Source organism: Poecilia mexicana, unplaced genomic scaffold, assembly GCF_051168715.1.
Source record: "Poecilia mexicana isolate PSO_F unplaced genomic scaffold, ASM5116871v1 scaffold_1, whole genome shotgun sequence".
NCBI lineage: Eukaryota > Metazoa > Chordata > Actinopteri > Cyprinodontiformes > Poeciliidae > Poecilia > Poecilia mexicana.
Window position 1 is genome coordinate 1,960,170 of NW_028263370.1, and position 144,179 is coordinate 2,104,348.

The 144,179-nt window shown below is 39.7% G+C and overlaps 4 protein-coding genes across 6 annotated transcripts; 2 read left to right on the forward strand and 2 right to left on the reverse strand.

The window, feature by feature from the left end:
- Positions 1 to 971: 971 nt before the first annotated feature.
- LOC106911025 (protein kinase C beta type-like) lies at positions 972 to 78,737 on the reverse strand. Its single transcript, XM_088016362.1, has 17 exons — positions 78,574 to 78,737; positions 78,091 to 78,122; positions 38,543 to 38,625; positions 30,612 to 30,723; positions 16,216 to 16,344; positions 15,407 to 15,563; positions 14,960 to 15,094; positions 11,643 to 11,739; positions 11,408 to 11,548; positions 11,140 to 11,313; positions 10,923 to 11,014; positions 8,365 to 8,427; positions 8,123 to 8,261; positions 7,950 to 8,030; positions 6,598 to 6,705; positions 6,321 to 6,461; positions 972 to 3,916 (listed from the first exon to the last, which is right to left on the reverse strand). The coding sequence occupies exons 1-17, from the start codon at positions 78,735 to 78,737 to the stop codon at positions 3,764 to 3,766; spliced, it is 2,001 nt and encodes a 666-aa protein (XP_087872488.1). The 3' UTR covers positions 972 to 3,763.
- LOC148161026 (uncharacterized) lies at positions 31,031 to 38,531 on the reverse strand. The gene is made up of 2 exons (XM_088000987.1): positions 33,581 to 38,531; positions 31,031 to 33,249 (listed from the first exon to the last, which is right to left on the reverse strand). Exons 1-2 carry the CDS (start codon positions 33,977 to 33,979, stop codon positions 32,269 to 32,271), a joined length of 1,380 nt encoding a protein of 459 aa, XP_087857113.1. The 5' UTR covers positions 33,980 to 38,531; the 3' UTR covers positions 31,031 to 32,268.
- A 3-nt stretch (positions 78,738 to 78,740) lies between the features above and the next one.
- On the forward strand, positions 78,741 to 101,494 carry LOC148161027 (uncharacterized). 3 transcript variants are annotated; one of them, XM_088002496.1, is made up of 4 exons: positions 78,741 to 78,837; positions 97,055 to 97,125; positions 99,268 to 99,360; positions 101,287 to 101,494. In XM_088002496.1, the coding sequence occupies exons 2-4, from the start codon at positions 97,057 to 97,059 to the stop codon at positions 101,386 to 101,388; spliced, it is 264 nt and encodes an 87-aa protein (XP_087858622.1). In that variant the 5' UTR covers positions 78,741 to 78,837; positions 97,055 to 97,056; the 3' UTR covers positions 101,389 to 101,494. The 3 variants fall into 3 exon arrangements, with proteins under 3 accessions (XP_087858622.1, XP_087858069.1, XP_087858361.1); XM_088001943.1 differs by lacking the exon at positions 78,741 to 78,837 and adding an exon at positions 96,833 to 96,937; XM_088002235.1 differs by lacking the exon at positions 78,741 to 78,837 and adding an exon at positions 96,842 to 96,913.
- Positions 101,495 to 102,639: 1,145 nt separating this feature from the next.
- LOC106912726 (suppressor of cytokine signaling 1-like) lies at positions 102,640 to 120,680 on the forward strand. The gene is made up of 4 exons (XM_088001451.1): positions 102,640 to 102,753; positions 104,682 to 105,121; positions 110,906 to 111,093; positions 118,738 to 120,680. The coding sequence occupies exons 2-4, from the start codon at positions 104,903 to 104,905 to the stop codon at positions 119,060 to 119,062; spliced, it is 732 nt and encodes a 243-aa protein (XP_087857577.1). The 5' UTR covers positions 102,640 to 102,753; positions 104,682 to 104,902; the 3' UTR covers positions 119,063 to 120,680.
- The last annotated feature ends 23,499 nt before the right edge of the window (positions 120,681 to 144,179 follow it).

Consider the following 144,179-nt stretch of genomic DNA (forward strand, 5'->3'; position numbering starts at 1 on the left):
CTTCAGTCAGAGGCTTCTTCAGAATTGCTGTAATACAGACCACTACAGGAGGTCTTTCCTGCCAACAGCCATCACCATTTGCAATAACTCTGAAGAATTAATGAGTTACAACATTTAATTTTCCTTTTGAATCAAATTATGTATTTTTGAATGTGAATTGAGTATCCTCCCAGTGCTGGTCACACACTGATGTGGAATGGCATCACATTGTTAACCACCATTTCTCAGAGGTCAGCCAATGTGACTGCTTTGGTCACTAAAACAAACCACCGTTTGTTTTGGTGACCAAAGCAGTCACCCAAGCTGTCCCCATAAGTGTTCATTGGAGTTCGGGGTCATGACAAGAGACGGTCCATGCCATGACATACAAGCAGCCTCTCTACTCTCAAATCCTCCAGGCGCTCTGTGATGACCCAATCTGAAGTTCAGCATTGATGTCTTTGAAGACAGAAATCAACTCCTAAGACTGAAGATGTAGAATCTTTATATCTCTCTGGTGAGACTGGCTCGAGTGACGACGAGACTCATTTTTACAGGAGTATACCATCATCAACACATCCCTCCACCAAAAGGATTTAGCAAGTTTCTACAAATGTGGCACCATTTAAAGGGAATTCAAAAGGCTTTCCAGCAACATAAGATTTATTACTAAGAAGCATTGTTACAACAGAAAAATAGAAAATAAAAATGACCGACAATGTTTTACCCGTTTTTTGCAAAGTTTAGTCTGTAACTGACTTAACAGAATTATTGTTAACAGATAAATAACTATGCATAGTTCTGTAGCTAATACTCTTGGTTGCAGCAGCTTTAACCACTATTTTTATCTAAAAAAATGATGGCTATAAATCTGGTGCTGCAATAATTTTCTAGATATCACTCTCTCCAAGAAACAACTCTGTACACAAAAAGGAGTTCAACAAACAATCAGATGTGTTGTGGCAACAGTAAGAAGGCAAACACAGAAGAAGTAGTCTGGCAGGCACCAGTGAGTATATTATGAGTTTCCAGTCATACGAGGAAATTACACAATCAACAATAGCATCTCTCCCACCCAGAAATCACATTCAAATATTTCTCAGATATAGAAATTGTATTTTTATATATATTATTTCTCTGGAGTTTTCTCAAACTTGGTTGTTCACAGTTACCATAATCACCATTGGTGCTCATGGTTCTCATCTGGTAGAATCAAAGATTTTTAGAAGCAGGTGTCTTTGATGTTACCTTCCTGCCACCTGGTTATGTGACACAAGCTCAAAAACAAGATTTGACACATTGTTACTACTTTGTATCGCTACAGTTACAAAATTATGAAACAACTTTGACATTTCATCTTTTATATGAAAAGGACTTTGAAGGGACATAATAATGTTGGTCAACAGTTAGGATAGACTGTAATGCATGTCATGATAATTACACCTGTATTGCAAAATGGCACATGACGGCTGCTCTTTTCCACAGCTGTTAGGAGAAGTATTTTTCTACAACTTTATGATTCTTAACCTTATTTTGGCACTTCTGGAAATCCTGTTTCTGGAGGATAAAATAACTTCACAAAAGTCTAAATGTCTACATCATGTAAATTTTGAAAAAACAAACAAGATATGCCCTCCATTAATGAAAACACAGTGTAACACGGAAAACTTGTCTCCAGAGAAAAGCAAAGACCCGTCAATGAAAAACAAACAAAAAAAACTGCAATTCTTCCTGCTTTTGTGCACAAGGATCATAAATCAGCAAAAAATAATGGAGGTACATTCACCACAACATCAAACAGAAAGTGTAATAATATTTGATCCTACAGACAAAAATAAAGCCAACATTAGGAAACTAGTATTTGAACAATTACAGCAAAGCAAGTGGTCAGTTCATTTACATTATATGAGTTGCCAACATGTGATCATAGTACACTCATCAACATCAATGCTTGGTTGTCCTAATCAATATGCAGGTTACAGGGAAGGCGACACAGAGACAGTATGTTCAGGTTGGACTCTGCATCCAGCAGCCTGCTGATGTGAGGCATTTAGATGTAAGCAACGTTTCTGCACTGAAGATAAAATACAGCCAGTAGAGGCAACACAAGAGCAGCAGTTACAAGCTAAACTACAGTGGTCCCAGAACAGAGTCGCTACTGGAAAACATGCTGGCCTGTTATCTTGGATCATGAATAAGTAATTATGTGGGCGGGTTGCTTTCAGTTGTGCATATATTTCCATTTCTATCTAAATAATATTTAAAAATCTGCCATTTTGGAGATGCATTTGTTTGCTTTCTTTTCAAAAGCCAACAGTCTTGCTTGGCATCGAGATGGAGACTGAAGGTAATAAAGTTTGGTTAGAATCCAGTCGAGAAGCTACAGAAAAAATGCCTTTCAGTTTCCCCTGGATCCACTGTGCTCACAAAGAGACAAAATTATTTAGTAACATTAAACATTTAATATATTTTCTAACAAACTGAAGAGAGAAAACATCAGGGCTTATCGCACTGCTTCTACTGCATCAATTTAACTAGCCACCATTGACTCATGTCAACAAATGTTATCATGGTGGCATAGAACTGGTGGCCATGTAAGGATGTCAGTAGGCATCCAAGTTCACTAAGCTTTGTGTAAAGCCTCAACTCCACTGCACTTTGGATGATTTTAGCATAAACATAACGTGAATCCAGCAAAAGAAAAGATTTCCACATTTGATCTAGCTGAAAAATTATTTTATCACACCTCTGACCCCATCAGGATTTGAAGCAGGCAAATACTAAATATTTTACTGTCAATTTAAAAACGTATACTATAGAAGAAAATACAGACGAGTGGCAAATATGAAAAACAATTAGTTTTAATAGAATCTGTTAAGACAAGTTAGCAATTTTTTTTGTTTTAGTCTGTGAAGTTTTTAAAATAATTTTCAACAAAGTCCATTAATAACAGTCTCAATGCTAATTTAAGCTAACTACAATTTTTCTTTTAACCATGAATATGGCATTTAACGAACACTTATACATTTATATGGCATTTAAAAATAAAACCTGACAATGTAAACATTTTTATGATGTTCTCAAAGTAAGTTGTAAAAATAGTTAGGGAACCAGGTTTCAGACAGTTTTTGTCTTTATGTTACATTAAGCCAATATAAGCCGACAACAAGATTGTTTCAGGCAAAAGGTTTCATTGATGCTTTCTAAAAAAAAAAAAATTGGTAATTTATCTTCAAGCTGCTTCTGAGTTTTTTGCTGTGCTAAACTAAACTATCGTGTTTAACTGCATCATTGAAGAACCAGTTTAGGATAATGTTACTTTTCTCTTTATGATTTTATTGTTCCGTTATATTTTTATTGTTTATAAAATCAAACAATCACTGTTGAACAAGATGTGTAGTATGTTTAGTTGAATATTTAGGCATAATAGTGGCTTCCAGGGGCAAAGGAAAGGTGTCAGTTTCCAGATGCTTCTCAGATTTTAGCTAGAGGCTAAGATGAGCTAACACCTTCAGCTTCCTCTCTAACAAACCGGTTGAACAGTTTTCACACTTTTGGAACAAACTAAATAAATATCTTTCCCAAATACTCAAACGTCTTTAAACCTTTTAGACCTGAGCCAGAAAAAGTGCTAATGTGTAACATCAGGTCTTAAAAGGTTAAAAATTGCTGGATGCAACCCAAATATGACATCATCAGAATAATTCCTTGTTTGGTTTTTCTTTTAAAGTATGTTTATGAAGTATGGGTGATTTCTATTAAAGCCATGAGAAATGTTACATGGTCATTGAGCTGGGTGGTTGTACTCAGGGTTAACATATGAGAAGCCTTGGAATTCTTCCTGGTCCAGGTTGGATATTAGCTCCTGATCTGGGGGGGTCAGCTCAGGGGGGTTGCGTGTGAAAAAGCGATCAAAGTTCTCTGCATCACGCCCACACTGCCGTGGAGAGGAGAGATGGAGGAATGGATTGAGTTTCATGAAGGGTGAGGGAAAGAAAACAACAAAAGACAAAAAGAGAAAAAAGAGAAATACAACTAAAATATGGTATCAACCAATCAAATCACTCACAGCAAAAACTGTGGAATTCCATTGGTCTAAATGAAAGCAGTGGGCATACAGGTTCATCATTGGTGACTACACTAACAAGTTGTCAGAGTAGTGACCAATGGTAGCAGATGGTTGTGTTCTGGTGATGGGGGATTTTTTCATATCTACAGTGGCTCACAAAAGTATTCATACCAATTTAATTTTTCCATATTTGACACATTAAAACCACAAACTTATTTCATTGGAATTTTATATGAAAACCAACACAAAGTGGTACACAATTGTGAAGTAGAAAAAAACCCTACATGATTTAAAACATTTTTTACCAATGGAAAATGAAAGTGCAGTGTGCTAAAGTATTCAAGACCCTTTTCTCTGAGTTCAACCAACTGCCTTCAGAAGTTACCTGTTGACTGCTAATGATTAAACAGAGTCCAGCTGTGTGTAATGTAATGTCAGCTGACATCCAGCTGCTCTGTGACAGAGCCAGGGCTGCAATGGAATGGTTTAAAACAAATCATATTCACATGGTGGAATGGCCCAATCAAAGTCCAGACCTAAACCCACCCAGAATCTGTGGTAAGATCTGAAACCTGCTGTTTACAAATGCTCTGCATCTAATCTGACTGAGAATGAGATGTTTTACTCTGGGATCAATTATGCATTTCTGAATTAGAATTTTGCAGAAGAATAATGAGCAAAAATTTCAGTCACAAGATGATCAAAGCTGGTAGACAAACCCTGAAAGACTTTAAGCTGAAATTGACATGATGCTGGCTCCGCCCCCATGCTGACATAGACTAATGTTCCCCCAATCATTCCAGGGCACTTGTCAGCAACTGACCAATCAGCGTTGCAAGTACATGCCCCTTATCTAGAAGAACTGACCTACGACAGTATTGACAGTATTTAAAACATGCTGGGGTCAGAGAGGTTTTCAGGAAAATAATAATCACCCTCCCAGTTGTCACATGCGATCCCGACAGCCGCTACCCAGCAGGTGTAAAGGGCAGAAAGCAATTTATTACATTTCCAAAACCAAAAAGAAGTCTGGAATAACGCAAAAAATGGATCATGGACTGCAGCCCACCTCACGTCCAGTTGAATGAAACTGATGGACAGAAACTACCAAGTTAGTCAGAACCAGGGAGGGAACTGGTAGTAAACATCCCACTTTTATGTCGTAACGACACTGACAGACAAATCAAGCACTGAAGAGGTAAATTAGGCACATAGCTGTACACAAGCGAAGACAGAAAACTACACTTAGGTATCCCCTTTGTCATGAACTTAATTACTAACTAATATATTACCCTTAATGGCTTAAGGGCTCCGTGCTCAGGACTCACGACTGACGACTATGCATCAAATAAACACAACTCAGTCTGATTAAAATAACTATGCTGAACTTCTAATCATTTCCAGATCAATAAATGAAGGTTGTTATGCTGGATTTTATGCATAGATTCCAACAGTAGCTGAAATCTACACAGCTACTGGTGTGTAGCAGCACTGCTATGCTGACATTTAAACACCTTTTTATGCTACTATTTATTTTAAGCATTTTCCTGAAGGCAGATTTTCACAAGCCGGTATTATTTAAGTCATTACTCACCCATTCTGTACATGCAAAGTGCATCCCACAGCGTTCACACGAGCATCCAACCAGACTGTTTTGTCCCTCGATTTTCCTCTTGGGTTTTATCGTTGATTTCTCCATTATTTCCTGCTAATAACCTTATTAGACCTGACGTAGGACTAGTTAGAGAATTTCTCTGCCTCAATGTTGGTTTATGAGGCAAAAATGACTCAAAAAATGTCTGGGGTAACGCATTGAGGTCCTTCAGTCTGCCTTAATCACAGTGAGCTTGTCAGAGGACAGCTCTATTTCCGCATGGGGGCGGGGCCAGCGTCATGTCAATTGCAGCAAAAGGTGGATCCACAAACTGTTGACTCAGGGGGCCTGAATACTTTTGCCCACTCTTCAGTTTTTTAGTTGTAAAACATATTTAGAATCTTCTATAATTTTCTTTCTACTTCACAACTGTATACCACTTTGTGATGGTCTTTCACATTCAATTGCGATAAAATCTATTTATGATTGGTTGTAATGTGACAAAATATGGAAAAGTTCAAGGGGTATGAATCCTTTCACAAGTCACTGTATAACTTACCTCATAGGCAAGACTAAGAATACAACTCACTTTGTTTTATCATGGATCATTTCTAAAGCAAACTTTAGGGACTGGATACCATTATGAGGTGGAAAGTGTGCATGAGGGGATACACTCACCGCTTTTGGTTTGAAAGGAGGCTGGACCTCCTTACTCTCCAGCTTTTCCCAGTCAATATAGCGGAAGAAGGCGTGCTCCTTGATGTCCCTTTCTCCCTCTGGGCCACAGCCAAGACGCTTCCCTGGGTGTTTGGTCATCAGCTAAAAATATACAAATATACAATATTATATATATATATATATATATATATATATATATATATATATATATATATATGTGTGTGTGTGTGTGTGTGTGTGAATATGATGAAAGAGTGTATGTGCAATGTGTTCTCACCCCCTTGCAGATAGCAACAGCTTCTTTGGACATGGATTTAGGATAAGAGACATGATGCTCCATGATTGACTGGAACAACTCATCTTCATCTTCACCATCAAATGGAGGCTGCAGATTAATAAAATACACATTTTTTAATTATTGTTTCCAATATTTTAATTTTGATTAAAATTTGAATAAGTTAATTTTCACTTCTTAACAGCAATGAACCTAAAATTTCTGTTTGTATTACTAGATCACAATGTGGCATATGACAAATAACATGATACATTTAAATGCAGGTATGAAATGATGAAAAGGCATATTAGAATACAAATGTCTTCAGCTGCTTTTTGCTCAAGACGGCAGAAAAACAAGGAAAGTTTGTTCCACAGCTGAAGTGCAACAGTTTGTAAAGAGTGAGTTCATCTGATCCTTGGGAATATTTGAAGTAGTGGAAGTATGTGGCTTTAACAATTCCATACTAAAATGAAAGAGCAACCAATTGAAATAAATTAAAACATGAGTGTAGATGTAAAGTTTTTTTTTTATCAAATGAAGTTGACCAAAGGAATTTTTTGTTGTTGCTAAAAAGTGTGCTACAAAAGTCTAGACAAGAGAAAAGCAAAGCATGAATAATCATCTCAACACTAAACTTTGATAATATTTCTCAAATGATGAAGATGGAGAGGCCAATTAACCTGACAGTCATGTTTTTGGACTGTGGGAGGAAACCAGAGTACCTGGAGAGAACCCACCATGCACAGGGAGAACATGCAAACAGCATGCAGAAAGACCCCGGGCCGGGAATCAAACCCAGAACCTTCTTGCTGCAAGGCAGCAGCTCTACTAACTGCACCACTGTTTTTTTACAACAGTTTATAATTTCCTTTAGCCATTCAGACAGTTTGAAAAACGTAGGATTTTTTGAAGGAACAATATAGCTGAATGCCAGCTTTATAAAAGTAATTGTAGATTTTATGAAATGCATTAACAATCTTTCAAAAATCTGCTAACTATGTTGCAAAGGATGTGGCCATAAAACAGAGACTTGAGGTTCCAAGATATTATATTAGAGCAATAGAAACTGACAGGATTTAGTTCGTACAGCCACTGAAGCTTATGCTTAGGTCAAATTTGTGCCGCTATAAAACAGATGTAGAGATTCCTGCCTATGAAGTCTGATTGTTGTGTTACTGATGGCATCAAAGGCTGCTGATACATCTACAAAACCTAAAACACTGAATTCCCCAGGACAACGTTCACTGCTGAATTAAAATTTAAATCATTTCATGTGAGTTTAGTTATCTTCTTTCCTTTAGTACCGACTCCTGGTTAATAATAGCAATGTTGTTCAAAAGTGATGCACAAACCTGTCCGGCAAGCATTTCATAAAGCAGTACTCCAAAAGCCCACCAGTCCACAGACTTCCCATAAGGCTGATAAGCAATGATCTGTTGGGAAGAAAACATGTTAATCAGTTGTTGCAGATTTGTAACAATTGATCAAATGTATCAGTTGACGAGAGGAAAACACATGAACACACCTCTGGAGCAATGTAGTCTGGTGTCCCACAAAACGTCTTTGTTGTATGGCCATCAAACATGTTTTCTTTGCACATGCCAAAGTCTGCAATCTTTATGTGGCCTTCAGAGTCCAACATCACGTTGTCCAGCTTCAGGTCTCTGTAAACATGTACAAATACCCCCAACCAACCCATTACTTACAACTGTTCAATTACAAAATACAAAAACCTGATGAGTGGGAAGGATTCAAAACCAGGCTCACCGATACACAATGCCTTTGGAGTGAAGGAAGAAGAGGCCAATGGCAATTTCTGCTGCATAGAACCTGAAACACAGAACACCACTTCATATTTAAATAGTGATGGTACATTTAGTCCAGTGGACAATATGCTATTTTTTTGTGAGATGCAACTGGCTAGTTTTTCACAAAACAGATGTGTTTGGTTAAAACGGTGTTCTAAGAAATGTGCTTGCAGTGACTGTGGCAGGGTTTTTACAGCTGTTCTAGTAGCTTAGCAGATAACTGCTGTTTTCTACTAATAAAATAACATTTTACTGCAAGACTACATGTTGCATAAATTGTATATTTTGCAACATTGGAAGATTATTTGAAGGTGATGAAAAAAGCCACAGATGAACAAAACTGTGCACTTAGTAAATATGAAGCTATTATAGCTTACAATAAATAAAATGTGGACAGATTGGTCAGAGGAATGGAGTGGGCCGATGACCAGACAGATGGACTGGATGGAAGGATATGAAGAACGGATGGACAGATTAGATGGACGGACAAATGGACAGACGAGAACAACTATGGAAAGACAAATGATTCTGTGTTCGTCCTTTAGATGGATTCAAAGGGCAGAATGGACGGATGGATTCAATGTAATTTATTTGGTAGCATAGAGACAATGCATATTAACATTTTTGTAAACGTGCCAGAGTTAGCCAAAAGGCTATTTGAGAGGCTTAAACCTGAAGTAAAACCAACATATTATTTTATGGTAATTAAGATTTTACTGCTTTTGTTTATAGAGCAACATTTGAGTCAGCAGTGCAACTTCTTCTAGCTTTCCTTTAACATCTTCCAGTTCCATTTCGTCTTTTGTTTTAAGGCAGGATGTGGCAAGTGCAAATCTGACTGATTGGTAGGATTTTATCTCCATAGCTCGAGTGGAGCAGGGTGGAGCAACATGCACATTTAGTTGTGCAGCACAGTGCTCTTGTTACAGTATAATTAAGTCCGTCCATCATCTTACATGCTTATATCCCAGTGGGGCTGCGAGGGGTGATGGTGCCGATCTCCAACAATTAATGGGCGAAAGGCGGGGTCACCCTGGACAGGTCAGCTGTCCATTGCAGTCTAACTAAGTCATTACCGTATTTTCCGCACTATAAGGCGCATAGAATAGATGCTACAGTAGAGGCTGGAGTTACGTTATGCATCCACTAGATGGAGCTGCACTAAAGGATGAATGTCCAAAGCTACTTTGTTGACATAAAAAATGTCAACAAAACAGTCCGACTACGGTCAGCGAGGAGAGCCTTCCGCGACTGGGCCGGGGCGTGGCCGGACGATGGTCACCCTTCTCTGTTCACACACAGCATGTTGGTGGAGAACGTGGTGCTAAATGACCTGCAGACGACCCGATTCTAGACGGTCGGTAGGTAGATAGGTCAGTCAAACTTTATTAATAGATAACAAATCAGCGTTCTGACAACTATCCCAGCATGCACTGCGCGCTTCTTCTTCTACGGGCGAAAATGAAGTGGCGGCTGGTTGCCGTAATTGCTAGACTTGTGGCTCAATATTGGTCCATATATAAGGCGCACCGGATTATAAGGCGCACTGTTGGCTTTTGAGGAAATTGAAGGTTTTTAGGTGCGCCTTATAGTGCGGAAAATACGGTACTTTCTTTTTTCTATAACAAGGTAAACTGTCTACTCCTACATTGCAACAATAAACAGATTAACATAACCATGTTCTCTTTAGTTTTCTCTGTCATATATTTACTGTAGCCTTGTTAAATGCACCACTTCAGCCAAAGTTTGGAATGTGCTTTTGAACCAGATGAACTCCAAAGCGTCGTGTCCATAACTCTTCAGTTCACTGACCTGGAACTATCAGCTCCCGGTAAGTAAGATGTATGTAGTTCAGTGTCCATGTCAGAGATGATATTCAAAAGGGATTTTTAAAATTAATTTTAGTTACCTCTGCTAAGTACTCTGTGCATAAAGTTGAAAGTGTCAGTGTGTCTACAACAAGTACAGTCAATCTGTTGAAATGACATGGGTGAGGGGACAGACAGATGGACGGACGGAGGGAGGGAGGGACAGGTGCTGCCTCCTCTCCCATCTGAAGCAGATTTCTCTGCTCAGACTTTTTCTTTCCTAAAATGGTTCTTTGCTTCATTTTTCCCTGTTCAACAATCCGTAGTGGTCCTGGGCAAAATGTTCACAGCAAACACACTGGTCTGCAATGTGCTCTGTTTGGACAGATATGCCGACATCTGTTTATGGTCTGAAATGCCTGCCTATCCCAGATGGGGACCAGTAGATTCTGAAAATGAAGATGCATTGTCATTTCAATGTGGCACATTCTGCCTGCTGTTTTTAAACCTTTCCAGCAAGATGAGCACAACATGGAGTCCAGCTGTGCTCCTGCAGATGCCCACATCCTGCAGGGAATTCAGAGCTCTACTCTTTAACATCAAGTATGACAGCACAGGTCTATTTCTCATTTAGAACACAAACTTAAATATGATCATACAGATTTCAAAATGTTCAAGGTGTAATCAGTGTGTTAGCATGAATACTCACACAGCATGAGGCTCCTTGAACTTGCCCACCTGTTGGATCTGATACATGAGGTCTCCTCCGTTGATATATTCCATGACAAAATACAATCGGTCCTACAGGGAATTATGGAGGAGGAAAGAATAAAGGAATAAACTCCTCTTTTTCCTGTGAGAGGAGTCAATTTAAACAGTAACAGCTGATGGTAGGTAAGTGTGAAGATGGGCAGAACTCATCTTACCATGGTTTGGAAACATGAGTGCAGCTGAGTGAGGAATGGAGGTTTGCCGGACAGAGCCAGAACTCTTTTCTCCACCATGGTGCACTCTACGTCATCATCTTGGATCACCACATCCTTCTTTAGGATTTTGACAGCGTACAACTCATCTGTACCTTTCCTCTCTGCCAGCATCACCTGAAGGGTGTCCATAGAAATTAAACTCAACAGAAATTAAAGCTCGCACTGTCTTATATAAAGTCAGAAACCCACTTCTGAAAAGAAGTCTGACCTTTCCAAAGCTGCCTTTGCCCAGAACCATGATAAAGTTGAAATCTGCGAGTTTGACACGGTCCTGATTGCCGTTGCTGTCGTACTTACAAACCGAGGACGAGGACGAGTCTGACGGCTTCCCTGGACCTATTTTAACCCTCTGGAGACAGTTTGGAACAACAGGGGAAAGAAAACCTAGTTAAAAACAAACAAGCTCAATAAAGTTCTAGCTTTTCTATTTGTCCAGATCTTACATCAATCTGCCGTCGTATCGACTCGCTCCCCTCTTCTCCATCTGGCTGGACAGGAACACTGAAGTATTCTCCTTCCTCCTGGGACAGCAGTTTAAACCTGAAGTCCGACATTCACACATACATTAGACGCTGCCATTATTGTCCTTCTTAATAAACGTTACAGGATAATCAAACCCTAGAACCTTTCCACATTTTCACATAAAAACCTCAATCATCAATCTATGGTTTGGCAAATCAAGAAAATAGCATTTTTGCCGCATCTTTTTTGAAAATATCTCAGAACAATCATCTGTGAAATTCAACTTTTAAGTTTTCTTAAATGCTTTTAGATCTGCCACTTGACTGGACCATTGAAACCATGGATATGCTTTCATCCAAACCGTCCCACCGGAGCTCTGGCTGTGTTTAGGATTGCTGTCCTGCTGGAAAGCTAACCTCCATCTTGGTCTCAAAGTCTTCCACGTCCTGTAACAGGTCTCCTTCCAGCAGTACCTTGAATTTAGCTACATTCATCATCCTCTTTGTTTCTGCTAAAAAAACAATGCATCCCCTGAGCATGATGTGACCACCACCATGTTTCAAAATGGAAATGGTGTGAGGCAGCATCATACAGTGCAAGTGTTTCTCGATGGCTGTTGTTTTGCATACAGATGAAAAGTTCAATGTTGGTTCCATATGTCTGGAGTACGTTCCTGCTGGGACTCCTACATGTTTTGTAGCAACTTTATTTTTTTATATATTTTTTCTTTAAACAATAAAAGGAGAGATTTAAGAAAAGCTTAATTAATAATTGTCCTGTCAACACATTTCCCACTTCAGCTGTGGATCTTTTCAGTTATGGGCTGTTTTGTTGTTTCTATGACCAGACAGGAGGACATTACCTCCTGTCTGGTCTGTGAGTCAAAGTCTATGTACACCGAGTCAAACCAACCAAACCAAACCCTTTGAGAAGACAGTTTCCTCCCCTCTCACCTGTGGTTGTGCAGCACCAAGAACATCTGAAGGGAACAACATAAAAACCTCTGAAGAAGATACTGAGAGCAACTTCCTTCAGGGTTCCCCCACAAAGCTCGGTGGTCGTGATGCTGAGGCGGTCCACCAACGACCCACTTTGTTTTTGTATTAAAAGACCTTAAGTTGACAGGAACTGTAAAAATATTATTGGGTAATTATATATGTTACTGGTCAGTGAAATGCTATTGAAACACACAGATTGTTGCTATTGAAAACCAACAAATAAAAAAATACAATTAAAATAAACATGAATTATTTTCACTTTTGTTACATCCAAATTAAGTCAGTAGCTCCTTCAGGGATCCCATAAATGTTAATGTTTTAAAGCACATAGAGAAATTTAAAATTTGTTTATTCAGAATGTCAGTGTTGTTCAATTTGATTTAATAGTTTCTGCATAGATAAATGAAATTATTTTAAATTGCTTAACATTTAATTTTAATAGTTTAAGGAGCTGGTAAGTTTACTTTGTAGAAGTGCAAAGAACAATCTTCATATTTAGATTGTTTTGTTACCATAGCAACAATGCTATGAGTTTAATTTTTGAGTTTGAGCTGGTTGTTCACAAATGTATAGTATCTCAGTAATTTACAATTATAACTGATTGCTTTTAAAGTCGGCCAATTAAACTACCCCGGCTGTATTCCACTAAATCCATGTTGAAATACTGTTGTTCACACCAAACGCATTTTGAGCGTCAGGCTTGTCTGGTTTACATTCTAAGTCTATGTGGAGTGTCGGACCTGTTGGACGCGCTCAACGAGTCAAATGCTCCAAACGGTTCAAATCGCGCCAGAACGACCCTCGACACGCCTCCACATAGACTTTGAATGTAAACCAGACACGCCTGATGCTCAAAACGCGTTTGGTGTGAACGCACCATTAACAGCAGGAGGAGCCCCTCAATCAATTGTGCTCAAGGCCTCATACAGCATTGGCTCAGAGGGGCTGAATACTTTTGCACTCTACACTAATGGTACCCCTGAAAATAATGTGACCAAAGGAACCATGTTAAATCAAGGTGTGTCCACTACTTAGCATCACAGGTTTCTTGTAATCAGTCAGTGGCCCTATATGTAAAGCTACAGGTAGTCACTGTGCTATTTGGTGACATGCTGTGTATCACACTGAACATGGACCATAGGAAGTGAAGGAAAGAGCTGTTTCAGAAGATTAGAAAGAAGATTATAGACAAGCATGTTAAAGGTAAAAGTTATAAGACCATCTCCAAGCAGCTTGATGTTCCTGTGATGTTCATATTATTCAGAAATTTAAGATCCACATGACTGTAGCCAACCTCCCTGGATGTGACCGCAGGAGGAAAATTGATGGCAAAACAAAGAGACGGCCAATACAAACAGTAACAAGAGAGCCCAGAAAAAACGCTAGACAATAAAGGTGAACTTCAAACTCAAGGAACATCAGTGTCAGATCGCACCATCCAATGTTGGTGCGATCCAAAGTGGACTTCAAGGGAGATGACCGAGGAGAACACCATTGTTGGAAAAAAAAAATCACAAAAAAGTCAGACTGGAATTTGCCAAGCTACATGTTGACAAACCACAAAGCTTGTGGGAGAATGTCCTACCAACAGATGAGACAAAAATGAAGCATATCAAGAAAAGAACTACTGTGAAACATGGAAGGGGCTCCGTTATGTGTGCACAGGGTATCTTGAATCTGTGCAGAGTATAATGACATCTCAAGACTATCAAGGGGTTCTAGAGAGAAATTAAGAGGAAAAATATTGGACTATTCTGAAGTGGCCTTCAGTGAGCCCTGACCTGAATCCTATTGAGCATCTTTGAAAGGAGATGAAACATGCAGTCTGGAAAAGGCTTCAAACCTGAGACAACTGGAGCAGTTTGCTCATGAGGAGTGGGCCAAATGCCTGTAGAGAGGTGCAGAAGTTTCATGGACAACTACATGAACTGTTTGATTGCAGTGATTGCAGGAAAACCTTTTGATTGCCTCAAAAGATTTTCCTCTTAGCAACAAAATATTAAGTTTAGGGTACCATCATTTTTATCCACATCCGTTTCAGGAGTTTATTTTTTTTAATAATTTTGTTGAAGCATGTTTGAAAAGCAAAGCAATGTTTGACTTTCATTTGTTCATTTTCATAGTTTTTATTCATTATTACCTCCGTCACATTGAAGTTATTTCTGTAACCATTGTGGGTTTCATTAACAATTCTATCCACTTGTGTAAAAAAGCAACAATATACACAGAATTCTGCAGATGTAATATGTCAAAATGTGGAAAGGTTTCAGAAGGCCCAGAATATAATCTCTAGTCCTCACCATCCATCTATTCCTTGTTTCTGTAGCTCTGAGATGCCAAAGGAGAGCGATCCCATAAAGTCATTCCGGCTGGTCAAATCCCAGTCCCATACCTCCACTGACAGACGTCGGTCCTTGTCACTTTCTTTGAGCTTACTAAGAGATATCAACAGAAAGCAGGTCTTATGTGAATGCTGATTCTCTTTATTTCAGCACATAAATTAATCCTTTTTTTTCTGTTATTACAGTAAGCCAGAAAAACAACGGTAATTTTAGAGAAAATGGACAAAACCATCGGGGAGGGGGGGGGAGTGAGTGGGTGGAGGTGGGTAGGTGGGGGGGCGGGGGGGCTTGCATACGTAACTAAAAATGAGGCCAACCTTTCCTGTTTTTTTAAAAACAATGCCAGAAAAGGAACAAGTTGACTTGAAACCACTAAGCACAGAGAGGAGAAGAAGAAAGTCTCACAAAGTGAAGGATTCATTCCAGGTGGGGTTGAGGCAACATTTCATGGTCTTCGTCTTCTGCTTGCTCTCACTCTTGGGGTCGGGAATCAGCTTGAGCTTAACGTAGGGGTCTGATAGGCCATTTGGGTCCATGGGCACCAGGTTCTTTGCCTCTTTGACTGATGAGGAGAGAGCAGAGAAAAATAAGTTCAACAGAAAAAGAAAAGATGCAATATGGATAGTCTGGATTGGTTTTGCCCATGTCTGTCTGCCCTCAACAGCTCTGCATCCGACAACATTTAACACCTGTGTAGTTTCTCTTCCATAATCAATCCTCAGCTGTCTGGCAGAGGAATCTGGCACGTGGCTGTGCACATCCTGCTGGAGATGTGGGTCAATCGTTGGATAATTGAACGACTAAATGGACTTTCCAGTTTCAGTTTTAGTCTGATGGACCGCTTTGCTTAGAGGCTGTGTGTGTGTGTGTGTGTGTGTGTGCGTGTGCGTTTGTTTGTAATACCTTGTGGGGATGATTTTCCTGACACATACTACATTGTGGGGACCGAAGCCTGGTCCCCACAAGGGGAAACCCTGTTTTTGGGTCAGAGGTCAGAGTCAGGACTAAGGTGTGAATTGAGTTTTGGTTAGGGTTAGGTATGTGATGGTTAGGGTTAGGTTTCTGATGGTTGGGGTTAGGAAAAGGGTAAAGGTTAGGTTTAGGCTGTAGAAATGAATGGAAGTCAATGGAAAGTCCCCACAAAGATAGCAACACAAACGTGTGTGTGTGTGTCAAAGTGAAAATGAAGAGATGAATGGACAGAGAGCACTCACTAGTGACGGCAAGAACATCGTCAGTGATGTGGGCGGAGATGTGGATACGTCCTCTCCTTTCCGTGTGATCCGTTCCACACAGGCTCGGGACGTTGGCCACACATCGCTTGTGGATGTTCATCATGCAGTCTGAGAAACAAGAATACACACATCAAACAGAAAATGGATGGATGGATTTCTGGTAATTTCTCTGAAAACTCCACAGTCTACAGTTAGAGGAAGCTGAAGGACAAGGCAACTGTCCATAATGCTGCAGACTGTACAGTTTCTAAGAAATATATTATTTTAGATATCTGTTGAAATTTTCAACATGTCATGACAGTATGGTATGAGACCAAAAAAAGAGTAAAAGATTCAAGCTCCTCTGCTTTCTCCCACCACCAGCTAAAAACAACCAATCAGAGCCAGGAGGTGGGTCTTAGTGCTGTCAATCTCCCTGTGTATGGTGCTGCTCATGCCCCAGTCTCCTTTCCCACCTTGCTCTCTGTAGCTAGTAGAGCCCACCATGAATGCTAAGGCTAGTTAGCATGGCCACCGATGACAGCAGATAAATGGTGAGTTGTTTCTCTGCCGTTAGCATATTGAGTAGTGTGTACATGAGGTTGACTGACAGTGCTAAGACCCTCCTACAGGCTTTGATTGGTTGTTTTTGGTCAGGATAACTTGACAGCAACATTTCTTCTCTAATATTACTGCTTGTGATTAGCATCACCAGGTTACTAAAAGACATGAAGCAGCAGGGATGTACTGTTTTTTTTCTCACACAGCTTTTTCATATTGAGGTGTTTCTTTTGTTTAATAACTAAGAAAATATACAGTAGCTTTAGACTATATTTAAATAAGGTTAGAACCCGGTAAAAACCAGATGATTCCAAGTCCTTATGTGTAAAACCAAGGAATAAAAGTGCTTATTTTGAACTAACTGCATCATCAGCAAACATCTTCTGACTATCTCCTGCTCTGATTGGTCTCATTGCACATCTCTCTCTTTAACACAATATGTTAGGAAACTCTCTAACATTTGCAAAAATTGTAAATCTAATCTTTATTCTTAAAGATTAGATGTTTTTTAGCAAAGATGGCAATAAAAAACACACACAAAACATATGACTATAAAACTGAAAAACTATTTTGCAGAATATACCGAAGCCAGAAGAATGGCAAGAATAACAAACCAGAAAAGAATAAACAAAGTTGATTTTTGGGTCATGAATAACAGGCAGCCAATGTAAATTCTCATTCTGTCCACTAGATGGCAGACTCCCCTGATCTTCCATGTCAATCATTGAGCTCCAATCACCAATCAGTGGATGGAGGAAATGCTCTGAAGATGCTTCTCTGTTGTTGTTGGTTCTTGTGTTAAATCTGATCTCACATCTCCAACAGAGAGAACTCCACACGCATCGTTCCTCCCACTCACACAGACAGCTAAACAGCTGAATAAACTAACAGTTTCATGGCCGCAGATGGACTCTACATGTATATATTCACATTGTATGGACACACAGAAATGATCTCATTCAAAACATTATACATCTACTTGATTGAATTAATTTGAACACGAGAATATTTAGAGTTTTTGTTCTGATACTTTGTTGGCCTAATAATGAACATTTTCATATTTCAACTATTTTTTCCCCAACAAAAGCACTTGCATAAAAGAAAGAAATTATGAAAGACTATACATTGTGCCTTTTATGAGTCTTAATCCCAGTTACATTAAAACATAGACAAAAGTGGTTTGGTCCTTAAGTTGTCTTAAGTCTAAGTAAATGAGAATTGAAATGAATGTCATTCTTCTGTAAAGCTGAATAATGGCACTAAGATTATACATAACAGTCAGTTTCAGCCAATAAGATGCACTGGCTGTGTGAGCACATTTTGGCAGGTGGGGATTAATGCAAAGCTTACAGCAGCTACTGCAGAGACATACTGATGTCTGGGAAATGTAGGTCCATCCTTCTTCAGCTTGAGTTCACTGAGAAGTGGAAAACAAGAGAGGCGCCAATCTTCATAAGTGGGAACCTCATAACCAGTGTAATATTGTAATAAACCAAATGCTTGGTTTTCATTCGCCATAATAAAGTAAATGAACAGAAACAAGAGCTTGAAATATCACCATGTGTGATGATTCTGATAGTATCTTTTTTTAACTGAATTACTGAAATAACTTTTGATGCTGTTCTAATTTATTGAGATGTACTTGTGATCTAAATGTACACATTGTCCAGTTTAGATAAACAACCAAACAGAAATCAGCTAATTCAAACTAGAAAAGAACAAAATGTGTTAACATGTTTCTAACAAACTTCAGTTCTTCATGCTGAACCAGGTAAGTCTTTGTACCTGTTCTGTCCTTGTTCCAACAACAGTGGATGGACCAAAGTTTTCTATCTGGATATGATATGTTTATACTACGGAAGAGGATTAGGGCCACTGAAATTTTTTTTTAAAAAATTCTGATTTTAATCTCAGAATTCTTCAGCTTGAGTTCACAGAGAAGCTGAAGATTTCTCAGTGAACTCAAAAAGAATTCTGACTTTAATCTCAGAATTCTGAGATTAAAGTCAGAATTTTTTTCATCTTTCCAGTGGCCCTAATCCTCTTCCGTATTATACAGACCCACATAAAACTAGACCTGTTGGAAAATTATGTAAAAGAGGCTGTTGTAGTGTATTCATTAGCAGGCTGGGTCAAAGTCCATCACTTAGTGGGCACTGCATGGTGCAATGAGGAAGTAATATTAATAATGGTCATGGTTAAATAAAGTTCTGCAGAAACACACTTCCTGTTTGTATCAGCAATAAATAAAGCAAAGTGAATGAATATAAAAACCAGACTGTGAGACGGTGAATTCAGAGATGTAATGCATGTGAATTAAATCCGGGCAGAAAGTTGAAACACGCAACCAGGGATAAGCAACCAAAAAGACTGGGAAGCTGAAAGGCACAGCTGAAAAATCAGAGAAATGTAATGTAATGATGGACAGCAAACATCTTCTGACATCTTAAATAGATCAAATCTGTAGTAGTCCAATATTAGGAAAACCTACTAATGCCATTTTATTGCTGAATGTTGTTTGAAGTTAATCCACACGTCTTCTACTCTTCCCAGACTTTCTGTGACTATCCTCCCATAACGCTCAGTCTAATCTGTCCGAGTTGCGAAGGCTGCAGGAACGTCCATCCATTCAACCAATATAATTAATAAATTAAAGGGATGCAGAGCAAGACTGTGTGACCTCTGAAATTAGAGGTGCAAATATTTTACTTTTCTGGCTGATCGCTGATTACTGATCTTTAAAAAGTTTGACCTGCCAATTCTGATTTTGGCTGATACTGACTTTTTTGTCGTAAATTTTGCTATATTATTTATTTATGTTGAACATGATAGTATAAAATCATGCACAAGAACAAGGAATGCAAAAGACATATTTTTGTAACAGAGCAATCTTGACATGCTGGAAAAGGAGCAGGAAGAAGATCCTTGTGAACTCCTACCCCATAAACTCATATGATATTTTCAGAATGACCTTCATTAATAAATCAAATCAAAAATAAAAATAAGCAGGTTAATTAATTTTCCATTTTATCTGGGTTTACATATGTCCAAGTATAAACATACATACATCCATTCCTACACACTCATATGGGTAAGCCTCAATTTACATATACACATTAGTGCTATCTCTCACCCATATTTCTATATCTTGTGAAAATGACCTTATATTTCCTTTTATGAAATTTTGACTTTGTTTCAACTCTCATTTAACTTTCTCCATAACTTTACCCTGTGAATTGAAATACAAAAGCTCTTTCTTGTTGTTCGTAAACTACGAATCCTTAAGTTGGAGTGACCCTTTACGTTATATCCCCCTTCTCTCTCAAAAAACATGCTCTGTTTGAGCTCAGGTAGCAGTTTATTAGATGCCTTACACATAATTGTTCACTATAGATCGGACACACCGATGGGTGAATGGTTTGTCCTTGACAGAGATACTGAATGTTAAGGTGTCAGATGCTACCTGCCAGCACAACCCCAGACTGCTCTGCACAGGTTCCTGATCTCCACTGAAATCCAGGTCTTTGATTCCTTCTGCATGGTCCTCAGGAGGGAAAGCCTTCATCACAGCTGAACTGTTAGATGCAACCTTGTGCAGGTGAAGATTAGACTCAGACAGGGACGCTTGGGTCCTCTGAAGGAGATCTATGGCTTGTGTATCAGATGGAAGAGACATAAGTCCATCATCGACATAGAAATGTCTCTCCAAAAAGTGACGTGTCTTCACCATGGCAACGTGCTCCTGCTTCAGCAGCTCTTCAGAGACCATATACAGGTGCTGGTCATAAAATTAGAATATTGTGATAAAGTTCATTATTTTCCATAATGTCATGATAAAAATTAAGCTGTCATATATTTTAGATTCATTGCACACCAACTGAAATATTTCAGGTCTTTTATTGTTTTAATTTTGATGATTTTGGCAAACAGCTCATGAAAACCCAAAATCCCTGTCTCAAACAATTAGAATATTATGAAAAGGTTCTCTGAACGAGCAATAAAAATAATCATCTGAATCAACAAAGTAACTCTAAACACCTGAAAAAGATTCCTGAGGCCTTTAAAAACTCCCAGCCTGGTTCATTACTCAAAACCGCAATCATGGGTCAGACTGCTGACCTGACTGCTGTCCAGAAGGCCATCACTGACATCCTCAAGCAAGAGGGTGAGAAACAGAAAGAAATTTCTGAACGAATCGGCTGTTTGCAGAGTGTTATATCAAGGCACCTCAGTGGGAAGTCAGTAGGAAGGAAAAAGTGTGGCAGAAAACGCTGCACAACGAGAAGAGGTGACCGGACCCTGAGGAAGATTGTGGAGAAGGGCCGATTCCAGACCTTGGGGGAAGCAGTGGACTGAGTCTGGAGTAGAAACATCCAGAGCCACCGTGCACAGGCGTGTGCAGGAAATGGGCTACAGGTGCCGCATTCCCCAGGTCAAAGGTCAAGCCACTTTTGAACCAGAAACAGCGGCAGAAGCGCCTGACCTGGGCTACAGAGAAGCAGCACTTTGGACCACTGTTGTTCAGTGGTCCAAAGTACTTTTTTCGGATGAAAGCAAACTTTGCATGTCATTCGGAAATCAAAGTGCCAGACTCTGGAGGAAGACTGGGGAGAAGGAAATGCCAAAATGCCAGAAGTCCAGTGTCAAGTACCCACAGTCAGTGATGGTCTGGGTGCCATGTCAGCTGCTGGTGTTGGTCCACTGGGTTTTATCAAGGGCAGGATCAATGCAGCAGCTATCAGAAGATTTTGGAGCGCTTCATGCTTCCATCTGCTGAAAAGTTTTATGGAGATAAAAATTTAATTTGGTCTGGACAATTTTTATCATGACATTATGGAAAATAATGAACTTTATCACAATATTCTAATTTTATGACCAGCACCTGTATGGCTACAGCTGGGGATGGTTTGTTGCCGAACACATAGACTTTCATCCAGTAATCGACGATGTCTTCAGTCATGTCATTGTCTCTGAACCTCAAAAAGTTTCTGTGGTCCTCCCTTACATGAAAACAATGAAACATCTGACGGATGTCAGCTGCGACAGCTACTCTCTCCTTCCTGACTCTAAGCAGGACCCCAAGTAAGCCGTTATTGAGATCTGGCCCTTTGAGCAGCACACTGTTCAGTGAAATTCCCTGGTGCTGAGCGCTGGAATCAAAAACGACCCTGATTTGCCCTGACTTTTGAGGATGGTAAACACCGAAGAAAGGTAAGTACCAGCACTCTTCATTTTCTGCAAGTGGTGGTGCCATCTCAGCATGATTGTTTTCAAATATCTTCTTCATGAAGCTCTCAAAATGTTCTCTCATCTCCCCTTTTCGGTTGAGCGTGTGGCACAAGGAGTTGAGGCGCTTTGCTGCCTGCTCATGGTTGTTTGGCAGCCTTGGCCTGGGTGCCTACAATGGCAGCAGAGTGACCCAGATATTGTCTATCTCTGTACACTTGGGTCTTCATGGCCTTTAAAAAGACAATATCCTCATATGATGGTGCTAACTTATTGTCGTTACCTGTTTCAGTAAGCACAGTCTTTCCTATGCTTTGTTCTCCTTGCTCATTTGACAGTGCAGTGGTGCCCCAAGGGCCCTCCCCGCCGTAGCTTGCTCTCTCTTGAAGCTGTATTTATGCATCACATGATGTCATGTAAGATGGTCGACCACCAGGCAAAACAGTGGTTTTGTGGCATGATACACTTGACCTGTGGGCACCTTGAAGACACACCTCCCCGACTACTACCCAGCCAAGGTAAAGCTTCTGAGCAAAGGGAGCATTAGCTGGGCCACTTATTTGCTGTGCAACTTTGTGCACTTGGAGCACATCCCGCCCAAGCAGGAGCAGTATCTCTGCTCTGGGATCAATTTCAGGGATTTGCGAAGCAATGAACTGAAGATGTGGGTGATGAAGAGCTGCAGTTGGTGTAGGTATTTCATACCTGTTGTTGGGTAATTGGTTGGATTCAATCAACGGTGGCAGAACTATACATTCTCCTCTGTTTACTGGTTCAATACACAGTCCTGCAGCTTTCCTCCCTGACATGTCTGTGAGCCCTGAACATGTCTTCAATGAGTAGGGAAAAACCTGACTCTGGATGTTGAACATCTCGAACAGTTCTGACCTAGCAAGTGAGCAGTTGCTTTGGTCGTCAATTACTGCCTCTTTGGTCCTGAAGAAACACTCTGGTGAGGCATATTTTGGCACAAGACATGGATGCTTGGCTTTCACCACAAACCTCTGTGCAGTGACTACTTACAGCGATGTTGTTAGAATGATCTTTTTCGACTTCGCTGACCTCTGATGTTAAAGTAGTCTTTAACTCATTTGAAAGTGGACCGGGATGCATTGCTGAGATGTGGTGTTCACTGTTGCATTCGCTGCATTTGGTAAGAACTTTGCAGTCTCTTGTAATATGGGAACAGGATGCACAGCATTTGTAACAAATCCCACAGTCTTTTAAAAACATTTTCCTTTCTTCCAATGTTTTGGCTCGGAAAACTTTGCACTTCTTCAGAGGGTGGGGTTTTTTGTGGATTGGACAATGCTTGCTTGGGTTGTCAGGTGTGGCAGGAACAGCTGAGCCATCTCCCTCTTCAAAGTCTGTTTTTTGCACTGTTACAGGAAATTTTGCAGCTGTGTGTTGCACAAATGACTTAGCTTTTACAGTAGGTTGAGAACTGCTGGGAACAGCGAAACTGGGATCATTTCTGGTACGGGCTTCATTACACACAAATGAAGCAAAATAGGAGAATGGTGGGAAACGACCATAATGCTCTCTCTTAAATCTTGAGCCCTCTGTTATCCATTTCTCCTGTAGATTGTGGGGAAGCTTTTCTAAGACTGGACTAATTCCTCGAGCTGTATCCAAGAAATCTAATCCAGGAAGATATCCATCTTCTTTTGCTGCCTGGAGTTCTAATAAAAGATCTCCCAGCTGTTGTAGTCCCTGCTGGCAACTCTGGGAAATGTATCAAGTTGTTTAAATAATGAACTTTCAATCACTTCTGGTACAGCATAGCACTCATACAACCTGTCCCAGGCTTTCTTGAGAGCTGCTTCAGGGTTACTAATGTGCATAAGGCGCATCCTCTTCACATGTTCTGTTGACTTCCAAGCCACTTTGTGAGAAGATCCAGCTCTTCACTTGCTGAAAGCTCTAGCTCTTGGGTTGCGTTAACAAAGGCTCTGAAGCTTTCTGGTTGGTCGTTGAACTTGCTGAGGCCTGTGCTCACCAAATCCCGCCGTGCTAAATACTTGGCAATGTCAAACATCGAGTCTCTGTGACTTTGAGGATGTGAGCTGGTAACATTTGGTGATGTATAGGGCCGAGCTGCTGGATTAGGGTAGCATGGATGTCTCAATGATGCCCTATCACAATCATCTCCTGTGGCTGGAGGGTAATGACTGGGTGTGGGTAGCTGCACATAAGCCTTTGAAGGTGTTTCCCTGTCAGAGTTCTGAAACATCTCCATGTTTTGACTTCCTCTGACTGGCTCATGTGTGACGTTGGTGCTCGATACTTTCTCTCTTGGAAAATCGTCCTTTGGATGTGGTATGTTGCTTAGGGCATCTTTACTTTGTAGGTCGACTTGATGCTTTGCTTGTCCTTCAATATATTCCAATGTGTGTTCTGCTGATTCAGCATGTATTGGTGCATTACTCCTTTGCATGACAGAAAAATGGCTACTATTACTTTCAGCTGCCTCCAGAATGTCCGCTTCTGCATCGGCAGCTGCTGCCTTTCGCTGCAAGCTCAGGGACTCCAATTCTGCTTCCAATTTGACTTTGTTCAGCTTAAGTTGTACTTCTCGCTTAGCGTAGGATGCGCGTGCACGTGCTGCTTCTGCTCTGACACTGGCTAACGCAGTCCTGCTGACCTGTGATGCAGACAAGCATGCTTCCTGTGCTGACTTGAGATGCACCATCATGATCTTCCATGATGATTCCAGACTAAGTTTCGGCTGATTCTTCTGCCTTTTCACTGTAATGGTCTCGCTATGGTGTCTTGTACCAAAACTAACCATCAGCCAAACTCCTTTCACACGAGTCAGGATTAATTAGTTCTTCCTTTATTTCCATGTACAATGGAGTGAAACTGCCAAAACACAAACAACTCAGGATGAGCTCAGAGCTGCAAACAGAAGTGTTTTACATTCAGATACATACATTAGAAGTACAACTGATACAACAGCTACCTCAGAATGCTATGAGCTGCAATGTTATATAACGACCTAAGAAATCTTAGCAGCCTGCTAGTCAGCAATGACGTAGCACATATTCAAATCGCCCGCAGGTATTTCCAAAACTAATCAAACATAAATTCAATAAACAAGTTACTTCTTTTATCATATGTTAACATAAAGGCTCGTTTTGAAGTATAAGCTGCTACTTACAGGCATTGCTTTGAAGAATTCAACCTGGAATGTGGCGTTCATCTGCTCTACCGCTAGCAAACAACCGTACTGACTAAATAACATAAAAGTAAGGTAGTTCCCTAAAAGTCCAACAGATGGCAGCAAAGCGCCATGCAAAATAAAACACCCACAGTTTACAGGACACCTTTGTATACTGCCCACTTATGGAGACAGTATAAACAAAGCAGTTTACAGAAACTCAAAATGGCATACAATGACGGAATGAGGATGCTGTTTAGGATGGGGAGATAGACTAGTGCTAGTCAGGTATTTGTCGGTATTGGTGTCTCCACTTTTCCTGCTGTCTTACGAAACCTTACGTTCAGATTTATGTGGAAGTTACGTGTTTCTACAAATGACATCATCCTGATACTAGCGGATATTGCACAAAGCTCAGTCAGGTTTAAGTCCAGAATGTAGAACCGCTGGCGGTCTAGCCTTTCTGTAAAAGAGTGACTTGTGTTTGTGATTATTATCTTTCTATGGACCCATTTGTGTCTTTTATAAAGCTGATGACGATGAATGCTGCTGTTGAACTGGTCATTAGTGTGATAGTGGCAACTGTCGATACCAGTAAAACAATTATTAGGATCAATGTCATTTTCAATATCTTGCTGGCAGGGGAGCTGTATAGGGGGGAAAAGTTAGGACAGTTCCAAGGGCCCCTGGCCGACATGGGGTCTTCCCACAAAATAGTCTTTTTTGGGGGGACAGGGAGGATTAGAGAAATAGAAACCCCTGGGCCCTGTTAATAACAAAATTAATATTGGTATCATGTTTTTAAAATATTTTTAGCAGTAAAATTAAATGTTGTCACTCCCAGACCAAAAACCACACATCCATATTTCCCCTGAACACCCCCCTGGATCTGCATGAAATGGTTCGTTCCTGCTTAACGCTTTAAGGTGACTGTGTTCAGCAGCAGTTGGTAGAAGACAAGAATGACTGTGGTAGTTACTATGCTGCCAAGAAAAATAATAAAGTCAGGTTTTAAAAATATAGGGAGATAGAGAGAAAAGGAATGTTCTCTACCCTCAATTTGTCAATTTGTAACCCAGTTCTTCTCCAAGAGGTGGGTAGACTGTCAATTATCAACCATTTAGCACAGTTAGCTTAGCTACAGACTGTTTGCCTCCATTTCTTTTAAAGAATGAAGGAACAAATCTACCAACATATTCATATATTTAACTTGCCCCTGTACCTTTTATCACACTTAACAACAGATGAGTCAGTCAGCAGCAGCTCTAGCCACCATACCAGCCTAATCCTCCCGTCCCAGTGATAAAGGTGAGCAACACTGTGTTCAGGGAATTACAGGGAATCCATAGAGATTTTTCCTGTCTCTCTGCTATTTTTAGAATTACACAACAATATTTAATACTGACAGAAATTCAAACAATCTTTATAAAAAGATAATAAAAAATAGCCTCCTGTCAGTCCAGACAGTCCTACACAACATGGTGACAGCTTTAACAAATATGGAGAAACATATTTTTTAATTAAAGTTATATACTGCTGCTTGAACAAAATGCAACTTCATAGCATTTTTGAGAAGTCTGGGTTGCTTTATGTATATTTTACATGTCGCCTATGACTGTTGCTGGTGGGGAGAGACATAATAATAAAAAAATAATAATAAAAAAATTAAGCAACCTATTTGCATACTGTATGCGGACTGTTGGATGTAAGCTATTATTTACTAGCTGTAAATAATAGCTATGTCCGAATTCAGGGTCTGCATCCTTCGAAGGACCTGGTCTACGTAGGTCGGGTCCTTTGAAGATCACGAATAAACGACGACCAGAAGAGAAAAGCTGTGAATTCGACAGCGAAGCAGAGAGTGGCAAAGAAAATAAAATCAATGGAGCCAAAGTTTGTTTTTAGTCATGTATTACTCCTGATTTCTGAATTATTCTTCACCTTTTATAGTAAATGCTGTTTCATAGTAAAAAAGAAATCTGTTAGTTTGATTCTAAAATGTTCAAACGTGTTGAACATTTCTACAAGGAATAAATATAAGCAAATTATTCATTTTCAAATATAATACTCTCCAGATTTCAAGTAAGACATTACAGTTAAATAAAATTATTATGATTGGAGGCTTAACTTTAATCAATCAAACCAATTTGCTCAGGAATAAATTAAATACTTTAGTAAACCAAACATTTTACATACAGATATTACCTGTTTGAATAATATCAGTGTTTCCACTCGTTGGGGAAAGCTAGCAAGGGTTTTTATAACAATGTGCCGGGAGTCAGGCGTTCTCTCCCGGTATGACAAACCTGGAGCGCCCAGCCAGCTGACAGCTGGCGAGGGGATTTGGCTGTTAATACAGCGGGAGCAGACATGTCCGAAAATGTTGGAGCAATACTGCAATTAGGTGAACCGAGCATATATTTGAGACTTACACACTTACATTCTCGCCTAAAAACATTATACCAAATTACGTTGTGTCATTTAAAGTGTAATATAGCAAAACAATTTGCTGCTCTTAACCGCCATTGCCACTCTGCTACCCTAGCCTGGTTTGGACACACAATGAATTATGGGATATGGTGGGCCATGAAGGATACACTGGACCCGTCCTTCAAATCTGGGGAAAAGGAGGATGCATTTGGAGGACGCATGTGAAGGAGTCTTCGAATTCGGACAGGCCTTGTCACCATGCTATGACGTAATCAGCCTACAAATCGGTCCTTTGAATTTGAATTTGAATCGGTCCCTGAATTCGGACACAATTCTAGTATCAGTATTGGACCAAAGAAAAGAAGGCAGTTGCAAACCTTTAAAATTGTGACACTTTTGATGGGTCAGATAGACTCAAGAAACTGTAACAGCAGGTGCACAGGAGGTGCCCAATTTCATTTTTTGTTATGGAGCCCAAGATTCCTGGCAGCACCTCTGCTTGCTGATTTGGCAACAGTATTGCAGTATTGTTAACTGCAAAAGTGCTAACAATTTCTCTGGAAAGCAATAGAGGACAGTAGCTGACCTTTAGACTTTTGCTGAGGTATATGAGATTGGTGGATAAGATCAACTTCACATGTATGTATCACTGATCTCTCAAAATTAAGGAAGTTAGGGTTTATTTATCGGTGCACCCAGAGTTGAAAAATTACTGAGGAATAGTATATCTCAAGTCAGTGCTGATGAACTGATTTCAGCCAAGTTTAATCAGGGAAAGATCAGGAAACAGAGGTGCTACTGCAATCAGACACAACATAGTGTTAAGACTCCAATGCAGACTCAAGATTCATTCCTGAACATTACATATGTATCCCTGGTCATCCGGCTGTGCCTCCTGTTAGTGGCTCTCTGTTCTGATGCTAATGGAAGTTTGTGCATTTGATGGTGAACCTGTAGTGAAGCGGACAGTGCCACCCATCACTTCATTCATCACTTCAGGAGCACCACAGGGCACTGTACTCTCACCATTCCTTTTCTCTCTGTACATTTCAGACGTCCAGCACAAGTCTGACTTCTGTCATCCACAGAAATACTCAATTGACTCTGCAGTTGTCAGGTTTATCAGAGATGGACAAGAGGCTGAGTCCAGAGAGCTGGTGGACCGCTTTGTGTTAAGGCAGTGGTTCTTAACCTGGGTTCGGTCGAACCCCAGGGGTTCGATGAGTCGGTCTCAGGGGTTCAGTGGAGCCTCTGCCGCGGAGGTAAAGACACACTTGTGAAAAGTCGTGATGACGCCCCGTTTTGCCATCACTTGCTCCAGAGGATCACGTCACATTGCTTAGCTGCAGGAAGGAGTTCCACTCTCAGCATGGATTTGAACTTGTGTCTTTAATTACTTCAGTAAAGCTCACAGTTTTTACCAAATTCTATAGTCTAAATCTGCTCCTTAGTCACACCTTTTCGGGGTTGGTACTGCCTCTAGTGGCGTGGGGGAGGTAATACAACTAATATAATTACATTAATAAATCAGAATACCGCAAATTATTTTCTGTGTCGAGGAGGGGGGGGTTCGGTGAATGCGCATATGAAACTGGAGGGTTTGGTACCTCAAAAAAGGTTAAGAACCACTGTGTTAAGGTGTGGGAACAATCATCTCATCTTAATTGTGAACAAAACAAAGGAGACGATTGTTGATTTCAGGAGGAACAGGGTTAGATCAAATCCTGTTTCCATCATGGGAAAAGAACTGGAGGTGGTTAAGGAATATAAATACCTCTGTGTTCATCTGGACAACAGACTGGACTGGAGACACAACAGTGAAGCGTCTATAAGAAGCGACAGAGCAGACTGGACTACAGACAGACTGTGGAACCTCTGGAGATGACGATGCAAAGAAGGAATCTTCATAAAATCAAGAAAATTATGGACAACCCTGACCACCCTCTTCACGATACTGTCTTGAGAAAACAGATTTTCTTCAGTCAGAGGCTTCTTCACATTTGCTGTAATACAGACGACTAAGAGATCTTTCCTGCCAACAGCCTTCACCATCTGCAATAACTCTTTGAATACAACAACATTTGTTACAACAACATTTAATTTCCCTTTGGTATTAATAAAGTATTTTTTAATTTTGAATTGAATTTGAAATGAATTAAGGCAATGCTGTTACAGGAGCAGATAGATTAATTAAGCCATCCTGCTTTCACAGATCCAGATTAACTACTGTATTATTTTTGCATTACTACTCTATGAATTGTGTTTTAATTGTACACAGGTATCAGGTTTTACCTGAGAAGTGCTTACATAAATGAATATTCCCTCCTCACAATTTAGACAGATAATAGCTTACTGTACTGGTTATTACTCCATGAAGAGCAGAATGACCAGTAATACTATCATGCACAACACAAACTGCTGCAGATCAGTGGATAAGATGGCTTTCACATGTACCAATTGGGCAATCATCCAAAATTCAGGAAATTTGTTCAGATTTGCTGCGGACCCATAATTAATGCTGCAGAACGTAACTTTTACAAACATATGCAGGCTATGTACTGGTGAACCAGCTGTAACTTATAGCAACAAGCAAGTGAGAGAATGTGAGTGCAGTTAGTTCTAGGAGCAGTGGCAGAAGGCAGAGGAGCCATATATTGTACTCTAACGACATAATAGTAATAATGTTAACAAATAAGTAAAAACCATATTTTTTAAATAAAAAATATATACTGCAATTTAACAAAAAAAAAGAAGGAAGGTTTTTTTTCTATGCTGTAACTGAAGGGAGAACAACTGCACACTGGTGAAAACAGGGGAAAATTGCTCTCATCTTCAGGACTTGATCTTGATTTGTGTTTGCTTCATGAATCCAGAGCAGAAATACATTGAAGAGTGGTAGTAAAACATGTGCAAAAATGGAGGAGATTCTCCCTGAACAGTCTCTTTGCTGCCACACTCACAGTTCTCTGTGCTCAGGCTGCAGCACACAAACAAGCAGCTAAATACTTTGAATACATACGGTCGCATTTCATGCCCTGGTGTATCAGCCCGTACAGGAGGGAGCCGCAGTGGTCACAGAAGGTGGGGCTGGAATAGGTGTGGACCCGAAACTTGTGTTTACTGCGAGGATCCTGGAGGAACATAAAGAATCAATCAATCAAGTTTATTTGTACCGTACATTTCAGTAACAAGGCAGTTCAATATGGAGAGCCATTTCAGCCTAAATTAAATTGGGTGAAATAAATAAGCAAATGAGTAAAATAAATCAATAAATGACAAAAATGAGTGAAATAAATAAAAAATGAGTTAAATAAATAATTGTCATTTTTATTCCCATTTATATTTGTTAATTTAAATGTTTTATTCCTAGATTAATTTAACCATTTTTATGTTCCCATTTTCATTTGTCCAATTTTAATTTTTCCTTTTGTTTACCCATTTTCATTTATTCCTTTATCCATTTACCCATTTTTTATTAATCTATTTTTCATTTCATTTAACCACTTTTCAATTTCCCTTTTTCCTTAACCCAAATTTTTATTTATTTATTTTTAATATTATCAATTTTTCAATTTCCTATTTTCATTTATCACTTTATCCCTTTTTCATTAATCCAATTTTCAATCTCCCAGTTTAATTTATCAATTTCTCATATTTCTCTTTTTTATTTAGCCATTTTTCCTTCATCTATTTTTCATTTAACATTTATTTGAAAAATGTATAATTTTCCCATTTTCCAATTTCCCTTATTCATTTGGTATTTCCTTATTTTCTTATTTATGACATTACATTTTCCCCTCTTCGTTTCTGCTTTAATATGATAATGAGGGGCAGGATCTTCAGACTACAATGGCAGCCTATTGGTTGATTAGATACAACTGCAGAGCAGACCTTTTTCACGACAACTGGAAGCTGCATCTGAAAGGGCTGGGGTACTTCCTGTTTTTGTGACTGTAATTCACATAGATATAAGATATCTTATATTATGTCTATGGCAGTGGTTCTTAACCTTTTTTGAGGTACCGAACCCACCAGTTTCATATGTGCATTCACTGAACCCTTCTGTAGTGATAAATAAAATATGATTTTTTTCCCCCAAATTCAAGACATAGGGGTGACCCAACTAGAGTCTAGTTGGGTCACCCCATGATCACCAAGTCTTCTTAAAAGGTAGAGTCTCTGAGAACAGTTCTTCAAAATATAATCAGTGTTTTCAGCAAAGCTGAGCTGACTGTCCAGGAACGACCCAAGGTATTTAAAATTTGCCACAGTTTCAACAGGTTGGCCATCGAGAGAAACTGGAACCACTTTAAGGTTTTGTTTAGATCATTTAATTAGCTCTACATTCTTAAGAGAATGAAAAATTAATAAATAATAAAGACTTTGCGGTATTTTGATTTAGTAATGTAATTATATTAGTTGTGTTACCACCCCCACACCACTAGAGGCAGTACCAACCCCGAAAAGATGCGGCTAAGGAGCAGATTTAGAAGTACACCGAAAACTACAGAATTTGGTAAAAACTGTGAGTTTTGCTGAAGTAATTAAAGACACAAGTTCAAATTCATGCTGAGTGGAACTCCTTCAATCACTGCTCCTCCGCAGCTCTGATTGGCTCAGCAATGTAACGTGATCCTCTGCAGCAAGTGATGGCAAAGCGGGGCGTCATCACGACTTTACGTAAGTGTGTCTTTACCTCCGCGGCAGAGGCTCCGCCGAATCCCTGAGACCGACTCATCGAACCCCCGGGGTTCGATCGAACCCAGGTTAAGAACCACTACCCTTGCGATTGCTCGCTCTACAATGATCGACAGCTGAGCAATGGTGTGAGTCTCCTCTGTCTCTTTCTTGCTGAACTGGCCAGGATGCCTAAATGGTGGAATGGTGAGTCTGGCTCCAACTTCATGAAGGAGGTCTTGAATGAGAAAGCCTTCATCCACCATGACTTTGTCTCCCGGCTTAAACAGAGTAAGGTTTCCACTGACTTTAGTTATTTCTTTGTCTGAGATGCAGCCTGTGTACAATGCTGAAATAAATGTCACCAAGTCACAGGGAGCAACTCCGATCAGCCCTTTCAGAGTGGTGTGGTTCTTGTAGGCAGAGAACGTTTCAGACGGTAAGGTGAGGGATGATGGCGTCTCCAGAGCAACTTCTGTGCAGTCCAAGATGACACGGACATTTGGAGAGAACTTCAGAAATCTCTGAGGCATACTGGCTTTTACCTTCTCACGACTAATCCACAGGTTGATGGAAGAGAATACAATGAAGAGGTAGTTGGCCCAGGTGATGGTCACTCGGCTGACAGTAGCTATGCTGACTTGAAGCATGTCAGCAGTGAGCTGCTCCTTCATGCTCACTGCTACCCTGAATGAGTACATCAGGAACTCATCAATCAGAGGCATGCAGCAGGCAGGGCTGACTTCAGCACATGCTTCCTCTCCAAGTTTCTGTGCTCTGGCCCAGTACACAAGGTGTGATGCAGAGGATGCAATGGACTCCCAGAAGATCCGGAACACACATTCAGATGGAAAATTTGGTGTAGAATCGGATCTAGTCATCAGAGGCACAGTAGCGGCTAAAAAGTGCGGCAGACAAATCCACTTTTTGAAGTCTGGCCTCCAACTCCTTGATATAATCCAGAACTTCATCAAGTGCGCCTGTAAAACCACAAAATAAAACTGTATAACTTACGGTTATAGCAAGAAGTTTTCATTATATAAATGTAACATTGCTTCTCTGAAGATCAATACATGATGCGAGTCCAAGCATGTATGTATATAGCCATTGATTTAATCTCTCCACAAAATTGTGGTACATAACTACAATTTTGTGGTAACAAAACACATAACTACCACATAATCTCATAATAATGTGATTATTATTATGTGAACATAATAATAATCACATTATTATAGTAATAGTTATATTTGAATGAAATTGTCTTACATGGCAAATGTATACAATGTACTATCTTAATTTGACATTTACCTGCAGGTGGATGTGCCACATAATCATGGTCATCTTCAGCCTGGCTAGCTTTCTGAGAGAGGACAAGCTGCCATTTCTTAGCCCTCTCGAAAGCAGACTCTCTTGTTCTGGTGCAGTGAAATTATTCCAGTCAAAAAGGGAAAGAACAGCTCCACTTCTAAGGCAGCTGGTGGTAGATCCGCTAACAAAATCCTCCAGTGTGAAGTGGTGGCTACATACGAAAGTGCTCCCTGCTTTTATGCAAAAGTCGAAACCTTCATCTCTTTGGATCGCTTGGATCCACTGCTTCTGTTGGTCCGGGCCCATCAGGAACACATGATAGGACAGATATGGTCGTTTTCTTGCCCCACATGAACAACCAGGGACTGAACAAAAACAACTGCGCTGAGACTGAGCCATTTTCGTAGCCTTTTAATGACAACTCTATAGACACCGGAAGTTGTCAATCCCCACATCCACTTTAAAACGTGGAAGCGTGAAAAAGGTCAGCTGTATCTGATCAACCAATAGGCTGCCATTGTAGTCTGAAGACACCGCCCCTCATTATCATATTAAAGCAGAAACGAAGAGGGGAAAATGGAATGTCATAAATAAGAACATAAGGAAATACCAAATGAATAAGGGAAATTGGAAAATGGGAAAATTATATTTTTTTCAAATAATAATTATAATAATTTTAAATGAACAAATATAAATGGGAATAATAATGACAATTATTTATTTAACTCATTTTTTATTTATTTCACTCATTTGTTAATTTATTTAATTTTGGCTGAAATGGCTCTCCACAGTTCAAAGTGCTTAACATTATAAAACTATTAGAGATGTGCCGATCAGGTTTTTTCCTGCCGATTCCGATTCCGATCACTCATGAGGGCTGATCATCGATACCAATCACATAATTTTTATTTTTTTAATTACAAGCACTACCGGTTACATTATGTGGAAAAAGGAACCATGAATTCACCTTAATTTAGACAAAAACTTGTTTTAAATAACTTTTTCCAAGAAAAAAACAAAACAGGCATCATGCAAATTGCACTGCTATAGTAATACTATCTTTAACAGACTGATAACATATGAAGGCTCTGAAGAGGCTAAATAATACAAAGTTTAAAAATAAAATCTCTCAACATTGCCAAACAATTCAAGTATAAAACTTAACATTCAAAGGCAAAAACTGGTTCCAATACAATAAACAATCCAGAGTTACTGAATGAAAACTTCCTGATAGCATGGCGGCTAGCTGATTACTGCTAGCTCTGATTGGCTGTTTCTGACTGAGCGGAGTAATTATGCAGAACAGGGAGGAGATCGATTATTTTTTCAGAGATTATCTCTCTCATGTTAGGACAGCGAAAGTTTTAATACGTATGTAAAAAAGATTTTTAAGTTAGATGCTGCAGCTTTAAGCAGAGGTTCGGTGTGAGAGTCACTACCAGGTGGAGCAGAAGCGAAGCTCCGTCTGTCAAATATTACTACCTGTAGCGTAGCAGCGGTTCAACAGGAGAGCAGAACCAGCGTCTTACATCGCAGCTCGAAGACTTAAATAATTTTGCGGGTTATTTGTTTAGCTTTCTGACCGTCATGCTAATCCGGGTGAGTGTTTGTAGCTGTGCGCTGCTTTACCTGCTATCTGATCCTCCGTATGTCTTTTTTACTGCAGTGAGCCTCGATGTAGCCAAACTCCGTCAAGTATGGCATTGTTTTTGTGTCGTATTAGCTTCGTTGTGTTGATGCATTTTGACCTGCTTCAATTTTCCGCCGCAACACGCAAACTTCCCCATTCACTCAGTGCGATATAGTTCCACATCGCTTAGGATTTGTTGTTGCGCGTTTGCGCAGAGTGAAGGAAAGAGGAGACCAGCTGCACAGGCAGGCTGCGAATTGAGAAACAGGTGATCGGTTTGTGTGATCGGAAGCAAGAGACCGTGATCGGCGATCACCGATCATACACTTTTTCACGGAAATCGGCCGATTATGATCGGTGGCCGATCGATCGGACACCTCTAAAAAATATAAAAATACAAAGTAAAAAGAGGTACCACACACTAAACCAGTTAACATTACATTTTGTCAAGTGCCATCAATATACATTAAAATGTTGGTTAGAGTTTCAAATTAACTCTAGACAGTTTTTTAGCCTAGATTTTGTTAAGAAAATAAATTTAAAATGTGCTAGTTTTAAAACTTAACATGTCTTGATTGAAATAGCGTAATTATAGTTTTAAAATTAGTTACTTATTCTGGCCTATTGAAACTTTATGTCACCTGTAGTTACAGCAGATTGTTTGCTAAGATCTTCTGAACTGCCCTTTGTCTGTGTGGGAAACAATCAGGAGAAGTTCCAGCTTTTCACACTCATTTGTGAAAAGCCGTCAAACAGCAGGAGTTCAGGAGAAGCTCTGCTCTCACTTTGTTTAGACAATGGAGACAAATGGTCTTAGATCGTGACTAGCAGGGAGTTTAAAAGAGGGTCCAAGACAGCTCCTGGTTGGATGAGCAAAGGTACACCTTATTTGAATAAATTAAAGACAAGAATATGCCTTTACTATAAAAGTTTGTACACAGGAGTAACAAATCAGATTTGCTCTCGCAATTCTCCAAAGACGTCTTTGCTTTTCTTTCTTTCTTTCTTTCTCCTTCTTTTCTATTTGTCTCAGGTAAATGAATGTATGTCTCTGTTGTTCTGCAGTTTCTGTTGTAATTTCATACGTTGTCTTCTAGTGGATTAAACTCTGTAATTCTGTGACGTCAACACTCATTGTTGTTTTCTGTGTGGCTACACGTGGTCCGCCGGGAGAACCTGGGATCAGAAGAAGATTGAGCTAGAGAGTTTCTTAAGAAATATTATAACCTATAATCTTCTTCAACAATTTAAAGGCACTCAGTGTTTTGGCTGTTCTGCAGTTTTCTGCAATCATTGCAGAAAATGATTCTTCCTAGATTTAGGGAGAACATCAGCAGCAGATTGAGGATTGATTTTTAGGCAGACCTGTGAAGACAATGTTGCAGTAATCAATGTGACTAATATAAAAACATGAATGAGTCTCTCTAGATCTCACTGAGAAATAAGTCATTTAGTCCTAAGAGAGATTTTTTTTTTTTTAAAAAAGGACAATTATTAGCAAATCTATATTAAATATTAGTTGTTAATTTGTCTTACGGGCTGTACTTGGAGAGCTGAGTCAGCAAACCAGTAAACATTCACCCTTTCTACCTTGGATGATAGTTCAATTAAGCAGCTTTGTGTCTGAATTAGTTTAAATAATGCATATATGCAGAGGAAAGCTGTAACTTGTCAGCTTGTGAAGGAAAAATTACTTATTTCCACACTGCCACTGTACTTAGCTGCCTGTTTTGTAAGAGGAAATAAAGGTTGTGGGAACTGGCTCCTTTTCAGCAGTTAGTACATAAATAACTGGCAGTTGAAGCTGTTGTGGCTCGTCATTCCTTCCATGGAAAAACCTCCCAGGTATTCCTGGAGGCCAGATCAACACCTGGAAAAACATCTTTATAGACAAGTTTTCTGCAGAATTATGTCTGGTGCCGTGTGCACCAGACATAATTCTGGTGCTTAGAAAATGTCACACCCTCTGAAAATTTAATGGGTCAAACAGATTTTTAATGTATTTTTTTTAAGTTAACTGATGTTTCCCAGTGGGTGTTTCCACTGATCAGAGATTGTTAGACAGGTACTTTCAAAGACAGACTTGGAGATTAATAAACATCAGCATGACTGGAACAATAAAGTACATGTTCAATAAAATTATAGCATGAGAGAAGAGTCTTGGATCATTACCCCAAGCAGCCAGGCAGCACATCTCTACTTTATGCACCTTTCCTAACAGGACTTTGACCTGACAAGAAGCCAAAGTCCACAACGCTGTTTATGTGTGCAAGAGAGTTCCTCCAGCAGCATTTGTGTGACTTAATGCTGCATGATGCATAATTGTGAACATAGATTATTTTACCCATTTTCTTATGTTTTTTAACAAAAAAGGAAACTGAAATGTGTGGCAGGCATGGTCTTCCATACTTTATAAATCCATCTTTATTTTAGAAAGATATTAACCAGGTTTGCACATCCATAGACTAAACCTTTGCCCAATTTTTTGAACAGCTCAAACTCAGTCAGATTTGATGCTAACTGTCTGTGAATGGATGTTCAAGTCCAGCATTTCTCAATCTGAACATTTTTAAATTATTTGCTGAACAGTTTAGTTTTTTTGCACATATTTTTAAGTCTGGATTCTTGGATACAGATAAAGTACAGATGATTTCATATGCAAGTCATATATTAGATGCCACACATGGCACAAATTCAATGGATTTTATACTTTTCCTTTAACAGTATTAGGTCTCCATAAACTCAGAGGGTTTTTTTAAAAGCAGACCAAACCACCCAGTGAAAAACTGAAGCTTTACTACCAGGCCTCTGTGAGCTGTATTCACAAACATGGGAGGTAATTGAGCCAAATGAATAAGCTGTGTTGGAGTATCTAAAACATGCAGGATCCCAGTCCTGGTAAACTGGAGATGGACACCTGTGTTTTAAAACAGCTGATTCTCCCACCTGAGCTGTGGATCTCTCCAGCTCCTCCAAAGTTACTAACATTTTATACTAGAAATTATTTTAAGGGTATCGGAGCAAACAAGGCTGAATAGAAACATTTCATACTTTCCATTGTGTGATTTTTTTTAACTTCACAACTATGCATCACTTTGGAATGTTGGAATATCACACAAAATTCAAATGAACGACTAAATAGTTTATGGTTGTAGCAGGACAAAATATTAGAAGTTCAAGGAGGATTAATACTTTTCTAATAGACCGTATATTTAGGAGCAAAATGATAAACATCGTCTAGAACAGTTTTCTGTTAGATCATCTTTCTGAGTGGGATTACAGGGCAAAGAAAACAAACTGAGCGGGTGTGTCTGTAAACATTCTTTACTTACGTCAGACGCAGGTCCCTTGTCGGCCCCTGGACAGGAAAAAGTGACAAACTCATGACAGCGCTTATGGACCACAAAACAGCACACTACAGAGGAAGAGAACAAAAAAAGAAAATATTAACTCTGGTTTCATCAGAGTCCAAAATATGGCAACAAAATCATATTTCAGAACTTCACATTAGACAAGATGCTCTTTATGTGTTTTTTCTATAAATACCCTTTTTGTTTCCGTACAACTTACTTCAAATGGAGTCATATCAGGCTTGGAACCACAATTACACCCAGTGACATTAAAGCTGAGACAAGAAACTTCCCCACATTAGTAGTTTCAAACAGCAGAACGCTCTAAATCTGCTGTTTCCTGCTCAGTCAATGAGGTGAGTGACTGAAATAAACAGTGTTCGCACTGTCAACACTGCTCAGTCAAATGTTTCGTTGAACCAAACAGATTTTCCAACAAGTACTGCAGTGCTCAAAACTTCAAAGTTAAGCCCAGGTGAGAAGCACTTAAAGGTTAAAGGTCAGTTTAAGTGTGAAAACAGCAGCTAATGTGTGATAAGGAGTTTCATTAGAATGTGTTTAATGATGATCATAGATTCCATGAGATGCAAACTGACAGGAGTTCAAGCTAAGCATACATTTATGAACATTTATGCTCTGCAGCCAAGTCAGATTTTTTAAAGGTTGATAATGACATTTCTTTTTCAACATAGGATGTAGAAATTGTGACTTTTTTACCCAAAAGGAATGCACAATGTTCAAGCTAGTTTTACTGTTGTGTGTTTACTGAAAAGAAAGAAATAACTATCTTAGTGAACTCATCTGGTTCAATCCTCCATTTGACATCCACCATCCTGGGTGTGGACTATATAGTCATATTTGAGAAATAGGACTCCCTAAAGCAATCCATGTGTTTTCAAAAATATATGGACATATGGATGTTTAAAATCAATTTTAATAATACCTTGAAAATGTACTGGACAAGAGCAAACAAGAAAAGAAAAAAATCAATGAAACTAGATAAAAATAAAATCAGGGGAGGAATACATTCCTATTAAAAATGGCTAAAATCACACAGCATTCTGAAGTAGGCCAACCCTCTAAACGTGGATATTTGGATTGATATCCTCCTGATTGTTACAGTGGGACTGAACTTCACACTGGTACCTAAGGCCTTCAGAAAAAAGACTGCAGCTTATCAACGTTTCATAGCAGTGCTCCATGGGATTTAAAGAGGTTGCAAAAGAGCTTGAAGTCTGGCAGTCCCCTTAATGGAGAACAGTGAAGAACACAGAAAACAGCAAGCAACATGCCCAAATTTGACCGTTCCAGCAAATTCACTCTGAAAAAAGAACATCAGATGCTAACAGTAGTCTACAAAAACCCAGAAATGAGCTACAAGAATCTGTTGTTACTGTTGATGTGATGCCTCTACAAAAAAAAAAAAAAAAGAGAGAGAGAGAGAGACTGGACTAGTTTCATAGAATGTCCCAGCAGAAAATTGCTTACAAAGAAAAATATGAAGGCCAACTGAAAGTTTCCCAGAGAGAAGATAGAGAAAGACCCATACTTTTCTGGAATAATGTTCTTTGGATAAATGAGTAACACTGAAATATTTGGACACCAGAACAGAGGACATGTTTGACAGAAACCAAATAGAGCCTTCCATACCAAGTATAAAGCATGGAGGTGGGGGTGTCGTGGTTTGGAGATCATATTCTCAGAACTAGGTGAGAACTACGAAGTGGAAATTCCTGGCCTCTAATTTATTGAGAGACTATTTGTCAAAATTAGTGAATTAGTGCATATGTTAGGCCAGAGCCTTAAATCACTGCAGTCCCAGGCACATGCCCAGCGGCATGGGCGAGCATTCCCTGCTCAGAGTCAGCAGTGCCTCCCCTGGACTCTGAGGTTTTTTTTCCAACCTCAGAGTGGCCACATTTCTATTATTCCTATATCTAAATTTGATACAGTAGAAGCTCCTGTACTGTGCCTTCTGCCCCTTGCACTTTTTTCATCCGTTACAACCGTTTAATCCATTGTTAATATGTCATAACATGTTTTTCTGAGCCGCCTTTGAATGCCGCTTTGGTGCTTCATAATGTGTGGCAGTGAGGGAGACCTGCTGCTGTGTAGAGACAGGTGTGTGTTAGAATCACGACAAAAAACTTTGCACAATTTTTTTCCCCAAGCTAACCGAGTGTGTTGAGTAATGTTGGATGCAGATAATGTTAGCTAAATGATGACTAGCTAATGCCAATATATGACCTTAAGCTTGTTAACAAGAATAGTCTGCTAATATAATTATCGATACTCAAAAGTGGGTTATACTGATTACATTTACTTGAGTAACTTTTTGCGGAAAAAGATATTTATACGAGTAGTTTTACTGCACTGTGCTTTTTACTTTTATTCGAATATTATTGCTGCTTTTACTTGAGTGTATTGATTTTCCATTTTAATAAATAGACTTCACCATTTGGAAAAACATTAGATTCTTATATTTCTGCAACACATGAGTTGATGTTTATGCAAATTTGAGCGCATTACTCAACATTTTATACGTCTTATTGTTTATTTTGTATTAACATAGTTATTTTATTTAAAAGGTTGCATAAAGGTTTGTTTGTGTATTTATATTCAAATAAAAGCTCGTTTACTTTTCCCTCCAAAATAAGTCAATGCCTCCCCAGCTAAACTCCTGTGGAGCCACTGCTGCCCAGGCACGTGTTGGATGGGTTGTACTGACATAAATTTTGTTGGGATTCTACGGAAGCGCATTGCTATCACGCAGGAAAAAAAAACATTTGAGCGCTATCACGTTATAACGTGATACGTATCTCGTTAAAACGTGTTATGTATCTTGTTAAAACATGATCATTTTATGACCAGGAAGTGGCGGTATTATGCTAGGCTAGTACAGTGGCTTACATGAATTGGTCAGGTTTCCTTTCATGTTTGGTCTACAACATGTAGAGATACGGATGCTGCTTTGCACTGTGGTTAAAACCATTAATAGCATGCGTACTCTGAGCAGGATCCTAAACAGAACGGGACTGCACAGAAGGAAACGTCAGTCCGGTCCTCTTAGTCCATGGGCCAGAGGCCAAAATTTGACATTTTTGTCCATTTCAGGGTGGCAAAGTCTATCAATATTTTTTGAAAAGATACATGTGTCTAGTGAATATTTTGGTATGATAGCCCTTCCAAAATGGTAGCTGAGTCATCGTTATCATCTCATGAAGTAAACAACCCCTTTGGAAAAATTCTGTATTTTGGGACTGCTGTATCTCTGGTTTAGGGTCATGGTATGGGCATTTATCAAAGGTTTATAATGCAATATTTGGTATCATCTTAAAGGGGACACTCTTGGCTTTCATTTAAGCCATGTTTTGAGTTTCTCTGACCAACACAGAGGTCATTAGAGGTCGTTAAACCAAAATTATTACACATTTTTCCACATCTTTTGACCAAACTAGATACACTTCTTCCATCCCAGCGGTATCCAGGGACACCAGGGACACAAGAGTTAATGACTAAAATACTCAACAGACTCTAAGGAATCAGAAAATGTATGATATGCCTACACTGTCTGTCTATGGAAGGCGATTATGAGCTGTAATTTGAAGTTACAGACTTGGGCTATAACCTTAACTGGTGTATATGTTGGGGGTTTAGTGGGGGTTTGTTTAGCGTGTCACTCATGTCTAGTTTGTTAGTTATAAAAAAGTTAATCAGTAATAGTAGAAATGTACACTTACATAGACTTTAGGATACTGTATTGGCCTATTTATCAGATTTTGTGAGTTTTTCCATCATGGGCTACACAATAGTAGCCCAGGATGGCCACATAGAGACATGGCAGAATGAGAGAGGAGACCACCCTCATTAAATGACAAATTTTGAGGTAAAATAAAAAAAAAATGATTATTTTCAGATGCTTAGGCTAGTATTGACAGCATAATTCAGATTATTGTATTACATTTCTGCCAACAGATGATAACCTTAGGCCAGTGGTTCTTAACCTTTTTTGAGGTACCAAACCATCAGATTCATATGCGCATTCACCGAACCCTTCTTTTGTGACAAATAAAATTATTTTTTCCAAATTCACTCCAAGATCACCAAGTCTTCTTGAAAGGTAGAGTCTCTGACAACAGTTCTTCAAAATATAGTCAGTGTTTTCACCAAAGTTGAGCAGACTGTCCAGGAACGACCCAAGGAATTTAAAATGTGCCACAGTTTCAACAGGTTGGCCATCGAGAGAAACTGGAGCCACTTTAGGCTCTCGTTTAGATCATTTAATTAGCTCTACATTCTTAAGAGAATGAAAAATTAATAATCATTAAAGACTTTGCGGTATTCTGATTTAGTAATGCAATTATATTACTTGTGTTACCACCCCCACACCACTAGAGGCAGTACCAACCCCAAAAAGATGTACTAAGGAGCAGATTTAGAAGTACACCAAAAGCTACAGAAAGCTTCAGGTGACCAGCAGCTTTGAACAGCCTTTGTTTGTCTGCTATTTATTTACTACCACATTTCTTTTAACCCAGCTGTACCTGCAATACTTAACAGACTAAGGCAGTGGTCTCAAACTGCATCCCTCAAGGGCCAGAGTCCTGCAACTTTTAGATGTGTCCCTTGTTATACACACCTAAATTCATTGGCTGAACTACCTTACCAGCATGCAGTCTTATATTTCAAAGCAGTCTTGGTGCAACATTAGAGCTTGCACATTTCTGAGCTCTTCAGCCTGTTTGCACATCAGGTAGCTTGCATGCTACCCAACTGTTCCTGATGCAGGGGGTCCTCACATACATAGCAAGATAGTAGGCTATTAGACTATTAGATGTGAGGACATAAACCTGTACCAGCTAGATGGCTATATAGATAGGCAGACCATAGTCAGACAGAAAGACAAAGAACTTTATTGTCATCATATGCTGACATTAAAATTTATTGCCTTGAGTAACAGAATTGCCAATAAAAAAGTGAAAAATTGCTCAAAGTATAAAAGTTTATAGTCAAATAAAAATAAATATTTAAAAGGAAAAATATGTAAATGTATAACTTTAAGTCAATTAATTTGTATGTCCAGTCCAGTTCAGTTTTTAATATATAAAAACTCCCTTAGGATCTTCAGCATGACTGTCTCCTGCTCTCTACATAAAGCTGCAGTATGTAATGTTTATTAAAAAAAATATATATTTTTTACTTAACTGAAATGATCACTATGTCCTGAGAATATAAGATGGACAATCTGTGTAAAGAATTAGCTCTTCTGTCTTCTCCCTCTGGACCTGCTGTCACCTGAACAAATATTCTGCTCTGTCAGACACAACCAATCAGAGCGGGAAGAGGGTGTTGGCGCTGTCAGTCATCCTCATATAGGTGCTGCTCTACCCTGGTTTTCCTGGAACATTAAGTTGGTTCTCCACCATTAGCATATTTAGAAGCATAAACATGAGGTTGATTGACAGTGCTAAGACCCTCCTCCTGACTGGGTGTTTTTGACTGGTTGTTCTTTTAGCGCTGTCAATCAATCTAATGCTCATGCTTCTAAATATGCAAATGGTGGAGAAGCAACTTAATGTCCCAGGAAAACTGGAGTAGAGCGGTGCCTTTGTCTGCTGCTGTACATTGCAAGATAGTACAGTGCTGTATAGTGTAGGTACTGCTGTACCTACACTGTACAGCAGTAAGTCAGTGACAGAATCTGGTCATCAGCTTCTTGGACAGACGACATTGCCCGAGGGTTCTCAGAAAAAATGAAGCTCTGCTGGGATTTTTTTTAAAGAGGTATTTGGTTTTAAAGGTCCAGTTGAAATCCTTTGAGATGTAGACTCCCAGAAATTTGAAACTACTGACCCTTTCTACTTGCTCACCATCTATGCTCAACCCTGGATTGTCCTCTTTGTCCTGAAGTTGAGGATTATTTCCTTTGTCTTCTTGGTATTCAAGGTAAGGGAATTCTCCCTTCACCATTGGTTTACCATGTTATTAGCCTTTGAACCTCTTCTGTATGTCATCCGCATTTTTGAACAAGACAATATTATTCTGGGTGGCTTTGCAGTCATGGGTAAATTGGAAGTAAAGGATGGGGCTGAGGACACAGCCTTGGGGCATACCTGTGCTGAGTGTGACCGCGGAGAAGGTAAGGGAGTTGATCTAGACATGCTGGGGTCTGTTGGTTTAAAAATCCCTGATCCACCAGCACAGTCCTTCTCCTAGTATCAGGGACTCTAGCCTCTCCACCAACTTGTCAGGAGTTGGAGTTAAAAGCTGAGCTGTAATCCACATCCAGCATCCTTACGTAGGTATAAAGTAATATCAGTATGCTTATTATAATAAGTCTTGCCATCACCTTTTAGTTTTTGAACAACTTTCATTCCACCAATGATCCATCGAGACTATTATTCAACATCAACTGATTCTTCCAACTCTCTTGCAAGAGGAAACTTGCTAGAGTTATTATGAACATGAGAAAAGGCCATTGATAGTGGATGACCAAAGACTTTTTAAATCTGAAGGTCTCTTCTTTGTTAAACTATTATGATACACTCAAAAATATTTCAATCTGTTTTCTTTCCTTTTGTTAGATAGCTAAAACAGTGGTGTAAAAGAGTGAGCCCAGTATTTTTGAAGCTTAGGAATGTTTTTATTGTGTCAACGAATGTGGTTGTTGGTAATACAATGAATCTGGTGAAAAGACCGACTATGTCTGACTGAGGCTGACTTAGAGCGTTTACCCAGCTTTTCTCTATAAGTTCTACAAAGGAATATCTGTTCATCTCTATCCCAGGCTTCTGTAGGCCATAATGTCTCACACTTTCTGTGGGCTCGTTGTCTGTCATGTTTCTAAAGGTGCTTTTCCACCAGCCTGCCTCTAACTGGTTTGGCCTCAGTCCACCTCGGCCAGATTCATTTTCCTTTAGCAGATCCAGCGCGGCTCTGGCTGGTTGTTCTCAGATTTCCATATCTACTTCAAGTGTAGTACTAGCTGGACCGATCAGGGTAGGGACCAAAGCGATTTCATATATCGCAAAATAATCAGCTGATCGAAGCCTTTATCATTATCTTTGGGCCAGCAATGAATTTCTATAAAACAAAATGAAATATCTTTGAGTCCATCTGAACCATAACCTTGAGGTTCTCCATGGCTGAGTGTCACTTCAAACCTCTGCGGAGAATTGACCAGTTGCTGTGCTAAAGGCCCTCCCACAATAGTGAGGAATAGAGAGGGTAATGGAAAAACTCACTACCAGGGGTAAAACCGAACTACGCACTAACTGGTTAGTGCGTGACTTGCCAGTAGAAAAGCACCTTAAGTTACCTTAGATACTGAAGTCTGTTTTCTGAGGTGAGATAGTATCTGGTAGCAGCTCTGGCTTTTAAAATGAAACCTTTGGTTCCTGCAGGTGTCTTAGTATCCTTATTCACACACACACTGGATTATTTCCAAATGGATTAATGATACTCAGATGGTGAACATTCTAATTTACTGTTAATAGCTATGTGTCATCTGAAGAAATAAATACAAAAAGTCAACAATATTTCCAGGTCTGTAACTGTAAACCAGCACTAAACTTTGCTCCAGATAAGTAGAAATTGAAAGTACATAGTAAGACTATTTAGCTAAATTGTGTAGCTATCAGAGGGTAGGAACAGCATCTAAAGGCAGTTCAATGCTGCAGTATGTACATTTTAGGGAAAAGATTCTGTTATATATTTGTTGAAACTGTCACCATGTTGTCACAGTATGCTGAGACAAATAATCTGTGAAGAAAAATCAAGCCCGTCTGCCTTCTCGCAGTGCTAAATTGAAACAACCAAGCAGAGCCAGGAGGAGGGTCTCAGGACAACATAGTAATAGTTTTAATAAATACATAGATTTTTAAATAAAAGTTACATGCTGAATCTAAATGGTTACATCTTACTGATTTTATTTTTTAACAAACTAATTTGTGGGCCTGATTGACATCAACATTCTCAGCAAGCATAATGTAGATGGTACCGATATGCCTAAGGTTATCATCTGTTGGCAGAAATGTAATACAATAATCTGAATTATGCTGTCAATAGTAGCCTAAGCATCTGAAAATAATCATTTTTTTTTTATTTTACCTCAAAATTTGTCATTTAATGAGGGTGGTCTCCTCTCTCATTCTGCTATGTCTCTATGTGGCCATCCTGGGCTACTATTGTGTAGCCCAGGATGGAAAAACTCACAAAATCTGATAAATAGGCCAATACAGCATCCTAAAGTCTATGTAAGTGTACATTTCTACTATTACTGATTAACTTTTTTATAACTAACAAACTAGACATGAGTGACACGCTAAACAAACCCCCACTAAACCCCCAACATATACACCAGTTAAGGTTATAGCCCAAGTCTGTAACTTCAAATTACAGCTCATAATCGCCTTCCATAGACAGACAGTGTAGGCATATCATACATTTTCTGATTCCTTAGAGTCTGTTGAGTATTTTAGTCATTAACTCTTGTGTCCCTGGTGTCCCTGGATACCGCTGGGATGAAAGAAGTGTATCTAGTTTGGTCAAAAGATGTGGAAAAATGTGTAATAATTTTGGTTTAACGACCTCTAATGACCTCTGTGTTGGTCAGAGAAACTCAAAACATGGCTTAAATGAAAGCCAAGAGTGTCCCCTTTAAGATGATACCAAATATTGCATTATAAACCTTTGACAAATGCCCATACCATGACCCTAAACCAGAGATACAGCAGTCCCAAAATACAGAATTTTTCCAAAGGGGTTGTTTACTTCATGAGATGATAACTATGACTCAGCTACCATTTTGGAAGGGCTATCATACCAAAATATTCACTAGACACATGTATCTTTTCAAAAAATATTGATAGACTTTGCCACCCTGAAATGGACAAAAAAATGGTCTGGCCCATGGACTATCTAGCTGTAGCGGCGTTCCTGACTGTCTGGATCGAAGCTGAAGTTGGCCTCCGATTGTAGCTTCTGATTTGGGAAATGGCTAAAGGGAGATTATAACGGAGGCTCAGACGTATTTGCTGAACAGTTTCTGTTCAGATTTGTTTTAACAGTACACTTGCTGAACAACGGCAACGGCTGTTCGTAACCAAGCAACCGAAATCAACAGAAGGCTCGATAGTGGCAAAAGACAAAACTAGATCCTGTTAAGCATTCTTCAAAATAAAAGACTTCCTCTCTCCAAAATAAATCATACATAAAGCTTTGAATTTAATTATTTTTCACGTCACCTTTTGGAATTATTCGGTGAATAATAATAATCATGTAAATTATACTTAACATATGACTTGGCATATGACTGTAAATAAGTAACTAATCATGGAAATTATATTTAACATATAAATGTTAAGAAATCATTTGTTCTGCTTTAAAAACGAACATACATCGACACTTCAAATCTGGAGTAGATTATTCTAATCTACGCTAATGGCAGAATATTTCAAACCTAGTTTGTGATTTGTGAAATCTTTATCTGAATTGAAACCTCAGTAATGAGAGATTTAAAAATATTTTTGCATCTGGAATGCATTAGAAATAAACTCCTATCACATTTACAATATTTGTTATTATTTTAACCTTCTGTTTTCTTTCACTTTTTTGTCCTAGAGCACCTGCCTTTTTGTGTGGCTTACAAGGATCCATCAGCTGGGATAATAATGCCAACAACTTTTCAGATTCTGATTTATAGTGATGCAACATAGCATCAGAGATGAATAATCTATTCCAGGTCGGAAGTGTCTAAGTAAGTTTAATAGTTAAAGATGCTACCCATCTCCTTAATTGGTCACATCAATATTATAAAAATTACAATATTGCCAAAATTCTTATATGTTTTCCAATCAGTTTCAATTTCCTCACTCCCCTTCTTCTTTAAGGAGCTAAATATAACTTTTTCCAACTTCACTTAAATGGTAAACGCCCGAGAATGAAACTGTTTCTCTTATATCTGCCATATGACAGAGGGTGTTAACAATTATCAAACCTATTATATTATTTCAACCCAGATCAGGGCAGCAATGTTTTACTTTACTGCCAGACAGCCCCCAGCATGGGTTACTATTGTGTCCCACTGGATCTCCATTGCTATAGACTTGTACATGTACTCATCAGGCAGGAAAAGGTCAATTAAGCAAACAAAATACCCATTTCTGAAAAATACAATGATGATCTGGCAAAAAACACTTGATTATTTGGGAGAAATGCAACAACTATCCGATGTAATGTTCATCCATGTAGAGCAGGATTTAAACTGCTAAGGATATAGCTAAAGTGTCTAATCTTTTTCCAGGGAAGGTATTTATGTAACTTGAAGAAATTAAAAACAAACATGATATTCCTACAAAATATTTCTATAACTATCTTCAAGTTCAGAGTTTTATTTTATCAAAGCAACACAATAATCTTTATCTACCCTCTTTGTCTTCATTAGAAGACATTATTTTAAGTCACCTATATGGTAAAGGAGAGGTGTCTCTTCTTTGCTCCTTGTTTGTCGACAAATATTAAAAATCTTTGACCAATATTTGACAAATATTATGAATTTATGAATCAGGATCATTAGGTGATTGTTTCTCAGGACGCTTAAAGGAGGCCATTCAGCTTTTGCTGATTTATGATTTATTTTGGAGAGAGGAAGTCTTTTATTTTGAAGAATGCTTAACAGGATCTAGTTTTGTCTTTTGCCACTATCGAGCCTTCTGTTGATTTCGGTTGCTTGGTTACGAACAGCCGTTGCCGTTGTTCAGCAAGTGTACTGTTAAAAAAAAATCTGAACAGAAACTGTTCAGCAAATACGTCTGAGCCTCCGTTATAATCTCCCTTTAGCCATTTCCCAAATCAGAAGCTACAATCGGAGGCCAACTTCAGCTTCGATCCAGTCAGGAACGCCGCTACAGCTAGAGGACCGGACTGACGTCTCCTTCTGTGCAGTCCCGTTCTGTTTAGGATCCTGCTCAGAGTACGCATGCTATTAATGGTTTTAACCACAGTGCAAAGCAGCATCCGTATCTCTACATGTTGTAGACCAAACATGAAAGGAAACCTGACCAATTCATGTAAGCCACTGTACTAGCCTAGCATAATACCGCCACTTCCTGGACCTAAAATGATCATGTTTTAACAAGATACATATCACGTTTTAACGAGATACTATCACGTTTTAACAAGATACATATCACGTTTTAACGAGATACGTATCACGTTATAACGTGATAGCGCTCGAATTTTTTTTTTTTCCTGCGTGATAGCAATGCGCTTCCGTAGGATTCTGTATAGCAAATGTACAATAAAAAGCATTTTCATTCTTATCATGCTGTGTCTAAATAGTGATTTTTGTGACATTTTCCATCTTCGATCAGTGTATTTACTCTTTTGAACATCAAGGCCAGCTAACTTTAAATAGCCAACTAAGCATTAGAAACAAATATATAAGTTTGTTCCACTCTGGGTCAGATGTAGATTAACTAAAGCCCAACAAACAAAGTTGAGACTATAACCAATCCTGATACAGCAGAGTGGATCAGTGACAGCCCATCGTCTCTAGAGCTGCATCAGCGCGGTTAGCCTCACATAACAAGTGAAATCCAACAGAATAACATTGCACCCTGCTGATTTAAACCACTTCCACCTTACAGTGACTTGCAACAGCAGAAAATGGAATTAAGACATAACTGCTTCACTTTTTTTTCAGTCGAGCACCATTAAAATACTTCTATCTTGAAACAAAGACCAGTTCCTAAAGATACTCAGGGTGACCTTACTCAGCTTTATTCTTAATTATTCACCTTCTCATTAAGGTTTAATGAGGCACCGTGGCAACCGCAGACACTTTCCACACAATTCATGGAGGTAACCAAAAGAGAGCCAACAAGGGGTGAATTTGACTAACAGGCTTAAGGGGAGGCCTTCAAAATGCAAATTATTGTTAAGGTTGGAGAGAATAGCAACTAAAAGAAGGGGCAAAAGACAGAAGAAGAAAAAAGCAGGAAGTTAGGTCAAGAAAAGGAAAAGATGAATGCACGAGACTGATAACAGAGACCGTCAGTGATCACTATAGGTTATCGAAATCATCACATTTTTTAATATTCTTATTATTTGGAAACAGTCATATCAAGAACATAAAAAATCTCTTTGGGTTGATGGGTCTAATTCATACCCTGGCAAACCCCAGCTGATGCAATGAGTAGCTTCTCATTTCTTAAAACTGTGTGAAAAAGAAACATGCTGGAGTTATGGAAATGATTCTAGTCTGTTTAAGAAGGGTCAAATCATTGGCATAAAGCAGAGAAAATGTTTAAAGAGACCCATAAGCTAATAAAATTGGATTAAGGACTGTCCACACACTAGGCTACAATCTGCAAGCATCCTAACCCTACCCTACCCCTAACCCTAAACCCATGTGATCTGACAAGTCCAGATTTACCCTCTTCCAGAGTGATGTGTGCATCAGGGTACGAAAAGAGGAAGATGAAGTGACTCATCATACCCAGCCTCTACTGCAGCTGCCTGTGGTGGCAGTGCTACGATCTGGGGTTGCTGCAGTTGGTCGGGTCCAGGATCAGCAACATTAGGAGGTGACCTGAACACGTGAAGACACTGAATGACCAAGTTATTATGTTGATGAATGGTTTCTTCAGGGAGCATTTTCACACCACAGAGTTCAGACTTAACCCCATTCAGAATCTTTGTGATGTTTTGAAGAAGGCTTTGATCAGAAGTTGAATGAGAACTTGGTGGAAAATGAATGCAAGACTGGATGGAAACAAAGCGCAAGGCGGTCCACAGTTTCACTCCCCTCCCCACCCCCCTGCCCCCCCCCACCCCCCATCAATAAAAGTTTTCTAAGGTTTCTTTCTCGAAAAACTAAGACCGGCCCCCGACCAGAAAAGGGAACAGTTATGTGGCCCTCGCAGGAAAAAGTTTGGGGACCCCTGGTTTACACAATCATGGAAAAGGCTCCTGACAACTGCATCTTCATGGGTAGACTATGCTGGCTGACTGCTCAATTCCAGTCTCCTAACCTGTCAACCATGTTGAAGTGCCCTTGAGCAATACATTAACCCCAAATGGTATCATATCATATCAGTGTGTGAATGTGTGGGCATTAATCAGTGCAGACGAGTGAATGTGACTCATAAATATTCAGTCATAAATTATCATTAATTATCAGAACCTGGCTGTCTACTCAAGGCTGGAACCAACCATAGCAATGGAAGCTGAGTGGAGGGAAAAAAAGGATCAGAGTGCCGATTTAGATGGTGAATAAAAGAAGAAGGTGCAGAGACTATAAGGTTCTACATCCTGAGAGGTTTGTACAGCTAAAAGCATTCTAGGGTTTGGTGGAGATTCACAAAGAATGGGCTGTGGTTGGAGTTAGAGATGGATGAAGGACTGTCACATTCCTTGCATTGAAACAGAGATTAATGGGGGAAGAAAGTTACTCAGTGCCAAAAGTCATCCTCCTCAAAGATGGCTGAAGCCAATAGAAAGAAGAATCTTATGAGTCAAGAGGGGGATTTAAAAAGGTCTTGAAATCATGCATTCCCCTTAGAACTGTGAAGAATATTGATAAAAAAAAACTGCCAACATGCCTGGAGTCGGTAGTCCAAGCATGTTCACTATGCGAGCAGATCACAAGATGCTCAAGAATGTTGATATAGTAATACATGCAAAAAAGAGCCCAGACCAAGTATTGACTGCATATAGTGTGCATGAAAATAAGCTTCAATTGGCTAACATTTATGAATTAAATTTTTTTTATTGCCCTTATTTAATTAAACAAATAAGTCCAATACACAAATCTGTTCAGATTTTTGGAGATTGGTGAGCGACTGATCCAGTATATGTGAAGCCCCATCTTATCCACTGATCTTATCTACCTCTGGAAAGGTCTGAAAATTGGCCACTGTCCTCTTTTGCCTGACAGGTGTGACTGACAGAGCAGGCCACCAGGTCACGTCTGCATGGGCCTGGTTAGTAACTGTCAACCCACTGTTTTTAAAGATTAGTGATGGACCAGAAAATTGCAATCGGTGCATTATTATGTTCTGTTACAAGATTCTGAAAAACTGAATTTTGGGTTGTCGTCAACATTTAGTCGTATAAAGCAAGATTAGCAGAAATAAATGTTTGACATATATCACTCCGTAATGAAACCAAATGAGTTTTTCTTTATTGAAAATACTCCAATTTATTTTTTGAGTTTATTCGTTTCTGTGTTTGCACATTTTACTACCATCTCTGCGGTGCTATGCCATCTGCCTGCTTGGGTACTATGACTAAAACCTCGCCTGCAAGGTCCAATCTGGTACATTTTCAGGACGTCCTCATGCTCACTAATGTGCATTGTCCAATCACAATCCAAAAAAACCTGAACTTGGAAAAGGTCCAGGGGCCTCATTCATAAAAGAGTGAGCAGTTTTCACACTAAAACTTGGCGTACGTATAATAATCGGATGCATAAAGCCGTGCGCATGCATGTGGCTGTGCTCCTTTCCTTTATAAATCCTAATTTTCGGGAAATTGAGCACAGCTGCTGGTCCGCCTGTCGCCACCCATAAATTCATATGTAAATTAGTATAAATAACCGGAAGTCTGCCCTCACGTGAAGCAGAAACCATGGCAACGTCCTTGTTTGTATTTGTATTTATAATAATAATAATTATATATTTTATTTAAAAGGTGCTTTAAGGGCACATAAGGTCATCTCATAAAATAAAAATACATTTTAAAGAAAAAAGAATCCAAATTAAAAATAAATAAAGAGATCGTGCAAATGCTTGTTAGAACAGTAGCACGTCCAGCCAGGATTTAAAGACAGACAGCGTGTCAGAGAGTCTTTGAGTAGGAATGTGGACGTTTATTCTCAATAGTGGAATCATGTGCAGAAGTTGTACATTTACAGAATAGAGATGTTTTTTGTCCATAAAGGCGCATTCACACAAAGCGAGTGGCTCCACTGAAGGATGACTGCAGCTGGACCGGTACCGGTACCACACGGCTCCTTCTTTAAGATCTGCTCAGAGCTCCAGGATGATCAGTCTGGATTAATCTAAATGCTAATAAACCATCATCATCATCATTTCCCAGCAGATCAATATGATCTCTGATCAATCGCTCCCTCTGAATCCTTCCACTGGGGATGTTCTCCACAAAGCGCTCCTCATTTACATGGCTCACCTTTATGCAGCTACTTATGTATGTGTGATTGTCTACACACCTTGATCACCTTAAAATAATCAAACCTGTTTGGAGTTAATCTGCTGATCCAACCCTGTTTCCTTTTTTTTAGTGAGAATGAAATGACCCCAAAGATTCATTTCATGCACTCCGGTACACAGACTGATTGATGTGTTACATGTTTATGAGACAAAAACTGAGGAAGAGTCCTATTTACATCAGAGTGAAGTTTTCACATCTTTTTAGTTTTATTTTCTTTATTTTGTGTGTTATGTTATTGTCTGAGGATAAATGCAGTTCAGTTTTTACGTTTAAACAAAAAAAAAAAGTAAATCATGAAAAAAACATCGGGTTTGATGCTTCTTGGTCTAAATAACTGAATATCATCAGATTTCAGTGCATTTAGGTGAGTTTGATGGTTTGTAGTTTGAAATTGTCCACAGAAAAAGTTTGCGTATATTTACTCAAACTTTGACGCAAATTTAATTTTTATACATGCCGACTTCTGCAAAATATGGCACCGCACATGTTTTGTGCGTGTGCACGCTTTATACATGAGGCCGCTGGACTTTCAGCTCAAACAGAGGATCACTGTGCTTGCTGAACTCTGATGAATTGTGGATTTAAAACATATTTGGGAGAGTGTAAGCATTACATTATGCTCTTTATTTGACATGCAACATTAACAAGGAGGGTTAAGAAATGCAGGATTTCCAATGAGGGTCCTCAAAGTGGAAGGGCTGGGGATTTGTGTGCGCGTGTGTGTGTGTAAAGGGATGTGGGCACAGCTGGGTCTGAGGCGACATGAGGGGGTGGAGACTCACTCGTGTGTCTGCATCATATCAGAAAGAACTGGAGCAGCACAAAACAGTGGAAACTGTTCCACTTTAAAACCTTTTGGTTAGAAATCTGCTCTGTCACTCACTCACACACACACAGCTGCACTTGTACATGAACACAGATGCACATAACTGAAATAAATGTTAACTGAAAGACAGGTCTAGTGACCTGGCGAGGGGTCGTTGCTCTGTTTCTTAGCAACCAGGCTGAGCCCTACAGTGTAGGCAACGCATGCCGCCCTATTTAATCTGACTGATGGCACCGACAGCCAATCAGAGCGAAACTCCCAAAATAAAGAGGAGCTTTGAGCCTCTAGGAAAACAGCAGGCCAACAGTTTCACATCAACAGGATGACAGCCAGGAAATTCCTCCATCTTGGATGAGAACCAGGATACATGACCCAGTGTTCAGGCCTTGACATGCCACATTAAAATGAAATCCTGTTCAACTCTTCTTTGGAATTGAAAGAGAATACAACAGAAAGTTCTGGTGTGAAATCAGAAATCACAATTTGATCCAGAGATTTCCAAACAACATTCACCTTTTTCTTTATGGCAGAACAACAAAATAAAACATCACAATCACCCTGTCTTGAACAGCAATAGCACTGCACTTGCCTCATCATATTGCTCTGTCCTGGTGAATTTTGCAGCGTATAATATGTGTTAAAAATCCATCCTTCCATCCATCTTCTTACACCCTTATCCTATTTAGGTCTTGTGGGCTGTCAACAGGTGAGGAGGGTCACCCTGGACAGGTCACCAGTCCATCGCAGAGCAACACAGAGATAGACCAGACAAACCACCATGCACACAAACACTTCCCTAAGGAGATTTTATACAGACCAATCAACAGTCATGTTTTTGAACTGTGTGAGGAAGCCGGAGTACCTGGAGAAAACCTGCCATGCACAAGGAGAACATGGAAAATCCATGCAGAAAGACCCCAGGCTGGGAATTGAACCCAGGACCTTCTTGCTGCAAGGCAGCACTGCACCACTGTGCAGCTTCTGAATTAAAAATATTATTATTTTCTGTTGACTAACCCAGAACTGCGGGTGTGGACAGCAGCCCAGGGACGGGAGCCCAGTGGTTCTTTTTGAATCTGCTTTATACAGAAGTGCTAAAATTTCTGATAAAACTACCTGCTGAATTCCAGTAATCTCTTTCATAGAGACATTGCCAAAGATGATATCAGGATGCATTTTTTAAATACCTTAATAACAATTGCAGATGATATTTGACATTTTCTCCTTTTTTGATGTTAGATTTGGCCAAACAAATATATAACTTCAAAACAAAGTTTTTTTTTACTTTCCTTTGTGAACAGTCAACAGAATAAAAAACACATCAACATATAAATATACACAAAATCACAACATATTTAACGTGTCAAGGAAATATAAATGGATAAGTATAAATGTAGACTAATTTTGGGCAAGAAAAAAAACAGTCGGAAATCCACTAAGTGTAAATAACAATACTGAAATACACAAATGAAATAAACTGCTTTGTTTCAACTTAACATTTATATTTTGCAATGAGATAAAACATTTATAATGAGTTTTAACCTCTTAAAATAAACCACATCTCTCCTACCAACGTACCTAATGAGTTGTGAATAGCAGTAGAGGTGAACAATGGTGCTCACATAGGAAACAACAGACCTCAAATGTGATGGATCATTTTAAAAACAGATACAAATGACAATGAGGATCTTATCTCCAACACTTCCAAACCTGAGAAAAACTGAGTTTACAAAAAGGGTCATATGAAAAAAACAAAAATAAACAAAAAGAACTAAACTTTTGGTCATCTGTGACACAGACACTGACCAAACTAGAGGATAAAAACATCCTTTAAGTTCAGCTCAATTTAAAAGGTTATGAGGATCTAAAAGATAAATATATTGTACTTTTTTCCAAAGCTGCTGAGGTGACGACTCGAGCAAGATTTGAAGAGCTAGGAAGCAATTTTATTGGTAGAACAAGTTTCAGCTTGTTGGCTTGTCATCAGGGTCATTACGAAACACCAGACAGTTTGTGTTTAAATAAATAAAGCACCATATAGGGGAAGAAAATCAAATGAACCAATAATATTTAAATAAAAAAACTACAAGAGCAGCTTCTGTACAGGTTCAAAGTGAGTGTTTTTAAAAAGCAAACACTGAGCGGCTGGTTCCAGCAGCAGAAATCTTTCAGAGACTTACAGAAATCATCTCTAGTAACAACAGCTGAACAAGAAAATCAGTTAAGAGAACAATTTCTTGGCCTCAAAGTCAGTTTATTTTTTTTTGAATGATGTATTTTTTGTAAAATATCTTATTTATTTTTAACTGCTTATGTCAGTTTCAGATTATTTCAGTAACCAAACTGGATTTTGTTTGTAATGTAATGGCAAGGTATGAACATTTACTTTCACTGTTTTCAATGATGAACTCAGGAAGGTGGCTTTTGTAACCATGTAAAACAATCAGATAATGACAGTTAATTTAAAATAATTGAGAACCAGAGAAACACTGGTATACTACTGTTTAATTCAAAACATAACCAAAAGGGAAAAAATGAAATCGCCTGGAGGAATGTGTACACTTCAGCTGTCAAAGTCTGAGAACAGAAAAAAAATATGAAATTGGCAAAATATGAAATGTGAAGTTAAAAAAAGAGTCTCCAACAGTCTGCGGTTGTCAAAGGAAGAAGTACAATTTCAAGTACACTTGAATTTGTTTTTAAGTGTTGAAATATAGATATTTTTTCACATTCAAATTGGGAAATTGAAAAACCAGTCGATTATTTAAAGAGGCTGTATTTGTAATTTGAGCAGGGCAGTTGAGATGACGACTGTCAGCATTTCTCTAGAATGAGGTTTGACGTAAGCTCAGAAAGCTTGATGTTAAACATCACTTTTTGTTGTGGTATTGTTGCACATTACGTTTTTCTTAACTCAGTAGCCATACTCTTTCTTGAGTACAATTTCTGGTTACTTTGTCCACTCTGACTTACTTCATACCAAAATGAATGAAAAAAGCATCAGAAATGTATCTTTGTAATATCTGAAGTAATATTCTGTCTGCTCAGCCTGTTGTACTTTGCACTGTTCTAACATGTATACATCACTTAGAGCAAGTATTGATTTCATAGATTTAAAGGTTGTGCAAAGCTAAGATCTGGAGATTTTTATTTCTTCTCCTATAATTTGTTATTTTTAATTGAAGTGACTTATTTTTAGTAAAACAAAAAATCAAGGAAAAATATGGACAACCCTGACCATCCTCTTCATGAGATTATCTAGGGAACACAAAGTATCTTCAGTCAGAGGCTTCTTCAGAATCGCTGAAATACAGACTGCTACAAGAGATCTTCCCTGCCAACAGCCATCACCATCTTCAATAACTCTGGATTATCTAAATGAATGAGTTACAACAACATTTAATTTCCTTTTGGGATTAATAAAGTGTTTTTGAATTAAGTTTCATTATTTTGTTTATTATTCTGAGTACTGGAACATGTACATAATTGTAAATTTTGTCTGAATATTTACGTAGTTTCTCTTACTAAAATACAATTTTTGGCTATGCTACCCCCCTCAGACAAAGGATAAACATTAGCTGATTTTTCCAGTTTTTAATAACTGGAAATGTGAATGCTGGTCGTACAAAAGGTATTTACAATTGCCATTTTCAACCTGATCAACAGCATCTATAAACAGGATTATAAACATGGTATTTTCATAGTGGCTCTTCAAAGCACGTATAAAGCCATTAGCTGCTGTATTCATGAACACAGGTCAGTGCTGGTCAGAGTTGGAGAGTTTCATTAGTCCCAATACGCAATTCATTTAGAGTCTCCGCATCCATATAGTCATTTATGACACAGCCATTTAAAAAGGAAACAAAAAATATTTATAAAAAAGCAATGTATACAAAAAGTCCCATAATGTTTTATTAACCATGATCATTAACATAAGACAAACAGCATTACTTAATTAATTTGTTCTCATGATGAGAAAATATAAAGCCAGCAACCTGCAGGCGGTACAAAAAATGTCCATGGAGTCTCTGACAGGAAGTTGATGCTCTTTTGAACATCTGTTCTGTACAGGATGTTATTCACACTAGCTTTACATTGTTTACATTTTGATTAAAGACCATTTCTACAAACTGGACTTCATTTATTGATGTAAACAGCAGGAGTGAGCATGCAGAGGTGTGGGTGATACTGCTATGGCGTTTATAATTAAGGTTTACATTGGAGCCGCCTGGAAGAGCATCTTCCAGATCATCCAGTTTGTGTGAACGGCGGCGGGTGCGATCCGCGCCAAGTTACAAAGATCCAGAGGTGCACGAGGTGCTGTGATGCGCGTGTCTCTGTGTGTCCGATTCAACGCGTCAACAATAAACCTAGCTTCAGCAGTTGCTAGCTGCTCCAGGCTCTGAGTTGAAATTGATAAAGTGTCAAAATGATCCAAACCCATCCGTGGTTCTGAACTGATTGGACATGACCTACAGCTTTCATTGGAGCGGTTCACAGGAGAAGCCATGGTCTTGAGCTGGAAAAGGGTAGAGCGCCTTCTCTGGGTCGGGAGGGATGTCCTGCCCCAAGCGAAGGAGTTTAAGTACTTGGGGATCTTGTCGACAAGGATAAGGGAAAAATTGAACGGGAGATCGACAGACAGATTGGTTCAGCGTCTATAGTGAAGCGGGCGCTGTACCAGTCTCTTGCGGTGAAGAGAGAGCCGAGTCAAAAAGCAAAGCCCTCGATTTACCGGTCAAACTACTTTCCTACCCTCATCTATGGTCGCGAACTTTGGGTCATGACCAAAAGAACGAGGTCCCGGATACAAGTGGCTGAAATGTTTGTGTCTGAATCATCCAAGAGGGAGTAGAGCCGCTGCTCCTCCACGTCGAGAAGAGCCAGTTGAGGTGGCTCGGGCATCTGGTTAGGATGCCTCCCTTGTGAGGTGTCCAGGAGGAGGTCGTGTGGAAGACCCAGGACACACTGGAGGACTAAGTTTCTCGGCTGGGCTGGGAACGCCTTGGGATCCCCCCGGAGGAGCTGGCCTAACTGGCTAGGGAGAGGGAATTCTGGGCCTCCTTACTTAGGCTGCTACCTCTGCGTTCTGACCCCAGGTAAGCGAAGAAGTTCACATAGGCATAGGAGAAGGTTTGAATTTGTAATTGTGAGGTTGAAGTTAAAAAATGTAATTTCCATAAAATAATTTTTTTATGGAAAATGTAATTGTGTGTGTATACGTTTACTTTATATACATAGTTTCTTAATATTTGTATGTGCATTTGACCACATATTTACAAGTACCCAGTTATGCACAAAATATTTTTCACTGTAACTATCCAAAGTTATACACAAAGAGGTTTACAAAGATTACAAATCCAGCATTATGAGACCATTTTCTCTCCATAGATTTTGATATATTTCATAACAGCTGAAAGTAACATAATCAGTTGATTTTGGTACAAAACAGCCCTGTACCTGGAAAATACATAGATATGCTTCTTTAATAGGTGTGTGTGAGGTTTCCTCTAAATAGTCCATGAAGAGGAATGCCGGTGTGATCACATGGTTTGATTCATTATGATCTTCCATGGTACTTTCATTCTTAAGGCAACACAGGAAAACAGTCATCAAACTAGAACCTAAAACAACAGCAAACCGGATTCTGTGGAAGAGCAAGCCCATTTATGTTTATCTTATAGAGATCAGGCACAGATAACTTGAGCTACGTTGAGTCCCTTCCTATAATTTCTCTTTTGTATCTGCTTTACCATCTAAGAGGCTTGAAAGAATAAATTTTACCCCAGCTTGACTCAAATATGGAGCTGGGCCATGAAGCAACAAGTATTGTCCATCACTGTGCAGCACGAGCACAGAGTGATGGAGCAAAACTCAGGTAAACACGTTAGTATATGAAGGACACAGCTTCATTTATGTCTTTTGTGAAATGCCACAAGAATTAGAATTGGCAATCCTTCACAAAATACAAAGCTTCATACTGTAAAAAAGCTCAATGATTTATGTGTATAGTTTGTGATCTGAAGGTATCTGCTCTATTATGTTATTCCATAAGAAACTCAAAATTCTATATTTTTCCAATAATTGAACCCTGCCTTCACAAGCACTGCAACAATACTTTTTGGTGGGGAACCTGCTACTGTAGAAAGAAAACTCAATATTTGCCATCATTCTGGATTAAACAGAAGTGCATACTATCATTAGTATGAGTGAGGTGACTAAAACTTAAGTCAAAGAGCAATTTTACATAAGGCAGTGGTTCATTCAGACTGTGAGAGAGCAAAATGTTCAGCAGATAGCTAGAAAGCTGATTGGAGTACAGCAAAATGGTTGGGGTTTATCATTTTGAGCTCTCAGTGTCGGTCATAGAATTTAAATATTACAAAAAACCTCTCAAGATTAGTTCAAAATTAGCTGAAGAGTTAATGTGAGGGCCTACTTTCCATGACATACAGGTTTTCACTGTACAAACCGTGGAGGGAAAATGTGAATCAATGTCTTCCTCTAAAATAGTAAATTCAGTTTTACACTGATTGCTCTCTCATACACATGTCCACACATGTGTATCTGCATCTGCCCCTGATATTAATAATTAGTGACTGTTCATGCCACAAAGGCAAGAAAAAAGACATTTTAATGCTGTTCTTAAATCTTTTCTTAAAGAAAAATTGTAATCAGTTAAAATCTGTAGTCAAGTCAAGCTTATTTGTGGAGCAAATTTCAGCAGCGGGCCAATACATGATGAAAACATGAAACAGCAGCAAAAACCATTAGAACTGGAAAAGAAGGATAAATAAAGTGAATAAAGGTTGGAATCCAAAGCACAGTTTAAGATGTTCCAATTTCTTAAATCATAGGCAACACTGACCAAAGGCTTTTTAGATTTGATTTAAAGTAACTCGGTTTTCTGCAAGTTTGTTCCAGATTAGAGAAGCAGACAGAGAAACTTCATTCTGTAATGGTGCTTTCAGAGGTGCGCATTGAGGGAGCGTTGAGAATGATTTATCTTTGTGAACTAAGGGTTATGTATGCCGTTTACATCTCAACACGCTGTCCAGTGCCTGGCTCTGTCTGCACTGATTGTATGTGGTCCCGGTTGGCCGGAGCGTTAGTGGTTAACCAACCAGCACAAACCTCATCATGCAGATTCAGCCTGGTGAGGAGCTTTCACGCTCTCCTCTCATTCAAGCACCATGCTGGTTTTATATTGTTTTATTTATTTATTTTTTTAGTATTATTTTTCCGGTTTACACGATGCATCAAACCGTATCAGATGCTTAGTAAGCCGGATTTAATGCGCGCAAAGATCAGAAAAACTCATCCCACAAACTTGAGTGACCAAAACAGTTTCTGTGATGCTTATTAAAAACACAACAGACACATCATTCAGGGCCAGTCCCAGGCTGTATGAGGCCTTGAGCAGAATTTGACTTAGGGGCCCCTCTTGCTGCTAAAATCATCAGCACCTCTAACAGCTTCTGTGTTGGATTTAATCTGGGAGAAGGGAGTAGTTTAATTGGCCAACCTAAAATGCAATAAGTTATAATTGCAGTTTACTATTTCACTAGTATTTGTGAACAAACAGAGCTCAAACTCAAACATTAAACTCACAGCATCAGATTGTAGCTATGGTAACAAAACAATCTAACTATGAATATTGTTCTTTGAACTTTTACAAAGTAAACTTGCCAGCTTCTTAAAATCTTACATTTAAATGTTAAACAATTTAAAGTATTTTAATTTATGCATGCTGAAACCATTAAATCAAATTCAGCAGCATTGATCATCTCAATAAACAAGTGTTACATTCATGTATCTGTGGTCTGTGTTAAAATATTATCATTTATGGGGCCCCTGAAGCCCTGGGGGGCCTGATGGAGCCGCTGGCTTAATTTGGATTAAACAAAAGTGCAAATAATTGCTATTTATTTTAATTGTGTTTTTTGATTTGTTGTTTTTAAGGCTAGTTGTGGGTTTAAATATCATTTTACTGTCAATGTTGTCCGTAATATATAATTACTCAGTAATATTTTTACATGTCCAGTCGACTTAACATCTTTTAATACAAAAAGAAAGTTGGAGTACATCCATGCATTGATTTGTTCTAAACTTTGACTCAGTATTTATTTTAACCCTTCCCTTAAGGGAAATTATTTCAGTTGGTACTAATAAACAAGTCTTTAACAGGAGAAAGTAACAACAAACCTTTTCAGTAATTTACAAATTTCACTGGAAGGTCTCCTTATTTCTTATGAAAAATGTATTTAATCACTACTTTACTTTTTTCTGTTCAGGAATTTTTAACCAATGTTTTACAGAAACAACCTCTGTGTGTCTCACTTATTCCAGAGATTCTGGGGGAGGTCAGAAATGCACTCTGACATTATAGAGGATTACATAAAATCTTAATTCAAAAATATTTATATACATTTGTACTTGTTTGACCAGGTGTCTTTTTAACACTTTTTTCTGATATGTGAAAAAATCATTACAGATCCTACAGATAATTCATTTCATAACTTTAAAACTTTTGTTGAGCATATTAATGTTTTTCCAGACAAACATTCACCAAAATAGGTTTTTTGACTTTGGTTTCCCATAAATCATTAAATAACAGTATTGAACGCAGCTTCTGATTCAAAGTGGAATTTCACTTGGTCTGTGCAAATTATTCAGTTAAAATACTTCTATGCTGCGTAGTGTAGACGTCCATGTACAGAGGCTGCAGTCCTCAGTTCTATTCCCACCATGAGACCTTTGCTCCATGTCTTCATTTCTTTCCACCAATTTCCTGTCTGGTGACTTCTCAATAAAAGCCTCTGGTATTCTGGAATTGCGCCCCTGAGGGTGGCAGCAGGTTGGAGTAGCTCTGTGCTTTTTTAGAGATTTTTTCTTTTTTTCGAGCACTTCTTGTTTGTTTTTTGTGGACAACTGCTCCTTGTTTTGGATTCTGTGTGGTTGGACTGATGTTTTGGCAATATTTTTTATATTTTGCTATTTTTTATGATGCGTAACCATAGCGACAGGGTGGTTTATAACAGAGAGCAGCTGATAAACATTGGAAAAACTGAAATAATACCACAGCTCAAGCCATAAATACCAGTGGAGTTGAAAAGGAGGCATTGTGGCTGCAGAGCAGTAGCAAAGAAGAGAGAGAGAAGGAGGAAGTTCAAACAATCTCTACCATCCATTGTAGTGGACAATGTGAAATTATTAGCTAACAAGATGGATGAACATCAAGCCCCGACAAGTACTCAGCAAGTATATAAGGAATACAGCATAATGTGTTATACGGAGACATGGCTGCAGGATTATATCCCGACTCCAACGTCCCTCTCTGCCAGGCTTCGTCATTATACAAGCAGACAGTGACGTAGAGAGCAGCAGGAAAAGGAAGGCAGGTGGACTAGCAGTGCCCATGAACAACAGACGGTTCATCAGGACAAGTTACTGTGAAGTCTCGTCTCTGCAGTTCAGACATTGAACTCTTGGCAGTAAGTTTCTGATCATATTATTTACCAAGAGAGTTCACCAGTGTTATTTTGGCAATTGTTTACATTTCCCCCTCAGCCGTTGCCGATAACTCAAGCAATGTCATCAGATCTGTTGCTGCTGGGATACAGACACAACACCCTAATGCATTTGTGGCAATATCTGGTGATTTTAATAATGCCTCACTCTCTTCTACATGCCAACATTTCACCAGTTTGTCAGCTGCTCCACCCGGGAAAACAAGGTTTTGGATTTGTTTTAAATGCTAATGTCGAGGATGCATATGTCTCCAAACCAAGACCCCTCTAGGGAAATCCGATCATAATCTTGTTTTATCTCTGCTCTGAACACAAATCCCTGATGAAGAGACTGCCTGTTAGGAAGATGGCTCAAAACAAGCCTGGAGCACCTCCAGGCTTGTTTTGAAGCTACTGATTGGACTACTCTCTGCCTGCCACATCGAGATGACATCAGTGCCATGAACTTCTGTGTGGACCACACCATTCCCACCAGAACAGTAAGATGCTTCCCGAATAACAAACTATGGATCACCAGTGGCCTAAAGGAACTGTTAAAGAAAAAAAGAGCCTTTAGGGAATGAGATGAGGAGTTATTGAGGCGTATACAGAAGATTAGAAACAGAAAGGAGAAGTACAGGAAGAAGCAGAACAAACTGCAGAGGAACAATGTCAGATGTGTGGTCAGGGATGAAGAAGCAAACCGAGGATCATATAGATGGAAGCCTAGACAGAGCAAATAAGTCGAACATACTCTTCAACAAGTTCAGCTCAAGAACAAGCCATACAAGCTATACAGACATCCCACCTTCCTCTGACCCACTGCTTTCCTATCAAATCTCAGATGTTCCATCTTCCACCTCAGTCGTGGACCCTTATGCTTCCACAAGTTCGTCTTCAACCAAATCAGGAGATACTGCTGCTTCTTTTGCCTCCCCCTCTTACTTCTCTGTATCTAGAGGTCAGGTGAAGAGGCAGTTAGAGAGACTAAACCAGAACAAGGCTGCAGGTCCAGATGGTTTCAGTCCCAGAGTTCTGAAGGCCTGTGCCTTCTGCAACATTTCTTCAACATTAGCCTGACCCAAGACAAGGTTTCACTCTTGTGGAACAGATCCTGTCTGGTTCCAGTATCAAAGAAAACTCACCCATCAGTCAGTTATCAACGACCTGTTGCCCTGACATCCCAAATCATGAAGGTCCTGGAGAGACTCCTGTTGGCCCACCTGAATAAGCAGACAAGGACATATCAAGAGCCCTTGCAGTTTACTTTTGGTCGTGGGGTTGGAGTTGATGATGCCATTTTACACGTACTTCAACAAACCCACTGTCATCTGGACAAAGCAAGCAGCACTGTGAGGATCATGTTTGTGATTTCTTTTGTCCATTTAACACAATTCAGCCTGATCTGCTTTGTGAGAAACTCCAGAAGACAAAGGTGGAGGCCTCAACAATTACCAGGATCTATGACTACATCACAAACAGACTGGAGGACTTTGTGTCTAACCAGGTGGTCAGCAACACAGGAGCACCGCAGGGCACTGTACTCTCACCATTCCTTTTCTCTCTGTACACTTCAGACGTCCAGCACAAGTCTGACTTCTGTCGTCTACAGAAATACACAGATGACTCTGCAGTTGTCAGGTTTATCAGAGATGGACAAGAGGCTGAGTCCAGAGAGCTGGTGGACCGCTTTGTGTTAAGGTGTGGGAACAATCATCTCATCTTAATTGTGAACAAAACAAAGGAGACGATTGTTGATTTCAGGAGGAACAGGGTTAGATCAAATCCTGTTTCCATCATGGGAAAAGAACTGGAGGTGGTTAAGGAATATAAATACCTCTGTGTTCATCTGGACAACAGACTGGACTGGAGACACAACAGTGAAGCGTCTATAAGAAGCGACAGAGCAGACTGGACTTCTTGAGGAAGCTAAGATCCTTCAAGGTTTGCAGCCAGATGCTTCAGATCTTCTATAAGTCTGTTGTTGAGAGCGTCATCTTTTCATTGATCAGCATCAGAGCCAGGGACCTAAAAAGGTTCAACAGCCTGAAAAAATGGCTGATTCTGCTCTGGGGACGACTGTGGAACCTCTAGAGATGAGATGCAAAGAAGGAATCTTCATAAAATCAAGAAAATTATGGACAACCCTCCCCATCCTCTTCATGAGACTGTCTTGGGAAAACAGAGTATCTTCAGTCAGAGGCTTCTTCAGGTTCATTGTGGTACAGACCACTTCCTGCCGACAGCTATCACCATCTTCAATAACTCCTTGAAGAATCTTGATGAGCTATAATAACATTTAATTTCCCTTTGGGATTAATAAAGTATTTTTTTATTTAAATTTGAAATAAAAGAAAAATAATACCCTCCTAAATTAAATAAAGATCCTTTGTGATCAGTAATACCTTCAATTCACAGAATTTAGGTTAGCATGAACTTAGGTAAGAACCTTGGCTTCAGGCTTAAAGTGATGTAATTTAAGTGTGAACATGTTAGCCTAAATATGTTGTAATTTTCCAATTAATTAAAAAAAATTGCCACTTATGATATCGCCAGAACTCATAATTACTTCAAAAATGTATATATTTTGTTAGATTTTCCACCAGTGGAGGTCACCATTTTTTTCACCTGCGTTTTGATCCATTTTGTACTGGAATCTATAGAGTAAACACAGGAAGACTAACTTTACCGCAGAGTTGTTTTCTATCATATTGCGTTCGACTGGCGGAATTTTAGATAATGCCACACTGTGTCACTGTTGGCTGTAATTTAAAAAAATCCACCAATCTGACCGACCAAGGCCACTCTAAACAGCACAGTTGATGCCAAACCGGACACAGCACTACAGACGCTGAGAGAAACGTCAAAGACAAGCAGCGCCAACAGAGCTAGACCACCGGTACTGTGAAACCACTACCAACACCGAACAAAGATTGGACTCTAACCAGCTATTGCCGAACCAGACACAGAGCTATAGAAGTACCTACCAGAGCACACAGTCTGGCCAGAGGTACGTCTCATTCATCATTTAATTACGAAGATGGAGGCATCAGCAGCAATCACCAGCTTCTACACCAACTCTGTCCTCTTCCTCTGGTCCTCCTCACCTTCATTGCCTCTTGTTATTTCTATGTTACAATCAATTTCAATGCACTCCAGTTCAATTTGAAAAGGCTCAATAACGTTACTCATCACTGTTTTGGCTGGAGGAGCCAGGCAGTTGGACCATTACACGTCATTTACCCAGAATGCATTGCATTGTGAAAAACATGGCGACTTTCCTGTGACAATATTTTATTAAAATTTATAAAAACTAAATAACCTACAGTATTATTACTGTGTTGTTTTTACATCTAAAATAAATATTTCCTTTATAAGGTCTATTTTTATAGCTAATCGTGGATTCTTTAAATATAGAGGGAAAAGAAGAGACTAAAAAACAAGCAATCTCTAACATATCTGGATACGTTTTAAGTAGATATCCAACCTTCCCCACTCACAATTCATAGCAGGGCAGAGAATAGTCACACATTCTGCCATACGTTTTGCTGCCTAACCTGTCTACATGTAAAAACACGTCCACATCAGATGGCTGGCATTCCACTGAAGCAACTCAGTAGAGTAATCTGTTTGTGCACCTCCCATTCTCAGTGAATTGGACCTACAACCCAATTTCTCTCTTTGGGCGCCGTTGTGCACACATTTTACAGTTCCTTCTGTATGTTTGTCACATCAGTGCTCCATAAAAGGTGAAGGAAGTTCACTCAATCGCAATGGAGTAGACCAAATGTAATGAAGAAAAGCTATAGACAGGTTGCTATTTAATGTTATATAAATGATCTATTAAATTTAAGAGATAATTTAATCTATTAATTCATAACTAAAAATATATAAGAATTTAGCCTGCAACAGATAATGGTCAACTAATCTTATACATCATTGATTTCCTTGCCCTAAAAATGGAATGGTGTTCCCTAAAAAAAGCCTTCCTGATTTTCCACAGAATGGTTGTGCAAATTGCTGCAAGGCAGACATAGGAAGGGGCTATCAAATTTGAAGTACTGTGGTAAATCAATTAAAACATTGAATCACAATTAATCACTATGCCTAACTTTGTAAGCATGAAATATATGCATGTAGTTATGGTTCTTGCCATAACTGCATGAATATATTGCAGGAATGGTGCAAGCCCCTCCCCTTCTGTTGCACGGCAACCAATTAAAATGCAACCAATTATCAGATTTTTTTTCCCTGCAGCAGAAAACAAGTTATGTAATCTCCTAGGAGTCAACAGACACTAAGAGAAACTTCCTCCACTACGAAAAATATGAAACCTTTGTTGATGTAACAGAAAACTCAAATCTTTCGCCGTTTGTCACTCCCATGTGTCAAGTCCATAACTAAGGGTTGCATATTCATATACTCATGTTTTTAGTCAATGATAAAATGATAAATAAAAGGAGTCGACTAGTCACAGTGACATAATAGGCACGTAAGTGAAAATGCTGCACAGGAACTTGCAGGCTTTATTAGCAATATTAACGGCAAATAATGACAAAAACATCACTTAGACTAAGTCTGTTATTCAGAATTAAAAGAACAAAAAACAGAACATTATCCCAGAACTTTTCATCAGCAGTTGAGCAGAGGTTGTCCGATAAGTTGCACAAAGTCAAGTCCAACTTTTTCTTTTCTTTTTTTCCCCAAACACTAGCAGGTACCGATGACTGCATATGCTCATCTTGGATAGCTGGACATATTCTAGTCAAATTATTACAGTGACCACAGCTCCGCATGTTGGAACATCATAAACTAAACATATTATGAATAGATTCCATTTAATTACAGTTCAATTCAGTGCAGCCACCTGGATGCACTGAAGTGGGTTCATACCAGAGCTCTTTGACTCCAGTATGAACCCACAGACGGCGGTAGAAATTAGGCCTGTGTAATAATATCGATTTTGCGATATATATCAATATTTTCTTTCCTAGAAAAAAATTGATATTCATCTGCAAGTATTGTAACATCCAACTGTCACCTTGCTCACTCACTGCTTGCTTCACCAGGAGAGTGATTAGGTAATCTGGCTTAGAGTGATTCCTTCAGATGTTAAGTGTCAGGGTTAAAAAGGTATCAAAACTATTCAGAGCAGGAACTTGGTGCACTTTATTTACTTTACAAATGCATGTAAGCTACAGTTTGTACTGTTTCAATTAAAAGAAACATGTTTTCTCACCACTTCTTTGATTCCTTTTGTCCAGCTGTCGACTTTAAGTCTGTGTCCATGTCCAACCAGAGCCAGGTATTGTGTAGTTGGTGCTTTTAATCAGTTTTCAGTTAAATTAATTCAATCCAACTCTATAACAGTCACAAAATGTCACCAAAATCACTGTCCCTCTAAAATCTTTCATAAAATCGCAAAAGTGTATTGAATTGTATCGTTTGCTGAATATCGCAATATATATTGTACCGTGAGCAGAATATTGTGTATCGTATCGTGAGATTATTGTATCACTACAGCCCTAGTAGAAATAGCCTCAGCTTGAACTTTGTTTCTGCTATCAAACAATATTTTTATAAGAGCATAAAGCTACCAGGTTAGAAGCTTCCATATGCAGGGGAACGTGATCAGTTGGGATGAAAAGCCCAACATCATGTGCCACATTATTCAGGTAGTCTTTTGTTTTTTTAAAGAATTTTTCAGTACTAGTTGACATTACATGAATGGGTTGTTGCTATTTTATTGTACAGTATTTTAAGATCTTGTTCAATGAGCCCCTTTTTAACTTTGAGCCCCTGCCCCTCCAAAGTTTCTGCATGGCCCTGTTGCATTCTCTTTAGTTTTCTCTGTTCTGTATGTAATAGAGACTGGAATTAAACGTGTTTGGATTGCACCTCTGAACCAGACGCTCCAAAGCGTCCGGTCCATAACTCTTCAACATGCTGTCAGCTCCCAGACAGCAAGACACATTTAGCTCAGAGTCCATGAGATGATATTCAGAAATGATTATTTTATTGATTGGTTTTGGTTGCCTCTGTGATGAAATCTGTACATAAAGTTTATCATGTCTGCGCATGTGCACCAGTCAAGGATGTGAATTATAACCTGCCAAAATGAGAGACAGGCTTCACATTCTTCAGTTAAAAAAAATAAAAATTAAAAAAAACATACATCCAATATGGAAAATATTCCATTAATGCAACCCCTGGCTCCAACCAGCTTTCTGCAATCTGTAAGCACACAAATATTCAATGTGCTAAAAATAAGGCCCATAAACAAATAAGACAAAAATAGTCAGCTACCGACAAACCTGATTTTTAAACATAGCAATGGATATGTAACAGAACAGCATTTGGTTATTCTATTCCATTCATGGCCTTAAATTGATGCAGACATACTCCACGTTAAACATTCCATACAAAATGTTGTACGAATCAGAACTGAAAGACATGACAAGCAATTTAAAGGAAGTGGCCCTGCTCATCAAAGTGAAACCGAGACAGATCTTAAACACAGAAGTTTTAAATAATAATTATCAGTAACATGCAGCCTTCTGATTCTTCTTAAAAGACATTATGTTTCAATTTTCTCCCCATTTTCACTTCACCAAATGATTTTTAAGTTACTCATGATTATGTGTACCAAGCAACACAGCATGCTAATGGAAAGTTGAGTAAAAGGAAACGATTTAGTAGAAAAAGATGTAAAAACCAACAGAAAATAAGGTTCCCTAAGCTAAAGTTGTCTGAGTTCCAGACAGAAGTTTCCACAGCCAGTAATGATTTAGGGACCATATTATGTGCCTGTGTTGAGTCCTTGTGTCCAAGTCAACTTCAGAGTTGACTTGGACACAAGTCATATGTTCATATTTGTTCTCTTTGATCACTGAATTTATGGAGATGCTAGTTTTCTTTTTCCAGCAGGACTTGGCACCTGCCCACGCTACCGAACAGCATCAAAACCATGGTTACTGAACCAGTGGCTCAGTGGTTACTGCCAGCAAACTGGACTGGCTTTAACCCTGTTCACATCGATGGGGTTCATTTGAAGTAGATGACAGACAACCGCGCCTGTAGAACCACAGCCGCCTGCTATAAAGTACCTCAAGGCTGACTGACACTTCCATGTTAAAAAAACTATTCATCTGACATAATATTCTACTTTTCTGAGAAACTAAATTGTGGGTTTTATCATCTATAAGTTACAGTCATCAAACTGAGTAGATGCAAAGGAGTGAATAGATCACTGATTGCAACAAATATATTAGTTTCATTTTTTATTATTAAAAAGAAAAAAATTAGCTGATATTCTAACTGAGATGCATTTATTTCTGACTTTTTACTGTGCAAAACAGATAAATGCATAGTTTATGTGCCCACATCATTTGTGCTCCGATTCAGATACTGTACTGCTAAAAGTAAAAATTGTTTTAAAAATAATGATGCATTAATGCTTTGATTTAAAAGGTCCTCTCTTTTGTTATTAAACAAAAACATAGCACTGCATAAGAGTCTCTTTAAATGTTGGGCCTCAGATGAGCATGCCTGAGATTAAAAAGATTAATCTGCGTCGATGTATGACCATGTGACCATCTCAGCTGAGGTTTCCAAGCGAGCAAGCGTGTGTCTGTTGGTGCATGCAACATAATTTCCTCCAACATCCATCCATCAAAGTGGTTCTCACTCTCTAGTTGAACCTTTTGGAATTCTAGCCAAAATTACCTCACACAGAAATAATCATTTAATAAATTACCCTGAAGGAAATTTTCAGATTGTTGACGGAGCACTAAATCCAGTTGAAGGAGTCACTTGTAACAGTGTGTATGCTCATCATTCCTGCTGCTTCTAACTTGTCGATACATGTGCACATCTATATCACGTGTAGCTTAGAGTGCAAAAGTAGTTATTGTGACAGATAAGACAACAGCTTTCTCTGGTATCACTAATCTGAAAATTAAAACTCTTATTTCTACACCATACTTGTGTCAAATATATCATTTTCTCTAATGCAAAGAATCCATGCATATCAATAATTATAGCCCACACAACTAGGATGGAAAAGTACTGATTCGACAGCTGTCCTGCAGACATTAACAACTGAACAGACTTGACTGATACTGTGCATGCTGTGGATGCATGTATATAAGTTTCCTGGGCTGCATGCATAACTGATAAGGTTATATCTTTTCTCTGAACTTTAGTCAAGAGTTTAAGTCACACACAACAGAAAAAATCTTCATGTTTATTGTGCAAAAACTTTTCAACATGAAGAGGAGTTTTCTGTTTTCAGGTATCAGATGGAAAGAAACCGGGAAACCTGAGCTACCTCACTGTGTGTGTACGCTACATGTGCTATCAACTCAGGGCAACTCACCACACACTGTGTACACATGAAGTGTTACGTTTTCTCTACCCACAACTTCATTTCCTGCAGTAGCATCACCAGGACCGTCAAAAAGAAATCAGTCTGCAGCTTCAGGAAATGAAGTTACTTCAGTTTTTTTCTCTTAAAAACAGATTTACACAACTCTTCCAAACCAGGGAGGCTAACACAGAAACTGTGGTTGCCTTCTTCCTGAACCTCACACAGCTGGTCACATGACCAGGGCCAGATGAGTTCAGGTGGGCGTTTGATGGACCAGTGAGGAAGAGGAAGTGATACTGGGAGCAGAACAACTTTCACAGCAGTACAGCAGTGAAGGGATGATACTATATGTTGCAAGGGCCTGTTTTATAAAACCATTTTGTGCATCCATCCATGTCTAGACACCCACCCACCCACTCACCAATGACTGTAATGAGCAGCCGCCCACACACACGCACACACACACACAGGCCCACCATTTCACAACTCCAGTCGAGATGCATCTGTTGAGAAATCTAACTTTCTGCTGCATCTCCCTCCCATGATCTCTTCAGACATCTCAGCTTTCACCGTCTGCTCCCTCTCCTCTTCTACTCTTACATTTCACTCCGTCTCCCTTCAGCCTCTTCCTGTCATTTAGCAACGCTGGCGAGAGCCTGCCTTAGGTTTGACACCTGCCTGCCAAAACAATGATGCCCTCAATGAGAGAGCCAACAGGTCACTGACAGTGTGCAGACCTGCATTACACACCCAGAGCAAACAGCAGCAGTGGTGCAACCACAGAAAAGGGGGCTGATGGGCCACGGCCACCCATACAAATTTCCAGGACTTCCTACGACTCTCACCAGACAGAAATACTTACAGTAAGGACTGTTGCAATAACAACTTTTGCTGGATGAATTGTCACAAAAGTTATTGTGATAAACAATAATGTGAGACCATTGTCAAGTAACATAATGATAATGGAAAAAAATTGCAAGTACATCCTCTCAAAGATCAATAAACTTTCAACAAACATTTAACACTGGATCTGGAAGACATTTTAAATATGCAAAATAAATAATCAAAACACCCAAAACAGATGGAATGAAAACAGTAGCTTCTAAGCAAAATTGTTCTTCAAATAGCCAGGCTAACTGAGACCAAAGCATCAGACTGAAGACTTTTATCATCCAGTCTTTGGTAGAAACAATGAAACAACAAAAACATTCATGATAATGGAAATTACCATGTAATTAATTGATTTATTGCTCATTATATGACATTTATACTCAGTATGCTACTACCAGCAGGTCAGTGACCAGCTGTGTCAACCAGTTCGGGTTGGAGTTTCAAGAAATTTGGATGACCCAGAATAGGGTAGAATACAAACGGCCTTTATTGCCCTGCAAAGAGGTAATTCAGGATGTCATGTGTTATGTACATTATTTTCCGACCCTGTTTGCAACATAGCTGAAGGTTGCTGTTAAATTTTGTGATTAGTAGATTTATTTACATGAACCAAGAATTAATGTTTTCATACACTTATAGTTAAAACAACATATTTACATACACAGTGTATACCCTGAAACAATAACAGCAACTGTGTGAAAATCCAGGTGAAGCTGGTAACAATATATCATTTTCCACAATGAAAGTCCTGTTCCAACATGACCCAAATTGCCACTCAGTAATGAAGAATTGATTACTCCAACAGCAACACATTACGGTTTGCAATAACTGAGGGACAAAATCCAATGCTTAGACATCTGTGTTTAATAAATCTAAAAATATAACTGTTTGGGCATTATGAGCATTGTTATGTTGGAAATGTGTCCTTGCTGTACAGCCTCTTGTTCTTATTTTTTACTTTTGGGTGAATGGGCATGCTCCCGCAGACCTTAACTTCCCCCACTGTGGGACAATAAATGGTATTTTTATATTCTACTTTTGAAGAGGAAAGGGACAGATTGCATATCAGAAAACAATATCCCAACTGTGAAGAATCAGTTTTGGACTTTGTTCCTTCAAGAGGGACTGGTGCACTTCACATGTCAGACAACATCATTAGGAAGAAACAGGTCAGGGTTTCCCCCAGTGTATTATTGGCCTGGCGGCCCGCCATGCTTTACTAGCGCCCCCGCCAGGCAAAGCGTTGCTTGTTTTTGTTTTAAGGAAAATAATAATTTAAAAACTGTTTTTATTTTTTAAGCCGGATTGCATTTCACTGGCGGAGCAGATTTATTGCTAAAAGACAGGCTTATAGTTTATGCATTTAAAGCCGGGAGCATGGACCAATCACACAGCTGACACCTCTGTGCGTTGCCTCCCGCGCTGCCGCTGCTTGATCTCTTAAGTTTAACTCAGCATGAATCGCGTGCCTCCTTTCACTCAAACTGGACACAGGCTGACCTGTATGAATATTTATTTACATCAAGCCCCTGTGAGGAATAATGATTCTTTGGAAAACTATACGTCAAGGTAAGAGTTTAAAACCCACAGCGATAGCTCTGGTTAGCTCAGGTGGTGCAGCTCTATGTGAACCACAGGAATAACTTGTAGTGGCGCTTTCAGAGGTGAGTTGAGGGAGCGATGAGAATGATTTACATTTGTGAACAAAGAATTATGTGGCATATTTACATCTTAACACGCTGCCCGCCGTGTGGCTCTGTCTTCCCTTCCCCATTTGGCAAGCGCTAATCTCATCATGCAGGTTCAGCCCAGTGAGGAGCTTTCACACTCTGCTCGCAGTCACGCATCATGCAGGTTTTATATTACTTTTAGTATTATTTTTCCGGTTACACAATGCATCAAACCATACCAAATGCTTTGTCCACTTAGTCAGACAGAATTAATCCCCACAGCCACACGGAGATCAGAAAATCTCCTCTTATTAACTCCAGCAACCAAAATAGTTTCTGTGATGCTTATTAAAAACTCAAAAGACACGAAATGGAAGAGCTACTAAAGTCACATTAGCAGCATTTAATAAAATCTCCCGTTTGTTACACGTCTCTAACCGGCCCCATCATGCAGTGCCGGTCCAAGGTTGTATGAGGCTTCCAGCAGAATTTGACTTAAGAGCCCCTCTTGCTGCTAAAAACATCGGCACCTCTAACAGCTTCTGTGTTAGATTTGGTGAAATCTGGGAGAAGGGAGTAGTTTAATTGGCCAAACTAAAAAAAATAAGTTATAATTGCAGTTTTTTGCACTTGAATTTGTAAACAAACAGAGCTTAAACTCAAAGATTAAACTCACAGCATCAGATTGTTGCTGTGGTAACAAAAACTATAAATATTGTTCTTTGAACTTTTACAAAGTAAACTTGTCAGCTTCTTAAAATCTTACATTTAAATGTTAAACAATTTTAAATATTTTAATTTATGTATGCTGAAACCATTAAATCAAATTTAGTAGCATCAATAAATAAATGCATCTGTGGTCTGTTTTAAAATATTAATGTTTACTGGGCAACTGGGTGCCCTGCGACAGACTGGTGACCTGTCCAAGGTGACCCCGCCTCTTGCCCAAAACGTTCGCTGGAGTTAGGCACCAGCAACCCTCCTGACCCCACTAGGGACACGATGGATGGATGGATGGATGGATGGATGGATGGCAAGTTTTTGGGGGGGGGGAACCCTGCACATCATCATCTCAACCAAGCAGTTACAGTTTGGGCACCATTGGGTCTTTCAAATGGACAGTGATCCTAATCATACTACCAAATTGGTTACAGTTTAAAGAGCCTTGTGGACTTCAAAGCCTGTGGTTTGGAGTTTCCATCACAAAGTCCAGATCTCAGTCTAATGGGAAGTTTGTTGGAAGAGCCGACAAAGTGTGTGTGGGTCAGAAAGCTTGATTTAGTTGCACTAGTTCAGTTGGGAAGACTGGGCTGAAATTCAAGCAAACTATTGTGAAAAGCTTGTCTGACACAAGTGAAAAGTTTAAAAGGCAACTCTACCAAATACTAATGAAATTTCTGAATTTGAAGAAGGTAAACAAAAGCATTTTAAAAACTCCCTCTCTTTATTCTCTAATTTAACATATAAAAATCCATTTTGTACTCTTAACTGACCAAAATCACAAATCGTTTAGATCAGTGTTTCTCCACCCTGGTCCTCAGCCCCCCTGCTCTGCAGGTTTTAGATGCGCCTCTATTCCAGAACAGCTGATTCAAATGATTGCATGACCATCAGGTGCTGCAGAAACCTGTTAATCACCCAGAGATACAATTCAGGTGTGTGGCAGAAAGGAAACACCTAAAACATGCAGGACAGGGGGGGTGAGGACCACGGTGGAGAAACACTGGTTTAGACATTACTGATCATCCAGTAACAGATTTTATGCAAAAGGTTTGGCTTCCAAGAAATATTGGAAATAATTTGAATGTAAATTCTTGAATGTTAGTATGAAAGTAAAAGCATAATGTTTTTTTCAAAGCAGAATTCTCCCTGTAGCCATTTTAATGACAAAAGTATTGTGCAATAAGGATATTTTGATCACAATTTTAATTTTAGCAACAAACACAAAAACATGTCATTGTTACAAAAAATTATTAAAACAACTCTTTCCCGATAACTTCCACAATGCAGAAAACGTAGATGAAGAATCAACTGTAGACATGGAAGCTTGTGCCATTTATTAACATGTGGATTAGAGCTAACAGGCCATGAATTTTTAAAAGCTCCGGGAATGAAGGCAGGATATTAATCAACGATCATTTGTTGAAGGTTTTGTGTTGATACCTTGAAAATATGCCTGAAATTAAGCATTTTGTTTTTGCTATTTTTGGGTCACAACTTTTCACAGATTTTAATGTAAACTCAGGGACATAAATTACCCCAGAATGTTATGCTCTAACTGTCTTAATGTTTCAGCTGATTCATCTTAAATCTATCAACTTATTTATAAAGCACCCATTCAAAACAAAGCCATATCTAAATGCACTTTACAGATTCTCACACACACAGTAGATAGATTCCAGTGCAGTCAAACTCAGGTAAGAAACTCTTAAAAATAAAATTATCAGAAAAGTTTGACAGAATCAAGCTGCTGATTGTCTTTAGGAATCCTTCCTTGAAAATGGAATGGAGCAACACATTGTGATCTCTTGAAGATTCCTTTACTTCATTAACTTTGTTGTTTAGACATGCAATTCTTGAAGTTTGCTAACCTTTCTATTTAAATTAATTTAAAGCAACATTTATCTATTAAAGTAGCTGTTTCTCCATGTAAGGTCCAGAAATGTCTTTTGGTTTAAGGTGTGCCGCAGCAGAACAGGTGTGTCATCCCTTTAAACCCTTTCTGGAGGTGGTGCTGGATATGAACATCAGTTCACACACACACACACAGCCATATGGAGGCAAATAATGGTACAGAACTGAACATTGTTCTACTGTTTCCATTGGCTCAGTGCGAGTTTACCATTCTATTTTCCATTCAAAAATTGCCCTTTTCACCCCTTCCGACTCAATTTGATACTCAAAAACAATTCAGTATTCGCATATCAGTTTATTTTTCAGCGATCGTTGTCAAATCCTCAAATAAAAAAAAGTAATTTAACCGTATGTGTTCACACACCCACAGCAGACATGATTTGTGAATGAGCCCCTACCTTGGCACTGGAATCCCTGCTTCCCAAAGCCCCTGTGGACAGAGGACAGGGATGAGAAATTTGAGGAATTCGCTGACAGAGATACCCTACATGTAAAGATATCCAGCCGCAAACATTAATCAGCACACACAGAACCAGCAGCAACAACGGCGGGGCCCCATGCAACCAGCAGCATTCCTCCACCAATTTCAGAGGTTGGTGTAGGTGTAGGTGGTGGAGGCGGAGGGGGGATGCAGTAAAATAGGGAAGCCGAGCAGCAATGCGTGCTGTATGGCTGCAGGTAGCGCATCTCTGCCCCTGTGTGGAAGGCCCGCGGTGCTGTCGCATTGAATGGCGCATCGCCGTGTTTTATGGTGACAGATTTTAGCACTGCGGCGTTGGTGTACAGAGAGGCCGGTCAGACCTTCCGCAGAGACGACGGCGGCAGCAGCAGCAAGTGAATCACCTGTGTCCTTTCGGCTCGCAGCGCGCGCTCACACTCACCAGATGAAGTCCGTGCAGTGGCTGCAGAAGGTCGGCTGCTTGAAGAAGCGCGCGATGAACTTGTGGTTCTTCACCTCGTGCACGTTCTTCTGGCGGAGGGCTCCCTGGCGGGCGAAACCGCGCGCGCTCTCCGGCACCTCGCCGTCGCTGTTGGGGTCAGCCATTTTAACGAGGAAGCGGTCCGAGAGGTACGAGGGGTGAGGAGAACGACGACAGGGAGGGAGACGTGACGGAGGCGGCGGGGCAAAACGAGCCTGGGTGCAGGTACCTCCTCCTCGTCCTCCTCCTCATCCACCTCCTCCGTCTCTCCTCCCCGCTGGCCGCCTCGGTGTCTGTCGCTCGTGCTGCCGGTGATTTTTACTGTCTGCGTCCACCTCGCGTCTGCTGCTGCTTCCGGCGACTCTGCTTCCCTGTTCTCAAAGTGTCGCTGCTTGCAGCTCTGTATCTCCGTCGCAAACAACCTGCTGGTCACTCGACCTGCCACAGATACACACACATGCGCGCGCAGAGCACTGTCTACAGCAACACAAGTTGAACCTCGAGCTCCGCATATTTTCACAGTACAGAGTGGATTACACACACATTCTCTCCAGGATGGAGTTGTCCCTCAGCAAAGAAACAATTTGCCTGCAGGGTCCACACAGGCTCAGATAGCCGCTCTTAGCTGGGTACATTTTGTACTGAAATACTGGATAATATTTTTTCAGATTCACACCCAATAAATAATCTGACACTGACTGAAGTATACAGATGCATCTCAGTAAATCAGAATGTCATTCACCACTGCATTCATCTCAGCAACACCAAAAGTGAAATACACAGATTCATTTTACAGAATGGCATGTTTAAGGATATGAGGCCTGCACAGGGAGCATGCTGGCTGAGATGTATTTATGAACAATACCAAGCACAAACACAAAGACACAACAGTTACACTATGAATATTATTCTTGCTCTTTTACAAAGTAAGCCAATTACTTTCAATCTTACATTTAAGTGTTAATTGGTGCTGAAACTATTGATAGTATTTTCATTCTCAATTTATAGATGTTAAAATTTCAGATCTATGGTCAATGTTAAAATTCAAGCTCTTATGGCCGGGAACTCCGGAAGCCTGGGGGCCCTAAGCTGCTGTTTGGTTCACTTTGCCTTGGGCTGGCTTTGGGTTTAGTCAATAAATGAAGTGTATCAGTTTTAATGATTATGGCTTACAGTTAACAAAAGCCTAATATTCAGACTCCCAAAAAATAGAAACATTTGAGTGGGATGTTTTCTAACACACTTTTTCATTTAACTCAACTTTCCAATTGCAAGTAGGAATACAGAATTCTGTGCAGAGCCTGTATTTAGCAATGTTATTTTGTAAGTAACAGTACTTTCTTGCTGCACTGTCTGCATGCAGCTAATGGAAACCCAAAATTTCATTTTCTCCAAATTAAAAAGAGCATATAAGCCAGATTAAAAGATTTTAAGTACAAAATGTTATCTTATTGCTTTCCTAGGGGCTTTCATCTCCAGCCATTAAGGGCCAGAGTCCTGCAACCTTTAGATGTGTTCCTGTTCCAACACACAAATGGCTGAATTACTTCCCCAGCATGCAGTCAAGTTTGGTCAGTCCTACTAATGACCTGATGATTTGACTCAGGTGTGTTGAAGAAAAGATGCCTTTCTAAAGAAGGGTAAGCCACAAAGGGTCATAGCTAAAGAGCATTGTTTTTAGACTCCATCCATCCAATGTCTTTCAATATCTGAAATTGGGTTGCACGGGCAACAGGTCCATGATGGAACCCCAGACATTCTTCTCCTCCAGGTCATTCTGAGGGATCCCAGGGCATTTCCAGGCATACATAGTCCTTCCAGCAAGTTCTGAGTCTCCCCCAGGGAGGCACCCTGCAGCTTCTTGATCAGAAGCACAAACCACCTCAATTTACTCCTTTTGATGCATAGAAGCAGCGGCCTTTTTTTGAGCTTCCCAAAGGATGATGGAACCCTTTATCCTATCTTTACGGCTAAATCCAGTCACCCTGTGGAAGAAGCTCATTTCAGCCACTTGTATTTCTGTCATGATCCATGTCTCCTGGTCATAGATGAGGCTCAAAATGAAGACAGACCAGTAAATGAAGAAAGTTACTTTTTTGGCTCACCTCTTTCTTCAAGAGACAAGAGAAGCACTTGTGTTACTGCAAACAATTCTCCATTCCATCTATCCTTTTCCCATTCAATTCTACCATTACTCACAAACAAGAAACCAAGATGCTTAATCTCCTCTGTTTGAGTCAGAAACTGACCTCTTGCTCATTGCAGGTAGCACACCTTCTTTTGGTCAAGAACTATGATCTCAGACTTAGAGAAGCTGACTCTCATCCAGAGGCGGACCCAGAGGGGGGGGGCGGTGCCCCCCCTGTCATCTGATTGGTCCCCCAGTGGCCCCCCCCTGATGATTGACATGTAACAGTACCAGGTCATTCCTGTACATTATTTGGAATCATTCTAAGCCAACCTAATATCTAAAGAAGAAAAACAATAATAAATATATGAAAAGAAAATGTATAAAACTTTATATAAGTTCATGTGATGACATAAATAAATAGATTTATATCAGGCGCGATACCAGCCTCCTTTATACTTGTACTCATAATAACGAGCTGATATTGATCTCCTGGATGTTTCAAATGTGCTGCGCTGTGGTGCAACTCAAAGGCTAAAGCCCTTCAAACCTGGTGATGGTAAAACACCAAGAAGTTATTAACTGATCCTCCACAAAAAAAACAAAAAAAAAACGAAGAGGGACCGACAATGTTGGTAGTTTGGAGCAGAGGTTGCGCTGGAGTTTTTTCGTTGTCCGTCAAAGAAAAAAATAATTTTATTTCCAATTTGTAGTCATCAAACGAAACATTTAGTATTTCTCTGCGAGACCGTTTTTGAAATCAGGTAACATTTCACCAAATGACGTGATTAGAAGACGGCAGAACTCTGTTCGTTTCCTGATCCCGCATCGGTTCCCTACCGCGGTAAAGCTAGCCGGCTCTGACTCCAGCCGGCCCAGCACACAATATACTAGTGCGCGGTCGCTCAAGACATTATGGTACACCCATTTACGTGCTGCTTTCACAATAAAAGCGCACATCCGGTCCATGTTAGAGCTACTCAAATCCGGCCGCAGCATTTGCAAACAAAAAATAATATATGCTGAGAAACTAATACAAAACTAATACTATATATATATATATATATATATATATATATATATATATATATATATATATATATATATATATATATATATATATATATAGTCATTTTTATCTTTTTTCCCTAAGTTGTCGTGCCCATTGCTGAGAAACTCTCTGTTTCCAAAGACTCCTACCACTTCTGGGTGACAGAGGGACACCTCTAGAACAGAACCAGAAAGTGGCAACTAGATCTGATGTGTAATTTCAAAAATAAAAGACCATTAAAGTAGTAGTTTAGATCTATTCCACCTAAGTTGCCGTGCCCATTGCTGAGAAACTCTCTGTTTCCAAAGACTGCTACCACTTCTGGGTGACAGAGGGACATCTCTAGAACAGAACCAGAAAGTTGCAACTAGATCTGATGTATAATTTCAAAATAAAAGCCTATCAAAAAAGTCATTTCTATCTTTTTCCCCTAAGTTGCCGTACCCATTGCTGAGAAACTCTCTGTTTCCAAAGACTGCTACCACTTCTGGGTGACAGAGGGACATCTCTAGAACAGAACCAGAAAGTTGCAACTAGATCTGATGTATAATTTCAAAATAAAAGCCTATCAAAAAAGTCATTTCTATCTTTTTCCCCTAAGTTGCCTTGCCCATTGCTGAAAAACTCTCTGTTTCCAAAGACTCCTACCACTTCTGGGTGACAGATAAAAACGTCTGAGTGTTGGGGAGATGCCACAGAGTGGTAAAAATGGCCGTGTTCCAACTGTTTTGGGATTTATAGACATTGTGAAATTTTGACTCAACATATATCTCCTGTAAAATGTTACATTTACTCAGATTAAACTTTTGATCTGCCATCTATGTTCTATTACGAATAAAATATTATATGTTGCCACCTCCACATCATTGCATTCAGTTTTTATTCACAAATTGTTTAGTGTCACACCTGTTTTGAAATCTGGTTTGTATATAAGTAGTACATGTATAGGAGATTATAGAAAAATCTGTATATAAAAAAGATGATTGAGTGAGGCAGCTCTTTACATTTTCTACTTATTTGTGTATATAAAAATAAAAACGTATTATTTTAAAGGGATTTAATTTTGAAATTATAGATCATATGTGTTTGATATTTTCTGGTTGTCTTGTAGAGGTGTCCATCTGTCACCCAGAAGTGAGAGAAGTCACTGGAAACACAAAGTTTTTCAGCAATGTGCAAGGCAAATTGGTGGGAAAAACAACAAATGACTATTTTGAAATGCTTTTATTTTGAAATTACACATCAGATGTAGTTGCCACTTTCTGGTTCTGTTCTAGAGGTGACCCTCTGTCATCCAGAAGTGGTAGCAGTCTTTGGAAACAGAGAGTTTCTAAGCAATGGGCACGGCAACTTAGGTGGAATAGATAAAAAATGACTTTTTTGATAGGCTTTTATTTTGAAATTACACATCAGATCTGGTTGCCACTTTCTGGTTCTGTTCTAGAGGTGTCCTTCTGTCATCCAGAAGTGGTAGCAGTCTTTGGAAACAGAGAGTTTCTCAGCAATGTGCACGGCAACTTAGGTGGAATAGATCTAAACTACTACTTTAATGGTCTTTTATTTTTGAAATTACACATCAGATCTAGTTGCCACTTTCTGGTTCTGTTCTAGAGGTGTCCCTCTGTCATCCAGAAGTGGTAGGAGTCTTTGGAAACAGAGAGTTTCTCAGCAATGTGCACGGCAACTTAGGGGGAAAAGATAAAAAATGACTTTTTTGATAGGCTTTTATTTTGAAATTACGCATCAGATCTGGTTGCCACTTTCTGGTTCTGTTCTAGAGGTGTCCCTCTGTCATCCAGAAGTGGTAGGAGTCTTTGGAAACAGAGAGTTTCTCAGCAATGGGCACGACAACTTAGGGACAAAAGATAAAAATGACTATATATATATATATATATATATATATATATATATATATATATATATATATATATATATATATATATATATATATATATATATATATATATATATATACATGGGCGTAGGTTTGGGTAGGGACGGTAGGGACATGTCCCGACCAATATTCACGGGATATGAAAAAGTCCCGACCAATTTTTGCCATATTGGCTCAAAGAACGTGGATCTACGATCTTTGATTAGCATCAACAGGCGGTGCGTGGAACGGAAGCTTCTTAGTTTGACATTTATTATGAGCCTCCGAGACCGTGTCGGAACGGTGCTGTCGGGGGGTGGGGGGAGGGGGAGTCAGTTGAATCGTCGGACGTTCTTTGATTAGCTGCAAAAGGCGGCGGCTAGCTGGGCACACGCGTCTCCTTCTGAGTCTCCGAGACCATGTCGCCACCAAAAAAGAAAAGGACAGACATTAGAAGTTATTTCGCTACGTCGGCTGTAAGTACAGTGAGTGGACCCATAAGTTAGATATCTATCACGCAACGCATTTGTTGTAAAGTCCGGTGTTTAGTAAGGTCAGCACTGAATGTGAGGTAGAATAGGTCTGTTAATTATGTAATATTTTTTCACATAGGATGCTCAGACAGCAGAGCAAGGGGCAGAGCAGAACGATGGAGAGGTGGCTGGAGCTTCAGGGCTCCAGGTGAGGTGTTAGTTCTCACATCCACTAAAATCAAGTGCAGAAGCAGCAGAGATACTGAGAGAGATGCCCAGGGAAGTTCGTGGCCTATTCAATGAGGTGGAGACGCTTGTTAAGCTGTTATTGGTGATCCCTGTGGCCTCAGCGGAAGCTGAAAGAAGCTACAGTGCTTTGAAAAGGCTGAAAAACTGGCTGAGGTCGACAATGACCCAGCAGCGCCTTAACAACATCAGTGTATGCCATGTGCATCAAACAGCACTGGACCTCATTGATATCAAGCAAATTGGGCAGCAGTTTGTGTCTGTAAATGACAGACGGAGGCATGTGTTTGGTGCATTTAAATAACACATTTTGCCAGTTGATAAAGACAGACATGTTGAGCATGCAACAAACATTGCAATAATACAGAGAATTTTATTCATGTTTATTTTTTTTGTTAGTGCAATATATTATTTTATTTTATTATTGATTTCTTCTTATCTGCAATTGTGTTTGCTGCATCCAGAGGATATTTCTTTTGATCTTACTTGTAACGTTTGCTGAATTTTGTAAAGGAAAAAGTAAAGTGTTCTTGAACTGATCTGCTGAGTATGACTGTATCTGGTTGTATACACAAGATGTATGATATGGTTATGGTTGGGGGGAGGGGCTATTAAGCCAATGTGGTTTCCCCCCCCTTCTCAAAAATGTTCGGTGCTCTTGGGCATTTCACTGTGCTGCCGGGGGGGTTGGGGGGTGTCAAGGTCCCCACCAAAACTTAGACCGAACCTACGCCCTTGTATATATATATATAGTATTAGTTTTGTATTAGTTTCTCAGCATATATTATTTTCTGTTTGCAAATGCTGCGGCCGGATTTGAGTAGCTCTAACATGGACCGGATGTGCGCTTTTATTGTGAAAGCAGCACGTAAATGGGTGTACCATAATGTCTTGAGCGACCGCGCACTAGTATATTGTGTGCTGGGCCGGCTGGAGTCAGAGCCGGCTAGCTTTACCGCGGTGTTAAACCGTCCGGATCAGAGATGATTTCTGACAGAAATTGTTCTTAGTATGATTCATAATGAGCTCCGCGATGTTCTCTGTTCTCTGTGCGTAAAGTTGAAACTGCCTGCGCACCAAGTGTCAGCTGCGCTTGATCACAGTCTGGACAGAACCAGCGGACTGCTCTCTGTATCGAGATGAGGGTGAGGAGGGAATCTGACATATTAACTCTGTTAAGTTTTTACTGGTTTTGTTTTTAAAACACCATTAATGTAAGCAGTGTAACTATATATTGTATATTTCCCATCACACATAAAGCAGATAAATGCATCTAACTTTTTCTCCGTAGTGACACAAACCACTGACTGCCTCCAATAACTTATAACAAATGAAATTAAGCGACTCCACTTAAATTACCATTAATTCACCCGCTGCGGTCTGAACGCACAGCTTCACAAATTCTTCCTGGTCGCATCTGCAGAGAAATCTGTGCTGGTTCATCGACAGTTGGATCTGTATGAACCAAACCGAACAATTGAACGCTGCGAGATTTTTTATTTTATTTTATTTTATTTTTTAACCCTATGCACGGTTCGGGCGTGCGTTTTTACCAGGATTTTTTATTTTTATTTTTTGCATGGTTTCGCTTCTCCAAAACGGACAGATGTTACTTCTGCCGCGCTCCTTCTGAGCATCGCTCTCCTTCTGGATGCGGGAGGGTAACGTCTTCAACTCCATTTATTAAAACTGCAGGGCGAGTTAAGTTTAATTCTTCGCATTGGTTGTGCAGCGGACTGCGCATGGATCTAATTAACTTCTGCACCTTTATTTATTTCCTCAAAATAAACTGCTGGCTCCTCTGTTTAGACTATAAATGGATTAAAACAACGTTGCATTGTCTTTAGTTTTCTCTGTTCTGTACTGGAGACTGGAGTTAAAGGCGCCATTTCAACTAAAGGTTTGCAATGAGCTTCCTAACCAAGGTGTCCAGTCCATCACTCTTCCACACGCTGTCAGCTCCGGTCAGAAAGACGCATTTAGTTCAGTGTCCATGAGATGATATTCAGCAAGGATTTTTTTATTGACTGATTTTAGTTGCCTCTGCGATGAGCTCTTTGCGTAAAGTCTATCATGTCTCCATGTGAACCAGTCAAAGGTGTTAATTATAACCTGTCAAATGACAGAGGGGCTTAAAAAAATAACCAAATATTCAGTTTGGTTATTTTTTAATTATATATATATATATATATATATATATATATATATATATATATATATATATATATATATATATATATATATATATATATATATATATAAACTAGATAGATATATAGATGTGCGCACACACATTTTAAATTTTGCACCCCCAACTTTAAAAGTCGAGCTCCGCCACTGCTCTCATCCCAGCCACTTTTTACATAGCAGCAGAGCTCTACAGCACATACTAGATGTAATGGTCTGAGAAATCAATAGATCCCTGAAAAGCAAGGACACAAAAAGAGGTCTTGAGATTCCCAAACCACACACCCTTCTCCCCTTTTCTATACCTTGGGACATGGGCGCGGTAAAGGGGTGAAAAGCGATGACAATTCTAGGGGCCCTGACCAGCAGGGGGCCTTCCACAATTTAATTATTTGTATTTTGTTCATAGAAATAAAATTTAAAAAATCGGGATCTTGTCAAATACAAAATTAATCATATTGTATTTTCAAAGATTGTTTTTAGCAGTAGAAATTTAATGTTACCCCTCCCAGACCAAAAAACACACATCCGTTTTTTTCCCTGAACTCTCCCTGAATCTGCATGAAATGGTTCGTTCCTGCGTGAAGCTAACAGCTACAGTCAGTAGAAGCTGCAGCTGAATGCAGCTGCTACTGTGGCAGTTACTATGCTGCTAAGAAAAGTTATAAAATCAGGTTTTCAAAAACAATATATATATATATATATATATATATATATAGAGAGAGAGAGAGAGAGAGAGAGAGAGAGAGAGAGAGAGAGAGAGAGAGAGAGAGAGAGAAGGCAAGAGTTTAATTTATAACCCGGTTTTTCTCCAAGAGAGGTGGGTAGACTGTGTGAGATTATCAACCGTGTAGCATAATTAGCTTAGCTACGAAATGTTTGCCTCCTTTTCATTAGCATTTAATGAATTAAGGGAAAAAAATTACCAACATATTCATATATTTAACTTGTCCCTTGTACCTTTTACCACTTAACAACAGATGACCCACGTCCCTCCTGACCCGTCCTCTCCTGAGAGAAATTAAAGCTGCAGTATGTCACTTTCATATAAATATTTTTCACATATCTTTTAAAACTGTCATTATGTTGTGACAGTATGGTATGAGAGGTAATCTGTGAAAAATCTATTTCCTCTGCCTTCTCCCAGTGCTAGAAACAACCAGTCAGTGGCAGGAGAGTTTTAGTGCTGTCAATCACAATCTCATGTGGTGCTGCTCATCCTTCCTCCCCCTCGATTTGTGCCGTGCTGCAGCTAGCATAGCACAAATCTGTGAATGCTCAGTTTAGCTAGCATAGCTACCAATGATGGCAGATAAACAGTTTCTTGTAATGATAAGTTGTTTCTCCACCATTAGCACATTTATCTAACTAAGTTGTTGCAGGGTTTTTTTTTAGTTAAAAAAAGCATTCCTGTTCCACATTTGCTTGTTTTTCAGAATTGTACAGAATCAATGTCACAATAAAGGTATAAGAAAGGTAATTTGAACTGGGATGTGTAGACTTTTTATACCACCTGTATCTCAAAGCGAACCTCCCACTGGTAACTATTATTAGTTGGATACATTACTTGAAAAGATAAGTCATTTCTGAAGCTAAAGCTCATTTTCCTGTGATTCTTAAATCCTGGGAGTAAAGTAGCTGAAGTGACATCAAACATCTGTGGCCTTTGTTTGACTTAATTAGATACAACAGTAGAACAATTGATTTTTTTATCCTTTTCTAAGGGGACTGAAAAAAGTGTTCCCATATCTATCGACAGTTATTTAAAATGGTTTATGTCTCTGCATCAGAAGATGTAGAAAACTGATCAGTGCTTAGAGCTACATAATATTTGTAACCTTTATTGAATCCTGACTGAGAAAGTTATCCTCTTTATATTTCTTGTTTCATGAACTTTAGTGGTACCCTAAACAGCTATTGGCACTTTTTTGTAGAGATGTGTGAAAAGCCTTAAAAGGAAATCATCAGTTTTGTTCCACCACAGTGGCACACTTTTTTTATTAGAAAAACCTCACTTTTAATTTGAGTTCATTTATTCTGTCAGGAATAAAACAGCATTTATAAATGGAAATAATTTTCATTTTAAGAAAGAATTATTTTTTAGAAAAATTCATGCTACAACGCTTATCTACACAAGTAAATATAGCGGACAGTTTGTTTACTTATGCTTTTCTTTCTCAATTTGACTGAGATGTTTTAGAGCTTCAAAGTAACTTATAACTGTCATATTGGCAAAGGAGGTTTCAGGTGTATATATTTGCCACCTGAGATTTTATAATAAAATGATATCCTAAGATATAAATCTTTCCCCATCTGAATAAATGTGTTCAAATTAAAGGTTGGATTTTTGTTAGGTTTGGTTCTGTGTGAGCTCATGCTCCAGGAGAAAAAGATTAACTTATTTTAAGACTTTCTTCACATCTTTAGTAGGGATACCATTGCATGTGTCCTGTGCATTTTGATAAAGATCAGTTTTATTGCACATTTTCATAAAAGTCATTTTTTGGCTCTATCAAAAGACTCAATAATCTAATTTGAATGTGGGTAATGGGATATCCCATTTGATTGCACTCAAAATTTGAAATTGAGCTGAGCATTTAATCTCTCTTCAGCAGCCATGCTGTGTGTGGGAGGTTATGTGTGAATGAAGGAAACTGCTGCCTCTTGAGGATTTGAGCCTGTAATGTTACAGGTTGCATGTGAGAGCGGGGCTCAAAGAGGTGTTCCTCTGCCACCTGCCCACAGCTCAGAGCAGCAGGGTTCAGCTCCACTGAAGTGTTCAGTGAAGAGTCTATTTTAAATTTATACAAGTTGTTATGTAAGTAATCATGTGCCAAGTGTTTTTACTTGGTGATCCAAACACACACTAATTAATTCGGTCACTGTGTGCTTTTAAAAAGACTCTGACTTTATAGAGACACAATACTATTAGAGGAAAACTAAAATCCCTTGAATTTGCACCAAGTGTGACACCTAATATTTAATTTGCAGACTAAATCATCTCTAATTTATTTGCCTGTGTAATATTTTAAGGTGGTCTTGATCAAGCGTTAATCAGGCTTTTTTGAAAGTGTTTTAAATGTCTTTGCACTTCAGGTGCATTTTCTGTTGTTTTTAGTTCTGGTGTTAAACCTCATCATGCCAGCCAGTCAGGACTTTATAAGGACAGTGAACATTAAGTGAACACAGTGAAGATAAGTGCCAACCCAGTCAACATACTTTAAACTTTGGTCTTTAACATTTCTTCATATAAAGAAAATGGAAGAAATGAACATTTTAACAAACGGCAGAGACATCTAATTTGATCTTTGCAGCACTGTTTCACTACTCAAGTGTGTGAGTCTATTTAATATCTGAATGAATCAGAGGTTTGACTCAACAAAAACAAAAATCGCAAAATGGGAGGCAAAGTGCGCCCATAAACAAATTTGTTTTAGAAAGCCTGAACGTTTGATCAAAACTGTGATAAAATATCAGGAGAAAGTCCCGTTTCTTGGATTTAAAGAAAATTAAGGATGATTTTATGTTCTTGACTGTCTTGTATCTCAGTAGCATGTTCTTCTTATGTTTTGTGAGTTTCTCTGGGTACTCACATAACATTTTGCTCTCATAAAATTTGTCCTCCTATCAACTCTGTCCAGCTTCTCTGTCTCTACTGAAGAAAAGAATCTCCACAATATATAATACACATTTTACACCATTGGAGTTGTGTGGTGAGGGAGATGTGCAGTGGTTTGTATTGCACAGGCCAAAACTTCTATTGTATGGTCTAATCTGACTTTCTTCTTCTACTTGTTTGCTATGTCTCTTACACTGTTTGTGGGAAACTGCAGAGGGCATTCCAACAACAATAGCTGTCTTCCTGTAACACGTCCATGAAGGTCAAATTTGCAGTCCCACTACTTTGTGTAGATCTAGCAAAAAAATTCACAAAACACACCTCAGCGTTTCAGTTGTAACTGGACAAACTGTGAAAAAGTTAAGAGTGTGAATACTTCTGCAATGAAAGAGATGTTAAAAATGAACAAAAATAAGAAAAAATAAGAGAATGACACTAAAACACACCAAAACCATGACTGTTAGGTTAATTAACAACAATAAATTCTCTGTAGGTGTGTGTGTCTGCTTGTGTGTGTGTGGGTGTGGGTGGTTGTCCTGTCTGTGTCAGTGTTGCTCTGCAATGAACTGATGACCTGTCCAGGGTGAACCCACCTACCGTGTTCAGATGATTGATTCAAACTGTTGAACAGCTTGTGTTCAGCAGTAATGGACATACATTTCTCTTTGAAAACTATTGTTTCAAAATGACGGGGAAGTGTCATCAAATAGAAAGAGGATGTCAAATTGCTGAGCAAGAGTTTTCCACACTTTATTGGTGGTTTCAGTTTACGGACTTCTTCAATACTCCGCTTTTCAAAATAATTTCAGTTATGGTTTTCTCCCTAAAAACTTTGTAGACACACACACACACACACACGCACACACACACACACACACACACACACACGCACACACACCCCCCCCCCCCCACACACACACACACACACAAGAAACAAATGCATAGATACTGTATTTTTTTCGGACTATAAGCCGCTACTTTTTCCCCACACGTTGAACCATGCGCCAGGGGGCTCTTTAGCAGGAAGTGAATTGTTGGAAGTGAAAATTGGAAATCAAAGAAGTGCTGATTTTCATTTAGAACAAGCACATCCTAGCAGCAGGCACGAGTAAGAAATGTTTTCAAACTCCTCATCATGGAAACCACACAAAGAAGTTCATATATATATGGGGTTCTATTTGTGTCAAAAATAAATAGAAGTCATATGTGTAGATGTTGTTGGTCTATGTCGTTGCTATGTCACTTTGGTTGATGTCTATGGTCTTAGTGCTTTATGGATATGTCGATGTTGCATGTAGGTGATGCATATGTTAGATATTGCATATGTCTATGTTGTATATGTGATACAGACTGTGGGAGAACCACAGTGCTGGTTCTGTTGGACCTCAGTGCAGCTTTCGACACTGTTGACCACGACATTTTACTGAATCGACTGGAGAGTTGGGTCGGACCCTCCAGTCCAATGCTCAACTGGTTTGAATCTTACATAAAGAACAGGGATTTCTTTGTTTCAATCGGAAACTTCTCATCAGAGAGGTCAAAGGTCACATGTGGGGTACCCCCCAAAACTTTCTCTAGCTGAACAGAAACAAAACTGAAGTCATTATCTTTGGACCTAAAGAGGAGCGAACTAGCACTAGGACTACCAGGATTTTGAAAAATTTCTATCTCTACCGAGAGAGGGCCAAACTGGGTTATTAGCATCCAAATGTGGCCAAACTGACGACTCTCAAGGGTCTAATTAGCATCCCTGTAGATGTGACCATAGCCTGAGGGACCAGCAGGGGGAGGGAGAGCCAAACTCACCGGACCAGTTTTTGCTCCAATTCATGCTTATTGTAAATATATGTACCGCAAATGTGCAGTTGTGCAAAATTGCGCTGATTAGTGGAGAACAATGATTTAACTTTTATTGTAGAGTGAGATGGCATGAGGCAGGAAAGATTTCCTGTATCTGTCCCTACCACAGCAGAGTTCAGCTTTGCCCCCCCTCTTGTGGTGCGTCAGTAATGGCCTTATTTACACAACAAAAGCGCCTCTTCACACCCTCTCTTGGAGGGCCAACGTGGCCCCTCTCTGGTACCTAGAGGAAGAGTCCCATTTTGGGTATTGTTGGTAGTCCTAGTGCTAGAATCAATGCACAGCTTCAGTTATTACAACTGAAAACCAGCGATCAGCCTGAAACCTGGGAGTAGTGATGGACTCTGACCTGAACCTTCAGAGCCACATTAAGACAGTCACAAAGTCGGCCTTCTATCACCTGAAGAACATCTCCAGGATTAGAGGACTGATGTCTCAGCGAGATCTAGAGAAACTCATCCATGCATTTATCTTTAGCTGCATTGATTACTGCAACAGCATCTTCACAGGGCTGAGTAACAAATCAAACAGCTGCAGCTGATCCAGAAGCTACTGCTCGTGTTCTCACTAAAACCAGGAAGATGGAGCACATAACACCAGTTTTAAAGTCCCTACACTGGCTCCCTGTAGCTCAAAGAATAGACTTTAAAATACTGTTGTTAGCCCCACAATACCTTAAAGATCTGTTGTTGCTGTACCAACCGTCTAGACCTCTCAGATCTTCTGGTTCTGGTTCTGCTCTGCATCCCCAGAACCAGAACCAAACGAGGAGAAGCAGCATTCAGTTTCTATGCACCACAAATTTGGAACAAACTTCCAGAAAACTGTAAAACAGCTGAAACACTGTTGATTGATTGATGTGTTTGCTGCATATGTACATGTTGTATATATTATGTCTTTAGCAGCGTCGTGGTTATTGGGGCGTGCACCCCAATAACCACGGCAAGGCAGTCACTGCGCAGCTGCTGTTACAATTTTTTGAGTCTATTTGACCCATAAAAAGCGTCACAATTTTAAAGGCTTGGATCTGCCTTGCTTTCTTTGGTTCAATACTGATAATTAGCACAATATTTACAGCTCATGTATTGAACATCCAACAGTCCACATCCAGTATGTAAGTAGGTTGCTTACATTTTTTCTATTAGTTTTAGATACTGAAATGTCTCTCCCCATGAGCAACACATGCAACTACACATAAAGGAATCCAGAGATCTCAAAAATGCTACGTAGCTGCATTTTACTCAAGCTGCAGTACATAACTTGAATAAAAAATATGTTTTCACCATATTTGTTAAAGCTGTCACCATGTTGTAGCAGTTTGTTATTAGACAGATAATCTGTGAAAACAATCAATCTCCTCCATCTCCTTCCTGAATTACTATTACTGGTTAAAGTAATGCACCGTTCTGACCAAAACAACCAATCAGAACAAGTAGGACGCTCTTAGTGCTGTCAATTATCCTCATTCACTTGCTGCTAAATGTGCTAATGGTGGAGAAACAACTTATCATTACAAGAAACTGTTTATCTGCCATCATTGGTAGCTATGCTAACTAAACTGAGCATTCACAGATTTGTGCTATGCTAGCTGCAGCACGGCACAAATCGAGGGGGAGGAAGGATGAGCAGCACCACATGAGATTGTGATTGACAGCACTAAAACTCTCCTGCCACTGACTGGTTGTTTCTAGCACTGGGAGAAGGCAGAGGAAATAGATTTTTCACAGATTACCTCTCACACCATACTGTCACAACATAATGACAGTTTTAAAAAATATGTGAAAAAATATTTATATAAAAGTGACATACTGCATCTGTAACCCACGTTAATATCACGTTAAAATAGGAATAAATAGTTGCCCATGTTAAAATCTGACATAAAAAGGAATAAATAGTTGCCCATGTTAAAATCTGACATAAAAAGGAATAAATAGTTTCCCATGTTAAAATCTGACATAAATAGGAATAAATAGCTGATTAAAGTCTGTGAACAGAAAATAACGTCGCTGCCCCTTTAAGAAGCCAGCGTTACAGACGCTGGGTGACGCTGCAGTGCACAAACCTGAGGGAGAGAGCAGAGGAGGAATCGGAGGAAAAGAGCGGTGATTAATTAACAGAAAAGTTAATATTATAGTTGAGAAAACATAATTTACCTGGTCGGAAACTGACGGGGATTTTATGAGAACTAAGTTACATCGGTTTTGGTGAGTTTTGTGTTTATTTTTTTACATTTTCACCGTGTTGTACTTTTCCTTTTGGCGGAGAGCTAACGCTAAAATCGTAGCTGTTGCAAAGAAATGCTCCGTCATAAACTGTTATCCGGTTAATATATTGGGTTTATGAAGAAGAATTTATTAGTATAATTTAAGGATTTAAAAAGAGTTCTGTCGTGTTTGTGACCTGTTACACAGGTCAGGTTTTTTTGTTCGGTTGGAATCTCGGACGGAGCGAGGATCGGTCTGCCATGTGCGACGTGCACTTTTACAGACGGGATTCAAGATGGCGAGCCGGACCTAGACCTTCAATTCATCTCCTCCATTGTATCAGGGAGGGACTCTCCTGCGTGGGGTAATTCGCTGCCGGAGCGGTAGGAATATCAGGAACTAGTTCAAACTGAACTGAACAGGATTAAGAACTGATTGAGTTATTATTTTTGGACTGAATCAAACTTGGGCTTTTCATTGAACTGAGCACCTGAACTTACATTTGGACTTGAACTTGAATTTAAAGTGCCCTACTTTGATTTTCATGTTATGTCTCTGAATGTGATTTGAATAATTGTGGTCCACTTTGATTTAATTGTGTTTGAAGGTATTTCCTTACCTGTGAAAGACAAGAAAACGAGTTAACTCAGGAAGAAAAATAGGAGTACTAAAATAGGTGTAACCTAGGAAAAGAGACTGGTCTAATTAAACTAGATTAGTTTTACTAAAATAAACCAGGTGAACTAAAGAGTAAAAAGAAGGAGTGATCTACTTTTCTTTTTTTTCGAGGGGTTTCATGTATTGTATTTTATGTGTGTGTTTTGCATTCAGTAAATTGCCGGCTTTTTCCATTTAATGCAGCGGTCTCTGGTGTTGTTATTCTTGCTTCCCCACTCCTTAGAGCCTAGAACTGGTCCAGTAGCGCAGTTAGCGGTGTGATACCGGTGCTACACATCACTTAGGAGAGGGCAGGTCAGGAGGGACATGGGTTTGAGCTGCTGCTGACTGACTCATCTGTTGTTAAGTGGTAAAAGGTACAAGGGACAAGTTAAATATATGAATATGTTGGTAATTTTTTCCTTAATACATTAAATGCTAGTGAAAAGGTGGCGAACAATAGTTTGTAGCTAAGCTAACTATGCTACATGGTTGATAATCTCACACAGTCTACCCACCTCTCTTGGAGAATAACCGGGTTATAAATTAAACTCTTGCCTTCTCTCTCTCTCTCTCTCTCTATTTTGTTTTTGAAAACCTGATTTCATAACTTTTCTTAGCAGCATAGTAACTGCCACAGTTGTTCTTGTTTCCTACTATCTGCTGCTAACAGTGTCACAGTGAAGTGCTCCAAGCAGGAATGAACCATTTAACTCAGATTAGGGAGTTCAGGGCAAATATGGATGTGTGTTTTTTGATCTGGGAGTGGGAACATTAAATTTTTACTGCTAAAAACAATCTTTGAAAATACAATATGATTAATTTTGTAATTGACAGAGCCCCAATTTTTTTATTTTTATTTCTATGAACAAAAAATAAATAATTAAATTGTGGAGAGCCCCCTGTTGGTTAGGGCCCCTAGAATTGTCATCACTTTTCCCCTCATTACCACGCCCCTGCTCCTTTCCTCCTAAAGACATCATTCCTCGATAACAAACACCTCTCTCGGACTATGCCAGGGACCACAACCACTTGGCTTCATGGCCCTTTGACGTCACCGCCTTCACTCATGTCTTTGTTTTGCCCCTTTGTTTTGTCTGAATGTTGCCATCTGCCCTAATGTGTCCTTTCCTCTTTTCCTTTGGTTTATTTTGTTTGTATTTCCTTTTAACTCATGTAAAGCATTTTGAATTGCCCTGTTGCTGAAAATGTGCTATATAAATAAAATAACCTTACCTTATATTATGTCTATGGGACCAACGACATTGACCAATTACAGACGTTACATAAAAAAACAACTGCGAAGGGTTCACTGCTTTTCTGCAGATGAACTGACAAGATGACAGTGAGTAATAACCACGACGCAGCTGGGGACATAACATCTGCAACATCTACATGGAACATCAACATATCCATAAAGCACTTAAACCATAGACACCAACCAAAGTCACATAGCAATGACATAGACCAACAACATCTGCACATATGACTTCTACTTAGTTTTGACACAAATGGAACCCCATACACTTCCATTTATTTATTTATTTTTTAAGTTTGTAGGTGCGGCTTATAGTGAGGTGCTCTCTATAGTCCAGAAAATATGGTATTCATTTATGGGGCTTTCTTTTGAATAGTATAGTTACTGGATCGGATTCCTTCCGCTTTATAGTAGTATTATGTCGCCTAGTTTTCTCACAGTTATGTCAAAAGATACATTCAGTGGAGGGATCGGTGGTAGAAAAAAAAGAATTTAAAAAAAGAAAACAAAAAAGATTGCTGCTGCCCTGAGAGAGCAATATGAGGCACTAGTTTAGATATGTTGGAATTTTGCGTCCTCTGGTGGTTACTTTTAAGAATAGCAGTCACTTCACAGTTTGTGTAACTCCCTCAAAGACCCGCCTACCAGGTCGTAGCTTATTGGTCAGCTGTTCTTATAGCGGCACAGGATTGGTCCGGAGGTGATTTTCGTCAGCGAAGTCGGAAAACAAAAACACGGTTAAATGGTATGTAGTAACCTACAGTCTTCGGTAGGTAACGCTTTAAAGGTTCACTTTATTTAATTATCATTCAACAGAGCGCTTGTATAAAAGAGGAAACACATGTTTTAAGAGCAGGCATTAGATTTTTCTTTAAACTGTCTGCAGAAATGCCAACATCTCCTGTGAAAACCCAGATCCCCCTCACCAGCTTCGGGCATCTCATCACAGAAGTGAAGGTAAGATCCCAGAAATATATGCCGTTTGTCTTATAACGATGGAAAACAGCAGCAGTCGGTGCTGCAAGACTCCACACAGAAGGAGTAGGATGGTCAGTATACCTGGTCCGTAATCAGTCGTACAGCAAACTGGATCGTCAAGAAGAAAATAAGACAGCAGACCCCGTCACAGGACATGGGACACGTTGAACTACTCCTGAACCTGACAGCATGAGAAGCGTCCTGTCTGACTCAGGCCCAGCGGGCATTGGGGAGCATTACCCGCCCACAGATTCAGCCGTGTTCCGATATCTGTGTCCTCTGTCACTTTTATCAGCAGTTAAAACTGATTAATCCGTTGTTAACGTGTCGTAACCTGTTTTTCCGAGCCGACTTTAAACGCAACATGAGCGCTGCGACACTCACGCTGGGTTTAAACCTGTGGGGCAGTGAAGGAGACCTGCTGCTGCTGTGCAGACCTACACAGGTGTGTTAGAATCATGGCAGCAAAATGTCAAGAACTTTGCAGAGTTTTCCCCCCCAGACGTGAGTTGAGTAATGCTGTTGGATGCAGAAATATTAGCTAAAAGATGACTAGTTAATGTTTTGAGTAATATTATTATTTCTAGGTAGATTGATTGTGCCCCCCCCCCACTCCCATCCCCCAATAAGCCGATGCCGAAACCTGTTAAACTCGCCTGGAGCCGGGGCGAGCAGAAAAAGGACTGAATATTCTATGTTAAGATTCTTAATAATTTTTCCTTTTATCTGATACTCATAAACAAAAACTCATCTAATTAGTTAGCAGATTCCACTTGTGTGCACCTTAGTCTCATTATCAGTACAACTGTTCTGTGAGGTCGTCATTAGTGAGCCAGTTGAAGCTGAAAGTGGAAAAAATGTGACAACCACAAATTTGAGCATACGATCTACACTGTGGAAAAATGGTGGCAGCATCATGCTGTGAGGATGATTTTCAGAGTTAATGGAAGGATTACATCGGAATGGCTTAGATCAAAGTGTAGCCATGTGTAACAATGGTCCAGTCAAAGTCCAGACCTTAATCCAGTTAATACAATTTGTGGCCAAACTTTAGCATAGCTTTTCACAGATTATACTCTCCATGCAGTCAGACTGAACTAGAAGAAGAAGAATGACCAAAGCCCCAGTTTTTACATAAAGCCATAACCCAAAATCTTTAAGACGACATTTCTGTAAAAGGGTATTTTAAGGAGGATCACACATGGCACAGATTTCAGGTTTTTATATGTGGAAAAAATATTCAAACTATGTAAAAATGTCCTTCCATTCCAAAGCTTTGTACAACCTTGTGTGAGAAAATACACTTAAGTTTGAGCCTGTAGCATGACAAAAGAAGGAAATGTCCAGGCTTCTAAATAATTATAACTAAACTACAACATGACCTAGTGGTGGCAGCATGGTGCTGTGGGAAAGAATTTCTTGAGCAGGAACAGAGGAAAGCTGGTAGAGCTGAGTCAGAGGGGCTGAATATAAATGTCAGCCACACTTTGTATTTGTAAATCAATTTAAAAAGTTTACTTTTGCCAGGTGCAGAATAGACAGCATAAGCTTTAAAAATGTAATATTCAAAATGTAGTAATTGTCAGGGTTTTTGTATAAATTAGAAAATTTGAAAAAAAATGTAAGTAATAAAGTAATGGAACATTTAAGTTGGGCCTCAGACTCACAGAGGTGACCAGTTGTCAGAACAACACGTGAAACCTTGTTGGTCATTCCTGACCATCTCACAGACATTGATGTACTGTCTGACCGTCTGTCCTGATAACTTAGAGCCTTTGTTAGCTCAGAAACAGAACAGCTACTAAACAGACTCAAGCCTCTCTTCTTGGACATGTCTGCTTTAAAGACAGACAGGCAGAGGAGAACCAACCAGAACCTCTTCTTCATAGTCACATCCAGCATCAACACAAGCAACTTCTTCATTCATCTGTTGCTTTCACATTCATTTTGATGGTGAAACTGCTTTGCTTGACGGTAATCATGTTTTATTCTGATCAGGAAGTGATCATGTTACCATACTTCTTTAATTGCTGTGGCTTACAGTTTTTTTCTTTTCATGCTTTTACCTTGTGATTGATATATGTTGTTGTCCTGACAGGAGAAATCTTTTATGTGTTTCAGAAGCAGCTGTTTGGCATCGAAGGACCCTCATCTGTGCATCTGACCGGTTGGAGGAAATACTTCAATAGCTACACACTGCAGGGCCGCAGAAATGTACATAATGCACTTAAATACAGCTCATATTTACAACAGATATCCAGTCCAGTATAACAATTCATGAAAAAGAATTACTTTAAATTTTTCACATTTTGTACACTAAAGCCACTAACTTCAGTTTATTTAGTTGGGATCAGATGTGATGGGGCATCACAAATAATGCATACTTATAAAGTGGAAGGAAAAGTTGACTTTTTTTTTAAATGGCAGTATTATTTCTTTTCCAGGCAGATAGTGCCACTTTATAGCACAATTAAGTAACTATGATACCTTAGTATTAATAAAAATGTTTTATATATATATTAAAAAAAAATATATATATATATATATATATATGTATAATTCCCTTCTCACCCTCTGCGCCTGGTCTCTTTTCATCCTCTGAGCTCAGGTCCTCTACCAGAGGCCTGGGAGCTTGAGGTTCTCCTCCAGTATCTTGGCTGTGCCTAGAACTGCACATTTCTGGACTGAGATGTCTGATGACAGTCCAGCACATAACAGCAGGGTGCAAGATGCTGGCAGGGAAAACGTACATGGAACGACATAACCAAGTGGCGGGCATAGTGTACAGGAACATCTGTGCAGAATATGGACTGGAAGTCCCGAGGTCAAAGTGGGGAACACCCCCAAAGGTGGTGGAGAATGACCGAGCTAAGATCCTGTGGGACTTCCAGATCCAGACAGACAAGATGGTAATGGCGAACCAACCGGACATTGTGGTGGTGGATAAAGAACAGAGGAAAGCCGCTGTGGTGGATGTAGCAATACCAAGTGACTACAACATCAGGAAAAAGGAGCAGGAGAAACTGGAGAAATACCAGGGCCTCAGAGAGGAACTGGAGAAGGCCTGGAAGGTGAAGACCACAGTGGTGCCTGTGGTCATCGGGGCCCTCGGGGCAGTCACCCCCAAACTGGAGCAGTGGCTCAAACAGATCCCAGGAACAACATCAGACATCTCAGTCCAGAAATGTGCAGTTCTAGGCACAGCCAAGATACTGGAGGAGAACCCTCAAGCTCCCAGGCCTCTGGTAGAGGACCCGAGCTCAGAGGATGAGAGAGAGAGAGAGAGATTATGTTTTATATATATCAAATATGACTTAAAAGAAATTTGATTTTATAATTTAGTGCCTTGAAATTAGACTTCTGTCTCTTTAAACACCTTCTCTTTCTGAAACTTCACCTTTAAGGAAGTCAGCATAACATCGCTCCTCTATAAACCTTTTTCCTGAGAAGGGGCTCCTATAATGAACTCACCAGTTTGTCATGTCTGTCATTAAAGGTGTTTGCTAATTACTTCTAGCTAGTCTGAAGGAGCCCAGTCATGGAGTCTTGGGGGAGGGCTGCGCCTCGAAGGCTGGGCTATGTCCACCCAGGCGTTTTGCACAGCTGAATGGTTGCCATGAAGATGAAAAGATTTTTCAAATATGCATAAAAAAATCAAGGTATGTTTTTGGTGAAGAAATAGCATCATAAACTAATGTTATAATGTTAAATAATTAAATGCAATTAAATCCAAATAACTTAAAAAAATATATATTAACCAATGAGATTAAACTGTTTAAATTCAAGGAAAACATCACACCGGTGTCCGAGAAGCTACTAGAAGCTGATAACCTCAGCGTAAAGATTTAAATTTTTTATTTTTCATGAAATGCAGGAGCAGCAGCCACCAGGATGGGTTCAGATTCACTGTAAGGTTTCTGTTTCAAACCAGCAGGGCTGTACACTTGTTTCAAACTCTCAGCTTATCAAATTCTTACTTCCTCTTAATTCCTTGGATTGTGTTTCTTTCACTTCATAATTATGTACTATGATGTGCTGGTCAATCACAAAATCCCAACGACATCCAGAGAAAGGGTTTAAGGGTCTAAGTTGTTCTGCATATTACTGTATCAATAAAGGAATTGTCTTTTTGTGTTGCAGTGTGTCTTGGCTACTTATGGGGTCCTGGTGCTCACAGCTGCAGCTTACCTGATGCACAAACAAAACAAAGATGGAAGGCAGACGTCTGCTTCCACGCACTGAAACTCTGGTTCACTTATTGTTATTCTGTGAAGGAAATAAGGTTCTGGAAGCTCTGAGCTGTTTACCGAGTGTTTTATCATGTCAATAAAGGCTACACTCATCCTTCTTTGGTTATTGCATTATTGAATTCAGGTTGAGCAGAGCAAGATTTAAGTGTTTGCTTTCGTCATTGTTTTCTCACAAGATGCTCATGTCCTGTGATGAGTCTGGACTGGTTGTGTTTTCTCATGCCAATCACCAACCTTCCCTCTGAAATGTTTTTGGAACGTTGCATAAATATGAGATGTTGAGCAAAAAAGAAAGTGATAGTAAGGTTGCTTTTTACTGAAGCTCAATTTGTTCATAATTTGCAGACTTGCAAGAACTAATTATTCCTAAAGTTTTATGCATTGTTATGTGTGTGTTGTGACCTTTTTTATTATGAACAGAGTGCAACATTTTGGTCAAGTGAAAACACTGACATGATGTGCAAGAAGTGAGAACAATCACTGGCCTCAGAGGAACTGGGAGGAACTCTGCTACAAACTCATTTAAAAAAAGAAGTCAGAACAGAAAGCTGTGGTAGGCAGTCACATTTTAAACACAGCCTTTAGTGTTTATTTCACTTTTTTACAAATATTTTGACCTTGTTTACCTTCCATTGGACCAAATATTTATGCTAGAACACTGGGAAAATTAGAACTGAAAACCCTAAAGGAATTGTAAAAAAAGAACTCAATTCATTTTTGACAATTTCCTGCAGTCAAGTTGCCATTACAATGGCTTTGACTCACCAAGTCAGAGTTTAAAAGCTTACAGTTTGGATTCATTTTAGTTGATTTGATTTTATGTTTAAAAAGTTCACTTTTTAGTAAGTTACTGGTCTATAATTGATTTAGTACTTTACATTTCCATATAAAATGCACTTGTTTAATTGATCATCACGTTTTAAAACCACTTTGAAAGTAGGAGGTTTGGCAGTTTCAGGTCTTGACGGGTCTGTTTCTGAACCAAGTCAAGAACCTGTTGCTCTTCTGGGTAAATGAGTGAGTTTTTATTCATCTTTGTTAATCTTGGTCCCAAAAAAGAAAATGTATCAGATATGAATGTTCTCTTTACATTATAGATATATAGTTTGCTTATCAACGCTGCATTTCTAAACGATAGAACAGTTTCCACGCACACATATAAGAATACGGCTGCTGGAAGATCACGTGATTTATAAGAATCAGTCGCCGAGAAAGAGAAAGTGAAAGCAGCGGCTGCTGTAACACCTGATCTCCTTCATGACTCCGCCTTCAGAAATATAGTAACCGAAAGCACAAGATTTCTGTTAAAACTTCTTCTACCCTCCGCTTGCAGTAGAGAAGCTGCCCAGAGCTGTCAGTAAGTAGATCACAAACTTTCATTATTTCCGATTTGAATCAATATGCTATTGAAATGTATTTGCGCCCATCTTGTGCGTAGTGACGTGTCACAAGTGTTATTTCAGGTTAGAGCAGCACTGACAGATGAACTGCTTCACATTTAAATGTGAAGTTACCAACTCCACCCTGTTGCAGCATTTTAACGCCTCATTAACTTGACATGAAAATATTCAAGCTTCTCTTCAAAAACTGGGGTTTAGTTGAATAATATTTATTAAGCAGAACATAGTTTTTTTTGTTTGTTCTGTATTTTTAAGTAAGATGGAATCATTCAACCTGACCCAGAAACTTTACAGAGAAATCTTTATTTCAAAACTGAAAGCTTCAGTAACAGAAGTTGTTTGACACACAAAAAGGGTCTTGGAGTGACAGAGTTTCTGTGAAGGCTATGAAACCCTGATTAAAATCTGCAGCTTTGAAATTTTACTGGATGCAAATAAAAGTGAAACTAAACTGCAGTTTGTTAGTTAGAGAACTCATAAAATCTCAAATTTATAGTTGAAGGGTCCTATGGCATTCTGCTCATCTCTTACTGTTCTTCCAGATCAGAGTTCAGAACAGGACAGTAACTGAATGTTGAGCGGCGGGACGATAGTGAAAATCTGAATTTTTCATTCATTGGCTCAAAGCTAGTTGCATTCTGCGATGATCTTAGAAAAAAATCCTGGAAGATAAGAACTAAAAGAGATCCATAAATCCGTGCATCTCTGAAAATTTACTGGAATTATTTTTCACAAAAATTTTGATTTATCAGGAATTTTTATGACTTGGAGAGAAAAACACATGGCTTTATCTCGACTGTTGCAGCACACATTAGTCCAGTCTCACTCAAGAATCCTTTTCACATCTTCAGCTTCTCCAGGATGCAGCCCAGTAGACATGACTTCACCCTTCCTGTCCTCAATTTATTGACTTCCTGTGCATCACAGAATTCATCTTACAATCCTAATGTTGGCTTATGAATCCATAAACAGTCTTATTACTGAAAAATGTTAAACTCTCTGAAGATGATAGTTTGGTAGTTTTAAAAGAGTTCCATAATACAAATTTAAGCACTTTGGAACATTTTTCTCAATACTTAAAATATACAACAGGTTTTCACTCAAATATAGTGTTTTTTTGTTTGTTTGTTTGTTTTTAATCATTTTGGGGGGGTCTGAAATTTTGACCAAAATCTATTTTTTCTTCAAAAGAGCATAACACATAACTTCAGATACATTTTGTTTAATTGAAATGTTGATATTCCAGATTATTACCATTTATGCATCAATGCATGCACTTCAAAGCTTTATATGATTTTTGTTTAACTCATGCTGTTGGCTGATGCGTTTGTGGTACCAAACATGGTTGGAGTTTTTAGTTTTTAGGTATTTATCTAAAAGAGAGGAGAGAAAGAAATGTTAATTTTCAGTTTTGAGCCAATCAAAGAATAATTTGACAAATCTGATCTTTTGCAGATTGACTGGTGCATCTGTTACCTCTTTTTATTTTAGCTGAGGTATGATAACATCTAAAGTAAAATAAAAGTTATTGTCTTCTGCCAATCTCAGATAGGCATTCAATACACAGCTGAAGGTGTCAAAACTGCAATGCTTGAAACAATTTATTTACCTTTATTCAGTGTTCTGTGAATAGCTGTAATATTATAATACCTTTACTGCAACTCATATCCTCTAAAATTAAATGAACAATGTTATTGGACATCATCATTCACATGACAGAGTGAAGAAATTAACCAGTCACAGTTTATAATTGTTGAAAAACCAAAACCAAAACTAAAACATAAAGAGCACCAGGCGACATGACAAACAGGAACGAGTGTGTAAGCAGTGATTTGTTCCTGCCAGTTTTCAACAGACAAAGTTGTTTTATCTTCCTTTGTTGCAGATCACCTATGTTTCACTGGAAGATCACAGAATACATTCATGCTCTGCCCTTCTATCAGAACTTTGTGTTAGAGCCCAGTTCATACTGAAGCTTCATGGAGCCTCAGAGAGGACCTGGCTGCCGATGAGCGAGTGGGAAAGAGCCGATGATGGAGAGCCTGCTTGTGAAAACAGACGAAACCGGTGCAGTGGGCTGTCAGGAAGAGGATTTTCCATTCTAGGATGGTCAGAGACAGCCTGGACAGAACATCTGATCAGAACCAGAAACGGGAGCCAGCAGCTGAGCCACAGAGTCCGAGACAGAACACAGAGGAGTCCGATCGACCCGAACCAACAGCAGAAAAAATTAACACAGAAAACAAGGACCCTGCAGGATCAAAGCTAGACTTTCTGCTCTGGTGCAAACTCAAATTCGAGGAGGAGCCTGAGTCCTGGAGGCTGGTCAGTGTGCAGTTTGATTTCTGTACAGCAGCTATGTGCTTTCATTACTGCTGAGTGTTTAGACCAACAATATAAAAGGAACAAGTGAAATCAAGAGAAAGGAACAGTTCACTTAGCAGGTTTTCATTTATTTATGCTGTATAACAAAAGGATATTACTATACATATATAGTAATGATCAACTCTGTATCATTATTAAGGAGTGTCAGTGTTTCAGCTGCTAAAAATGAGGGAAAATACTTTGTTTAATGGCACGGTTCCCACATGGTCTCTGAAAGTACAAAGCGTTTGAGTCTCCAGGTCTGGATGAGAAGATAAAAACAAGTTTGGAAAAGAATCACATTTCAATGGCTTAATATGTGTTAATTTAATTCAATGCAATTAAAAAAACACTTTCTTAATCCCATAATGAAATGACCTTTCCCAAAAGGCAAACAAATGTGACTCTTTGGAGAAGCAGTGTGATATTTTAAGTCATATTTTGAAAAAATGCCTGAAGCCCATCTGAGAAATCTTTGAATTTTAAGTCTAGAAAACTAAAATATGAAATCTGTTATAGTTCCCAAATGATTGATTCATTATTTATGTATCTCACAGATAAACCTACAGCTGTCAGGTGAATATGACAGAGGAAATCTATTTCCTTCAAGAATTAATAGAAACATGCAAGACACCGAACGATATATTTTAATATGTGACTGTACATGCAAAAACATTTAGTGAAATAGCAATATTATATTATTATTTTATTAATATTAAATAGCAACAGGAATAATTTAGCAGTATTGATGCTTTTTGTTGCAGTTCCTGAAATGTTTCTTAACACATGTTTATGTGGGAGGATCTTTATTTGAAAGCTTCCAACATTTATCAGAGTGAACTTCAACCTGATCACAGAAACTTTTATCTGCAAACCTTTTAGGCCCATTTAGAAAATACTGTTACTGTACTGTTTTATGGTCGTCAGCTGAAGAGAGGCTCTCAAAACAACCTATAAAAATAAAACAGAAAGCTTCACAGAATTCAAGAACTCACAGAACTTGAAGGACAATGTGACGGTACAAATCAACGTCTGCGTTTTTTCAACGAGTTTCTGTTAATGTTTAAAAGATGTATCTCAGATTTCAGTTTGGTAGATCAGCATTCCTCATGGCTACTTTTATTGTTCTTACAAAGAGAAAGTAATATATATGTCTGAAGAAGAAGCTGAATGGAACAAAAATATAATAATAGGTAAAGATTATTTCATTTCAAATGTCCGAGCAATAACAGAAACTTTGAGAAGTCACAGCAACAATCAGAAATACTTTAAATGAAAAATAGTTAATTGCTGGAGCTCACAAACAGACTTTTTTTTTTTTTTTGCAAATATATAGGACAATAAAACAACTCACTGAAAATATAAAAATACCTACAAATATTTCTTGAGAGTTTTACATAGAATAATGTAAGAATTTGTATTTTTCTTTTAGATTTACAATTTTTCATCAAATAATGACAATGTCAATAAATACAAACCACAGTTTTCAAACAATAATTTCATCTATTGTTGAAGAAAAGCTGTCCAAACCAACATAGCCCTATGTTAAAAAGTGACTGCTTTCACACCCTCGCGAAAAGATTTAGTGGTTTTGTTTCAGCTTCACCAGAAACACCCAAACACAGAATATTTCAAGAGCTGCCAATACTTCGATGGTACCTGCCTGGCAACATGAAGTAGACTAAAAGGTCTAAAAAGAAAACATTATGAGACGATCTGAAGAATTCAAGAACATCTGAAAAAGTATCAATCTGGAAAGGATTGCAAAGCCTTTTCTAAAGCTTTGAGACATCACGGTGAGAGTCGTTCTCCATTGGTGGATAAAGACCAACCAAAACTACTCCACGAGGAAATCTTGGAATCATCCAGAACACAGAACAATGTCCAAAGCACTGCAGGTCTCACTTGCCTCTGTTAAAGTCAGAGTTCATCATTCATCAATAAGAAAGAGACGAGGCCAAAATGGGATCCATTACCAAAACCACTGAGAACTAACAGGAACACAAACGTCCATCTCACATTTGCCAAAAAACATCTTGATCAGGGGTCCCCAAACTACGGCCTGCAGGCCGGATCCGGCCCGCCTCCTCATTTGGTCCGGCCCCCTGAACAATACCAGAGAGAATTCAGTGGTTTTTTTTCATATATATGTGGATTTTTCTTCAACCACCAGGGGGGCTCTTGAGCAGATATAAAACTTAGTTTCCCTCAATGGAATATATACTAGTCAGTACCAGTCACCGTTTTGCTCACGTTTTTTTTCCATTTGCATTCTGGGTAAAAATCTATCTACAAACGCGAATATGTCGTCGGCAGTAATCCACCCCCCCCCCCCACCCCCGGTCCACAGTTTCACCCCCCCATCAACAAAAGTTTTCTAAGGTTTCTTTCTCGAAAAACTAAGACCGGCCCCCGACCAGAAAAGGGAACAGTTATGTGGCCCTCGCAGGAAAAAGTTTGGGGACCCCTGCCTGATCTTGATGATCCACAAGACTTCTGGTAAAATATTTTGCGGACTGAAAAGACAGAAGTGGAGATTTTTGAAAGATCAGCATCCAGTTTCGTCTAAAGTAAGATTAACACTGCAATTCAGTAAACAAACATCTTACCAACAATCAAACATTGTAAAGATGTTTGGTGATGTGGAGCTGCTCTGCTCCAGATCCACTGCTCTGCTGCTGCAGCGGATCTGTTTTGCAATCACTGACTGATTACAAAGCAGGATGATTTGTAATTGACGGAACCATGAACTCTGCTGAGATTGTCCAGATGTTAGTTACCTTAAGCTGAAGAATGCTTAGGTTATACAGCAGGACAACTAACTCCACCTCAGAAACCAAAAAGGTTTTAGAATAGCCTAATCAAAGACTAGACTTACATCTGCAAAGAAGAGAGGGCCAAAAGTAATCCAAAGTGATATGAAAGATTTATTATCAGTTATTGCAAACACTTGATAGTTGTTGTTTCTGCCAAAGGTGCCACAAGTAATTATAAGGTTTATGGGGCAATTACTTTTTCTCATAGAGACAGGAGGGTTTGGATAGCTATTAATAGGGATGCACAAAATATTGGTGCTAACATCAGTATCTATATACTAGTCATTTTTTTTAACATATCAGTATCAGTCCAATAAATACAACTGGGCAGAAATTGTTTTCATCTTGGCACAGTTTGTTTCAAGAGGGGAGTGGAGGAGGTTGTCATGTGTTTTTTGATAATGTGACAGTGATGCAGCAAAGGATTGTGGAAGTTGAACTAAAGCAGAGAAGCAGTGGTGAAGTTAGCAGTGTGGTCATTTTTTTTCAAGGTATCAGAAGTGTAGTGAAATATATATAATCCATCCAGCCATCCATTCTCATCTGTTTATCCGGGGTTGGATCGCAGGGGCAGCACCCTAAGAAAGGACTTCCCTCTCCTGAGCCACTAGTTCCAGCTCCTCCGGGGGAACCCCAAGGCGTTCCCAGGCCAGCCGAGAAACATCGTCCCTCCAGGGTGTCCTGGGTCTTCCCCGGGGCCTCCTCACGGTGGGACGTGCCCTGAACACCTCACCAGGGAGGCGTCCAGGAGGCATCCTTACCAGATGCCCGAGCCACCTCAACTGGCTCCTCTCGACGTGGAGGAGCAGCGGCTCTACTCTGAGTCCCTCCCGGATGACCGAGCTTCTCACCGTATCTCTAAGGAAGAGCCCAGACAACCTGTGGAGGAAACCCATTTCGGCCGCTTGTATCTGGGACCTGGTTCTTTCGGTCATGACCGAAAGCTCATGATCATAGATGAGGGTGGGAACGTAAATCGACTGGTAAATCAAGAGTTTCGCTTTTTGACTCAGGTCTCTCTTCACCACGACAGACCGGTACAGCGCCCGATTCACTGCAGATGCTGCACCAATCCATCTGTCGATCTCCAATTCCATTTTTCCCTCATTCGTGAACAAGATCCCCAGATACTTAAACTCCTCCACTTGGGGCAGGATGACCCCCCCACCGACCCGGAGAAGGCACTCTGCCCTTTTCTGGCTCAAGACCATGGCCTCGGATTTGGAGGCACTGATCCCCAGGAGCCCGCTTCACCATCGGTTGTGAACCACTCCAGTGAAAGTTGTAGATCACCCAACACAACCCTACAACATCCAGGGCTTTAAGGAACTCTTGGCGAATCTCATCCACCCCTGGGGCCCTGACATCAAGGAGCTCTTTAACCACCTCGGCGACCTCATCCCCAGAGATTGGAGAGCCCAACTCACAGTCCCCAAGCTCAGCTTCCTTAATGGAAGGCATGTTGGTGGGAATGAGGAGGTTTTTGAAATATTCTGCCCACAGTCCACCAACGTCCCAAGTTGAGGTCAGCAGCACACCATCCCCACTATAAACAGTGTTGGTGCTGCACTGCTTCCCCCTCCTGAGGCCCCAGACCGTGAGCCAGAATTGCTTCAAAGCCATGCAGGCCATGCAGAAGTCTTTCTCCATGGTCTCTCCAAACACCCGAGTTTTTGCCTCAGCAACCACCCAAGCCACATGCCGCTTCACCTGCCGGTACCCATCAGCAGCTTCTGGACTCCTACAGGCCAAAAAGGCCCGATAGGACTCCTTCTTTAACCTGACAGCATTCCTCACCGAAGGTGTCCACCAACGGGTTCGAGGGTTGCTGCCGCGACAGGCACAGACAACCTTGCAGCTACAGCTCCAATAAGCCGCTTTGACAATGGAGGCACAGAACATGGTCCACTCAGACTCAATGTCCCCCACAACCCCTGAAAACGTCTTCAAAGTTCTGCTGGAGATCGGAGTTAAAGCTCCGTCTCTGACTCTGCCAGACGTTCCCAGCAGACCCTCACAACACGTTTGGGCCTGCCAGGTCTGACCAGCATTCTCCCCGACCACCGGAGCCAACTCACCACCAGGTAGTGGTCAGTGGACAGCTCCGCACCTCTCTTCACCCGAGTGTCCAAGACCTGTCACTGCAGAGCCGACGAAACATATATAATATAGATTTAATATCAGTTATTGGCCATAACAGCAATATTAACATCAGCACACATTTTCAAATCTGTGCATCACTAGTTTTTAAACTAAATAATTTGAAAGCTGTATTTTGTATTTACTCAAGTTATATTTGTCTGATGTAAAAAAGAAAAAATATTGTATATGGCAAAAACAGAATAAATCTAAAGGAGTGCAAATACTTTCTTATGACACATGATTTTATCCTCAGTCAGTTACCCTGAACAGAATTGTCAGCATATGAATACAGTTGTAAAAATAGCTGGAAATATAAAAAGTTCAACATGTGATTATCTAAACTAGACATTTTCTCCTGGCTTTTTTCATACAGAGTGTGTAACTGTGTGTGTTGATAAAACACTCAATGATTTCTGAGTGTTTTAATGCTTTGTCTTTGTGATCTGTGGCTGCTGAGTCAGTGTTTGGACAAAGTCATATGTGGTTTTTAAAGTTGGAAAAAACGGGGTTGTTATTAATAATGTCTTATTATTTCACTTGTAACAAGACATTATTCCCATGTTACAAGTTAATTTATCTGCCTATCGAAGAAGTACCTTTTCATCAATATTAAGGAATTATTTACTCAAAACAAGCCCTATATCTTGCTGAAAAGTTACTTTTAATATAGTATGTCTTATTCCATGTGTACTAAGATATTTGCACTAGAAAGTAGACCAAAAAACTTGGTATAACTTTGTGTTCTTGCAGTGAACTTGATTGAATTGTTTGTTTTGCTCTGCTGTAGCCAGAGACTGGAGCAGATGCTGACAGCTTGCCCTCACACATCCGTCCATTCACCAGCTTTGCAGAGTATCGTCTGGTCAAACTCACCTACCTACAGCTACAGGAAAGCGGTTTCTACTGGGGGCCCATGACCATGGAGGAAGCACACCAAAGACTCACTCACGCAGCTCTGGGAACTTTCCTTCTCAGGTAGCATCAGAGTTTCATTTCACTTCTTATTCCTGGTTTTACTGCTTTTATTCAGATGAGTCTGGGGGATACCATGAGCTGAGGAGCACCGATGCTTCATAAGTTTTTTAATTATTTAAAACTACTAGTGTCCATTCATCTTCCATTTGTTGGCTGATTTTTATTTTGTTGAGTTTTTTTCTACTATTTTAGGGAATTCATATTTTCCTGAGCAGGTAAATATGCTTCAGTGTCATTTGATCTGAGCTACATGCCACATATTGACCAAAAAAGCAGTAAATAATTATTATTTATAAATATAATTACACACTCGATAAGCTAACACCAACCTATGATAGAAAGCAAGCTTTTTTTGTTTCTAAATTTGTACAGATCATTTTGTAGAGTGGTCCTTACTTCCAGTTTGTAAAATATTTTTAGTGAAAAGTTTTCTCTAGCACTGCATCACGTTGCAGTGCCAGGGTTTCCCCCAGTGTATTAGCCCCCGCCAGGGTAAGTGTTGCTTGTTTTTGTATTTCTAAAAAAGAAAAGAAAAAATCACAACTTTAATTTTTTTCTTAAATAAGCCAGTCTGCAAGCATCTCTGCTGCGCTGAGCAGTTCACTGGCAGGGCAGAATCGCTCCTGAAAAATGGGTTTATAGTTGATGAATTGAACAGGGCATGAAGCCAAGAGGCTTCATGGTCATGGGCCTGTTCATACCAATATATCACACCGCTGTCTCGCGCGCTGTTGCGCCGGGATCTCTGAAGTTTACCTTGGCATGGATCCCATGCCTCCTTTCACTCAAACTGGACACAGGCTCACCTGTATGGACATTTATATCAACCCCCTCATGTTGAGAACTCATCTTTCTCCAAAGACTCATGTTTCTTTGGAGAATTCTTCATCAAGGTATGAGTCAAGTTTAAAAGCCACCTCATTTGCTCTGCTTAGTTCAATGTGAAGTGCATATATAGCCCTATAGTCACGCGTATAGAGGTGCGTGTTGAGCATGCATTGAGGATGATTTATCTTAGTGAACAAAGAACTATGTGTGGGATCTGCACATAATGCTGCAGATTCTGCACCATTATGTGCAGCGTGTGACACGCTGCCCAGCGAGTAACTCTGTGTGTTGATAAAGCTCATGTACGTGTTCAGCCCATGGAGGACATGTTGCACTAGCCCCGTAGTCGCACAGCACGCTGGTTTTAGTCTCTGTGGCGCTTTTTAAATGTTCAATAGACAAGAAATGGAAGAGCTAGTAAAGCCACATAAATTAAATCTCCCGTTTGTCCCTCTGTATTCAGCAGAGATGCGGAGTGCAGCGGATTTAACTCATCATGCAGGGCCGGTCCAATGCTGTATGAAGCTTTGAGCAGAATAGATTTAGGAGCTCCTCTGCTGCTAAACCATAAGCAGCATTTCAACATAGATTTAGTGAAATCTGGGAGAGTGGGCCTAGTTTAATTGGCCAACCTTACAAACAATCAGTGATAATTGTAGTTTACTGAGATATATTTGTGAACAAACAAAGCTCAAACTCACAGATAAAACTCACATAATCACATTGCAGCTATGTTAACAAAACAATTCAACTATTGTTGCCACACAACTATTGGAGCCACACAGAGATGACAGTAAGCGCTCCACGTGCTACATTTTCAGAGTTTATTCTAACATTTAAAAGTATAAAATCACATTGACAACACAGACAGTCCAAACACATTAAAACAGACATTCATTTACCTGAGACAAATGGAAAAGAAGAAGAAAGAAAGAAAGACAGAAAAGCAAAGACGTCTTTGGAGAGTTGCAAATGTGATTTGTTACTCCTGTGTGCAAAGTTTTATAGTAAAGGCGTATTCTTATCTTTAATTTATTCAAATAAGGCATATCTTTGCTCATCCAACCAGGAGCTGTCTTTGACCCTTTTTAAAGTTAGAAACTCCCTGCAATTTGTTTCCAAGATCAAACACCAGTTGTCACCTTTATCTAAACAAAGTGGAAGCAGAGCTTCTCCTCCACTGGCCTGAACTCCTGCTGTTTTACGGCTTTTCACAGATCAGTGTGAAGCTGGAACTTCTCCTGATAGTTTCCCACACAGACAAAGGGCAGATCAGAAGATCTTAGCAAACAATCTGCTGTAACTACAGGTAACATAAAGGTCAATAGGGCAGAATAAGTTATCAATGTGAAAACTATAATTAGGCTATTTCAATCAAGACATGTTAAGTTTTAAAACTAGCATATTCTAAATTTATTTTCTTAACACTATGAAGATTGTTCTTTTAACTTTTACAAAGTAAATTTGCCAGCTCCTTAAACTATTACATTTAAATGTTAAGCAATTTAAAATCTTTTAATTTATCTATGCTGGAACCATTAAATCAAATTTAACGATATTCTCAATAAACAAATATTACATTTCTAGATAACACTTTATTTGAAGGGGGTTGAATAAGACTGACATGACACTTTCATAAACATGACATAACACCTGTCATGAACATGAATAAACCTTCATGAATATTTATGACTGTTGTCATAGAGCGTCATTCAATAAATTATGACAATTTTAATACAAAGTTGACATTATTCAAAATGTCTGTTATGACAACTTGATATTAACCAATAAATCATTACTGTTTAAACTTTACCTTTAATAACATAAAGTTACCTAATTTTTAAAGTGCAATCAGTAATACTTTCATAACAAATTTATATCAAATTTATCCGGGGTCGGGTCGCGGGGCCAGCAGCTTCAGAACTTCCCTCTCCCCAGCCACTTCTTCCAGCTCCTCCGGGGGAACCCAAGGTGTTACCAGGCCAGCCGAGAAACATCATCCCTCCATTGTGTCCTGGGTCTTCCCCGGGGCCTCCTCCCGGTGGGACGTGCCCTGAACACCTCACCAGGGAGGCGTCCAGGAGACATCCTGACCTGAGCCACCTCAACTGGCTCCTCTCAACGTGGAAGAGCAGCAGCTCTACTCTGAGTCCCTCCCAGATGACCGAGCTACTCACCCTATCTCTAACGGAGAGCCCAGCCACCCTGCGGAGGAAACCCATTTCGGCCGCTTGTATCCGTGATCTCGTTCTCTTGGTCATGACCCAAAGCTCATGACCATAGATGAGGGTGGGAACGTAGATCGACTGGTAAATCAAGAGCTTCGCTTTATGACTCAGCTCTCTCTTCATCACAACGGACCGGTACAGCGCCTGTTTCACTGCAGATGCTGCACCAATCCGCCTGTCAATCTCCCGCTCCCTTCTTCCCTCATTCGTGAACAAGATCCCGAGATATTTAAACTTAAACACTTGAGGTAGGGTGCCCCCACCATCCCCCTGACCCGGAGAAGGCGCTGTACCCTTTTCCGGCTCAAGACCATGGCCTCGGATTTGGAGGCACTGATCCTCATCCCGGCCGCTTCACACTCAGCCACGAACCACTCCAGCGAGAGCTGCAGATCACGATCTGATGAAGCCAATAGGACCACATCATCCGCAAAAAGCAGAGATGCGATCCAAAGCCCACCAAAACGGATCCCCTAAACACCTCGGCTGCACCTAGAAATTCTGTCCATGAAAGTAATGAACAGAAGCTGTGACAAAGGGCAGCCTTGGTGGAGTCCAACTCTCACCGGAAACAAGCCTGACTTACAGTCGGCAATGCGGACCAGACTCTGACACCGGTCATACAGGGACCTGACAGCCCGTAAAACACATGTAGACCGTTTGGGCGAACTCCCATGCACCCTCCAGGACCCTGCTGAGGGTGTAGAGCTGGTCCAGTCTTCCACAACCAGGACGAAAACCACACTGCTCTTCCTGAATCCAAGGTTCGACTATCCGACGGACCCTCCTCTCCAGGACCCCTGAATAGACCTTACCAGGAAGGCTTAAGAGTGTGACCCCTTTGTAATTGGAGCACACCCTGCGGCCCCCTTTTAGAACAGGGGGACCACCACCCCAGTCTGCCAATCCAGGGGAACTGCCCCCGATGTCCATGCGATATTGCAGAGACGCGTGAGCCAACACAACACTACAACATCCAGAGCCTTAAGGAACTCCGGCCAAATCTCATCCACCCCCGGGGCCCTGCCACCGAGGAGCTTCTTAACCACCTCGGCGACCTCATCCCCAGAGATTGGAGAGCCTGACCCAGAGTCCCCTGGTTCAGCTTCTTCAACAGAAGGCATGTTGGTGGGATTGAGGAGGTCTTCGAAGTATTCTGCCCACCGGCCCACAACGTCCCGAGTCAAGGTCAGCAGCACACCATCCCCACTATAAACAGTGTTGATGCTGCACTGTTTCCCCCTCCTGAGGCGCCTGATGGTGGACCAGAATCGCCTCGAAGCCATGCGGAAGTCTTTCCCCATGACTTATTTCAATTCCTTCCATGCCAGAGTTTTTGCCTCAGCGACCACCTGAATCGCATGCCGCTTCGCCTGCCGGTATCCATCAGCTGCTTCTGGAGTACCACAGGCCAAAAAGGCCCGATAGGACTCCTTCCCCAGCTTGACAGCATCCCTCACCGAAGGTGTCCACCAACGGGTTCGAGGGTTGCTACTGCGAGAGGCACCAACAACCTTGCAGCCGCAGCTCTGATAAGTCGCCTCAACAATTGAGGCACGGAACATGGTCCACTCAGATTCAATGTCCCCCTCCTCCCCCGGGACATGTTCGAAGTTCTGCCAGAGATGGGAGTTAAAGCTTCTTCTCACAGGGGACTCTGCCAGACGTTCCCAGCAGACCCTCACTACACATTTGGGCCTGCCAGGTCTGACCGGCTTCCTCACCCACCACCGGAGCCAACTCATCACCAGATATTGGTCAGTGGACATCTCCACAACTCTCTTTGCCCAAGTGTCCAAGACATACAGCCGCAAATCCGATGAAACAATGACAAAATCGATCATCAAACTGTGGCCTAGGGTGTCCTGATGCCAAGTGCACATATGGACACCCTTATGCCTGAACATGGTGTTCGTGATGGACAATCCGTGACGAGCACAGAAGTCCAACAACAGAACACCACTCGAGTTCAGATCGAGGGGCCGTTCCTCCCAACTACGCCCCTCCAGGTCTCACTGTCATTGCCCACGTGAGCGTTGAAGTCCCCCAGTAGAACAAGGGAGTCCCCAGGAGGGGCACTCTCCAGTACCCCCTCTAAGGACTCCAAAAAGGGTGGGTAATCTGAACTGCTGTTCGGCTTGTAAGCACAGACAACAGTCAGAACCCGTCCCCCTACCCATAGATGGAGGGAGGCTACCCTCTCTTTCACCGGGGTAAACCCTAATGTACAGGCACCAAGATGGAGGGCAACAAGTATGCCCACTCCTGCCCGGCGCCTCTCACCATGGGCAACTCCAGAGTGGAAGTATGTCAAGGAGACTGGTTCCAGAACCAGAGCCATGTGTTGAGGTGAGGCCGACTATTTCTAGCCGTAACCTCTCAGCCTCGCACACTAGCTCCGGTTCCTTTCTCACCAGTGAGGTGACGTTCCACGTCCCAAGAGCCAGCTTCTACAGCCGAGGATCAGACCGCCAGGGTCCCCTCCCTCGGCTGCCACCCATAACACATTGCACCTGACCCCTTTGGCCCCTCCGACAGGTGGTGAGCCCATTGGAAGGGGGACCCACATCTCCTCTTCGGGCTGAGCCTGGCTGGGCTCTATGGGTAAAAGCCCGGCCACCAGGTGCTCGCCATTATGCCCCAGGCCTGGCTCCAGAGTGGGGCCCCAGTGGCCCACGTCCGGGCGAGGGAACGCCAGATCCAAAGTTCGTCTCCATCATAAGGGGTCAAATAAAATGTTAAATCAATTGGAATCACAGATTATTGTCATCATAAAGTAGATTTTTAGCTCTTTAAACTGCTTTTTCTTTTTATCCACACACATTGAAACATTATCAATTAAGAGACTGAACTGAATTGAACACGCAGTAGGAAATTTGAACATAGTGTTGTCAATATATTAAAATATTTAATCAGTTTAACCACACTAATGCTGTGACTTATCACTGTGCTTAACTTTGTAAGCTTGAAATGAAAAAATGCACATTTTCATAAATGTTTAAGGACATGTTTTATTGTCTAAAACCAATCTCACATTTCCAGGTTTTCATACTCAGGACGGTTTAGAGGCAGTTGTTTTGTTTAAAAAACAGCTGCTTAGAAATATTAACTACAAACTGGTTGTGCTTCTGTGGGAGGACAATTCGTCCTTACAATAAGCTAACTACATACCAGCTTGGTTTTATCCAAACATGCGCCATCGGTCTGACTTTCTTCGCTCATCTTTTCACTTGCGTTTGTGGCTCTGCATTGCTGGCCACAGCAGACCATGTGACAAGCTGCTTTGAACTAAGTAACCCTCTGCAGGGAGAGGCTTCTAGGGAATGCAACTAACCTGCATTGTGTAACGTTAATGTCTTAAGCTTTTTAGAATAATAAGTGTCAATGCTTTAACATTAACAGCCTTACAGAAAACATACTTTATGACCCACAAACTTCTGAAGGAACTCTGCATTCACTGGTCACTTTATTAGGTGCACCACTTTAGTTTGACCTCCTTTTACCTTCAGAACAGCATCAGTTGACTCAAAGGCCTTCTGTCAGACTGAGGTCAGACGACTGGACAGGTCATTCTCTGTGAACTTGAGACATGGTTCTGAGTAAAATCCCATCTGATAAGCAGTTTCTTGCACCAACAATCATGACTAGGTTCACTTAATCACTTAATTCCCTTTTTCTTTCTCACTTTGATGTTCACCTTAGACTTCAGTGATGTGTCTACAACACGTCTGGATGCTTAATGCATTGAACTGCTGCCATCAGATCTGCTGGTTTGCGGTTTGTGTTGACAAGCAATTAAACACAGGGCTGTTTCTCGAAAGTAAGATTCAGAAATTCAGGAAAAGGGATAAAACCGGGCTTGTCAAAGCACCACCAGATCATCCTGTCTTTATCCGTTTCAGACCAAACCAGGTTCAGGGGGTGCAGCTATGTTGAGCCAGGCTTAAGTAATCCAGGTGAATGTGCATCAATAGATTTCTTCAGTAGACCATGAGAAACTGATGCTACAATAGCAAATGATAGCAGATCGATTGAATGTGTAATTAGCCCAAAATATGCACTTTCAAAAAAACGTCATAATCGTACTTGTCATTTGCTCAAATAAAAAGCTTTAACCCAAGAAATGAACAGTGGAAGTCAATATAATATGTTAAACTGACATTATCTTTCTAATATTTATACAGAACAAACATAACAGGTCAAAACAGGTCAAGATTAAATATAAGAATATTTTGCAGTATCTGGGAAGTATTAAAAACAATTAATGGTGTGCTGTGGTGCCGCAGGGGTTAAGCACAACCCACATATGGAGGCCTTAGTCCTCGACGCAGCTGTCACAGGTTCGATTCCTGGCCTTTGCGACCTTTGCTGCATGTCTTCCCCCTTCTCTCATTACCCACTTTCCTGTCAATTAGCTATCAAATAAAGGCCACTAGAGCCCCCCAAAAAAACAATTAATAGTTTGTATTGGTGGACATGTTTTTTTTGTTTAAAAGCATAAAATACTATTTACTGTTTAGCATGTTCCAGCTCTGTTATCAAGTACACTGATATGCGCAGAGTGACAAGACAGTCCTTTTTTCCACAGGGACAGTGGCCAGCCCGATGTTTTCTTCACTCTCAGCTACCAAAGCGAAGACGGCCCCACCAGCGTCCGTGTCCAGCTGAACAACCTGCTCTTCAGCCTGCATGGCAGCCAAAAAACTTTTCATTCGCTGTTCGCTCTGCTTGCCTTCTACACCAGCTCCCCCTGTAGGCTGACTGAGCCCTACCGCAGGCAGCGGCCTGAGCGCCTAAAACAGATGTGCAGGAGAGCTCTCGTACGAACCTACGGTGCCGAAAGTATATGCACCTCACCTGGACTCAGCCCTGATGTTAAGGCTTATGTCAGTGCGTACCCGTACTGTACATAGACAAACCTGTGGTGCAGTGCCTTTTACTGTATTTAGATGTCATTTATTAAGTTAAAAACTGTGTATTTGTTGTTTTTGTATTTTGCTGGAGACAGTTTGGTACCACATGTAATGAGAAAACAGATTGAAAGTGTTTTATTCATGACTTACAACATTATTGTATGCTTGACAGTTCAATCAGCTCCATTTAATCTGACTGTTCTTGTTAGTAAAATCATTTCAGACATTTTTTACCTTTAATATGACATCTATCCTGTGCTTCACTAGAAGCCTTTGGCTAAGTCCACACCTGAGTCTGATTTACCCCTCAGAAGTCAACAAATTTGGAGTTTCGTTTTCACATCAGAACTTCACAGGTTAAAGGTCATATGGTGGAGAAGGTTGTCAAATTGTTTATCTTGTTCTCATCTTTTTTGCATCATAAAATCCAGACATTTTAACAAGGATGTGAATCTTTAGCTGTACTCTTTTAAAATCCTGAGGCAAATGAGTAAACTTTTAATACAAGATGTTTTTAGATAGGATGTTGCCTAAAAACATCTTCAGGCAAGATGTTGCAAAACTGTACCTCATCTTGCTATTATGTGGAGAAACTGAGAAATGCCATTGCTGCAAGTGTCTTTATAGTTAACATTTGAGGTAACACTTTATTTGAAGGGAGTTGAATGAGACTGACATGACACTTTCATAAACATGTCATGAACATGAATAAGCCTTCATGAATATTTATGACTGTTGTCATAAAGTGTCATTCGGTAAATTATGACACTTTTAATACAAAGTTGACATTATTCAAAATGTCTTTGTTATGACAACTTGACATTAACCAAGAAATCATTACTGATATAAATTTGTTATAAAAGTATTACTGATTGCACTTTAAAAATTAGGTATCTTTATGTTATTAAAGGTAAAGTTTAAACAGTAATGATTTATTGGTTAATGTCAAGTTGTCATAACAAAGACATTTTGAATAATGTCAACTTTGTATTAAAAGTGTCATAATTTACCGAATGACGTTTTATGACAACAGTCATAAATATTCATGAAGGCTTATTCATGTTCATGACAGGTGTTATGTCATGTTTATGACAGTGTCATGACAGTCTTATTCAACCCCCTTCAAATAAAGTGTTACCACATTTGATCTGTGAACAACAACATCATCTGTGGTATGCTTAGTATTTTATTTCAGGAAAACAAGAACATAATTTTCAAAGCATTTTATGGTGAATTACATAATTGCCATGAGTAAGCGACATGTTGCAAATTAAGAAATTAATATCTTTTCTATCTCATGCAGCATTTCCATTCCGTCTCTTACAGAATGGACAGAAAAATGCTTCTCTCCATTTTGGTGGACATGAATGCCTCATTTGAATTAAGGCATTTGCAAAAACATTACTTTGTTTTTTGGCAGTTTTGTTTTTCTGTTTAGATTTGTTTATTTTTCAGTGTTGAATTTTGTTCCATTCTGCATTTGTTTTGTATGTTATCTTATGCACAAATCAAACAGTTATGCACTGAACCCAAAGATTGCACTTTGGTTGTTCTAGTTGGAGACATTAGATTTAGTTTTACTAATGTGTACAATTTTAAAACTAATTCAAAACTTGAATTAATTTTGTGTCTTGTTCTTGTGTCTGTAAAAATGCATATATTGGTACAAATCCAGCTATCTATCACACAATCTTTTCTAAAGGCTTTTCCATTTTTTTGACAAATGAAGCTGTTATTTTGGCTAATTTCTTATATCATTGCAACCATATTTATTTTAGGTCATGCTAATTATAATTTTATGTTAATATGAAGCCTAGGCGTAAATTCAAACTGGAAGACTCTATTCATCTCACCTGCTCAACCAAAGATGTCATCATGTGCCTCGATTCCAACCTGTTGGTGATGGTCTCCTCCTCCAATCATCAAGCGTCGCTCCCTTGATAAGGTCCAGCTGTTCATCCGTTTCCGCTCTTTGGCTGAGCTTCAAGCAAGCTGCTGCTCAACGTCATGGCTTTACAATTTCGTGTGTTCTCACTCTTTCGTGGAATTACCAGACTTTTTCTCCTTTTTACCCAGGCTTGAAAAAGCTCCCGTTGCGCAGTTGGCACGGATTTCTGCTCTTACCAGGTCAATCTCACTCAGATCCGGAATAATCTATCCCTAATTGCTCTCGTTTCACCTTCGCATCTTGATCCCCGCTAGTTGTCTTCAGCAGCATGTGAACCTTCAACCTCGGCAGGACTCTCCTTCCTCCAATCCAGTTTCAAATTTCCCATCGTAGCCTTTCAGCCTAAACGTGAAGATATCCCCCCCCTCAGCACTTTTCAGCAGTTCTTCTTATCACTGATGTTCAGTATTAAGTGTACTACCTATAAATATATATGAAGTATACTTGTAGCAATTTATTAATTTCAGTATGTTTTAAATTACATCGCAGTGTATACTTTAGGCTAATAAAGTATGCCTTTTTAGGTGACTTAATCTTTTATTATTTTTGTTAAAACGGCAAAGAATTAAAAAAAATAATAATCCTAATAGTGGAACTTGTTTTAATGTTGTTTAACAAATAATGTATTCATGCCTTAACATGTCAAACATTGACAGTTTAGTGACAGAGGTTCTACAACAAAAACAATACTGGTCCTTAACACTAAATTTAGCAGGTATCTTCAGTTTTACATCTCTCCGAATATGATCTGTTGTTTTCAGGTTTTTTTTAACTAAAACACGGAAGCTGTCTTTATCCAATCCATTTTCAGATGTATGATGTAAGATCTGTTAGTGAACGGCATCAGCTCACACACCCGACCAGATGGTGGCGGTATTGCACACTTTCAGTTTTTTTTAAAAAAGCTCCATAAAAAGAAAATAAGAAGAAGCCATGAGCCAGAGAAGATAACAGATGCTGTTCAAATTCGCCATTCTTACTCACAGAATATTGCCTTAAAATTAGAGAGGGCCTTGATAATAGTAGTTTTGGTAAATTCAAGCTTGTGACATCCTCGTCCGAGATAGACGACAACACATCTGGACAACAACCGATGGAAATTAAATATGGGTCACGAAAGGAACCGAAGGGATGAAGGCTGCTAACGTGTTGCTAGCTGGTGGTAAGTTTGCTTCAAAGGGTGCGTTCATACTGCAGCCAGAAATGACCCAATTCCGATTTTTTGGCAATTTCGATTTTTTTGCCGGGGCGTTCACACTGCCAGTAAATTCGACCTGTATGTGTTCTGCAGTGTGAACAGGAAAACGACCTGAAAGTGTCCCGCATGTGCACTAAAGGACGCAATAGCGTCAGCGTTCTCAGTGTTCTGTCAACTGCAATAAAAAGAAGAAGTGCGGTATCTGATGGCCATAAATCTCCCATCAGATACCATTTCCGCTATGTTAAAGGGGGGGAACAGTATCTGATGGGTGATTTATGGCCATCAGATACCGTTCTCCCCCTTTACCACAGGGGGAACGATGTCTGATGGGTAATATTGAGCATTAAAATGCATTGCCGTTTTTAATTCATATAGCATTATCTATCTATCTATCTATCTATCTATCTATCTATCTATCTATCTATCTATCTATCTATCTATCTATCTATTATAATTATAATATATATAACATATATATATTATTTATTATAATTATAACATATATTATGTATTATGATTATAATATATATAATGTATTACAATATATATATATATATATATATATATATATATATATATATATATATATATATATATATATATATGTCGAGAAAAGTCGAGCTCATCCCACTTCCCCATGCTGGAGATTTTAGTTTAATAATAACAATAAATAAAGTTATCTTTAAAACTGATTATACAGGTGACATCAAGACCCAACAGTAGAGTCAGATGGTAATAAAATTAATCTGGTTGTGTGTGTTGTTATTGTGTCCTGCTTTAATTCTACTTTTTTCTATTTAATCATAAAAAATCATAGTCAGACAGAAGGAGAGTTATGCAACAGGAAAAGCAGGTTTCCTGGAGAAAGAGGAAGTTTCCAGCCTGCAGTGAATAAAAATAGTTCAAACTGCTCATTTTGGGCATTAAAGGTTTAAGGAATAAATTCTAGACGTTTTGAGAAATTGAATAAAACCCAGAGTAAAATACTTAAATTAATAATGATAACTTATGATTAAGCCGATAATTAATATTGGTTTAACCGGTGGTTGATGTTGGTTTGATTATAAGAATATTTACACTTACTCTTATACTTATTGAAATACTTACAGGTGAAAGAAGTAACTGTAACATGGTGTCAAATGATTAGAATAATGTATTATTCTTGGTTTCTTTTCAGAAATGTCTGTAAGAACTCACATTATGATTATAAGAGTAACTAATAAGATATGGTTATTATAATATTATAAGTGAATGCTAAACCAGAGAAACTAAGGGGTTATGAATGTGATTTTGACATTGAACTGGAAATGGTGTAAAGTGTGTAACTGTAACTAAAGGTCACTGATGTTGTGTTAGAGGTAGATGGTAGGTGAAGGGTCAGGTGGAAAGAGGAACTAATGGGAGAGTGGAGGTGTCCAACGCCTTATTGCTAAACTTCAACTTACCTAAGAGAAGGTTAGACACAAGAGGGCTGTTGAGCAACTCGGGGACATTAGAACAGACATCAGGACATGTCCAAAGATGGTGATGGATATGAGATTATCGGTCCAAGCAGTCAGCCAATGAAACAGGCACAGCAACAAAGCTAGCCAATGCAAATGCACCAAAAGGGTGGATAAACCCTATATAAGGTGAGTGCAAAAGAGGAATCTTTGGTTGGATCCTTCAGGCAGCTTCGAGCCAAGATCGAGATGGACAAAGAACTCTGCAGCTGAAGAAGAGCCGGGGCCACAGAACCGAAGACTGTTCTGCACATGGGGACCAACCCGTTAGCCCCGCAACATGTGGCTTCAAATTGCACTTTTCTCAGCTGGGTTCGAGACCCCAAAGACAAAGACCAAGGCAAAGATGAAGATAAAGACAAAGGCAAAGAACAAAGGCAAAGAGGAAGAACTGGTGTGTTCCTTCCATGAGACCAGCTCTTCTACATCTCCATGGACCAGAAAGATCGTGAGACGAGGAGAAAGGAGCTACAGAGCTGCAAGACAAGAAGGAGAGGGCCGCTACGAGCATGAGGAAGTCACCCTGAGGCCCGAGATCTGCCGCTCTGACTCAGTACTCTTCCTGTACTGGGAGCCTCCTGCTGCTGCAACACCTTTTTCATCATCAGGCCAGTTCTGGGGTTCAAAATGCCAAACTCCGTCCGTCTCTCTCAAAGTTTTTCTTTTTTAGTTCACAGTGTCAGCATTAGGGAAAGATAGGCTAGATTATTGATTTTACTTATTTGATTATTTCTGCTACTGATTTAAGCTGTACTGACCCTTGCAAAACTGCCTTACTAATAAAATAATTAGCATCAAGAAAATCTAAAAGATGTTGTGGACATTCAGTTAATGAGTCACCTTAAAGTTCTTTGATGGTTGTAAAATAGCTATGAAGTTTGATTCTGGGAGGAGAAAGTGGAAAATGTTTTATAGGTTGCTTTTAGCCAAAACTAAAACAACACCCTTGGGACTCGCCCGAGTCACTAAAACCAACCTGGTTCAATAACAAGTGCAAGTTGTAATAAGAGAAAGAGCGACCGTTAACAGGTGTGCTCTGTGAAACTAGCTGATTCCGGGCTACTTAATCTGGCTAATTCACAGAGTGAAAAAGGGTGGGACATCTGGATGGAGGTCGTTAGAAACCAGGCTAGTCTTTCTCGCACCCAGCTTAAACAGAGTTTACTTCAGTCCTGGGTAGGGTAAATCTCGGCAGATTTAGGAAACTCAATTCACCCGTTAGACGGAGAGCTGGGAGCAACATCTCCCTCCTCTCAGAAGAGGAAGTAGAGAGAGAGAAGGGGGGGGGGGGGTGTTGTGCAACAACAAGGTGGCGCCCAACGTGGGGCCACGCCCCTTGAGAAGAGGTGGGGCACCGCCCCTTGAGAAGAGGTGGGCCCATTTCAAATGAGTAGGAAGGACCTACGTTAACCAAGTCAGTAAAAACAGAGAGGCGAGTATCTGAATAGCTCACTTGGAGGCTAGCTCTTAAGGAATAGAGTTAGTGGTGACTGATCCGGCTGTCAGTCACAACCCTCGCAGTAACTGTATGGCATGCAGGTGAGGGAGAGCTTCTGCTGAGGATAGATTCGAATATCCGGACGAGAAGCCAGTAGCCAATAGCCTAAACCCATCCCTGCTTGAAGGCTAAAGAGAGGCTTTGGGGGAAAGGCGACTCGAAGACAAAGACAATCATGGATGAAGGAAAAGAAGAAGAAGAAGAAGAATCAAAGCTCCAGCAAACGTCAAAAGCAGAGCAGGAGAGAAGATGAAGATCGATCCCTGTCTAGATCCCTGTTCCAGTCAGCCCCAGTGAGAGTGATTCTGTATGGAGAGGGATTTGAGACATGGACTCGAGTGAATCAAAGGAAGGTTGTCTTTGTTGGAATCGAGAAGTGGGACAGTTCTCCCAGAGGAAGGGAGGTCCCAGAAGAGTACGGGGACGAGGTCGTGCGGAGCGTGCATGGGGCCTTAGGACATGCAGGCGTGCGATCCACCCGTAAGGAGCTGGAAGAGCATGAACTTTGGATCCCAGTGAAACAAGTCCAACGCGTGCTGAGGGACTGCGAAGTGTGTGGAAAATACAACGCAGGTCGCCGAGGGCAACGGTTGGAAGGGTTGTTCATCAAAGAGCACATTACCCAGGGCTTTAGTCTGCATGGATGTAGCAGACCCCATGGATAACAGAAAAGAGAGGTCAGGAGTACCTCTTGGTGCTGATGGACATGATGTAACAGTGACAGCTGTAGAAGAGTAGGTCTTCCCCTGCAGAGAAACTCCGTTCACGTCACGGAAAGCAGGAGGGCAGAGGCGCTTCTCCTTTTGGCCCAGAGAGGGAAAGGGGAAGTTGCGGTTTGCAGTGTCATTGAAAACAGGGCAGAAAGTTTGGATTAAAGCTCAAGATCAGCCTGCAACAATGGTGATCAAGCTGAAATTCAATGGAAAGAATTGTGTGAAGCAAGTACTGCACTGCAAAACAGTACTATTAATGAGGAAAGGGGTCCACAAGGTCAGTGCTCAAGCCAGTTCTTAGCTAAAGCGAACCAGAACATTGCAAGAATCAAGCAACATGCCATCACGTGTTAGATTTTCCACTATTACAGGATGATTGCCATTCAAAGAACAACTTCAAGGCTTTGACTGGGAGGGCCCTGAAGAAATTGGATTATGCTAAAGAAGAACTCCTGTCACAAACGGATGGATTAAAATGGAAAAGGGACTGAAGTCGTGAGGAAGGAGTGGCATCATAGAGAACCACAAAGATCATCCTGCAACAAAGCATTGAACACCTGGAAGGGGAAGGGTCAACAGTTTCCTCCCAGGACCTGAACAACTTCTGATGCCTCCGACAACTCCAGTACCCCTTAACGACCTCCAGCGACGGAAAAGGATTACGATTGTGGATAAAGCGTCATGCTGCTTATGCTTTTTGCTTTGTTCTGCTGAACTTCCAGATTTTTTTTTTTGGAGGCTTTCTGCCTCAGCCCGTCAGCTCATCAACCTGTCCCTAAGGATATTCCACATCCTGAAGAACCGACAGTTCATCCAGCTGAGGATCAGAGCGACCTGGGTTCTCTTCGACACTCGTCACTTCCTGGGAGGCATCAAAACTCCGAGGAGGGGGTGTCAAAGAGCAGTGGAGTTTTGAGAATCTTCATCTTCACATCGGCTGCTGAGGCCTTGGTGACGACTGAGGATCTGCATCTTCACATCCCAGAGGACCATCTTCTCTTTCCAGGGGATGACGACGCAGACCTGAAGGAGGGTGTTGGGTTCCCAGCATGTGAAAGGTCCGACCTCGAGGAGGGGGTGTCGAGAAAAGTCGAGCTCATCCCACTTCCCCATGCTGGAGATTTTAGTTTAATAATAACAATAAATAAAGTTATCTTTAAAACTGATTATACAGGTGACATCAAGACCCAACAGTAGAGTCAGATGGTAATAAAATTAATCTGGTTGTGTGTGTTGTTATTGTGTCCTGCTTTAATTCTACTTTTTTCTATTTAATCATAAAAAATCATAGTCAGACAGAAGGAGAGTTATGCAACAGGAAAAGCAGGTTTCCTGGAGAAAGAGGAAGTTTCCAGCCTGCAGTGAATAAAAATAGTTCAAACTGCTCATTTTGGGCATTAAAGGTTTAAGGAATAAATTCTAGACGTTTTGAGAAATTGAATAAAACCCAGAGTAAAATACTTAAATTAATAATGATAACTTATGATTAAGCCGATAATTAATATTGGTTTAACCGGTGGTTGATGTTGGTTTGATTATAAGAATATTTACACTTACTCTTATACTTATTGAAATACTTACAGGTGAAAGAAGTAACTGTAACATGGTGTCAAATGATTAGAATAATGTATTATTCTTGGTTTCTTTTCAGAAATGTCTGTAAGAACTCACATTATGATTATAAGAGTAACTAATAAGATATGGTTATTATAATATTATAAGTGAATGCTAAACCAGAGAAACTAAGGGGTTATGAATGTGATTTTGACATTGAACTGGAAATGGTGTAAAGTGTGTAACTGTAACTAAAGGTCACTGATGTTGTGTTAGAGGTAGATGGTAGGTGAAGGGTCAGGTGGAAAGAGGAACTAATGGGAGAGTGGAGGTGTCCAACGCCTTATTGCTAAACTTCAACTTACCTAAGAGAAGGTTAGACACAAGAGGGCTGTTGAGCAACTCGGGGACATTAGAACAGACATCAGGACATGTCCAAAGATGGTGATGGATATGAGATTATCGGTCCAAGCAGTCAGCCAATGAAACAGGCACAGCAACAAAGCTAGCCAATGCAAATGCACCAAAAGGGTGGATAAACCCTATATAAGGTGAGTGCAAAAGAGGAATCTTTGGTTGGATCCTTCAGGCAGCTTCGAGCCAAGATCGAGATGGACAAAGAACTCTGCAGCTGAAGAAGAGCCGGGGCCACAGAACCGAAGACTGTTCTGCACATGGGGACCAACCCGTTAGCCCCGCAACATGTGGCTTCAAATTGCACTTTTCTCAGCTGGGTTCGAGACCCCAAAGACAAAGACCAAGGCAAAGATGAAGATAAAGACAAAGGCAAAGAACAAAGGCAAAGAGGAAGAACTGGTGTGTTCCTTCCATGAGACCAGCTCTTCTACATCTCCATGGACCAGAAAGATCGTGAGACGAGGAGAAAGGAGCTACAGAGCTGCAAGACAAGAAGGAGAGGGCCGCTACGAGCATGAGGAAGTCACCCTGAGGCCCGAGATCTGCCGCTCTGACTCAGTACTCTTCCTGTACTGGGAGCCTCCTGCTGCTGCAACACCTTTTTCATCATCAGGCCAGTTCTGGGGTTCAAAATGCCAAACTCCGTCCGTCTCTCTCAAAGTTTTTCTTTTTTAGTTCACAGTGTCAGCATTAGGGAAAGATAGGCTAGATTATTGATTTTACTTATTTGATTATTTCTGCTACTGATTTAAGCTGTACTGACCCTTGCAAAACTGCCTTACTAATAAAATAATTAGCATCAAGAAAATCTAAAAGATGTTGTGGACATTCAGTTAATGAGTCACCTTAAAGTTCTTTGATGGTTGTAAAATAGCTATGAAGTTTGATTCTGGGAGGAGAAAGTGGAAAATGTTTTATAGGTTGCTTTTAGCCAAAACTAAAACAACACCCTTGGGACTCGCCCGAGTCACTAAAACCAACCTGGTTCAATAACAAGTGCAAGTTGTAATAAGAGAAAGAGCGACCGTTAACAGGTGTGCTCTGTGAAACTAGCTGATTCCGGGCTACTTAATCTGGCTAATTCACAGAGTGAAAAAGGGTGGGACATCTGGATGGAGGTCGTTAGAAACCAGGCTAGTCTTTCTCGCACCCAGCTTAAACAGAGTTTACTTCAGTCCTGGGTAGGGTAAATCTCGGCAGATTTAGGAAACTCAATTCACCCGTTAGACGGAGAGCTGGGAGCAACATCTCCCTCCTCTCAGAAGAGGAAGTAGAGAGAGAGAAGGGGGGGGGGGAGGTGTTGTGCAACAACAATATATAATATGCATAACATATATATATATATTATTTATTAGAATTATTAGTATTATTATTAATTTCACGCAAAAACGTGAAGAAAGTGTGACAACTTTGCCGAAGCATGTTATTTGAGCTTTCACGGTGTCCGTAGTTCCCCAGATAAGTGCGCCGAACAAGCGTGTGCTTGCTACGCGCGTGCTAGCTGAGCCTCACCTGGGATTGCGGAACCTCTCGCGAACTGCACTGGCTGCCATCCTATGAGAGCATGCTCCTCCTGTCTGTACGCCAGCAGTAAAATGGCTAAGAAATATTTAATATATGAACTAATTTTCCATAATTTCGCTTATGTATATAATGTTCAGTGTTTTTTGTAACTAACTGTGTTTGTATCATGTTTTGTGTGCGGAGGAGCGATCAGAAGCGGCAGAGAACAGACTCCAGGTGAGGCAGGCAGTTCTCTTGCCTCATTGCAGGGGGCGCTCATGATCCCAGATATTGTGACTCCACAACTGCAGAGTAAGACACAATGAGCTAGCCATGGAGCTAGCCATACAGTAAATAAGTAAAGTACAGCGATATATTAGTTTTCTCATCTCTTCAGACGTCAACATGAAAGACTACATTTCTACACTTTAACAGTTTTCTGAAGTGGATTTTCAATTGAAGCAGGAGAAAATAACTAAAGGAAGACCAACACCGGAGCTGAAGGTTTTGCTTCGAGACAGTTTTATGATTCTTAAACGGAGTAGAAAAGACATGCCGAGAATAGACTTGGCTTTGGATGAACGGATATTTTTGTGCAGAATTAGCGGTGCATGGATTTCATTGATAGATAAATGTAAGACAGCAATAAGATGTTTTTGTTTAGTTTTTTAATGAAATGTGCGTGTTGTGGGCTACAGTTTATGTTTAAATAATTCAGTAAAACAGAGCGGTAGCTAATCTACCACAGCAATTGTTTATTAATTAAACATTAAGCCTAAAACGTACACAACAACAGACTAAATGTTCTGTTCTGTGTGCAAAATTCTTGAATGTTTTTTGGTGTTAAATCCTAAAACATGAAGTGGCATTGTTGTCAGTTGCTATGGCAACGAGTCTGCGTAGCTTGGCGAATACAGATCACTTTGCTGTGGATCATAGCACGAAATTAATACCTAAATTTCTAAGTTTCACTGAGTTAACGCGGCTATGGATGACATGTAAAAGGTTAGTCTTTTTGCCTCCCAGCGTTGTATGCCTGCGCGAAATTCCCGTAGGTCCAATAACATGGATGGTGTCTAAGTCATAAGTCAGTGCCTCACCAGCAATGAACCTCACCGCACGTCACTGGTTAGGTCGCATTTGAATTGGATACGTATCGGATATGGGTCACATTCAAAAAAGAATCCGACCTATGCTGTTCACACTGCCATGAAAAGATCGGATACAGGTCGCATTACGTCAAAAAAAATCGGAATTGGGTCACTTCAGGCTGCAGTGTGAACGCACCCTCAAAATGCTAATTATCTTCGTTTAATTATAAACAGTGCAGTAAAGATATAAGCAAACTTACGTTGGTTTCAGAAATAATTATTTTATCAATTTTATTGTGACTTTTATGATTATTACTTTAGCAATCATTCATGTATGAAGGATGGAGGCTCTGTTTGTTGTAACTTAATATACTTTTATTCATAAACTTAACCTGGTTTTAATTAAGCTCCATAAGACAGAGAGACTTTGATATTGTGAGGTTGTTGTTATAACTTGTTCATCAATGATTTTATCTTCAACATATGTTTGCTGTCTAACTAAGCAAATGAAGATGAAAGAGGAAGCCAGAGAGATCAGGTGTTAGAAAACCTAAAGACTTTCTGTCTCAGAAGAGGCTCTGGCTCCACCAGATCACCAACCAGCTCTGGGGATGAACCTCCACATCGTCTTAATGGTGTAAGTTTGTTTTTTTTCTTACTAACCAGCTAGCTACATTTTCAACAGCAAAAACTGGTGTGTTACCAACACCAAGTGCTTAATAAACATGATTTGATTTAAAAATAACTGGACAGAATTTTTCCCCTGGTTAATCTAACATTTCTCTTTCATACATTTTATTTGTTGTTAACTTTCAGGGCCCTGTGATAAACTGGTGACCTGTCCAGGGTGAACCCTGCCTCTCATCTGATGGCTGCTGGAGATGGGCACCACCAGCCCCCCTCACCACCCTGCAAGGATCAGCGTGTTCAGATCATGGATGGAAAGTTTTTAAGGTAGTTTGTCTCTCCTAAGTCCACACTTAAAACAGCTTCATAGTTAATGCCAGAGGTTCCCAAACTGTGGGGCATGCCCCCTAAGGGGCGCCGTGCCATTGCAGTGGGGGCACGAAGCCGTCTGGATGAAAAAAAACAAAAACAAAAACATGAATCCTGTATGCACTGGGTTTTTACCTTAGAATGGCCAACTCTCTGTTATTCCTCTGTCAATTTGATACAGTAGAGGCTTCTGCACTTCCCATATCTTTGTCCTCTGTCACTTTTATCAGCAGTTAAAACTGTTTAATACGTTGTTAACATGTGGTAACCTGTTTTTCCGATCCGCCTTTAAAGGCAACATGAGCGCTAAGACGCTCGTGCTGGGTTCAGACCTGCGCAGCAGTGAGGGAGACCTGCTGCTGTTCTTAGGAAGGAGAAATGTCAGTTTGTCTGCAGTAATACTGGAATACTGTGACATTGTATTAAAACAATACTCTGTCCTTGGTGAAACATTTTTCACATTTCCTCTAAAGTGTACCTATCGTTTTATTGTGCAAATTTTCATAAGGATGTTGTCTGTAAACTTTGAATATATTGACAATTTGTGCAATTTTGTTTCAGTATATTGGCTCTTGAAAAAATGTGGGTAACACTTTATTTGACGGGGTGTGCATAAGACTGACATGATACTGTCATAAACATGACAGAACTCCTGTTAGGAACATACCAACAGTGTCATGAAGTGTCATTCAGTAAATAATGACAATTTTAATGAGAATTTGCTTTAAAAGTTGGATGAAAGGTTTTATGTTTATGACAGTGTCATGTCAGTCTTATGCACACCCCATCAAATAAAGTGTTACCAAAATGGTAATATATTGAATACACAATGTAATTGTGTGTGTATGAAGCATGTAATGTACAAAGTGGCAAAGAATAATAATAAAAGACATTAAGTAACTAAAAAGTGTACTTCATTAGCAATAATAATAAACCAAAAGTGTAATTGCACCATACTGTAGTCACACTACTAATATATTAAATATGTATTTACAATATACTTAAAATACATTCTAAGTATATGTTAAATCTAATTCAATCACTAAAATAGTACGCTCAAAATATACTAATCAAGCACGTTTTTGGTACATAAAAATAAGTACACTTAAAGTACACTAAGTGTCCAAAAAATGTATGTTGAAGTATGCTTAGTACACTTAGTGTACTAATTTTGTACTTAGTACACTAAGTACAAAATTAGTATTTCAAAAAAAGTCACACTTTAAGTATACTAATTCTAAGTATACTTGAAATATACTCAAGAATGTTAAAATTGAACATACTTAGTACACTAATTTTTTACCAGGGTATATAATTTATGTATAAAATAAACAATTTTGGGTCCAATTTGGAGCCCTGGGGAACACCACAAACAATGTCCAAGCACGAGGACTGGAAATCACCCAATTGCACAAATTGTTGCTTGTTTCAGAGATAACTTTTCGTCCAGTGCAAAACTACTCCTCTTAGACCACGGCGCTTGAGTTTCTCAATGAGTATTTCATGATCAGTTGTATCAAATGCTTTTTTTAAGTCAATAAATTCCCCAATAACAGGTTTCTTTTTATCTAGTGAACTGGTAGCCTCTATTAATTGAAGAACTGCCATTACTGTGGATCTATGGGACCTAAATCCATACTGACTCTCAGCGAGTAGTTGGTGTTTATTAATGAATCTTTCCAATCTGGCAACAAATATTTTTTACAAAATTTTGGAGAATTGTGCAAGTAAAGAAACAAACCTGTAATTTGTAAAATCATGTCTATTCCCAGATTTATATAGTGGGATGACTTTTGCAATTTTTATTTTTTGTGGAAAGGTACCAGTTTGACTTGACAGATTACAGATATATGTTAGCGACTGAATAATTTCCACAAACACCTTCTTTATTATTATTACAGTCAGTTGACCTTTTATTATTACTACATTTATTTATTATTACTACATTTATTTAGTAATAAATAAATGTAGTAGTAACACCTGATTCAAATAATATCTGTATTTTCTTTTCCTTTCACTGCTGTGAGAACCATGGAATCTGGATTTCTACTAACTAATGTGTCATTTAGTGTTTCATAAACTGTGGGCTCTGGAATTTCTTCAGCCAATTTAGACCCCACACTTACAAAATATTTATTAAAATTATGAATTATCTCTTCTATGCTATTAAGGTTTTTATCATTGTTTTCAAAGTGTTGAGGAAAGCTAGTGTGCCTGATGACACTGTTTAAAATATTTCAGACACCTTTAACATTATTTTTGTTTATATCCAACTGTTTACTATAATAATCTTGTTTTGCTATCCGTAAAATAGCAGTTAATTTATTCTTATATTTCTTGTATTTATTTTCAGCCACAATGGATCTATGCTTCATGAAATCTCTGTATAGTTTATTCTTTTTCTACAGGTATTTTTGCAGTCCCTTTGTGATCCATGGAGTTTCTGAATGTTTATTTTTATGAATAAACTTTGTATTGGGACAATTATCATATAATGATTTAAAAATATTCAGAAAATTATCATATGCTTCATCCATGTCATTTTCTTTCAATACTGACTCCAAGTTTTGTTTAGATAATTCATCTTTAAATGTTTTTATAGATTCTTCAGTTCTTAATCTTTTAGAAATTGGATTACTCTTATCTTTCATGTGGCAGTTATCAAACAAAAACAGGTAAATGATAACTAATATCATTTACTAATAATCCACTTATTGTATTATATATTAAATTTGTAAATATGTTATCTATTAATGTTGTACTGTTAGATGTGATTCTGATAAGTCTTGTAATTTGAGGAAAATGGCTCAGACTGCATGTAGTATTAATAAACTCTTCAGTCGATTTGTGATTGTTTACATTCAGTAGATCAATATTAAAGTCCCCACAGATAAAATAGTTTTTTGGAGTTGTAGTTGTGTAGGTTTTCTCAAACCATTCTGTAAAGAGGTCCATATTAGAACCAGGACCCCTGTAAATACAACTAGCAATAAAAAAAAAATCATAAATATTTCAACTGTTATGCACTCAAAATGATCTTCAACCACATTAGTCATGTTTTCAATTAGATTATATCTAAGACTGCTGTCCACATACAGCTACTCCTCCACCCCCTCTCCATTAATACAACCATCTAATTCAAAATCAGCTCCCTTCTCAGAAGTAAGCCAGGTTTCAGAAATAGTTATGACACTGAAAGGTTGATTAAATTGGCTTAAATGTGGTTAAAATTCACATATAAGCTTTTTCTGTTGAAATGTATAATGGAGAACTTATTGTCTGCTTTAACTGTCGAGTTGTATTGCCGAGTACAGTAGTAGCAACAGTTGTTCACAATGTTATAGAAGAAGTTATTTTCTGGATCCAAATCCTTTTCCTTTTCTTGACTTTTATATCCAGTGTAGTCAAAAGTTTTCAGTTCCAAGTAATCAACATTAGATAGAGATGTTAATGTTATGTCCGTAGTTGATGAAGACAACGTATTGTTTAATTGACACATGGTGATTGAGTGTCATGTACGATCACCTGGGTTCCCAGTCATCATTCATAGCATTCAGATGTATTTGTCCAGTTCTGCGATTTCCCGAACAACCAGAACTTTTGCCTCCTTCGGAGCTCCATTCAGTTGGATAAATACCTTACAATTTGTTGTCAATGTTGACTGGATTTTTTTCCTGCTTTCTCAGAAACTGAGCCTTTCTGGCAATATCAGCATTCTTCTTGGTCAAGTGCTCATTAATAAATACGTTGGATCCTTTCAACAATCTGCCCTATTTTACCAAAGCAACCAGTGTTTCCTCTTTGTGAATCTCATGATAATGGCAGGTTTATCTTCTTTTCCTCTTCTCGGAAGCGGGTGGCATGCTTCCACAGTGCCACAGTCCACCTCTATCCCCTTGGTCCGGAGGAAAGAAGCCACCTGTTTCTCTGTGGAGTCAAGCGCTTCAACTGATGGTTCACCAGCAGGACTGGGTGCAGCAACTGTGTTGGCATATGAACAGGGCTTGACTTTAAGTCCAGTGATGATCACATCATTTATTGCTCCAAATTGGCCTCTCGGTTCTCCAATACAGCCATCCATTTGTCCTTTGCTGTTTCTGCATGTAAGAAGTCTCAACAACTTCACTTCTTTTACCAAAAAGATCCAAAATGTTTTTTTTGACAGAAGCTGCCATGTCCTCAGAAAGAAAGTCCAGGGATTTCTTCATGTCATCAAGATCCTCCGATGCTCGAGTCTTTTTAGTCCCATTCTCTTACAATTCCACTTTTAGTCTTGATGTTTGCTTGCTTAGTTTCTTTTTAAATCATATTTACAAGAAAGAGTGCACACAGAACAAGTCACATCATCATGAGAAAGAGGAAGCAGGAACCATTAGGCTTCATTTTTGTGAATGAAATGGAAGGGTTAGGGTTAGGGTTACCCTTGCAGGGGGCTGGTGCCTATCTCTCTAGTGGTAATTGGGCAGGAGGAGGGGTAAGCCCTGGACAGGTTACCATGTTTTTACTCTGGAACTCCCTCAGTGAGATCTTTGCAGAAACCCTTTGGCAGGTGTTTCTGCATGTACAGAAATTACTGCACATGTACGTTTATTAGCTACATTTAACTTTGCACATTCAGAAACTCAAATTTCTCATATTTGATGCAGACTATTAACAAGGATTTGCTGCTGCTATAGATTCTGATTTGCGTGTAGTTGTGGACTTTGGATCATTCTATCCCATGAATTTACTTCTGTCTATACGTTTGCATTGTAGTACTGGCTGTACATCTGTGGTTGTTAGGCAAACATTTTCCCCAGTCTGAAGTGTTTTTCAGTTTATAGCAGGTTTTCTTCCAGCATTGTTCTGGGTTTAGCTCCATCCATCTGCTCACCAGATCAGACCAGATTCCCTGTTATCCATTTCCACACCATGATGATGCCACTACCACACTTCACAAATGAAATGAAATTACACCTTGGTAACTTCTTAAGGTAAATTGGTGGTGCTGGATATTATTTAGGGGGTATTAGAGTAAAAGGGGGCTGAATACAAAGTACAAGGCACAATTCAGATTTTTTTTGTTCAAAAAAATTGAATACAATGCAACATTTGTGCTTTCAAATTATTCTCCGTTTTGTATTACTCCGTCACAGAAATCCAAATATCAGTATCCCATTGAACTTTTGTGTCACAATGTCTCAAAGTTTTGAGTACTTTTGGAAGGTACTGTATGTCAGTTTTCTGCAAATTTCAGTAAATGTCTGATCTAAGCTCATGTCTATTTTAGAAGAAATGATATATAAACTTGGTCAACAGTGTATATTTTTGTGCTGTCTGATCATTTGACATTTGGTGTGGGAGGCCCTGTCCTCTTAAAACTGGGTTAATTGCATTAAGCTGACTGGAAACCTTTCTGTCCTTTACATCAGCTCTGTACAGTGTGTCAGTGCTCACTGCCCATTTTCTTTTTTCAAATCAAATCTTCAGTCATCTGCTCCACTTCCTGTCCTAAATCTGACTGAGAATGGCCCCTTTTGACTTAAATTAGCACCAAGAACACACACATGCACTCAAACTTTTCTGGTTCTCCATTTATCTTTCTCATTAACCTTAAACAGGTTGATATAACCCCTCGGCACAGTTTAAGTTAAGAGCAATCCATAGTCAAATTCAATAAATGGGAATATTATTGAAAAGTTAATTTATTTCAGTAGCAGATTGATGATTTCAATCCTTTTTTATTGTGACTATTTTCTGTTTAAAGCTGATGAAAACACATTAGAATATTTCCTCAGATCAACACCAAAACATTTTTCTGCAGAAATGTGGTATTATTATTATTAGCAATAATAATAATTATTATTATTATCATTATTATTAACAATAATGAGTATTAATAGTAATAATAATGAAGCTTGTTTAATACCTGTTTTTTTTCCAGTGGTATTTTTAGTGTTTGGGTTTCATTGGAAGGTATTTGACTGAAGTGTTCAAAGAACTGTGATTTGGTAAGAGCAAACTGAAATCCAACTCGGACTATGAGCTGGATTCATTGTATGAAGATCCAAAAGTGGCCAAATAAGCCAGTAAATAAATAAACATAAGGGGGAGGGGTTTTTTTTTCACTTAAATACATAGATTATTTATTAAATACAAAAACATATTTTAAATACTGTTAGTCAATTACAGACCCTTTCCAAACAAAATAGAATATCATGGTAAAGTTATTTATTTCCGATAATCACATTCATTTTCATAGGTTATAGATTCAGGGCCCAAAGTTTAAACATTTTCAGTTGTTTATTTATTTTTGCAAAATTTGGGCTTCCAGCTCATAAAACCCATGAAAACAGGAATTTTTAAAAAGTTAGAATACTGTGAAGAAATCAACCTAAACTACTTATCAGTTTTTGCAGAAAAAACCCTGAAAGAAATTAAAATCAAAATATGGTATGATTTCAATACTTGGTGGGAAGTCCTCTTGCCTTAATGACTGCCTCGATGCAATGTGGCATTGAGGCAGTCAGCCTGTGGCATTGCCTGGGAGCTATGGAAGCCCAGATTTCCTTGATGCTTGCTGTCAGCTCTTCTTTGTTTTGGATGTGGTCCCCCTCATTTTCCTCTAGAGAATAACTCGTAGACTCTCAATATGGTCTGGTAAGTTGGCTGGCCAGTCAAGCACTGTGATGGCTTGGGCATCAAACCAGGTTTTGGTCCTTCTGGTGCCAGGGCAGCGGCCAAGTCCTGCTGGGAAATGAAATCTGCAACTCCATACAGATCCTCAGCAGAAGGAATCAAAAAGTCCTCTAAGACATTCTGGTAGATTGTTGCAGTGACCTTGAATTTAAAATAGAGTTTACCAACACCTGCAGTGGACATGGTGCTCCAAATCATGACTGACTGGATATTTCACTCTGGACCTCAAGCAGCTTGGGTTCAGTACCTCACCCATCCTTCTCCAAACCCTTGGATTTTGTTTACCAAATGAAAGGTCTTGGACCACTGGCCAATGGTCCGATCCTTCTTCTCCTTGGCTCAGTTTAGATGCTTCCTGCATTGGCTCAGGTTCAGAAGAGGCTTCTGACAGTTGTAGTCAATCTCCTGGATGTGAATGAATTTGGTGGTTTTTGAAACTGTGACTCTTGCCTCATTGTACTCTTTCTGGATCTCTACCAGATTCTTCAGTTTTCTCTGATAATCCATTTTCTTCTCTTGCCACATTTTGCACTTTCCATTGATAGGCTTGGACACATCATTCTGTGAACAGCCAGCCTCCTTATCTATGAACTTTTGTGGCTTATCCATCTTATGAAGGGTATCAATGATGGTCTTATGGCCAGTTGGTCTGAAGTCTTCCCCATATTGAACCAAAATGAGAAATTTGAACCAAACTGATGCAATGACACCTGGTGGAAACCTGTGCAGGTGCTTTGAGCTTAGTAGATGATTATTGTGTCACACTTAGTTTACAACATCCAAGCCATGTAAAATTTGGACTGATTTCTCCACAGTATTCAAATTTTTTGAATTCCTGTTTTTGTGGATTTTATTAGCTGAAAGCCCAAATTATATTAAAAATAAACAACAAATACTTGAAATTATGAGGATGTTGTTTTCTCTGTTGTTTTCTAAACTAAATTAACTAATTTAGTTCCTGTGTTGTCTGCTCTGATTGCTCCCAGCTTATGTTCCTCGATTAACCCTTGTGTATTTAATCCCACCTATGTCTGTGTTTCCCCGTCAGATCCTCACCACCCTGCCTCTGTTCCATTTCTGTAGTCTATTCCAGTGTCTGGGCTCCTAACCTTTTGCTCACCTGTGCTGCCTGGACATCTGTACTCTGCCAACATCATTAAAATCATTATTGCACATTTACCTGGGTATACCGCATCCATCCTCACCTCTCAATAGAATTATGGCAATTAAACAATATTTCCATGATATTAAAATATTTTGGGAAAGGGTTTGTATAGCTTTCATTTACAAAAGCACACACACACACACACACACACACACACGTTTGTGTTGCTATCTTTGTGGGGACTTTCCATTGACTTCCATTTATTTCTACAGCCTAAACCTTACCTTTACCCTTTTCCTAACCCTAACTATCACATACCTAACCCTAACCCATACTCAATTCATACCTTAGCCCTAACTCTGACCCCTGACCCAAAAACAGGGTTTCCCCTTGTGGGGACCAGGCTCCGGTCTCCACAAGGAGCAATTGGTCCCCACAACGTAGTATATGTCAGGAAAATCGTCCCCACAAGGTATTACAAACAAACGCACACACACATATATATAGAATTTTATATGTCATAATTCCATTGCTAACTGCTGCAAAACATATTTTAATCAGTGGTCAGAGCTACCACTGCTCTAGTTAGTAATTGGTCAGAAGTTCAAAGGTTTTTAGAGCTCCAATGACAGCTTATATTATTTCTGTCAGGTCTGGGGTTGTTTTGAAGTTTGATTTATTGATTCTAGTTTCATTATTATGTGTTCTTTAGTCTCTTTCTTTCATAAGATCAACTTTGTTTCTGTTTTACTTTAGTCAGTCTTTTCTTACTGGTTCTAGTTTATTATGCTTAATTATTTCTTGTCTAGTTATTCTTTACTCTAGTTTAATTATGTTTTTATGTCTATTCATTTTTTAGTGTTAGATTCATTTTCCTAGTTACCCAATTTGTGTATTCCCCTTTGCCCACTGTGTCATTTTCTCTCTCCTCAGCCTGCCTTCTGTTCTCTCCCCTCACACATTCAGCCTGTTTCTAGTCTGTTCCTTGTTCCATAGTCAAGTTCCCAGTATATTATATGCTACTCATTCTCAGTCACTCTTTGCTGGTCCCTTCTGTGATCTTCCTATTACTTCTCCGTTGATTCCCTGATGTTCTTTTCCTCTGAATTCCTGTTTTCGTTGTTCTCTGGCTCCCTATGTTCCAGACTTTTTTTTGTACAATTTTTTTTCTTTATTTTTATTAAAAACTTCATCACCTTGCTGTCTCTATTTCATTGCGTTTGGATCCACTTTAAAACCAACAACTATGACAATTTCACAATCAAATCTGTGACATAAATATGAGACAAATATTTTATTAATTTGAATGATTTCATCACGTATTAAAATGACCTTTTATTTAGATTTTAATGAATAAATTTGACACTAGATCATGTATCAATGTGTGTAATTCTCACATTTAACCCTTGTGTGCACGAGGACTGAGGCAAACGTAGAGGACTTTGGCAAATGATACAAGTTTTACGTGTGTGGGGTCGGTTGGACCCCATTTCGACATACAAGGGTTAAATATCAATTAATATGTCAGGATCTGGAGTTGTTTGTGTTGGTTGGGTCTTTGGATTTTTCTCATTTTTGGTGTTAGTATTTTTTTATTGACTTCTACTTTGTTCTTCCGTAGTGATTTTAGTTAGGTTTATTTTTTTGTCTAGTCTTTTTTAGTTATTCTGAGTATTCTGTGTTCCTTAGTCCTGATTAGATCAGATTCTTTCTGTTCAGTTCTTCTGCAGTTTCTCTTTATGTCTTTGTCCCTTGACTTTATTATGTTTCTTTAGTGTTAGAATTATTTCCAGCTCCCTTGTGTTCGCTCCCTTCTCTTTCCTGTGTATCTTCCCAACTTCCCTGTGCCTCCTTCTCTCTTCCCCTCAGCTGGCTCCTGCTCCAACTACTCACACCTAATATCAATTAGCTCATCAGTCAGGTCTATTGCTCCCACTTTCTACCTCCTGGTATTTAAGCCTCTCTGTTTCACCCCCTATTCGTCTCATCATTCATGTCACCTGTCGTCTCCCTGGTTCCTAGTGTTCTCCTCATGTCTCTGATTGGCTTGTTTTTGATTTTTTTTTTCTGGACACATCATGACAAAATGCATTTTCTTCCTGTTTTTATTTAAACAGGTGAACCTAGACAAATTACAATACAACTAAAATAAATGCATATAAATTTATTACAATGATATATTTAAACTGATTACAGTTTACACTAAATAAAAACATGAAAGCATGTTTCTCAAGAAATTATGTCAATTATACCAAAAAACAAGAAGAAATGTTGGCCAGCAGAAAATGAAGCTAGTGTAAAGTAAAATATTCATGATCATTTAGGTCTGGACTCCTTTTGCATGAATTGCTGCATTAATTCAGCAATTAATACAGACCAACCTGTTTCATAAATAATGGCCACTCTGTGGCTTAGCATTCTCTGACATGGTGTCAGCAGCTGTCCACAAGACAACTATCAGCTCGGCAGCATACCCCATGATTGTCTGGTCCATAAAATAATGTTTGTTATTTAAAAATATTTGGTTTTTGTTATGTAATATAACAATGTAATAAAGTTTCAGAAAACCTTTTTTATTAGTTGTAAGCCATAGTACTATCATGAGTCTAATGAATCTGTTTTATACAAGTCTCAGTTTTTGAATGAATGAATTTAACAAACTATTTGTCGAGAAATGCACTTGTAAAAACAGGTGTATTCATTTCAGTATCTTTTTCTTTTGTTGTGGCACTTTTGGCACTCCGTATAAACAGTGCCACTGTGCTGCAATAAATCATACAACTTGACCTATTTATTTGGAGAAGGTGACCCACAAACCTTTCCCACATTCTGGCACGCGTTTAGAATGCTCGCGCTTGATCGGGCTGCATCATAACGATTTGTCCCAACAGTGTGCAGCAGCATCACAACTAGACTGACACATTTTAAAGTGCCACTTGCATGGCTTATGTAATAAATATAGCCTAACTGTGGTAGTTTGCTGTGTCAGTGCGCGTGCGTAGTCGTCGCGCGAGCTGGTCTGCCGCGGCGCGGGGACTGAGGCGGCGGCGGTGACACGTCGAACAAAAATCCACCGACTACAAGGCTCGTGAAGGTTCGAGCGGTGCGAGGTGGCGGAGGGCCCCGAAGGTGCACGAGGGCGCTCACGCTCCACCGTTTTTACACACACGGGACGCATCCAGACCTGGTGAAGTCGTCACAGGGGTTAGAGTCTGTGGAATCTGACGCGACCGTTTGCGGTCTGCGTTGGCCAGTGGAGGCGCGACAGCGATCTGTGCTGGAGGCTGTGGTCGCATCCGGAGCTTCCCTGTCCTGCGCAGCAGCATCCATCCTTCCATCCATCCCAACAACCGCCAGCTCCAGGTCCAACGGGAGGCCGGCGAGCGGCGACAGGATGTAGCGGCGGATTAACAGAGGAGAGAGGGGCGCTCAGAGGAAGAGAGCTGGGCCGAGTGGACCGGACCGGGGTGGCACGGAGGGGACATGGGGAAGGACCAGGAGCTGCTCCAGGCCGTGAAGACCGAAGACCTGCTGACAGCACAGCGCCTTCTACAGAGACCGCGGCCAGGAAAAGCCAGTTAGTATCCATCCATCTCCCATCCTCCGGTCTCTAACACACACACACACACACACACACACACACACACACACACACACACACACACACACACACACACACACACACACACACACAGGCACAAGCAGCCCCCTCCCCCCCCCACACACACCAGTCATTTCCAGGTCAGGACAGTACATGCTCAATCTAATGTAATGTCTTTTAACCTAAATGTTTCACCAGTGCTTGTGTGTGGGTGTGCACAGTTCTCTGCACGCATGCATCTGTTTGTGCTTTGACGTTGAGAATGCGATAGTGATGACGTTGACATAAGTGAGGGCAGTCATCATCAGGATGTGATTAGAAATTAGGCAAGCTTGTCTCCCCATCCTCTGCAATTAGGCAGTTTGTGTTGGCATCTGCATGCCGCCACAGACATATATCTACATAGATGTCCTTTACGTCCACAGTGAGGATGCTGAGCACGTGGAGAGGTAGAATGTCCTGCACTGCTTGGGACATAGAGGGGATTATTGGTGTGTGAAGACGCCAGATGTTAGCAGGAATAAATGTGATGATTGTAAGAGTACACGTGCAGACATATTCATGGAGCGTGAGCGTGCTCCTCGGATGGATTCAGCTTGAGGTGATAATTACATTTCAATTACAGCCTTGAAAATGTTCTCTTCTCCCATCTCACAAGAATCTTCCTCGTCCTTCTCTTCTGTCACCTACTATCCTCCCTGCTCTCCCTTCACCTCCTCCTCTTGTGTGTGTGTTTGTCTATGATGAACGTTGGCGGCAGTGACATGGAAAAGAAAAAATGCTTCTCCCTTCAAATGCCAGAACAGATCAGCTTGGAGGGCTCCAGCCACTGCAGAATGACAAAGGGAACGGGGGGCTGAGGGTTGTGGTGGAATGGGGGCTGCAGGACAGAAGGACTCAACCCGTGAGATATGGATGCAGGGAGGCGAGGAGACAGAGTGTGCTGGAGCGTGGTTAAAGTGTGTGTGTGACTGTGTGTGTGTGTGCGCGCTGAGGTTTATGTTTGAATAATTAAACAGTAAGCCAGGTCTCCCTGCTGGAGGATTGTTGCCTCCACAAACACAATCCCAAACACTCTGCACACACAGTCACAGGCAAGCATGATTGGAAACACACTTCACACTTTGGGTGTTAGTCATGTGCTTGACTGTGTTTGTATTATTAATAGAATGCTAATGAAGTTCAGAGCAGCAGTGTGGTAAGTTGTGGTTGGGGGGATCATTTAGATCAGTGCTGTTGAAATGGCACAAATGAATGTTGGGGTTACAGGTGGGAGCAAGGCTGTGTAGCCTTACTGTCCATATTTATAC

Bases quoted from the DNA above. Each gene is read 5' to 3' on its own strand.
- LOC106912726 (XM_088001451.1), top strand. From the start codon at position 104,903: ATGGTCAGAGACAGCCTGGACAGAACATCTGATCAGAACCAGAAACGG. The intron at 105,122-110,905 runs GTCAGTGTGCAG...GCTCTGCTGTAG, and splicing joins AGCCTGAGTCCTGGAGGCTG to CCAGAGACTGGAGCAGATGC. The intron at 111,094-118,737 runs GTAGCATCAGAG...TTTTTTCCACAG, and splicing joins CTGGGAACTTTCCTTCTCAG to GGACAGTGGCCAGCCCGATG.
- LOC148161026 (XM_088000987.1), bottom strand. From the start codon at position 33,979: ATGGCTCAGTCTCAGCGCAGTTGTTTTTGTTCAGTCCCTGGTTGTTCA. The intron at 33,250-33,580 runs GTAAATGTCAAA...GTGGTTTTACAG, and splicing joins TGTGGCACATCCACCTGCAG to GCGCACTTGATGAAGTTCTG.
- LOC148161027 (XM_088002496.1), top strand. From the start codon at position 97,057: ATGCCAACATCTCCTGTGAAAACCCAGATCCCCCTCACCAGCTTCGGG. The intron at 97,126-99,267 runs GTAAGATCCCAG...TATGTGTTTCAG, and splicing joins ATCTCATCACAGAAGTGAAG to AAGCAGCTGTTTGGCATCGA. The intron at 99,361-101,286 runs GTACATAATGCA...TTTGTGTTGCAG, and splicing joins CACTGCAGGGCCGCAGAAAT to TGTGTCTTGGCTACTTATGG.
- LOC106911025 (XM_088016362.1), bottom strand. From the start codon at position 78,737: ATGGCTGACCCCAACAGCGACGGCGAGGTGCCGGAGAGCGCGCGCGGT. The intron at 78,123-78,573 runs GTGAGTGTGAGC...CTCTGTCCACAG, and splicing joins CACTGCACGGACTTCATCTG to GGGCTTTGGGAAGCAGGGAT. The intron at 16,345-30,611 runs GTATGTATTCAA...CTTGTTTCTCAG, and splicing joins CCAGGGCATGAAATGCGACC to ACTGCATGATGAACATCCAC.